The sequence below is a fragment of the Rhinatrema bivittatum genome, chromosome 1 (genome assembly GCF_901001135.1).
Source record: "Rhinatrema bivittatum chromosome 1, aRhiBiv1.1, whole genome shotgun sequence".
Taxonomy (NCBI): domain Eukaryota; kingdom Metazoa; phylum Chordata; class Amphibia; order Gymnophiona; family Rhinatrematidae; genus Rhinatrema; species Rhinatrema bivittatum.
This window is the reverse complement of record NC_042615.1, coordinates 637,470,568-637,614,746: the sequence shown is the minus strand read 5'-3', so window position 1 is coordinate 637,614,746 and position 144,179 is coordinate 637,470,568. Positions and strand designations below refer to the sequence as shown.

At 42.3% G+C, this 144,179-nt stretch overlaps 1 long non-coding RNA gene across 1 annotated transcript; it reads right to left on the bottom strand.

Moving 5' to 3' along the window:
• Positions 1 to 29,921: 29,921 nt before the first annotated feature.
• On the bottom strand, positions 29,922 to 133,868 carry LOC115073710. Its single transcript, XR_003852088.1, has 5 exons — positions 133,134 to 133,868; positions 77,150 to 77,254; positions 69,403 to 69,494; positions 51,375 to 51,617; positions 29,922 to 31,226 (listed from the first exon to the last, which is right to left on the bottom strand). It is a non-coding gene; the product is annotated as an uncharacterized LOC115073710 (long non-coding RNA).
• Positions 133,869 to 144,179: the final 10,311 nt, after the last annotated feature.

Below are 144,179 nucleotides of genomic sequence, written 5' to 3'. Positions count from 1 at the left end.
TGGACTCCCACCCACTCAGAAAACACCTTATGCTTCAATACCACAATCTTTCCTGTTATAAACTGCATAATTAACTTCTCAAAAGAACTTGCTACTTACTATTTAGACTTCTTACTCCATCTCTTTAGAGCTTGGTCTCTGCACTTGTTTCAGTGCTCCCTCTCACACACACATGATCAGGCACACACAAGAAGACTTCCTCTCATTCACACATGCTATGACACTCAGACACACATATATTTTCAGACACATGCAGTGGTTCCCTCTCTCACATACACCAAGTGGAGTCTTCTTCTTCACTTCTGCTGAGGGGCAGCCTGGAAACTGCCTCATAGTCTTTTCTTCTGGCTGTACTGGTGACTGGGAATCATCAGACACCCAGTGATTCTCTCTTCTTGGCTGCTCGGTAGGTTGACATCTGCCGGGTGACACCAGGGCTCTCTCTTCTCGGCTATGTAGTGGGTTGGGAACCACCAGGCAGCCCCGGAACCATTGGGCAGCTTCACAGCATTAGTATCTTCAGGCCTCCAGGCGGATTCCTGCCAGGTGGGCGGCAGCCTCTTTCTCATCTCGGGTGCTTTGGATTGCCAGTTGCATTCTTTCATTTTGGCTGCCGGTCCCATGGCTTTCTTTTGATTTTGGGCCCCGGTGACTCCCAGGCTGCCGCTCCCTTCTGGCCACCACTATGTGCAAGTGCACGGCTCGTACAGTGATTGCGCTGGCCCTGGATTCAGAACACCTAAAAAGAGTCCTAGAAGTAAGAATGAATGAAAATATAAAGTAGCCCCTGCAGGATAGTGTAGGAAACTGTGTATATTGAAAACCTCTAGTGCTAGAACCCAGAATATACATGGGCATGCTCTGCAAGCAAACGCGGAAGGATTCATGCTGTGAATAGCTCAGTGAAAGAATCATTCCAGATGGTGAAAAAACAAGAGATTTTGACAGAAGCTATTTGAAAGAAGAAGCATGATAGCAAAATTCAGTGGTTCCCAAACCTGTCCTTGAGGACCCCCAGCTAGTCAGGTTTTCAGAATGTCCACAATGAATGTACATGAGATAAATTTGCATGCAATGGAGACAGTACATGCAAACCAGCACTGAACAGAAGAAATCTACATAGCTCTCAAGCTGGGCAAGATGCAATTACTGGCAGGATCCTGCTGAACTGCAAGCTGGAATCCCTAGCACTGGAGGATCTATTTATTTATTTGAAGCTTTTATATACCGACATTAGTGTACAACGTCATACCAGTTTACATTATCAACTGAGGATGGAAAATACATTGAACAGGGGAGGGGAAACAGGAGAGATAATAATGTAAACGACAGAAAGGGCAGAAGGTAAAATAGCTCAACTTTGCTAAACAATTAGGTGAAATACCAAGGGGGCTTGGTAGTAACATATATACAGAGAGTGCAGGGTATAATGGCAGTATTTTAACAATTGCGCAGAAGGGGCAATCCAAGGGTATAGAAGGAAGGAGGTGTAAGCGTATGCGAGTGTGGAAGGATACAGGGGCTCAAAGAGGGTGAAGCAGGGGGCAAGGGTTGCAGGTGGACAGACTTCGAGTATTAGTCAGGGAAGGCTTGTCTAAACAGCCAAGTTTTTAGTTTCTTCCTGAATTTGGAGGAGCAAGGTTCCAGTCGGAGAACTGTGGAGAGGAAGTTCCAGAGCTTAGGACCCGCGATGGAGAGGGCACGTTCTCTAGTAGTGGCGAGGTGGGCTTTTTTGACTGAAGGTATATGGAGGGTGCCTTTATTGATATCCCTGGTAGGTCGGTCAGAGTGTGTAAGCTGGAGCGGTTCATCCAGCCAGTTGGAGTTATGGCTGTGTATGGATTTGTGAATGATAGATAATGTTTTAAAGATAATGCGTGATGGGATGGGGAGCCAATGAAGGTCTTTGAGTATGGGGGAGATATGGGCAGATTTTCTTGTATTAGTGATGACCCTAGCTACTGCATTTTGGAGCATTTGTAGAGGATTTATAGTGGAGGCTTTATTTGTAGAGGTTTTATATCTACTTGAATCCTATACATAAATGTTTAAGTACAATGGAATTTCTTTCAGTGGAGAAAAGGAATGGAGTTGGATACAGCCTATTAAGTAGCACCAGGTGCACGTAAATATGTGCACATGTGTGAGAGGTTAGCTCAGTGTATTCCAAGGAAGTGATCTTATGGTCATACTGATTGCCCAGAAGCAGGATGAAGTTAGCGCTCTTGGTTAAGAGACATAACTCCACAACTGCTTTGAAAGCAAAGAGAAAGTTAGTACAACTCTGAATGAGGAAATTTCACCTTTAACTGCTTTATAAAGAAAACAGGAACTGTTGAAACTCACTGTTTCCTGTGGAAGAGCGGCCTGGTCAATTACCATAGTTTCTTTAGTAATGAGAGTTAGACCAGTTTGGAAACCACACCAACTGAGTATTATTTCCAATTATTAGAATTCAGGGACAAGATTAGTCTGGCACATTTAGAGAGGTTTTCTACCTATACAGTGAGATTATTCCACTGAATATAAAGTCTAAAACCGATCAGGGTAACTTCCCTGGTATACTGGTTAGGGATGTACACTTACATTATTTTTATTTTGTTTTGTGTTTCATTTCATTTATCTGAAATGAAATCAACAAAATGAATGAACAAAACAAAATGAAAGGAAGGGGTGAGGGTCTCCTGCCCCTTCTGAAAAGCACTGAGTCGCTCCTGCCCTGCTGGAGCCATTCTGTTATATGGACAGCAGGGCAGGTAGGACTGGAGATCGCTCCTGCCTCTTTTGGACATCTAGACCCCATGGATGTGGTGAGATGGGTCCAGGAAAGGGGTTGGAAGGTGGACTGTGGAAATGGCCTGAGAGGTAGCTTTCAGCATTTAAATTTTGATGATGCTAACACTGGTGCTTTCCTGACTGGGAGAAGCCAGTGCTGGTGGCTAATGCTTTATTTAAAATTAAATGAAAATGAACAAACTTTCATTTTTTGTTGTTATTTGTTTTGTTTCAAAATTAATTGAAGTGAAATTTCCTGTTTCATTTCAAATGAAAGCTCATCACTAACTGATTGCTATAACATTGTGTATGAGTGATATGAAACTCCAGATAGCCAAAGAACCTATGCTGGAGGAAATGCCCTTAAACCATTATTAACCAAGTAAACTTGGAGAAAGCTGCCCTGATCTCTGGGAGTGAGCAACAACGAATGGATCTGCTCTTTGGGATCTGCAGGATACGTGGGATCTGGATTGGCCCCTCTTATGAGACAGAATGTTTGGCTTGATGGACTTTTGGTCGGAACCAGCCAGGCATATCTTATATTCTTATGCCCAAACTTTTCTGGTTAAGTCAAGAAGGGTGTTTTCTATTAACTGTTCCCGCCTTGCCAGAAACCCTTTTACAACCTAAAGACCCTGGACATAGTCTGAGGGGCATAACCAGCATCTCACAATAGAAACCTTCCTCACAGCAGTGGTAAAGATCTCTTTATGCATCTATGCCAGATTCATCAATTGTGTAATTACTTTGAGAAAGATGGCCTAGCTACTGTCAAAAACTCATTGATCACCAACAACATTGACTACTGTAAATCTTTATTCCAATGCATTGTACAACACAACTTCAAATGCCAGCTAGAATTTTAGTAGAGGCCAAATCCACTGACCATGTTACACCAATTTTGTTCCACTTACGTTAGATTCCAGTTGAGAGTGCGATAAAATTTAAAACACTTTGGGGCAGATTTTAAAATGTACGCCTGATTTTATAACATGCGCGCTCAGCCACGTGCATGTTAAAAATTCAGGGGTTGGCGCGCGCAAGGGGGTGCACATTAGTGCACCTTGCGTGCGCCGAGCCCTCGGGGAGACAAGCTGGCTTTCCCCATTCACTCTGAGCCGCTCCAAAATCGGAGCGGCCTCGGAGGGAACTTTCCTTCCCCCCCACCTTCCCCTCCCTTCCCCTCCCTGTCCTGCCCCCCAGCCCGAAAACCCCCCTTACCTTTGTTGTGGAAGTTACGCCTGCTAGAGGCAGGCGTAACTTGCACACACCAGCCAAGTGCCAGTGTGCATTCCCCAGGCCCAGCGGCCTTGCAGAGGCCTCTGGCCATGCCCCCTCCAGGCCCCCGGACCGCCCCGCCTCGTCCCAGGACTGCCTATTTTTTCAAGCCCTGGGACTTACACTCATCCTGGAGCTTTACGTGCGCCGCCGGGCCTTTCAAAAATAGGCCTGGTGCGCGTAACCCCCCTACGCACATAAATCCTCCTGGATTTACATGCGTAGGGCTTTAAAAACTGCCCCTTAGCTTTGTCTTCAGATGTGTGAATCATCTGCCTCTGAATATCTTTCCCAGCTTCTGATCTCTTAAACCACAAAAGAGACCTTTGATCATCCCAACAATCCCTTCTATCTTCCCCTCCACTGGCTTCAGCTAGACTAACATTGTGCATTCAGCTGCTTTGTTCCTAAAATGTGTAAAAAGATAGCTCTAGAGCTATGCCTGGAAACGTGTTACCTCACCTTCCTGAAATAAAACAAAAGATTTGCTATTTAGGTAGGCCTTCCCCTGGACTTCACATCTGAAACTCACTCTTTCATATCTGCCCAGCAGATGTATCCACTTAACCTACAAAGTTCAAGCAGTTCTGGGCTATCTCTAACTATTGTTTAACTTACTTCTTAATTTTCTCTCTCTCTCTCTCTATATATATATATGTATGTATATTCGTTTTAAACAAATGTATATTCTAAATAAAAAATTGACATTCTTATTTTGTTTTGTTAAATCCAAAACAAATTTTCATTTTATTTATTTTAAAACTTCTTAGATTCTGCTGTTTCCAAGTAAACTTGTTCAATGTGGAACATGTTATAAAATCCATGCGTCCATGTGTGCGTGGTTTCTGGCGCGTGCACTTTTTAAAATCTACCCCTCAATATATTAGTCAGAGGTTAAATATATACTGTATTGTAATAAATAATACAGCTGCCTAAGCAGATCCTTGTGGTATGCCAGAAGTTAGATTTCCATGAGGACAAATTATCACTACTTTTTACTTGCTGTTTTTTTATTTGTTTAAAAAAGACTCACTTCACTGCAATACTGTTAACCCAATCACAATCGCTTGCAAATACCTTAATACAATTTTATGGCAAATAGGATCAAATGCTAAACTCACATCTAGTAGGACCTACAGCATTGATGCCTTCTTATCAAACTCCGTATACAAACTATTAAGTAAGGAACACAAACAAGTTTCTGTACCATAGTTTTGTGAAAAAGCAAATTGGCAAGAATAAAAAAAATATTCTCCCCCTTCTAAAAAAAAAAATAATCACATAATTGTGTTAAAACCCATTTTTCAATTACTTTCGCTACCATGGGTAAACTTGAAATATGATGATTACTGGAAAGTTCTGAAGGCAGCAATAATGGATTCTTCTTAACTGGACACATCCTAGCCTTCTTCGGCTCATCAGGAAACAAACTCCTGTAAGGACAAATCTATTCATAATACTAATACCTTGTACATCTTTTCTTTCAACTTACAAACTAGCCAGAAGGGACATGGATTCAAAAAACTAAATGTAGTCTTTTTAACTGAGAAAACACTTCACCTAATTTAGCTCTCATATACAAGGAAAATTCTAACCAATTCTCTACTACATTATCAACTTCTACCTCTTCAAAACTGTTATCCTGTCCCTCTCCAAAGACACATGCAAATCACAGACTATTTTTCTCACAAAAATTGGGCTAAAATTTCACTACCTTTTTCTCAACACTCATCATCACTTTTCTCCATTTTCTTTCTGCTTGTCAAACTTCCAGTCTTAACTATCAATTTTTTTAAACCAGAGGGCTCTTCTGTCCTTATTTTTGACATATACTACCCTTTGCGGAGCCATAGCATTGCACACTTTGCTCAGTGCATCATTTTAGCAACATTCATTTGTTCTATAGGAACCTTTCCAATTTCCATTAACCAAACCACATAAACTTTTTCAGGATCAACATTATTTCTTACTAGTCTTTTCACCTTCTTCAAAATGTCAACCTTTCTCTGCCTCATCAGAGACAAATTTATTACCAGATGATCAGACCATAATACTTCAAAAACATGATATGTTGCTGCCAATAATCCTCTTGACAGAACACTAAATCTAAAATGGGACAATTTTTATATGGGGGTTGCAATACCATTTGTTACATTCCACTGTCAACTATTACATTAACAAAATCTGTGTCATATCATGATTCTAAATTATCTATGTGCACATTAAAATCCCCTAAAATAATAATATTTGGTATATCAGATAAAGAGCTCTTAATTGCTCTGCCAAATACAATGTCATTAATTTGAAAACCTTGATCAAACAAAATGTCAGATTCTTAGTAATCAGCATAATCTCTTCAGTATTTCTATCCAGGGATGGTAACTTTCAAACTGGCATGCGTGCATCGGCGTGTGCCCAGATACATGGCCATTTTATAGCTTGCACGTGTATATGTGCGCATGTTATAAAATAGCCTGACCGTCTGCACATGGGTGCCCAATTTTAAGTGGGAGAGCTTCTATACGTGTAAATCATGCTTCTGTCATGTAAGTTCGTAAATTTTAAAAGGGGCGCTCGTCCATCCCAGCGCCAGTTTCACCAGTTCATCCAGCAGTTTACCCAGTTAACCACTAGATCCTCCAAACTCCCCTGGTTGAATAGCATTCACTCCCCTCACTTGCCCACAAGACCCTGAAAACCCCTCAGGTATAGCTAGTTTTTAAATATTTTTCAAACTTACACTAGCAGAAGTAAACTTACACTAGCAGAAGTAAACTTATGTGTACAGCACATCTCTTGGCCATGCCCCCCAAATGCCCATGTCCTTCGCGGACCACGCCCATGCCTCCACCGCTTTTTGAAAACGTTTGAGATCTGCATGCAGCGGGAGATACGCATGCAGCTGGGCGGCTTTTAAAACTTGGTGGGCGGGCGCGATACTGACTTGTGCTCGCATCTCCCAATTTTGGCACATGCCAGGCTTTTAAAATTTACCTCTATATATCACTAACAACCTACCTCCTTTTCTACTTCTCCTACTCCTCCATTCATAAGTATAACCCTTGGGACAAGCTTGCTTAACTATTAAAATATCCTTCTCTGTATGCCAAGATTCAGTTAAAAATAACACATCATATTTTTTTGAGTAATTAATGGAGCCCTAGGGAAGCCCCGATGGCTTTCCCCATTCCCTCCACCCCCCCACCTTCCCCTCCCCTCCCCTACATAACCCGCCCCCTAGCCCTACCTAAATCACCCCCACCTTTATTTTATAAGTTGCGCCTGCCTCTGGGCAGGCGTAGGTTGCACGCGCCGGCCAAGTGCCGGTGTGCGATCCCCCAGCATGGCCGTTGTGCCGGAGGCCTCTGCTCCGCCCTGCCCCGTCCACTCCCCGCCCCTTTTTTCAAGCCCCAGGACATATGCGCGTCCCGGGGCTTGCGAGCATCGCCAGGTCTATGCAAAACAGGCTCGGCATGCGCAGGAGCGGGTTTAAAAGGGTTACGTGTGTATATTACGCGAGTAACCCTTTAAAAATCTGCCCCGGTATATTCACATAACCAACACAAAATGTATTATTAATCTATTCTATTATGCCAACCACTTTAGGGTAGACCAGAATCTATTTACTAAAATTTCTAGAACCCATATTTCTTTTAGGAATACCTCTAGATATTCCTTTTTCCGTTATTACTGGTATGAGATATAGCATACCCATTCTTATTCGCTCTAAATCACAAAGTACCACGTCACCATCCGAACTCTTAAACCATAAAAATATTTAACATAAAACTTAAAAAACATAGAAACCCACAAAAACTCCCGAAGTTCAGTATTCTACATTTTTTCCAGCCTAAGCTGTACACATACTCACAATCTATTCTTATGCCCACTCAGTGACACATGGAGTCCACAAAGAGGTAGGCCCTTCGGCGATGGCCCATCTCCAGGCATTTTTTTTTAAATTCATTTTGGAAAATAGTGTGCTTTATTTGCAAATAGCATGAACTATTTTCCAATACAAAAAAAAAAAAAGAATAAAAGCAAAAAACCAAAATCCCTTGAAACGAATTTTAGGCAAAAAATGAAAGTTTTGGCTGCGCACATCCCTAATAATTTATACCTAATGCATACTTCTTTGTTCCTACATAATGTACCCCACTTCTTATCTATTTACTTGCAGTCTACCTCATATATGTATATCATATCTGTATTAGACATTATTTATTTAGAAACATTTATATGCCACATAATCCAAAGATCTCAGCAGTTTACAAAAAACATGCATTATTAAATAAGACAACTATTATATACCTGCATAAAATGTAAGGCAGGTGGTCAACCAGTGCCCAATTTGCAGATAAACAATTCAGATCGCCTTATGCGCTGAATGGCATATAACTTTATTTATTTATTTATTTATTTATTTATTTATTTATTTATTTATTTATTTAGGAGTTTATGGCTCGCACCATCCCGACTCTGGATGGGAACAATGTCTGCAAATAGAGTAATTAAATACCAATGAAACATACAATCATATAATCTGACTTAGGCCCAGCTTTAGGAAAAGACCTATCAAATGCTTATAAATGAATAAATAAAATCAATAGTTTCATGGAGAAAACAATAGGTAACATGATGTTCACATAAAATAAGTTCTGATTAGGGATGTGCCAAAAATTTGAGGTCCAGCTTGAACCAGGAGAATTTCAAGTTCAACGGAATTTTCAAATGTCCTTCTCATTCACTGGGAGAAATCCATCAAAATCTGTGGGCTTCAGTATAGAATCCGTGTCCAATATGGAGCTTACTAATTGGCCAAAGCTGCTTAACCTCCCACGGAGATTCACTGATTCGAAGTCTCTGCATTGAATAAACAGAAGTTCCACAATGAGCATGCATTTGTATGTGCATGACTTAGTGGATTTGGGAGAAAATAATTGTGCCTTCTTGATGCCCGCCCCTGACATTTGGTGTGAATTGGATGCAAAACTGAAAACCTGTTAGGAGGTATAATTGCACACCAGTATTCGTGGAATACATTTAAAGATGAATTTTAAAAGCCCGACACGTGCATTGATTAGGGGATGCGTGAATATGTTGGGCTGATGAGCACCGATTTCAAAGGCTGCCAAGGTACGTGGGTATCCCCCCGAAGCACACATACATCTCAGAAGTTTCCAAAAAAGCGTGGGGTGTGGGCATAATCTGGGCAGGGCAGGGCAGGGGTGTTTCAGGACCTGACATGTGCGCGTAAATACTTATGTGATCTGGCGTGCACAGAGGTCCCCCGCTGTGTAACTTTATGTTTGTTATGGGTGACGTGTTTAAGTTGAAAAACAAAGAAAAGGCAGATCTGTGGGGTTTTAAGGGTCGGGGATGACTGGGAGGAGTGAAGGCTATTAAACTAGGGGTGTTTGAAGGATCTAGCTTTTAAAACTGGGCGAACTGGGGATGAACAGGTAAAACTGGGAATGTTGGTGCGTGCCTCTTTTAAAATTTCCTGATTTATGCGGCGAAAGCAGGATATGCACACCTATGCACGCACCCACTTAAAATTTGGTGCACACATGTGAGCATATCTGTGTACAAGTTATAAAAAGCCACATATCTCTGCATGGGCCAACACGTGTGCGCACACGTGCATCTGTGTGCCAATTTGAAAATTACCATCCTGGATTGGAACTGAAAAAAAACAACAAACCTTGTCATGATTCTTGTCAACCACCTGATATCTCTTGAAATTGGGCGTGGATTGGATGCAAAACTGTGGCACAATTGTATTCACATATTTGTGAAATATATGGACACACCCTTCCCAAGAAAATACTCTTTCCAGGATACTCCTAGACCCCCCGACTTGTGCAGAAAAATTGGTGTGAATCAGATTCAAAATCAAAAGATTATTTAATGATGTACTTGTGCATGCAAATTCATGGAATAGGTGGCTCAAAATATAGCTGTCAGAATTGTCATCTCTCCCCTGACATGTCCTGTAAACTTGGTGTAGACTAAATGGAAAACTAAAAGTTATTAAGTGTGTAATTATGCACTTTTATTCAGGGCAGTGACATAGCCAGAACAGATTTTTTTGGGTGGGCCCAAAATTAACATGGGTGGGCAGTAGTCACACAGGTCTCAACCCTGTTAGTTGTACTCTTATTGATAAATAATGCCTTAGGACAATGCTTCTCAACTGGTGTGTCGCCAAGCACACGGAGGTGTGTCGCCACACTTCCTGGAACCCTGCTGGTCCAGCTGCTCCCCCTGCCCCAGCGAGATGCAAATTCTTCCGCTGCCAGGACTTAAAATGCTGATAGCCCGGGCGGAATGCAGCAGTAGAGCTGGAAGAGGCACCTAGTGGTACTAGCAGCATGGTCTTTTCTTCCTGCGCCCCCCCGTGGCCCAGAAGAGGAAGTAGTGTGCAGCGGCCTCACCAGGGAAAGAAGGGACCATGCAAGGTACATGGAACATGCAGCATCGGCCCAAAGGAGAAAAGCAGCACAGCCCGGAGCAAAAAGAGGAGCAACATCATCCCTCGCAGCCGATGGGACTCCTTTCTTGAGGCTGTGAGGGCTGGAAGAGCAGCAGGCTGTTGCTGCTGCTAATTATTCCTCGGTAGGGGGAAAGAGAGAGATTGAATGAGTGAGCATATGTGTTTGACATCTTATATGTGTGTGTGTGTGAGTGAGACAGACAGCATGCAAGTAAGTGAGTAATTGAGAGTTTGTATGTGTAAGTGTATGATTAAGAAGCTGTGTGAAAGACAGCATGTGTGTGTGATTGATAGTCTGTGGGTGATTGAGATCCTTTGTGTGTGAGAGAGAGCATGTGTATGTATGATTAAGAGCTTTGTGTATAAGAGAAAGAGAGAGATCATGTGTGCAACTGTGTAATTGAGAGCCTACGAAAGTGAAAGAGAGAGAACATGTGTATATGTGTGTGATTGAGAGCCTGTGTGAGAGAGAGAGCTTGTGTGTAACTGAGAGGAGAAAGGTGCAATCAATCCCCCCCCCCCCCCTCCTCCTTTCACAACACTCGCAGGGCACCTGGAAATCGAACAGGTATGGAGAGCAGAGCACTTTTATTTTTTAGTATTTTTAATTATTGGGTCCTGGTGTCTACTGTTTTAAAATATGTTCTTGGTGACGGGACATTTTTTTTATGAGTTTTTAATTATTGGATATTCCATTCATCAGCTGTTTTGAAATAATCTGTTCTTTTTATTGGTATGGTTTTACTATTGATTTTATATTTCTTGATTTGTTTTATGAGGACTGGTGATGTTTCACTTTTTCCTTTGTTGCCCTGTATACAGAGTTTCTGGCTTATTGCGATTTCCAGTTCAGTTTTGGTCTGCATGTTTCTATTTATGCTTTATGGTCTCTTTATTCTTTGTTAGGTGAGGGTCTGTACATGTGATTGAGGTGAGTTATTCTGTTGGCATATAGTTTCTGTGTAGGTCTCTATAGCAGCCTGGCTTGTTCTGTTTTCCTAATAGGAGTATTGGAGTTTTAAGGCCTGGTGTAATATTTTCAATGTTGCCTTTTCTTAGGTAAAGTGGTTACTGTTTGAGTGCTGTAAGGCGAAGCTGGTGCTGTTCTGGTATAGGAGATTTACTATTTATGTAATTCTGTTCAGAAAGAGTACTTAAATTTCTCTTGTGTCATTCTTAACAATAAAAGTAATACTAGGCTTTTTTTTTTTACATTTCTGCTGTGGATTATAATGAGCAGTGTGTCACACATGTGAACATTGTCCATCAGGTGTATCACGATGGGAAAAAGGTTGAGACCCACTGCCTTAGGAGATCATTTTCAAAGGTAAATGTAAATGTAATATACTATTGTAGCAATTTATATTTAAATTTGTCTTTGAAAATTACCCTGCTAGTATAGATCAGACAATGGATTACTGTAACAGCTATTACGCATCATGAGTGAAACTAAAATATATCAATGCAATTATTTCAAGCACCAATATTAAAAATCCTTATTAATCTGTACTAATTTATTTTAGTTTTTTGAATTTCACGCATACATATATGTGCGTGAAAAAGGGATGTTTTAGGGGTGTACTGGTGCGCAGGTAACAGTTATACACCTAAGTTGCTATTTTAAAAGACACATGTATATTTGAGAACTTTTTGTGCATTTTTACACCTGCTAATTATCTGGCATAAGTAATATTAAATGTGTTTATTGTATAGTACTGGTTGGATGGGAGGTCTGGATGAAATCGGGGGGTTCAGACTGAAGACTCAAGAGGGTCTCAAGGACCTGGAGAATGACTGGGCAAACTGGTGGACTATTGGTAAACTGGTTACTTTCATTGAAGCATGCATGTCTTAAAATTGGCCAACTTTTGCGTATCAGTCCTATATTACTTTTGTGCATAAATATTCTTGCATATATTTAAAAAAATAGGAAGGAAAAGTACACACGTCCAATGCATTGATATATGTGTGATCAAAGCACTGCATGTAAACATATGTGCATATGTTGCAGGATACAGATATGCATATTTTATAATATGTATGTATGTGATATGTGTAGGTCATAAAATACTATGGTAAAACAACGGCAAACATATACATGTGTATATGAAACATGTGCAGTTGTTTGAAAGTTATTCCCTCAGAGACTAGGGGGCATGCAATGAAGTTACTAAGTAGTACATTTAAAACAAATAGAATATATTTTTTTTACTCAACACATAATTAATCTCTGGAATTCATTGTTGGAGGATGTGGTAAAAGTGATCTGAATTTAAAAAAGCTTTGGACAATTTCCTGGAGGAAATGTCCATAAACCACAATATGTGCAGGTTCAATCCTCTTTCATACCTCCCCCCTCCCTCCCATTGCCCTACCCCTTGTCCAGTTATTTGTATGTAATGAAGACAGCAAACATTCGATGAAGTCAAAACTTTTATGGAATATATTAAGGCCGTAGCACAAGCTTAACTTTGTCAAAACTTATACAACCAATCTTATGAAACTTACATATTCATTATCAAACAGCTATTACACAAGCAGAAGGTTTTGGGGTGACCATACCATTGGCTTTGCCGCCAATCCTCTTTTCTCTTGTGTCTATGTTCTCGCCATCCCGGCCGTTGAAGCCATCGTATATTGGTGCCATTGATACGTGTTTTTGTCAGGGGTCCCCATTCTGTAGAAGTTCGGGGACCCCTGATAATCTGCTTTGCCCTCCCCCCGCCGTTGAAGCGAGAGGTGGGAATTCCTGGAGACCCCAACTGCCGGGGCTCGTCTCTGCTCAAGTTTTCTCACATCGAAGACTCCTTTGTTTTGTCCTCCTTATCCTTTGGTCACCCCGCCCTTGCTTGTGCTGTGACGATCTAACTATCCTAACTTGTGGGGGGTGGGTGGGAAAGCTGCTGGGCGTTCGTAGGTGAAAAGGGGGTTTTCTTTGTGTGTGGATGCTTTTTAAAGGGCTCACGGTCTCCAATGAGCATGCCCCTTAATCTTTTCTTTTCCCCCTCTTGTTTCTCGTCATCGCCTCCCCTGCTTTTCCTCCCTCCCCCTCTTTTCTTTTCTCTCTAGACTCTTACCTGACTAATCCCTATTGCCTTGCCCCTGCCTCTAATCGTCTGTCCCGCCCATATTGTGCCCTGCTTGCGTCCCTTTGCAGGAAACGTTATTAAGGTGGACGTGGGGAAATCTACTGCTTATCCCTGGAATTAGCAGCATGGAATTTACTGACCTTTTGGGATCCTGCCAGGTACTTGTGACCTGGATTAATCACTGTTGGAAACAGGGTACTGGGCTAATGGACCTTTGGAATATGGCAAATCTTATGTTCTTAATTTCTACACTCATTTCTTCTATACCAGATCCATCTTTTATGCTGTGTGCACAGGTATAGCCAGATCAAACATGGGGTGGGTTGGGGTGTGCTCAGGGAGGGGCTTTCAAATTTAGCTGGTTAGCATGATATTTAGCACTTATCAGCTAAATTTGTTTGCATAAGTGTGACCACACAAATAGCTGTCTTAAATCTGACTGAACAAGTTTTGTGCAGTAAGATTTAACTAGAGATTCAGCTGCAACTTTAGGGGATTAGCTGCAGCTTGAGTATCTGGACACAATTAACTGGCTAAAATTAATTAGTTAACTTTGCTGCTCAGTGGCTTCTTGAAAATCTACCCCTATGCACTTGAGAAAGCTTAATCAGTCAATCAAATCCAATTTTTTCCAGCATGTAAACTTTATAGGGGTAATTTTCAATAGGATTTACACATTTAAATGTAACTACTATTGAAGCAGTTTTCAAAAGCGATTTACACATGTAAAGTGCACTTACACAGGTAAATCCTATGGACAATTCAATGGCATATATTTTAGCAATTTTCAAAAGCTTACTTATACAAGTACAGTGCATTTATATGTGTAAAATCCATTTTTACGTGAGTAAATATTTTTGAAAATCAGGCCCAAGATGTAGGAGACTCATGTACACCATGATACTTTCAGTAAGATCTCAGGATATTGTACATTAATATATTAAAACAGATAGTTAATATTTCTCTAGTGCTACTGACAGTTTCTGCTCATCTACAGTATATCCACACCCTCTTCATTCCATATAATCTAGATTAAGTACCCAAGTAGAGGTTAAGTAGTCTCCCCCTCCCAAAATCCCTCCAGGGTTCTTTTCTGTGACAAAAAGGGTGTTATGGTTTTGATGAATTGGTGAACCCCGGGCTGAGGTGAAAGGTGTCTCCGCCCACAGAGAGGAGCCTTGTGGGCCTCATCGTCGGTGGGCGTGGTCACAGAGACGAAGGACACAGATGTGAGAGAGACTTTATTAAGGAGAAAATATAGTACATAACCCGAGGAGTGGGAAATGTAATAAACACAGTCTTTGAGTAAATACAGTGGTCAGGATGATGATGTAGATACGAAGGTCTAGTGGTCGCCCGCAGCGCGGTGTATACCCGGGGATTCCTGCAGGATGATGTAAATACCTCTGAGTGCAGATCTGGTAGTGGCCCGCAGCGCGGGGTATGCCGAGGAAGCTGTACAATAGATGCCAAGGAGGCAGAGGTTGGAGATGCAGGAACCAGGCCATAGACCTTGTATAGATGGTGAAGTATCCTGAGGCACAGATAGAGTAGCATGGAATTTTCAGTAAGTTGATAGAAGTTGGAAAATGTATTCACACACGGAAATCCCAGGCAGGAGGCCCTCCAAGGAGCGGATAGCCAAGACGCGGAAAAGCCCCTGAGGAGCGGGTTCTCAGAGCGTCCGTATGCCAGGAGGAGAGTTTGGAACAGAAGATCCAAGTTAGAGTGGATTTAACAAGTGAGAGAACTCCTTGCTAACTCGTCTTAGTGATGGGCCAGTCAGTATAAGTACACTAGCGGTGTTTATGTCATCGGGAGGGGACGCCCCCGAGGTTCCCGCCATGACGTATTCATAAAGAGGCCCTGCGCGCGCACGTGCCTAGGTGATACCGGAAGTAAGATGGCGGTTGGCAGTGCCCACGCTGTCCCAGGGATGCTGGGGAAGTCAGTGTTGGTTGGCTGAGGCCGCCATTCTCCCAATGATTGACGATGCAGGGAAAAAAGAGGTGAGCATGAGAGGTCGCAGCTGTCTGCGACCGACGGGTGCAACAAAGGGCTCCTTCTTGGTAGAGCTGTCACATTTTGTAGCTGAACTGACACAGTTGAAACATATCCTGTGATTTATTTTAAAAATTAAACAGTGATAGGTAGAGAGTTGTGTTGCTTTTTCTGCTTGGCAAAAGTAAGATGGATGTCTATTTGATTTATACCTCAGTAAGCCTATGAATGCATCTACTCTTTTATGCACATTGTAGGAAATTGACCCTTCCATAGGTGAATCTTTGCACCCAGGCCAGATTAGGAGAAGCTTTGAACAGGTCTCTATAGAACAGGGTTGTGTAAGTGTTTCAGAGGCTATTTACATGAGGCAGAGTGGTGACGGAAGAGTGGGCAAGTGCGTTTAGCTTCTTGCCGGTAAATTGTGTTGCCATCAAGCAGCCAAGCATGATCTTTGTTTTTCCTCTGCTCTATTCCTGATGGTGATGATGTCAGCAGCGTGAGGGTGCATGGGATGTTGAAGATCATAAAATACAATCAGCCTGATAATGCACATCTACTGGATAATAGAGACCATCCTAAAAAATTGCATAAAGGTATTTTATTCAGGTTTCCAAGATGCATCGAGCCTCTTGCCAGCCTTTTTAAAACATAGGACTGGAATATTTTATGACTGAGGTGGTGAACATCTTTTGCCCATACATTTTTCTTGATTCGAGCTCTAAGTTTTTAGTAGTATTTACATGTTTTCATTTGCACTGGGTCCTCCATCTCGTTTACCCTTAAGATGTCCTATGTGACCATTTCAACTTTACACTTTTTCCAGGGAAAAGGCACAAAAAGTGGTTTGTAGTGTATCTTGATATAGGATGTATGATTGTATAGATTTCAGTCAGGGGCAAAACTGTGTGGAACAGCTGTGAACCAGGACACAAATCATATCAGAGAGCAAGGCCTTCTTATTTCTAGGGAAGCATTGCAATCCATTCACTTATTTTCTGACCATCAACATTTCATAATAATAATTGTTAATATAGATTAATTTTATATATACCTTCCTGTTCATGACGTTTTCTTCTTGTAATCATTCTTGTCACAATTTTTGGCATGGTTTGCATCTCACTATAAAATGTTTATTAAGTGTTCTTGATAATGTCTTGTACCTTGGTACAGACCAGGGTTCATTTTAGGATAAAGGATGTCATTATTATTGTGGGTTTTCCTAACAGTGATGGATTTTTTGATAGGCAAGAAGACCCTGGGATCTGCTGTTGTCATCCTGGCAACATCTGCCAATCCCCGAATAATGCACTCTCTTTTCATCTAATTTTTTCTCAAATGCATTTTGCATTCTCTTTTTAATCTCTAAGGAATTCATGCAAACCTTACGAAGAGACATAAACAAATATCTGTCCTATGTAAGCCAGATCCAGCGTGCAGTAACGTCTTCCAACCAAAAGATGTCCCCAGCACTGCACCGCAGCTTTGGGGTATCTTTTAGAATTTGCCTTGGCTACTTTCTGATTTTTTTTCTTTCTTCTTAGCTGAACACACAATCAGGTTTTTTTTTTTATAGTTACCTTGCATCCTACCCCACACCCCTATGTGGTTAGACACTTGCTATCCCGAGTCTAGTAAGTGCTAACACTACTGACACTTGTCAGCATGTCGTCTCCTACAGGAACTGGGGGCGAGCAAAGTGACTACTCCAAGGATTTCAGACCTGAGAATAATTTTTGATTTTTTGCAAGGCGATTGCTCACACTAACCGGCGTGCTGCTCAGTCTGGGGCTATGCCACTTCCTTAAAGTGCAAAGCAACAGGTGCTAATTATTCTTTTGACAATCAGAAAAAAACTTAAATGTGAATGCATAAACATTTCTGGATAAAAATGAACAAAGCCACAATGGTAAATAAAAATAGCACTGAAAGCATTGCATATTTTGTGCAATATCTTCAAATTCAATGGCAATATGATAGGAGACTTGTTTCAGTCATTTCAGTCACAGAACATTTTTTTTCTAAGCTTTTTCTTTTGGCTTTGATGATGACGATATTGCTTTAACCTTCAGTTTTTAGTTACATGGCTTCCCCTTCTATCTTTAACTTGGTTTATTCTTTTCTTTTATCTTAAAGCTGTTTTAACAGTTTACAATTTTGACTTGTGTATATTTGTTCTCTCTCCTGAGCTGTGACACTTTTCTGACTGAGTGAGCTTTCAGTATCCCCGTTGCTAGGTAACCCCTAAAAAGTGGGAAATGGCTGTGTTACTATATCCAAGAAAAGTACTTGAATAGGATGTTCCAGAGGCATAAAGTGTAGGAGAGGCTGAGAAAACAATAAAAAATGCCTATCGAGACAAAATTTGCTAATGATTCTTAATAGTGAAAGAAAATCTGGTTAATATGGTGGTGTGAAGCAGGAAAGAAAATTGTAAACAATAAAGGTTAGTGACAGGCAGGGGAAGGAGTTAGATCTCAGAGGAAATAGGCACTGGACTATACTCTTTTCAGATATTGCAGAATAGTTAAAAAGGGAGGAGGAATGGCTCTCTAGGAACAAAATAAAATCCATTGAGATATAAAATGTCAGCATTGCTATGGATTGTCTTGAAGAGATCTAAGGAGTCTAATATCTATGTAGATGTAATCTATACAGGGTCGGCAAGGGTGTCATTGTTAGGCACAGGCACAGAAGGCTTATGCCCTAATTCTATTGGACAGTACCCCAAATCTCTGCAGCAGAAAATAGCTTCTCTTCTTATTGCTACAGACCCTCCCTTCCTATCTCAATGGCAATAGGCATTACTGTGCAAGACAGGAGGGGAGGAGCTGGAGCAGTGAAGCAGCACAGCAGAGTTGAGAAGAGCCATTGCACTCCCTCCTTTCTACCTCTCATCTGCTGCCAGGAGTAGAGTGGCTCTTCTCAGCTCTATTACATCTACTCCAGCCTAATTCACATCCTCCTTTCTGGAGGGAATTTGCTGGAGGGCACGCTGGCCAAAGTCCAAAGATTTTTCTGCTCCTGGGACTTGGGACTGTTGATTGCAGAAGGGAGGAAAGAGTCACTTGGTACTTCAGGTGGGTGAGAATGATTTATGGAGAGGGAAAGGAGGTGAATGCTAACGGTGAGAGGAAGCAGTGCAACATGGCGTGAATGTTGGGTAAGAGAAGAAGGGGTATGATTGCTTGGGGAAGGGGCAGTGCAAGAGGGGGAAATGCTTTAGGGAGAATGGCACAAAGGGGTAAATGTTGGTGGAATTATGGAGGTGGTTGAGCACTGAGGAGAAGTAATGAAAGAGTATAATGAGGAGATCAATGCTGATAACTTGCCTCTTTAAAGTGCATCATTGCACACTTCTGACATTATGTACCTCCGTAATACAGCTGCTGCTGCAGCCAGAATATGTGATTAGATAGTATGTCTATATTATGCTATCTCATATAGATATTAATTTTGTATTTGTTTATGTTATTTTGTTTTAATAGTTATGTATGTTTATTGTACCCCATCCCAAACTTTTAGGACGGGCAGGCAAGAAATACTTTTAAATAAATAAATAAGTAAGTAAGCAAATAAATAAATACATAAATAAATAAATGCTATGAGGAAATGTGAAGGAGTGAATGTCATTTCCTTCTCTGTCTCCTGAATAAAATAGTGTCTCTCTGAAGTCAGCAATTTAAATTGGGCTATCTGGCACCTTTTTCCTTTTTAAAGCCCAGTCTGTCATGTGGTACAAAGTGGGTATATAGGCACCAGGACTAGATGGTGGAATAGAGGGCATATGAGAGCTGGGATAAAGGTTTGCATGAGAATCATGTGGGAAAGAGGGGTATGTGTGTGTGTCTGAAAGTGTGTAGGAGAGGAGAGTGGAGGGGGTGTCAGCCAGGGAGGGGAGCCAGAGGAGGTTTGAGAAAGCTGGGAGATGAGCAGAAGATGGGTATGAGAAAGCTTTCGCAAAGGTTGTGTGAAAGAAAACTAGAGGTGATGATGGGGAAGGAGGTGTGACAGGGAGTCAGAAATGGGGTCAGAGTGGGTTGGGACAGAGATGGTGATAGAGAAAGTATGTGAGGGAGACCCAGATGTGGTGAAAGGGGATGAAGAGTGACAGAACCAGAGATGATTGAAGGTCCAGAGGATGGGTGATAGAAAACTAGAGGTGGTTAAGGAGGGGAGAGAGGGTAACAGAGCTAGAGGTTGTGATGGAGGGGAGAGAATGAGAATCAGAGATGTGATGGTGTGGAGGGATAAGAAAGAGCTAGATGTGATGTTTGGGAGTAAGGAAGAGTTTGTTGAGAAAGCGAGTGCGTGAGAGAGAGAATCATACATACACAGATGAGTGATGGGGGGTAGCTGTGCGAGAGCTAGAAGGAGTAATGAAGATTATATGAGAAAGTAAGAGGAGATATGAGGGATGAGAACAGTCAAGAGGATGACTAGGCTGAGCAGAAAGAGGGTAATAGGGATAATTTGAGATGGGATGATTGGGGGTTAAAAGTCAGAGAGGGGATGGTGGGGATATGGGTAGTGAGATAACATGAGAAGGGTTAATTTTGAATGAAGGAGTCAGAATGACGGGATTGGGAGAATGTGAGAGAAAGTGCATGAAATGAAATGGTGGAGAGGGAGTGAGAGTAAGAGAGGATGGCAAAGGGAGAAAAAGTTAGTGTAGAGATTATGGGAAGTGGTAAGAGAAGCACAGAGGGGATACTTTGGAGGTGGAAGGGAGTTAGAGAGCAGGAGACGAATGGAGAAATCAACCTGATAAGATTAATATCAGATAGAGAGGTAGGGAAGGAAGTGATGAAGACAGAAGATAGAAGATAAGTAAAATCCTAAGGAAACCTTTGAAAAGAATTTGGGAGAAGGCAGACAACAGGAAAATAAAAAAAAGAGAGAGACCTTCCCTTCTTCTACCACCCAAATAATCAAGGTAGAAAAAAGTATTTTATTTTCAGGTTAGTAATGGAATATGTAATGCAGTGATCTAATAACTTTATGCCTTCTGGAGTAAAGTGGATTCTCCGCTTGCTGTGATGGCTTTTATTAAATCATTGTTAGTATTATAGTATACATGCTTTTGAGAGAGTATATAAGAAACTAACTCAGAACACCTTAAAGGATCGACCACAGCTGTCTGGCCTGGTCCTCCTTAAGACCAAAGCCAGCAAAGGATTCTGAGCCCAGGGAGGATCCTGGAAGCCTAGCATAAGAAGGCAGGGCCCAGAAGGGTAGAGGATAGGGATGTGAATCGTGTCCTCGATCGTCTTAACGATCAATTTCGGCTGGGAGGGGGAGGGAATCGTATTGTTGCCGTTTGGGGGGGTAAAATATCGTGAAAAATCGTTAAAAATCGTTAAAAATCGAAAAATCGAAAAATCGAAAAATCGAAAAACCGGCACATTAAAACCCCCTAAAACCCACCCCCGACCCTTTAAATTAAATCCCCCACCCTCCCGAACCCCCCCCCAAATAACTTAAATAACCTGCGGGTCCAGCGGCGGTCCAGAACGGCAGCGGTCCGGAACGGGCTCCTGCTCCTGAATCTTGTCGTCTTCAGCCGGCGCCATTTTCCAAAATGGCGCCGAAAAATGGCGGCGGCCATAGACGAAAAAGATTGGACGGCAGGAGGTCCTTCCGGACCCCCGCTGGACTTTTGGCAAGTCTCGTGGGGGTCAGGAGGCCCCCCACAAGCTGGCCAAAAGTTCCTGGAGGTCCAGCGGGGGTCAGGGAGCGATTTCCCGCCGCGAATCATTTTCGTACGGAAAATGGTGCCGGCAGGAGATCGACTGCAGGAGGTCGTTCAGCGAGGGTTCCGGCGCCTCGCTGAACGACCTCCTGCAGTCGATCTCCTGCCGGCGCCATTTTCCGTACGAAAACGATTCGCGGCGGGAAATCGCTCCCTGACCCCCGCTGGACCTCCAGGAACTTTTGGCCAGCTTGTGGGGGGCCTCCTGACCCCCACGAGACTTGCCAAAAGTCCAGCGGGGGTCCGGAAGGACCTCCTGCCGTCCAATCTTTTTTGTCTATGGCCGCCGCCATTTTTCGGCGCCATTTTGGAAAATGGCGCCGGCTGAAGACGACAAGATTCAGGAGCAGGAGCCCGTTCCGGACCGCCGCTGGACCCGCAGGTTATTTAAGTTATTGGGGGGGGGGGGTTCGGGAGGGTGGGGGATTTAATTTAAAGGGTCGGGGGTGGGTTTTAGGGGGTTTTAGTGTGCCGGCTCACGATTCTAACGATTTATAACGATAAATCGTTAGAATCTGTATTGTATTGTGTTCCATAACGGTTTAAGACGATATTAAAATTATCGGACGATAATTTTAATCGTCCTAAAACGATTCACATCCCTAAGGCCCCAGTTAAGAGGCAGGAAGCCAGCCTCAATTGAGCTACTTATATTTGACTGTTTGTTAAACCAAGGAACTGCTGAGGTAAATGGCCTTTATGCTGTATTTATTTTGCCTGTAAATAAAGTCTTTTGTTTATATGGAACCAGCTGGAGTTGTCCTTACTTTTATACTCTTGAACTGCTTCCCAACCTGTGTCCACTCCCGAGTGACCACATATGGTGGCAGCAGTTGGACCTCCTGATCTAAGCGAGAAGCACAGTCAGGATCCCACTGTAAAAAAGAAAAAAAAACAACATACAAAATCCCAACATACAGAATTTTACTTTCCCCTGGGGCCTGGTTGCAGGGACAGCCCTGGACTCTGGTAGAGCAGGCCAGGTGAGCTAATTTTCAAAGAACAACTACCTCATTGTTTTCATCTGAAAATTGCATGCAAGGTCTAGGGATACAAAAGTACCCATAGACTGTGCAAATAGCAGGCTACTGAAAATCGACCCCTTAGGAGATAATTTTCAAAGCCATTTACATGTATAAAATCTGGTTTTATGCATGTAAATGCCTATTATTAAATTGCCCAGGGACAGAGAATATCACAGGGGACTGAGTTGGGGCAAAGTTGCAACTCATGCACATATGTTTTGATTTTAAAAATTATGCACATAAGTTAATCTGCCAGAGTTAAAACTCATGAAAAGCCATACTGGGTCAGAGAAAAGGTCCATCAAGAGCAGAATCCTGTCTCTGACAGTGGTCAATCCAAGTCACAAGTACCCAACAGGATCCCAAAGAATAAGTCCATTCCTTCCTGCTCATAATCAGGGATAAGCAATGGCTTTCCTAAGCTTACTTGGCTAATAATGGTTTATGGATTTTTCATCCAAGAACCTGCCTAAAGCTTTTAATTACTTTCACCAAAAAGATGGAGACAGAATGGAGGTGGTCCAGAGAAAGGTGACCAAAATGGTGTGGGATCTGTATTGGAAGACTTATGAGGAGAGGCTGAAGGATCTGAATATGTATATCCTGGAAGAAAGGAGGTGCAGGGTAGATATGATATAGACCTTCAGATATCTAAAAGGTTTTAAAGATGCACAAACTTCAAATTTTGCATTGGAAAGAAAACAATAGAACTAGGGGTCACAAAATTAAACTCCAGGGGGAGATGACTTAGAACCAGCATCAGAAAATATTTATTCATGAAGAGGGTGGTGGATTCCTGGAATGGCCTTCTGGAGGATGTGGTGAAGATGAAAACAGTCTAAGAATTCAAAGGGGCATGGGTTGAACACATTGGATCTCTAAAGGCTAGAGGACGGGAATGAAGAAAAGCCTGAAAGGGGTAACTTGCTGCTGCAGCAGTTACTGCCCTTAGCAGAAGGTATGGAGATTACTAGGGGTGTGCATTCGGATTGACCGCATTAGTAAAACGCAACTCATATTTTTTTTTTACTTAAAAAATTGATTCGACATAAACGATCGGATTTCCCACATATCGAACATAGATATGTTCGATATGTGGGAAATCGCGATTGTTGAGCCAAAATAAAAATATAAACCCCCTCACCCTCCTTAATCCCCCCCCCGACTTACCACAACTCCCTGGTGATGGAGCGAGGAGTGAGGACGCCATTTCTGCAATCCTTGGCGAGAAGCATGTGACGTCGGCGGCACGTCGAGTGACGCCGGCGTCACGTGATTCCCGGCTCGTTCGGCCCAAAAAGAACTTTTGGCCAGCTTGGGGGGGTCAGTCGTAAGGGGAAAAGCACAAGACTGCTTTTATGGCCAAGTCCTAAAGGAAATGAAGAAAGCATGCATGGGAGTAGCATGCTGGTGTGGCAGTTACTAGTCTTAGCAAAAGGCATGGAGATTACTACCCTTAACCAATAAGCCTTGGTTTCCCCCTGCTTCGACGGCAGGGGGAAATGGGGAATTGGATTCAGACAACAACCAAGAGGGCCCCAACTTCTATGGTCTGAGATACTGATATGCAGAAATAAGGGAAAAATACAGGACTGCTTCTATGGCCAAGTTCATAAGTAAAGCATGTCAAGCAGCACTATCTGAATTTTCAAGAAAGCTCATCACTAAGTAAAAAATGTTGCTAGCAGAAATATTTATGGGTTATCATAAGACTTGGAAATAATTACATGGGTGGCAGTTGCTGCCCTTAAGAGAAGCATGGGAGTGGCCTGCACAAAGTGGTAGTTTCTAGCTTAAGTAGCTTGCTGGGCAGATTGGATGGACCATTTGGTCCTTTTCTGCTGTTATTACTATGGTATTATATATATCCTCTGTCGACAAATTCCACAGTTTAATTGTGTGTTGAGTGAAAAATATTTTCTTCTGTTTATTTATTTATTTAATTCTTTATTTATGAATTTTCCAATAAATTCCAAGAATTAAACTCTTGAGAAAGAAAAGGAGAGTAGTATGGAAAAATATAACAGTACATAATGGAAAAAGAAACAAAATAAGTAAGTTATTATTATAGTTCTCTCCATTAAGTTCATAAAATGGGATCCAATATAAGAGCAGTTATCATTAGAAAATTTACAAAGGAAAAAATAGAGCCAATATTATTACTGTGGGTTGTATTATACATAAGAACGGGTTACTCAACCTACTAAGGGAGAATCAGGAGAAGCAGACTCAACACCTTCAGGTTGGAGTGGTAATTTATCACATAAAGTGGAAAGTTGGGAGGGAACAAAAAATATATAAGCAGATTCTTTATATTTAACTAAACATTTATAAGGAAATTTTAGAGTAAATGTTGCTCCAATATGTAGTATTCTTGGTTACATTATGATAGTGGGAGGAGGAGTAGCCTAGTGGTTAGAGCAGTGAGCTATGAACCAGGAGACTAGGGTTTGGGTCCTGTTCCTTGGGCAAGTCACTTTACCCTCCATTGCCTCAGGTACAAACTTAGGCCTGGATTTGTCAAAATGCAATAAGTATCACATGTGATAGCAAAAGGGGTGTGGTTTATTACAATTTGCACTAATTATGTAAAGAGCTAAGTTAGCACAAATTGTGATAACATTTTTCAGACTTTGTGATGTGCCAGACCTGTTATATTTCCTGCATACAACCACTGGGGGACCATGTTTTGAGAGAGAGCAAACCTAGCCATGATGTCCTCTCCCTAGATAGGTATTTGTATCCCTATGGGAGGCACACCTAGTAACTCGAGGTGAGGTTTAGGTATTAGTGTAGGGAGTTAGGGGCCACTTTGACATTCAACGTGAGACGTACGAACAGAACAGTGGTCTCTTGTGAAGATTTGATGACCTTCGGAGTGAGGAAACTCACTCCAAGATAATATTTGTGCAAGGTTCTCTCCACCTAGCTTGATGGACACTCTACCTGGGTAACATCAAGCTAGGTGGAGAGCACATTGCACAAATCTCTTGGAAATAGGAGGAACTGCAGCCTCAGGAACTTTAAGATGTTCAACTAAATATTTTTTAGACACATCTTTAGCTATCACATGAGAAAGTCTAGGAAAGTCAATAAAGCACAGATTCCTATATTAAATCACATTCTCAAGACTTTCAATTTTAAATTGCAAAAATGAGTTTTTCTTGATCAAATATTCTTGAGAGGAATTCAACATTTGAGAACGTTGTTTTATATCTGCTATATCTTCCTGAGTGGTAGTTTTAAATTGTTCAAACATAGAAATAGGATTAATTCTATGGAAAATAATATCAATGATAGGATTAAACTGCAGAGAAATAGAAGTTCTCAAATTAGTAATGACATCCCAAATAGTATCCAAAGTAATATGTTGATGTCTTACCAGAGTCGACACAGAGATTTCTTTAAGAGGGATAAGAGTACGGGCTTGAGTATGTTCCTTCTGCGTGGAGAACCTCCCACAGGTGAGCCGGCTAAACCCCCTACGGGGACCTCACCAGCAACACCTTCAGAGTTTTCAGCATCTCCTGACCCCTTTTCAGAACAAAGGGCATCAGCTGCTTTGGCAATAGCCCCCGCTGACAGGGAATGGCGATCCCTGACTGCTGCCGGGTTCACCGGAGGAACCCTGTTGATCAGAGATAGAGATGTTAAGGAGTCTGGAGAGGGAGAAGAAAATTCCACTTCTGCTCCATCTTCAAGGGCAAACCCTCCAACCTGGTTACCCGCAGAACGTGAGCATCTGTTCTTTCACCCGCCATTTTCGGGTAGAGTGCGTCATCTCAAAAGGCAAAACTTTTGAAAACAGATGAAAAGGTAAAGCTGTTCTCATGCAGCAGACTCTACGGCAGCCTCTCCAGTTTATTTTTAATGTGCAACCTATTAGCTTCATGGAATGTCCCCTAGTTCTAGTAATATTTGAAAGTTTCAGAACCCATTCCTTATTAACCTATTCCAGCCCATTCATGATTTTATGGACCTCTATTTTTTCTCCTCTCAGCCAGCTCTTCTCTAGACTGAAGAGCTCTAACAGTTTACATTTTCCTCCTATGAGAGCCATTCCATGTCCTCTATCATTTTGGTCACACTCGGTAACTTTTCCAGTTCTGTTCTATCTTATTTTTGTCATGGGGGGACCAGAACCGCACTTTTCCACATGAAATTTCATCAGTCTTTTAGAAGCCCCCCCCAGTCTTTCAAGGTCTTCTTGGAATTGCTCAAAATCAACTCGTGTTCAACCAACCTTGAATAATTTTGTGTTATTTGCAAATCTGTTCACCTTACTCATCACTCCCTTTTCTACATATATTAAAAAGCTTCAATCTCAGTACAGATCCTTGTGGCATGCCACTATTTATGTTTCTCCATTGAGGGAATTAGCCATTCAGTCATATTCTCTTTTTTCCTGTTCTTTAGCCAATTACCAATCCATAATAGGACATTGCCTCCTACCCCTGACTTTTCAATTTCCTGAGGAGTCTCTCATGAAGGACTTTTTCAAAAGCCTTCTGAAAATCCAGATATACTATATCATCTGACATACAATTGTCCACATGCTTATTAGCCCCTTCAAAAATCTAACAGATTTGTAAGGCCAGACTCACCCTTTGTTAAATCCATGTTTACTGTGCCCTGTTCATCTTTATCTATCCAGATGGTCAGTAATTCTGTTCTTCAGAATATCTTCTACCATTTTACTGGCATCAATATCAGGTTCATTTGTCTGTAGCTTTATGGACCACTCCTGGAGCCCTTTTAAAAAATGGTTCTGGTTCTATAACTGATTTGAATGAGAAGTTAGAGATTGTTTATTTATTTATTTATTTATTTAAAGTCTCTTCTATACCGATATCCGTTCGCACATCGCATCGGTTCACAAAGAACAAGAACTTTTGGGCAGAGCCCTTACATATAACAGAAAAATACAATTAACTTTTGGGTGGAGCCCTTACATATAACCGAATAAATACACTAAACAGGGAGAGTGGATAATACTGGCTAGGCAAAGCAATATCAATAAATCAATAAATAGATACCACAAACTCTAAACATAACTATAAACATAAAAGGCAATGTACAAGTACAAAAATCAGCGGACATAAGGCATTCTTAGTCATAGATCGATGGAAATTACAGAGGATTTTATGTAGTGGGGGGTGACATGGGGTAGGCTTGCTGGAAGAGCCAGGTTTTCAGTTTTTTTTTTAATTTGGGTGTGTATGTCTCCAGGCGTATATCATGAGGCAAGGAGTTCCATATGGTGGGGCCGGCGAGAGAAAAAGCTCTGCTTATAGTAGAGGAGAGTTTCAAAGTTTTGATGGGTTGGGCACGTAAGGTTCCTTGGAGGGCTGGGCGGGTGGGTCTATTGGAGGTGCGGGGGAGGAGGGGGGGTTGATCCAATTGAGGTTGGAGTTTAACAGACTTTTGTGGATGATGGAGAGTGCTTTATAAAGAATTCGTGAGTGTATTGGGAGCCAATGTGGTTCGATTGCTAGTAATACATCTACAATTTTGTGTTTGAGTACTTTCAGAATTCAAGGGTATAAACCAACTATCACAAATTTGGCTGCTAGGTGGCCCCCTGCCAGTAGGGGCCTTCACCGAGCCATGCTCACACCCATTCTAGCTGCTGCCTTGAAGACTGCATGATACAGCAAGGTCAACCCTAGAAGAACCTCCCTCACAGTATACTCCTTACCTGAGCGTGGGGTCTCCTTTCTGCATTTGGTCGTTTGTTCTTCTGCTCTTGCTTATATAACCTTGCCCTTGTGCTTTGTTCTTGGACTTTTGCCTGTTTAAACTTGCCCTTATTTTTTGTAAAGCTTCTGTCCTGTTTAGGTCTTCTAGTCTGTCTGTCCTGCCATGGCTTGTCTCTTGCTTGTATTCCTTGTCTTGTCCTAGCCTTGTTTGGGCTTTAGCTGTCTATCTGTATTTTATATCCTGTCCTGTCCAGTCTAGGCCCTCCAGTGATCTCCCCTTGTCTGTGAGTTTCCTAGCTGTCCATCTGACCTGTTTCCTGTGGACCTTCTAGCAGCTCTCCTGTTTCCTGTGGACCTCCCAGTGACCCTTTGGCTTCCTATGGGCCTCCCAGAGCCTTTCTGCTCCATGTGGGTCTCCCAGTAGCCCATCTGCTCCCTGTGAGTCTTCTAGTGGCAGTTCTGTTCCCTATGGCCCTTGTGGCCCTTCTGTTTCCTGTGGGTCTCCTTGAGGCCCTTGCCTTGTGTCTTGTCTAAGCCTCCCAGTGACATATCTTGTTTGTGTGTATTCCTTGCCCTGCCCTTGCCTTGTGTCTTGTCAAGGCCTTCCAGAGGCATAGCTTGCTTATAAATTCCTTGCCTTTTACCATGTTCCTTACTCTGTGTTCTAAATACAGTCAAGCAAAAGTACACAGCACAGATCAGCAATGCAAGTTGTAGGTCTCCCTTTGGCCTCCCTTGGCTCCAAGACTTTTCCAGAATGCAATGTGGAATCCTCTGTTACTCTTACAAATTCTCCATTGTACCTATAAATGTTGCAGCCCTTCGGGAATGGCTCTCCTTCCCTCTACTTAAGATGGATATCATTTAAAGGTTTCAATCACAAATTTTTCCTTCCAAAAACAGAATATATCTAAACAGTTATGGATTTCTAGTACTCTTATAGAAATCACAGATCACATTATTTACTCATTTATTTTTGTTTTCTATACCACAAATCGAAAATTTCTAAGTGGTTCACAGATTTAACATCCATAACTAACATGTAACAATAAGTAGATGTATATAAGGTTAGGAAACAATATAGAAATCCAAATTAAATAGCAAATGAACACCTTAAAACAAAACCTTAAGATCATAATATTAAAATAATAAAATCATAAATATATAACAGTTAATAATAGCAAACAGCAAACCCCATTAAAACTAAATAAAACAAATACAAACACCCATACACACTTAAATTGGGAAAAAAACAGTGACATTCTCCCAGTCTGTAACATAGTAGGAAAATGCAGGACTAAGCGCAGTATGGGCCGGATTTTAAAAGGGTTACGCGCTTAAGTTAAGCGCGTAACCCTTAAAAAGAAAACCTGCGTGCGCCGAGCCTATTTTGCATAGGCTCGGCGGCGCGCGCGAGCCCTGGGACGTGCATAAGTCCCGGGGCTTTGCAAGGGGGGGGGGCGTGTTGGGGGGCGGCGCGACGTTCGGGGAATTCCGGGGGGGGGGGGGGGGCGTGATGCCGGCCCAGGGCGTTCCGGGGGGCATGACTGAGGCCTCTGGACCAGCCCCTGGGTCAGGTGATGGCGCGGCAGCGGGCCATCGGCGCGTGCGAGTTACGCCTGCTTCAAGCAGGCGTAACTTGTGCAATAAAGGTAAGGGGGGTTTAGATAGGGCCGGGGGGGGGGGGGGTGTTAGGTAGGGGAAGGGAGGAGAAGGTGCGGGGGGGGGGGGGTGTGGAAAGAAAGTTCCCTCCGAGGCCTCTTTGATTTTGGAGCGGCCTCGGAGGGAACGGGCAGCGCACGCAGGGCTCGGCACATGCAAGTTACCCCCTTGCGCGCGCCGACCCTGGATTTTACAAGATACGTGCAGCTACGCGCGTATCTTATAAAATCCGGCGTACTTTTGTTCGCGCGCGCTGTTTTTTAAATGTCTGTGTGGAAAGACAAGTAGCCTTTTGACAGGAAATACTGAAACTGAAGAAGATCTCCAACTAGAAAGGTCAGCACTATTCTGCCCCTCAAAAAAAAAAAAGCAAAAAAAACAACTTCTTGCAACCATCCAAGAAGGTGGCTCCAAGAATCCTGCAACTCCCCTAAGATCTCCTTTCTTACACTCTTTCAAAACCAAATGGACTGGATTATGCAAAAAGACTTTACATACCCAATAAATGATCACTATTAATGAACATCTGAAGACCTTTATATTACTGTAGTAATCTCTCAGTTTTCTAAATGTACTATGATTTTTTATTGTGAATCACTCCTTTATTTTAAGATCTATTTTGATAGCATTGATGCATTGTTCTTGTTTGATTTTGACTGTTCTGCAGTTGTTTTACAGATTTTTCTAAACAGCATGCTGTTTTTAATAATGCTGATATGGAAGTGGAAGGAAAGCATTTTCTTAAATTTTCCTTTGCAAACGATGTGTGACCAGGTTAGTCAGTTGTGACCTGGATCATGCTCAGTCCTACCTTTTATTTCATACCTTATCAATGATATGCTGTAGCATTCTGAATTTTGGTAGATTTGTATTAAATCTGATTCATACCAGATTTGCTTTGAATCTAAATTGTATGAGGTTTGTAGAAATATCATCAGAGAACACCAAACTTCTCAATATGTTCACAAAGATATTTTTCAGGGATAGAAGGTAAAATCTGACTTTCCATTTCATAAATGCCATCAGTGTTAAAGATCAAAAGCACAACAAAGGGGAAAAAAAGCACAGAGACATGGAAAATAAATCAAAGAATAAATAGACCATTGGAGAAAAAATAAGAGTTCAAACAACAATAATACAAGTCATCATTCAGAAATACGCGTACACAGAAAGGCACTCATATTATTTGCCATCAAAATCATTTAAATAAAATGAAAAACTAGGTGATCATATCTTGAAAGCTTTCCCAAAAGACACAGACATTCTTAGAAATAAAACAGTGATGATCATTTATCTGGAAACAAAACCAAAAGGTTTAAGGGAATTGTGGATGCCATTGAGCTGTGTGAATAGCCTGTGTCTGCTGCTTTGGGCAGTGGAGCAGCTGAAGAGTTGTCTTTACATTGACTTTTATGCTGCAGAAACTCAATTCACTTTCTTCCTCACCTAATAAGAAGAGACAAGTGTTTGGTTCAGTTTAAAATAGGCTCCTTGCAACATGTGTGTGTGTTGCTTTCTTGAGGATCTTATGGAAATAAAGGTTAATAGACAAAACACAGCATATAAAAACACTATCTATCTATCTATCTATCTATCTATCTATCTATCTATCTATTCCATTCTAGTGATCTATCATGGCAATCACACTAGTTAGAAGATCCTAGAAGAAGAAAACTTCAACAAAAAATGTTTGTGAGCAGTAGTTTTGAGGCATAGAACAATTGTCAAGTTTTAATAAGCCTATTTGAACTGTGCAGATCTGAATCTGCTGTTTCTATCTTGCTGTGGGTCCTGCAAAGGCAAGATCTGTAACTTAGAAAAGGTGAGAGAGCTTTTACCTAAGAAAATGTTCAATAAGCACTGAGCACTTACATTTTGTGGTATGAATGATAGTAGTACTAAAATTATCCTTATTAATAGAAAAACTGTTATCTCTTCTAAGATTCTCCCTTGAGGCTAATTGCTTCTTAATAGATGACACACCCCATCACAGTGAGATATATATATATATATATATATATATATGTATATATATATATTAGGTTTGTGTTGGTTTATTGGTTAAGATTTACTATTTTACACATTACACATTTTTTGTCTTTTCACTACTACGACTGCATTTTTAATGTTTTTTTTACACTGGGTCAGTGAATTCTGTCATCTGTGCTACATGGACTGTAATTATAGCCTGTGCTATAACCCTTATGAACCTTCATGTTTTGCATTGCTCATTATCATCAGTATTTGGTTCATTTTGATGATTTTGTAAGGAAGTCTAAGTATACATTCACTTTTCATTTACTGGTAGATTTTAAAAGCCCTATGCGTGCCAGAGCTGGGAAATGTGCACGCGTCTCGAGCAGGCACGTGCCAAGCGGACTTTAAGAGGCAGGCATGTACGCACCTACCTCCCGGTACGCGCACAAATAGAAACCTTCAAAAAAAGGGGCAGGGTGTGGGCAGGGGAAGGTGTGCGTGCAAATGCTTACGTGCACAAGCACAGACCGGGGAACACCACCATGTAACTTGCTATTGCTGGCATGTAAGTAAAACAATAGAAAAATCAGACAAGTCAGCGGAGTTTTAAGGGTCAGGTCTAACAAGGGAGAAGGGAGCCTTCAAAATGGGGGGGGGGGGGGGTAGGAAGACCTATCCCTACACTGGGTGAACTGGGAACAAACTGGGAAAAGGGTAAGTAGTCTTGGCATGCACGCCTTATAAAATTCCCTCCGCTTATGCAGTAGACACGGCATTTACATGCAGATGCATGTGTCTATATAAAACTGAGCGCACATGTATGTGCTCACAGCAAGTTTTATAACATTCATGCATACCGTATGTGTGCGTATGCTATAAAATGGCCGCGTCCATTGACGTGAGCCAGCATATGCGCGCACATGTACACACACTCGGGTCATAAAATTCACCTTAGTCTTCTCTTACAGTTCTCCTTCAGCTTTTTGTGTATAGTGGTAATAACAATTCTTATTTGAAGGGTTTTGTTTTCCTCTTTTTCCTGCCTCTGAGAGAGATCATACTTAAACTGATCCTAGAATACCAAAAAATCTGATGCTGTAGCTTCCATTTTGGAGTAAGGAGGTCTCATAGCCTAGAGAAAAAGGAATTTTTTTCAGGTTGTGATAACTTGAATTGGATCAATAAATATATTTATTAGTTCATCATCATCAAGTGCTAGCTTCAATATGAAATGTAATTAAGGCATGCCAATTTCTTAGTTGTTTTTAAATATTGTTGGTCTAATAAAAGGTATCACAAATCTGTTAAGAAGCCATAAAATTGAAGCTGAATTATAAAATACTCTTAAACCATGATCAGCCCCTATGTATAGAAGAGATAGTGATTCCTTCATGCCTTTTTGAAACTAGACACATCATTGATTTTTAACAATTCATAATTATCAGCTGCTTACCAGTAATTATCAATTTCTGTACATTTGTATTTATTCATTTGTTTAAATACCCTGCCTTTTGAAATATTTCAATGCAGATTACATTCAGGTGGTGCAGATGTTCCACTATCTCCAGAAGGTATATAATGTAAAGCTCAGATTTGCTAAGTTTTCTCCCCATAGACACAGAATAGGAAACAGGTCTTGGTAAATGAGGACCTAAGTTTGTACCTGAAGCAATGGAGGGTAAAGTGACTTGCCAAAGGTTACAAGACATGGCAGCAGGTTTTGAATGCAGGCTTCCATGACTTACAGCCCATTGCTCTAACCACTAGGCTACTCCTCCACTTAATGCAGTGTGCAGAATTTTTGACTATAAATAAATATTGTGGGGTTTTTTTTATTCATAATGCATGGGTTACACCACATTAGTGTTTCCTTTCTTCAGCATGTTCTTATCTTTATCTTTAGAAGAGAAGAAGAAAGCCCACTGAGTACTTACAGTGAGGCTAGTATTCAGAACTCTTTGTTTTATTGTCCTGTGCTATTCTGTACTGGACTGAGATCAGCACAGAATCAGTGACATGACTCTATGGGTTGATTTCTTATTTGAATCCAGTGGAAATTCTCTCTATAATGTTATGCAATTTCTTCTCAATGGGTATTGCCTTATGGGTGTGGTGATGGCTTTGCATACCCTCACTAAACTTTTGTTGACAGCTATTTTTGGATTTTGGCATTTTTGGGACCCTTCTCATGATACTTTGAGTTCATTATGCCACTTTTTCTGATGTTTTGATCTTCTGTCACTGCTTTCCTTTTTTACACTTTTGGTGCTTTCTTCCCTCATTATGGTGCCTTGAGTTGTTGGTTTCTTCTATTGGTAATGAAATAATGCATTTTTGGCATTTACTAGAAACAAATGAACATTTCTAACCCATAAATTGGAACAATTCTGTATCAATCTGCCACAATTTGGTTTCTTATTCCATTATTTGATACTTGAGCATCTTCTTGTTCTCCCTATGAACCACTACTTTCAGCAATACTTATGTTTTTCTCAATTGCAACTCAATTTTCTTGCATCAAACTATTGGAATGGATATGTTCCAAATGATCACAACTTTTTCACACTCTACAATTCTTTCAGGGTTATGATTCCAATGCTTTCCTGGTACACAGTTTACAAGGGGATGAGCCATGCCACCTTATTATACCTTTCTGTATACAGACCTTCTGACATCAACACTTGACATCCAGCAATGAGGTATGTAAGAGTTTCTGCTTCTGATTTACAGAATCTGATTTTTATCTGATTTCACCATTTTTTTCTATGCTGGCAGTGAACCATCTTGTCCATAATATACTTTCCTATGCTATAGTTATCAATCTTTCATCCTGAGATTTAAACTCATCTCTCCTTAGCTATTCCTAATCCACGTGGGGGTTTCTGAAGCAATTATCTATATTTTCCTGTTAGGATTAGTTAGGGTGGGCCCTGGGCCAAGGTGAGAGATGGTACCTCCCACAGGGAAGAGCCTTGTGAGCCTCACCGTCGGGAGGCGGAGTCTCAGCTGATGTCAGACACTGTATCAGTCTAGAGTCTTTATTAAAGAGATAGAGTGACACTACCCGTGGAGCGGGAGGTGCCAGAGAGGGGGTCTCACAGACCCAGAACACAGGGTCAGTGGAAAGGGGGATACCCAGAGGGGATACCTTCGTAGAGCTGGTAATGGTCCGCAGAGTGGGATACCCCAATGAGGTCTTCAGTAGAGTGGTAGTGGTCCGTGGAGAGGAGTACACCGAAGAGGTCTTCGGTAGAGATGGTAGTGACCCGCAGAGCGGGGTACACCCCAGGAGGTCCTCAGTAGAGACAGTAGTGATCGACAGAGCGGGTTAGGCCGATGAGGTCCTAGTAGAGATGGTAATGGGACAAGGAGTGGAGTACACCAAAGAAGGTCCTCAGTAGAGATGATAGTGGTCTGTAGAGCAGTACACCGGTGAGGGTCCTCTGTAGACATGACAGTGGTCCACAGAGCGGGGAACACCAATAGAGTTCTCAGTAGAGTTGGTAAAGGCCAGCAGGGTGGGATAGGCCCAAAGGAGTCCTCCATAGAGATGGTAATGGTCCGCAGAGCGAGGTACACCAGAGAGGTCCTCGGTAGAACTGGAAGTGGTCCACAGAGTGGGATACACACGAGAAGAGCAGCGATGGTTCCAGATCACAATCATACATATTCAAGAGATATCACACATAGGGAAAATCATACATTTTTGGTACACACCTATACCACTTTATTTTGTTTTACTATGTCTCAATCAGTTTTCCATTTTATATGTTTCCATTTTATATGTTACCATTTGATATGTGCATATGATTTTTTAATTGATTTATATATGTCCTGTATTGTCATATTTGATATTTCTGTATTGTAGCCCCTGAGGCAGCCCCATTGTGGGGGCGAAACTCGGCCTGAGTTGGGCTTCACATTGGATGAACGAGTCTCCATAATAAAGATTCTAAACGGACATTTCTTGGCATCTAATCCATTTTGTTGCCCGCACGGCTTTTTCAGATAGCCTACCCTCTTGTTTTATCAGTCCGAGTGACATCTGGGACATCGTCAGAGGTGAACAAACGAGAGAGTTCATCTGCTTGAAAGTTCTTATTAGGTGGTTGGTATCAAAGTAGAAAATTAAATCGAGTAAAAAAAAAGGGACCAGCGAGCCTGTCTGTGGTTAAGGCGTTGAACGCCAATAGAGTCCTCAGTAGAGTTGGTAAAGGTCTGCAGGGCAGGATAGGCCAGAGGGAGTCCTCCGTAGAGATGGTAATGGTCCACAGAGCGGGGTACACCAGATGTCCTCGGTAGAACTGGAAGTGGTCCACAGAGTGGGGTACTCACAAGAAGAGTAGTGATGGTTCCAGGGAAGCCCGAGAAATGGGGCAGGCAGAAGTCCCAAGCATTAGGCCCTCCGAGGAGCGGATAGCCAAGATTAGAAAAGGGCCCCCGAGGAGCGGGTACCCAAGACGTCTTACGCCAGGAAGCAGGAACTGGAACGCAGGTCCTCTGATAGAGAGGCGGATTTAGCAAGGATGGAACTCTTTACCAAGTCATAGGTAGGCAGGCCAGTGGGTTTAAATATCATGGAGGGATGACAACATCCAGAGGGGACGCCCCCGAGGTTCCTGCCTTGATGTGCTTAAGACTGGCCCATGCGCGCGTGCGCCTAAGGGATTCCGACGTCAAGATGGTGGTCGGCGGCGTCTGTGCCATGCCGGGAGGCCAGGGAGCAGTCGGCAGCTGGCGAGGCTGCCAGTCTACCCCACAGAGTCAGGGAAGTGAGAAAAGAGGTGAGCAGCAGTGGTCGCAGCCGTCTGCGACCGACAGGCCTAAAATTTCCCACTATATTTATGCCTTTCTCAATTGATTTTTCTTGTCCACTGGTCAGATTCTTTAAATAGGTTTTTTTATTGTTTTACAAACTCCATTGCCTCTTTCCTATCATGTGCTTGTAGGTATCACTCAAACCTAAGGATGGAGGCTGATTTTGGCTGCTGGGACTGGAAGGGGAAGTTGGTGTCCCAACTAGCTGGGTGCCAGCTGTGGAGGGAATACTGCAATAAAGAAAACTGATCAGATGAGGAACCAGGCCAAGAGCAGCAATAAACAGCCATTGCTGGATGATGTTCCAAATGGAAGGTCTCAGCATACCAGACTAATTATGTATAGATCCTATACTGAGCTGTTGGGTGAGGAGCTTGGCAACGCATCTCTCCATCACTGGGTTAAATTGTGGGCAACTGTCTGGTACCACCTGAAAGAGCAGTCCACTAGATACAGAGGAGGGGGTCCCTGTTGCAGAGACTGCACTCATCTTGTAGTGGCTTCTCCTGACAATTTTGGATTCAATTTTCTACAAAGTTCGTTTTACAAGCATCAGGAGGGCTAATGTAGGTGCGGATAGTGGTCAAGGAAAGGAGACTTGGAAGTCTCCTTTCAAAAACCCTGATGTGTCTGCCCATATTGCCTATGATCCAGGCCCAGATTTAGGAATAGGCAACTGCCTCTGGTGTCATATTTTGATAGGTGCCAGAGCATTGCCACTGCCTTGTGTCATGTGTCACCTATCCTCTTCTGCTGAGCTGCAGTGGTATTATTAACAACTTCAACAACATTTTGTGTGGGGGCTTGGAGCCATTGTGTACTTCAGAGGCTTTTCAGTGGACCCGTCCCATACTTGGTTGTCATATTAATAGGAAACCTGCGTGGAGAAGGAGATGGTGCCACCAGAGGGCCTCTGACACTTGCATTGGCTCCAAGGCCCTGCATTAAGTTTTATTGAAGATGGTATATTAGTACTGTAGGCCAGCAAAAGAGGAAAGGTGGCAGGCACATGGTTAATCTCTGGAGATGAGAGCATAAGGGGAAGATCTGGGAAAGACATCCAGGGGGCTGCTGCCTCCTTTCTCCTCATGCTATCTGGGGAAGGATCCCCCTGCATCTCCCCTCAATACCCCCCCCATCCCGCCTCCTGAAGTTATGATTATTTCTAACAGACTTTCCCAAGTGTCTATGTGTGTCTAATTTTTAAGTCCAGCTGTGTGATGATTCCCCTACCTTTCATGCCCTGCCAAAGCTCAAATTACTGCAGGGCTGAGGGCAAAGAATGCAGAAGAATCCTGAAGAGACAAAGCAGTTAGATTGTCCAGAAAACAGAGGGCACTTTAAAAAGAATTCCAGGGCAATTCTTCCTTATGGTGGAAAGGAAAAGTGAATAAGAGTTGACTAGGGGTTTATAAAGTCAGAAGAAACAGGAAACACAGGGCTGCTAGGAAACGTAGTTTAGAAATCCTTGACAGAGAACCAATTTGGATTAAGATAGCAGCTGCAGGAAGGTGTGGTAATAATTGGGGGACACAGTTGAGGCTGATGAAGAATCAATTGGTTCTTAAGGGAGAGTGAGCACTGTCTTTCAGGCAGGGAATGAAGGAGATGCAGGTGAGGAGCCAAGAGACGGGGCTCACCCAGATCCAGATGCAGCCTTCGGTTAAGGATTTTGAATCTGCAAAGAAACCGTTGGAAAGTAGGTTTTCTATACAGCCCTGGAAATTGGGCTGGCCTTTGAGTGACTACCAAAGTTTCCTGATGCAGAGATGCCCACAGCTTTCACTTAGGTATTTTCAATCTGCAAAGATCTCAGAACATAGATAAGAACATAAGAATTGCAATACTGGGTCAGACCAAGGGTCCATCAAGTCCAGTATCCTGTTTCCAACAGTGGCCAATCCAAGTCACAAGTACCTGGCAAGTACCCAAACATTAGATAGATCACAAGTTACTATTCCTTATTAACTACTGTAATAGCAGGTTGAGAAGCAGGTTCTATACAGCCCTAGAGAATTGGGCTGCCTACCAATGTATCCTACTGAGGTAGTTCTGCTGTTTCAGGACAGGAACTGAAAGCCATAAGTGTGACATGAACACTGATGCATGGAATAAAGTTGCTTTTTACTGCAAGTGGCTTGCTCTGAGCTGTGTTCCAGAGGACTCTCAGTAGTTCATAGAAAGGGTGTAGGATATGGTTCTGGGGCCTCCTTTATATCTGAATGATTGTAAGTAAATTCAGCAGTCAAAATGGAAAGAAGACCCTAAGGTATTTGGAATTTGGAACTTTCTGTGTGTGCCCCATCTTTAATTTTAAAAGCAAACAGGATGCAGGTGGGGGAAGAGGACACTTTTTGGAGGGCTTCTTTATATTAAAGATAGGATATATAAAGCATTACATAAGTTTCAAATTTAACAATAAATGTCAATGATATCAAGTAGTATGCAGAGTGTGTGCTGCATATTAAATCACAGCAGAGGTAGTGAGAGGAATGCGTATCTGTTGGAAAGAGGGAGGAGGTGATTTCTCAGCAGTACTTGAAACCTATTCTCGTTCTATTATTGTTACACAGAGCATTTGTTGTCAGGGTCACTTGCACTGCTGTCAAAATTAGCATGCTTGCTCAGACTTGTGAAATTCTCCGCTCTCTTCCTTAGGGTGAAGGAATTAAAATGATGTGATATGTGTAAACCTTGATTAATGAAATTCACCCAAATCTGCATATCCCAATACAAGAAAAGTCTGCAGAGGAGTATAAATACAGCACATTTAGAGATAGCTTGACATTTTGTTTTGGAAACTGCTTGCCTTCTTGGTTTTTTTGTATAGGAGTTTTTAATTTCAATAATTTAATTTTGTGACTTTTTCTACTTCAAAATTACAAAAACATATGGGTTATGACAGATTAAGTTCACCTCTTATAATGCAGGCGGAACACAGAAGCTTAGCGAGCAGAATGTGAGTTGGCGTAATGGGATTCCAAACAGCATTTCTGTCTCCTTTACAAAATGGCAATTGTCTTGCCAGGAGACATATGCTGCACCAATGCTGAGAGCATGAGATAACTTTGCTCATTTTGATTCTTAGCACTGCTCATCCCTTAATTGAATGGCATTCATTTGGCAGAAGCCTATGAACTTCAGAATGGATTGAATGGGGGGGGGGGGGGGAGGAAATAGAAAATAAAACAGTAAAGCATGCACTATGAGTCTGAAAATCATAATAGGAAGTTGCAGGTGATTAGCTTCACTCAGAGTTTAAGCATTTCTGTATTAAAGAATGGAAGCGTGGTTGTTAGGTTTCAAAGGGATTTCCCCAGCTAACTAAGCAGGGCTGGCAGAACCACGTTTTGGATGTGCTAACCCCCATTTTGCATCAGGGGTTATGGACACGCTTCCAAAATGTGCATCCAATCGCATGTTGAGTGGTGCGCTGAAACTAACACATGGTATTGCATTGGCCTGTTTGCTAGAGATATGCTTCATTTAAAGATATCGGGTCGGGCTTCGGATGGGGCACTCCGCGAAAAATTTTGTTTTCACATGGTTCGGGTTTTTTTTTTTTTGGCAATTTTCGATGAAGTACATTAGTGTGCACTAATGGGCCTTACTGCGCACTAACAACCAGTTAGTGCGCACTATCTCAGCATTAGTGCGCAGTATACTGACCGAGATAGTGCGCACTAGCTAAATGTTAATGTGCATTAAGGCTTGTTAGTGCGCACTAACAGGTTAGTTAATGCGCCCTAATGGAACTTACAGTGCACTAAGTACGTGTTAGTGCGCTGTAACTAATGTTAGTGTGCACTAAAAAATGCAACTTAAAATTTAAAAAGTATTAATTCAGAGGAGTTCGTTAGCTAGAAAAACAGTGCACACTAATTGGTATTACTGCGCACTAACAGATATACAGTGCGCAGTAACTCCGTTATTTTATTTATTTATTTAACAGTTTTTTATACCGACCTTCATAGTAAATAACCATATCGGATCGGTTTACATTTATGGATGGATGAGTTGTGTTTACAGTGTGGGGATTGGGTTCTGGCAAGGGGACTTGGGAAGGGGATCTAGGGGGGAGGAGGGGAAGAAAAGGAAAAATTGGGATGGGCAGTGAACTGCACTTGTTTGATTTTTACTGTTTGCACTGTTGGCCTTATGTGACTATATACTGAGTTGTTTACACGCTGTCATGGTGTTTTTGTTGATTGTCTTGGCCACCCCTGTTAATAAAAATTATTTTGGGAAAAAAAAAAAACAAGGATATAACTGGAGTAACAATTCAAGTAAGCGAAAGATAACAATAGGTAGGAATAGGTCAAAGTTACAATCAACAGGGAAAGAGAACTTGGAGGCTTGCAACAAGCTGGAAAGAAGATAAGGCAGGAAATAAGTATAAAGTGTTACCATAGAGCGTACAGGTTCAAGCTTAAAGGTGCTTTAACCTGGAAGTGTCAGAGTCCATTGTTCGTGAGTATAAATGTCAGACTGGGTTAAGAGTGATGGACAACTAGTGATTGGCTGGTGGATTGGTGAAGGCTTGGTGAAAGAGCCAGGTTTTTAAGTCTTTTTCTGAAAGTTAAAAGACATGGCTCCAATCTGAGATTTGATGGAATGCTATTCCAGATGGAAGGGCCTGCTATCGAAAAAGCTCTGTCTTTGGTTGTAGAGAGGCATGAGGCTTTGGTGGGGGGATATTTCAGGGTGCCTTTGTGAATATCTCTAGTTGGTCTGTTCGAGGAGTGGAGTTTGAATGGGATTTCCAGGTCGAGTTGAAGTTGATGGTGGATGGTTTTGTGGATTAAGGTGATTGATTTGTATAGAAATCTGAAATTTACTGGTAACCAATGTAGGTTCCTGAGGATGGGTGAGATGTGTTCGCCGCGGCTAGTACTGGTCAGCAATCTCGCTGCCGCATTTTGTATCATCTGCAGTGGTTTGGTAGTGGATTTGGGGAGGCCTAGGAAAAGGGTACTGCAGTAGTCTATTTTGGTGAACAGAAGCGCTTGGAGGACTGTCCTGAAGTCATGGAAGAATAAGAGTGGTTTAAGTCGTTTTAGAACCTGTAGTCTGTAGAAGCAGTCCTTGGAGGTTGTATTGACCATTTTCTTTAGGTTTAGTCGATTGTCAAGAATTACCCCAAGGTCTCTAACCTGCTTACAGGTAGTGAGAGAATTGTGTGGTGATGGTGGCGAGATATTGTTTTCATTTGAGGAGATGTGGAGAAGCTCTGTCTTAGAGGCGTTGAGTACCAAGTTTAAACTGTTGAGTAGATTAGTGATGGATAAAAGGCAGTTATTCCAATGGGTAAGCGCTTTTGAGATTGATTCAGTTATGGGGATTAGAATCTGCACGTCGTCTGCGTACAGATAATGAATTAGGTTGAGATCTGTTAACAGTTGGCAGAGGGGGAGGAGGTATATGTTAAAGAGGGTTGGAGATAAGGAGGATCCTTGTGGTACACCAAGAGTTGATTTTGTTAAGGGTGACTCTTTATTGTTGATTTTGACTTTAAAAGTCCTATTGCTGAGGAAGGACTTGAACCAGTTGTGGGCAGATCCGGAGATGCCGATATCTGCTAGGCGATCCAGCAGAATGGTATGGTTGACGGTGTCAAATGCCGCCGAGATGTCTAACAGGACTAATAAAAAGGAGTGTCCTTTGTCTAACCCCATAATAATATGGTCTGTAAGTGAAATGAGGAGGGTTTCCGTGTTGCGTGATTTGCGGAAACCATATTGCGAAGGGTATAGGATCTTGTGGTCTTCTAGGTATTCAGAGAGCTGGGTGTTTACCAGTTTCTCCGTTAGTTTGGCAACGAATGGGAGGTTAGAGATGGGTCTGAAATTAGCTAGTACATTAGGGTCTAAGTTGTGTTTCTTGAGGAGGGGCTTGAGTGAGGCGGTTTTCAGACTGTCTGGGTAGCTTCCTTGAGTTAGAAGGCTGTTGATGATGCTGGTCAGAGGTCCTGAGATCGCGTTTGGGATGAGAAGCAGGAGTCTCGATGGGATATTATCAGCCGGATGGCTTGATGGTTTCTGACTTTTTAGAAGGGATTCAATCTCTTTAGTGGAGATTGATTCGAAACTGTCAAATTTGGGTCTAGTAAGAGAATTGGGATTCTCGCCTGACTTGAGAGGTGTTGTATTGGGAGGAAGGAGGGCGAGGGTATTTAAGATCTTCTGTTGAAAGAATGAAGCGAGCTCATTGGCCTTGGAAAGAGCTTGTTCGTCTGGAATAGGTGGGGGGGGGGGGTAGATTTAGTGATTTGTGTTAAATAAGCAAATAGGGCCTGGGCATCAAACTGGAAATGGTGTATTTTGTTTGCATAGTATTCCTTTTTTTTCTGTAGAATGGCGGTCCTGTAGTGATGTAAGAATCCCTTGTATGTTGAAAGGGTAGATGTGTTAGGGGTTTTGCGCCATCTATTTTCTTTATGGCGTAGGTCCTGTTTCATCTGTTTAAGTTCAGTGCTGAACCAGGGTTGATTTCCCTTTTTTGTTGGGTTGATTGATTTGGAGACTATTGGGCACCATTTGTTTGCGACTGCTTCTGTAATCTTTTGCCAGGAGGTTAGGGCTGAGTCAGGGTTAGCTAGGTCTAAGTTAGAGAGTTCTTTGGAGAGCTGATCACTGAGTATATCAGATGGACATGCTTTCCTGAATTGAATGGTAGCGAGGTGTGGAGAGGAGTGTGTCTGTTTGAGTGTGGAGAAGGAAGATTCTATCAGGAAATGATCTGACCAAGGGATTGGGGTACAGGTAGGTTCTATTGTGCAAGTGAAGTTAGAATTGATGAATATTAGATCCAGAGTGTGTCCAGCTTTATGTGTGGGGCTGTTGATGGTCTGAGTGAATCCCATAGCACCGAGGGTTGTGAGGAGGGCTTCGCAGTTCGCAGAGCGAGGTGTTGTGTTTGTATGGAGGTTGAAATCCCCCATAATCATAGTTGGAAGGTCTGAGTTAATATATTTCACAATGGATTCTATGAGAGGTGAGGGGTCCGTTTCTAGAACTCCCGGTGGAGCATAGACTAGCATAATTTGTAGATGTTTTGACTTGACTAGACCCAATTCCAATTTGGACTCTGTCTTGATTGAATGTGCGGTCAGTCTGAGTTCTTTCTTGGTGGCTAGAAGAAGTCCGCCTCCTCTTTTTTTGAGTCTATGGAAGGTGAAGATGTCATATGTTTGAATAGGTAGTTGGTTGGTTAAGACAATGTCCGAGTTTTTTAACCAGGTTTCTGTGATGGCACAGATGTCTGGGTTGGAATCCAAGAGGTAATCATTGAGAATATGTGTCTTCTTAGTTAAGGATTGCGCATTGAAGAGGGTTACTGAGAGTAGCGTGAGGCCTAGAAGTTGGTTCAGTGGTGATGTCATGATAGGGATGATTCTTTTTTGTATGACGTTGGTGGAGTTAGTTGAGGGGGTTCTCCTTTGGTTGTGGATGATTGGGATGTTGTAAGTGTGCATGATGAGTGGAGTTCTGGAGGAGGTTTAGTCTGAGATGCGCTTGATTGGGTCTGGAGGCAAAGGGTTGTCTGATGCTGGTAGAATGCTGAGTGCTGAGCGGTTGTTGTCTGATGCTGGTAGAATGCTGAGTGCTGAGCGGTTGTTGTCTGATGCTAGTTGAATGCTGAGTGTTCACTGCGCACTAACACGAAATATGAATTTTGCCAAAATTTCGGCAAAAATTGCTTCATATTTTGGCGCTTCTGAACCATGATGAATTAAACAATATCGTTGACATTGTCTAATTTGTGAAAAACGAATGCACATCCCTACTGTTTGGTAGCAGCTTTTTTTAGAAGCAGTTGTTCAGAAAGGAACGAGGAATTTTTTTGAGAGGGGCAAGAAAGTGATGACTTTTCTGTTGTGGAAGAGTTCTCCAGTTTTGAAATTTCCAATGAGAACCCTCTTGTCTTTCCACACAGATATAGTGAGACTAATATCTAGCACCATTTGTCCAGCTAAGTTTGGACTTGGCTGGACAAATGGCAGAATTTGAAAATTCCCATTGACTGACGGCCTCTGAGTTATCCGGCTAAGTAGTCATCTGAATAAAACTTAGCCAGATAACTTGGAGGAGTTTTTGGAGCATTTTGGGATGGAGTGTTAGCCAGGTAAGTTATCTAGCTAACTCAAATATTCAGAGTTTGCCAATTAACTTATTTTCGGTAACTCAGGACATGTCATAGAGCAATCCTAAAGTTAGGTGGAGTTATCTGGCTAAATGAATATTTGGGCACGTAACTTCTCCCTGGAATGCCCCCAGAATACCCTAACTTTATTTGGCTAAAATTTAGTCGGATAAAGTAGGGGCATGTCAGGTGCATTCCAGGGAAGAGTTACATGCCCAAATAACTTATCCAGCTAAATTTGGTCATGCCATAGATCTGTCTTAAAGGTAGCTGGATACCTATAAGATAGTTAGCTATATTCAGTAGTGCAGCTACACTATTGAATATACCTCCAAATTTAGGCCTGGATTCTCTAAGGTCGCAGATCTTAGAGAATCTGGTGGTAACGGGGGGCAGTCCTGTGATAGCTGGCAGCGATCGCACCTCCACGGTGTGATCACTGCCGGTTTCACACCGAATAACTACACCATAAAAGGTGAGGTTATTCGGCGCGCAACTGGCGGCGATAAGGAATCTTACCTTTCACCACCAGTGATGTGTCCGCAGCATTGGCCCCGGTGCCACCCTGACTCCTCCTCTTCCGGGGCTGACTCCGTCCGAGCTAGCTATCGCACACAAAAAGGGACTTTTCGCATGTGATAGCATTAGAGAATGACCCTCTTAGCCAGATAAGTTTATCCGGCTAATTTTGCTATCTGGATCTGTGACTGAATATGGACCTCTTTATGACTAGAAATACCATGTTTGATGGGGAAGAAAGAAATGGTAAGGTACACTGTTTTACACCTAGCCAAAACAAACAGACAGATGAACTGCTGACAGAAATTTGGGAAGCGAACAAGTTTGACAACACGCACATTGGGACATTCTAGGGGGTAAAGTTTTTAGATGAAATAATTGACTGCTTCATGGAGCAGCTGGTCCAGAAACTAATGTGAGGAGGTGCTATCTTAACTCTAATCATTAGTGGAAAGCAGAATTTGGTGCAAGAGGTAACGGAAGCAGGGCCACTTGGCAATAGTGATCATAGTGTGATCAAATTTGACTTAATAACTGGTGGGAAGACATTAAGATACTATTGAACAAAATGTATTTGACACATAAAAAGGCAGATGGAAGGCTAAATAACTATTGGCATGGTTAAAAGGTGAGATAAAAGAGGCTATTATAGCCAAAATAACATTTTTCAAAAAATGGAACTCGGATCCAAATGAGGAAAATAGGAAAAAGCATAAGTAGTGGCAAGTTAGATATGAAACATTGAAATGGTAGGTATAAAGAGAATTTAAAGACGCTTGACTTAGAAACAAAAACATAATATTACCTTTATCAAATACATCCAAAGCCGTCTGTGATCATTGTATGATCGAGAGGTCTAAAGAGTACTAAAAGAAGACAAGGACATAGCAGAAAGGCAAATTAATTCTTTGCTTCAGTGATTACTAAGGAAGATGTTGGGGAGATACACATAACAGAATTCATATTTAATGGTGATAATTCAGAGAAACTGAAACAAAACATGATGAACTTGAAAAATGTAAAAGGGAAAATTGACAACCTAAAGAGTGGCTAATCACCTGGAACAGATAGTCTATACCTCGGAGTTCTGAAATAACTCAAATATGAAATTGCAGACCTATTTCTTGTAATCTTTAACTTATCCTTAAAATCATCTATTATACCTAAAGATTGGAGGATGACAAATGTAACACCAATCTTTAAAAAGGGCTTCACGGGTGATCTGGGAATCTATAGACTTGTGAGTCTGATGTCAGTTCCAGATAAAATCATATAAACTATTCTAAAGAATAAAATTACTGAACATATAGATAGACATGGTTTAATGGAATTATCCATGAGAAGTCTTGCCTCACCAATCTGCTACATTTTTTGAAGGGGTTAACATATAGGTAATGGTGAGCCAGTGGATATGGTGTATCTGGATTTTCAGAAGGTGATGACGAAGGTCTCCTAATGAGAGACTTCTAAAATTAAAAAGTCATGAGATATGAAGCAATGTCCTATTGTAGACTGTGAACTGGTTAAGAGATAGGAAACAGAGCGAAGGACTAAATGGTCAGTTTTCTTGGGGGAAGATAAACAATGGAGTACTCCTGGGATCTGTTTTGAAACTGGTGCTTTATAATATATTTGTAAATAATCTGAAAAGTGAACAATGAGTGAAATGATCAAATTTACAAATGATACAAAATTGTTAAATCAGAAGTGGATAGTGCAAAATTGCATTAGGACCTTGTGAGACTGGGCATCCAAATAGCAGATGAAATATAATGTGGACAAATGCAAAGTGATACACATAGGGAAAAATCATTCAAACTGCAGCTACGTGATTTTTGGTTCCATACTAGGTCACCATCCAGGAAAGGGTTCTAGACATTATTGTAGACAATATATCGAAATCCTCAACTTAAGATGTAGCAGCATTCAATAAAGCAAACAGAATGTTAGGAATTATTAGAAAAGGAATGGAAAATAAAACAGAGAATATCATAATACCTTTGTATTGTTCCACGGTGCAACCTTACCTAGTGTAATGTATGCAGTTTTGGTCACCGCATCTAAAAACATATGTAGCGTTTATAGAAAAAGTATAGAGAAGTGCAACTAAAATGATAAAAGGGAATGAGGCTGTGCATTCATCTAGGACGAATTAGGCAATTTTAATGAAATTGCCTAAATTGTCCTGGTTGGGGAGTCTGAATCCTGAACAACAAGGGAAAAACTCATTTTTGGGTTTAGTGCGCACTAAACTGAAATTCGGGTCCCCCCGAATTTAAAAGGCCCGAACCACAGGAAATGCAACATTTCCCACGGCGTGCCGAAAATGAAGCCCGAACCAAAATCTCTAGAATGGAATTGCTGCTCTATGAGGAAAGGCAAAAGAGGTTAGGCTCTTCAATTTGGAGAAGAAATGGCTGAGGGGAGATTTGGCAGAGGTCTATAAAATCATGAGTGAAGTAGAATGGGTAAATGCAAATCAGTTGTTTACTCTTTCAAACAATAAAAAGACTAGGGGACACCCCATGAAGTTATTTGGTAGCACATGCAAAACAACTTGGAGAAAATATGTTTTCACTCAGTACACAATTAATTTCTGGAATTTATTGCTGGAGAATATGATAAAGTCAGCTAGTATAGCTGGGCTTAAGAAAGATTTGGACAAATTCCTGAAGAAAAAGCCCATAAATCGTATAAATCAGGTAGACTTGGGGAAAGCCACAGCTTATACCTGGATGAAAGCAAGGTATAATCTACTGGGTTTGATGGACCCTTGTTCTGAGTTAGTACTTATGTTCTAAACCAGGATATATTTATGTTTCCCCTTAAAGTAAAAACAAAAAGTAAGGCATAGAATCTTGGACTGACGTGGTTTACTTGTAGATGAGCCCAATGATCTGACAAATGTGGAGTACAAAAATATTTGGAGTGTTGTGTTTTCTCTTCCCCTATTTCTCTAGGTACCTTACCAAGTAGTATCTGGCACCTTTTGGACTGACTTTTAGCTATCTCCATACATTCTGTTCTATGAGGGCAACAAAGAACCCAATGTTGCCACCAGTGGGATCTTTGATGCCACTATTGCTGGAGTGCAACTGATGACCTTTGCCTATACAAGTGAACAGTTAAGGCTGAATCCATCATTTACTTGGTCCTTCAGTGTGGTCTCTCTCACAATGGACCTCTCCAGGTTAGATCTACCTTTTTTTCTCTTTATTCAGATTTTCTCCTCTACCTCCACCCTTTCCAGGCAAAACATCAGCACTTCCTCATTCACCTCCTCTTCTTCTTCTTGTTCCTCTTTTCTTTGTCTTGGGATCTGGCTGATAAAGTGGGAGTTCCTTCATGTTCTCATAGCTCTGAATAGTGCTGTCTCTTTTGTGTTCTTTTTTTAATATTTTCCACCATCTTTAGTCAGGCTCATTTGTTCATATTCATGGGCTTATCTGGCTGTTCTTTTCCTCACTTCATCTATACATTCCATCAGAATAACATTATAGTTTAATTTTAAGAAAAAGTATTCAATTCATGCTTTAGTACCACAGGAAGAGTCCTTAAGACTGTTTCTAAAACAGAGCAGATTGTGCTTTGTACTTGTTTGTCTTAATTTCCCTGTTAATTTAGTGTACACCCATTTGACATTGCTTAGTTGATATGTAGGTTGATAAGAAATAAAAGTACAGCAAAGCTCATAAAATCTCCCATTATTTTAGTAACGGAAAATAATATTTCAGTACTTTATTGCCATTATATGTAAGTAGGAAGCTAACACAGTATAAATTGTATTGCTTGCATGGTATAAATTTACTGATTTAGCCCTCTTACCTTTGTTATTTTAGGTATTAAGTAGGAGATCAATTTTTACATCTAACAGTTTGAAACCTATGCAAAAGCCAGCAGATTGACAAACTGTCTCCTCTTTATAGCATCATGGTTTTCCTGGTTTTATATTTATGAATAGTATGAACTGTTTTGAGTTACAATAAATCTCTGTGATTATAGGATTAGAAAATAGAAAATGTTGATAGGTTATGCTTGGGTAAAACTGACTGAATCCCAACACAGCTGGTGATTTTGAGTAGACCAACACCACTTAAAGTTTTGTCCAATCTGTTGTGAACCTCTAACCCAGGGTTTGCCAACCCTCTTCTGGAGGCATTTCTAGCCTGTCAGGTTTTCAGGATTTTCATAATAAATATGCATGAGATAGATTTGCATACTTTGGATCTTCAATATCTGCAAATCTATCACATGCATATTCATAAAGGAGATCTTGAAAACTCAACTGGTTAGTTGTGCTTCCAGTAGAAGGTTGGGAAATACCGATCTAACCTGACTTGCACTGAAATGTGAACTTTCAAGGCCATCTTGGACATGTCTGACTTACCTCAGATTTCAATGATAGTTCTGAGATTTTTTGCAAGTTGGTTTTGATTTGCCTTCTTTCACCTAGATTTATCATTTTGCTATAAATTTTGTATGAATAGTGCCCAGGATGAAAAAAGGGGTTTGTTTAGGGTAATTTTTGAGATACTGCAACACATACTATTTTAGTACATTGCATAGGTATTTTACTACAATTTACAATACATTTATTACACTCATGATATTTTCACATTGCAAGCTGCGAAAAACCCAGACAGGCTTTTCTATGATTTGGGGAGGGGAGAGAGAGAGAAACACTTTATAAAGTGCTCCTATAAGTAAACTATTTATACCACTGTAGTAGGGGCAACTAGTAATTCAAGGTGAGGTTTTGGTGGTGGCCTAGAGATTTTGGAGGGCAGTTTTACATGCACAGTCAGAGGTATGAACAGCACAGTAAACAGCAATGAAGGTTTGATGTGATTTGGAATGAGGGAAGGTACACAAAGATGAGATTTGTACATTGTACTCTTGACCTAGTTTTTGTACCTTTCCTCCCTCCAATTCACACCAAATCTTCACTGATGTGTTCTGCGGTGTTTGCACCTCTGTCTGTACATGTAAAACTTCCCCCCAAAACCTCAGTCACCACCAAAACCTCACCCCAAGTTACTAGTTGCCCCTCCTACAGTGGTATATAAAAAGTCGACTAATATGTGTGCCTCCCCAGAGGCTCTCTTTCTCTCTCTCGCTTTCTCCTCCCTTCCCCTAAAATGGGGATTTTTAGTGCAAACCCTGTTTCAGGCATAATGCCAGGAAAAAAGGTGTACTTATTTCAGGTGTTATAATGTGCATTATGCTATTGCATGCAACATTAAGCACCCTTCATTTTAAGTTAGTCCACTCTAACTCCACCCAAAGTCCTCCCATTTGGGAAAACTTTTAAAATTTACATACGCTTCTCGCGATTCATTATTTATCGTGGGCGTTATGGTGTTATTGTGGGCATTAGGGCCCTAGCTCCCGTGGTAAGGCCCTAACTCAATGTGATAAATTACCCTGCCTGATAGGTGATAAATACTGCAGGGGATCGATGCAGGCAGAAAGATATTTTGGGATCCCAGTCTCTTTTCTATATTATTCAAATATCTAATCAAATAATTCTCCACATCTGAAATGAATTACCACAATAGTCAAATAAACAAGTCACTCCCTCACATATCTGCTCTAGACAAATAATTTAAAAAAATTAGTGTTATGGTTATAGCTGAACCCGAATAAGAGTTCCAGAGAGCATTCCTCATATTTCTATTAAAGATGGAACACTGTGGGTATGCCATTAAATATATTTTCCAAGGTTTCCTGCATGGGGGGAAGTTAGCTTTCAAAGGCTCTCACATTGCTCTTACATCTCTCACTTTTAAGCCTTTTTGCACACAGCACAGATAATCACAACATAGAGGATAATCTAGCCACTATTCAATACACAGGAGATTGGCGACTTCCAACTTTTCTTTTTTACTGATAAGGTACAAATAATAATTTAAAGTCTTTACAGCTGTGTACTTAATTATTAAGATGATACAAATAATGCTTTTAATAAGTCTGTGGCTTTTTATAGTGTTTCTTAAATTCAGATATTGCTACAATTGATGTAATTCTTTTCATTATTTGATTTCTTCCCTCCCTTTGGGTTCTGGGCAAAGCTTTTATGCTTCCCTCCCATTGGTAGTTTGAAGTATCAAAGACATGCTTTAGTCTTTTATCTCCTACCTCCTTCTTGTAGTATCAAGGGTTTAACCTTTCTCTCCTTAGCTCCCAATCTTCTTCAGCCCATATTCATGGCCATTGAAGTGGTCCATTCCTCTCCTTCTCTTCCCTTTCTCCTTCTTCCTCTCCTTAGGATGGCAGGAAGTCATCCTCTCCTTGGATCTTGGTGATCTCGGGTCCATTTTGCATGAAATGAACCACTCCCAGTTAATAGTAGAGTAGAAATTAGCTCAGCTTAACTGAGTCCTAAAAGAGTGAAAACTCCAACATTAGATAAACTAATTAAAGTTTGTAAAATGGATTGAGAGGGTGGAAAGAAACTCTCATCCAAACAATATGCTCCAAGGAGACTGAAGTTAAGAAACAGAAAAATTAGGGCAAAGCACAGGACCCACTGCCTCTTCAAAAGCAAAGGGGAATTCACAAGGCAAAATGGTGCACTTGCTCTAAGTGCCAGAAGGACATACCATTACCAGCTTCCACATGGGGGAGCTGTACCCATAATAGTATCAGTAAGTCTCTCCCCACACCAATTGGCTACATTAATAATTTTAATGATTTAGAAAAATTTAGAGGTACAATGGTGGCAGATCCTAAGAGACCAGGGATACACTGAAAAAGCTCCTTCTCCTAAAACATACATTATTCCAGTAGGCCCTGGTCTCTTAGGATCTGCCTCCATGGTTGGTAAAAAGACTATTTTTGGAGGTTGAAGAAAAGTAACATGCCAGGGGACCCTGGTGCATGCCTGTGCACAGTATTTATGCACAAATTTGAAGTTGAAATCCAGGAATGCCCATGTCCCACACAGATCATGCCCACGCCGTACCCCTTTTTTGGAACTTTTAATTTGTGCGAGTAGCAGGAGATACACGCATAGGCAGGTGCCTCTTAAAATCTGCTCAGCATGCGCCGACCCAACATATTCATGTATCTCACGGTTTGGGCGCATGCCAGGCTTTCAAAATTCACCTTTAAGTGCACAAGACACGCCTGCTAAAATTTCCATACAAATTATTCCTGAAAATTTAAGCATTAACTTTTGGAAATCCAAAAGTACGCACCTAAGGTCAAACTCTTCCCGCAGTTCTGCCCCAGGCACTCTTTGCTCTGTCTGGGTAAACTTACACATGTACAATCGCATGTCCTGTAAAATTACCTGCATGTTGGGAAGGCAATTTCTACTTGTAATACACTATTTTACCCCGCGAAGTCCCTCCATATGGGTAAAAGTATGCACATTGTTTGATAACATAATTATTTTTACCTGCATACAGTGGTGGCCTGGCAATCCTGTGAGGAAATTAGTGTGGGGAAGGCAGCAATATGTGCAGGTTTAGATGTTCAATCCTATGCACATTATTTTGCCTGGAGAAAGTATCCACAGAAAAAGCAGGAATAAATCTCTGCAGGTATTTTTTTCCTTTGGCATTTATTAATGTAAAACTACCTGTGTAGTTTTGCTTCGATAACTGCTGCAAATCCAGAGAGTAAAAACTACCAGCGGGATTTGCACGAATGTGGGCAGTTTAATTATTGCCCCCCATGGGGCAAAATAGCCCACCTAGGTGCAAAAGCTCACTCTGTTATAAAATAGTCTCATCATGTGCAGAATTGCTTTGGATGGGAGTTAGAACTTGGCTTTTCTCAGTGAAGAAATCTTTAGACTGTTCTTCAAGAAAGTAAATTTTGAGAGTTTTAGTTGTGATTTGATTTATTCCAATGGGAGCCATTATAGCCTAGGAAAGGTTGTTAGAGCTTTATCCATAGGCATGCTGAAACCGAAGAAATTGCCTTCAAGTAATATGCAAGCATGAGCCAAGAAATTTACACTGCCTCTCTCCTGTTGGATGATATTTTAAAGCTTCATTCTCTAAGACCCTATGTTTTCAAAGTTCATGTTAAAAATAGCAATGCTTCTGAAAAGAAGATTGAAGAAAACTATAGTAGTTGTTATATTGGATTATTCAATAAATAAAACACGAAGATGCAGCTTACTGCTGCACTTCTCTGTTTAAACATGAAAGCACATCAGAAAGAAGTGAGGTGAGATATTAAGACAGGAAGCAAAACCTCTCTATCTCAGGATAGCCAACTTAATAATAGAAAAAGAATCATAAATGCAGATCGATCAAAGTGCAACCCTCCCGACAGGGCACAGAAAATGTGAGAGCGTCTGGTGCACAGCACCATTCTGTCAGTAGGGTGCAATGACAAATGGTTCAAGCTAATGGTGTAGTTGATCTGGAGCCAGAGGCAAGGGCAAAATTCATGAGCTAGATAGGAAATACTCTCCATGTATCCCACTGACTGATCTCCCAAATTTGTCTATGAGAAATTCACTCCTGTAAATAAAATAGAAACTCACTCGAGATATCTATTCAAACAAAGTTTTATTTTCTGGGGTCACAAGCAGTCAGAATTTACAAACTATTGTTAACAGTCACTGATTTTATCAGAGGATCACAGGCTTCTACAGCCAGGTTTATGGCCCAAAGTTAATATTACAAATTATTTTTTTACTTTTTCCTCACCCACTTCCCCCCTTGCAACTCCATGAAATCCCTTCACGGAATAACACTTTCAGGGTTATTTTGAGTCTCCAGAACACCAATCCAATAAGAGATCATTAACTCCTCTTACCATCTTGGATTCTCACATTATCCTCCAAGGACAACATGGGAATACTTCTTGAGGCCTTGGCAAGGGTTCCCCAAATTCCCCAACTCGAGCCTCTCCGGACCACAAACTTGCATGCTTTCTAGAATGATGGGTTCTCCCTCACTCCATAAATCTTCTGGACCCATTACCAACATATTTAAGGACCCAGGGCAGATCCCTCATCTGTTTCTGCATGGGGCTAATCTGCACAGAGCAGCAATTGCAACCCTAAACACATCACTGGGCAGACTAGATGGACCATTTTGATCTTTATCTGCTATCATTTACTATGTTACTTTATTACTATATTTCCCGGGAGGGGAGAAACACACCTCTAGCCTTGAGCCTTTCCCTTGAGAAGAAAGGCCCCTCTGCAGAGTCCTCTTCTTGGGGAGAGGTACCCTGGGAACCCCATACACCTTGTGGATCCTTTAGGGTGATATCTCCTGTTTACCAATGATGCACCAATATGAATTATAATAGCCATGTACAGGCCAGATTCTGACAGGCCTCAGACGCTGTTACAGCAAAAGAAGGAACTTTACCCAGGTGAATTTGAAACTGCATTTCATCAGTGGAAAATGAAGAGGCCTTGTCCTAATACAGTGAAGGGTACCTTATCAAATGTGCCTGTTTGTCAGTCCTGTGCAAATATAAAGCAGACAGAAGAGATAATATGACTTAAGCACACGTCATGGCTCTGCTGTCAATGGGCTCTTGAGCCCGTTGACAGCCACAGGTTCGGAAACCGGACGCCGGCAAAATTGAGCATCCGGTTTTGAACCCGCAAGCCGCGGGCCTATTTCAAATTTTTTTTTTTTTTTTTACTTTTTTAAACTTTCGAGACTTCCGACAATATCGCCACGATATTAAGTGGGAGGGTGCACAGAAAAGCAGTTTTTACTGCTTTTCTGTGCACTTTCCCAGTGCTCGGAGAAATTAGCGCCTACCTTTGGGTAGGCGCTAATTTCTGAAAGTAAAATGTGCGGCTTGGCTGCACATTTTACTTACTGAATCGCGCGGGAATACCTAATAGGGACATCAACATGCATTTGCATGTTGCGAGTGCTATTAGATTTGGGGGGTTGGACGCGCATTTTGAATGCGCTATTACCCTTTATTGAATAAGGGGTAAAGCTAGCGCGTCGAAAACGTGCGTCCAAATGCCGGCTAACAGTGTGCTCCGTCAGAGCACACTGTACTGTATCAGCCTGTAAGAAATTTGCCAATTAGTAGCTTTTGTCTAATTACAATACTCAAACCATTATCAATCCATTTACAAAGCCCCAATTACAGGGCATGTGAACTCCCCCACCCAGAATCCTTTCCAGGGAAATCATTAGTGATACAGAGCTCCAAAACATTTTCTTCAATTCAGGAATTGCTCTAGCTTTGCTCTGGCGTTTTCTTAATTGAAAGCACTGGAATATCTTCATTGCTAAAAATATAGTAACTTTTGTACTGGAGCCAAACTTTGATACATTTACCTCTGCTCTTTTCATTATTTAATCATGGAATGTTGTGAGGATTAAAAAAAGGCTTCAAACTGGTTCTATGTAGATTTGGTGTGGTCTTTCCAAGGAATGGATTAATTGACTAGCAATATATTTCCATCTACAGGAAGAAATTAGCCTCCCCTAATCTACCGAGTTTAAGACAAAATAGTATTCTGTTTGTTACTGGAATTTGCCATAACATGATCTGGCACTGCTGAGCTAGGCACAATGGTATTGCCGAGCAGAACATTATCGCATAGTACTGCGAAGAGTCACCAGTCTGCTTAGCTCAGTGGCGCCAGCACTAGGGCCAGTGCTTCCATGAGGCAAACTAGGCAGTCGCCTGGAGTGCAAATATTATGGGGGGAGGGGCAAAATCCAGCTAGTGCAAGGCCCTGAGAGGTGCTGTCCTAGAACCAATACTGCCAAAGCAAAGAGTCCTGTGCTGTGCTAAAGCCTCTGCCACTGGTAGGAGGGAGTGCTATACTGAAGCTGCCACCAAGAGGTAAGTTGGGAGAGAGGGTACAGGTTCACCTAGGGCATCAAATGCTGCTGCACCAGCCCTGGCCAGCAGGAGAGAGGTTGCATCCCTCCTGCCATAGAAGACAGAAGATCCTCTAAAACTGTGAGTGGATATTCTGGTTGGGGGAGGGATCCCGGGAGGCTGTGATCTTTTCGGGGGAGGAGTGTCAGGAGGTCTTTGCTAGATCAGGGGTTGGGGGGCCAGGATCTTCTTTGGGGTGGATGCTGGAGGGTCTTTGACAGATTGGGGTGGGAGGGAGCTGGAATCTTCTTGGGGAGGCTGACACAGATTCTTTGATAGATTTGGGATGGGAGAGCTGGGTTCTTCTTTGTTAGGAGGAGGAAGACTGTCAGAGGGTCTTACTTCTTTTTGAACACATTTTTGCTTGCCTGCTTTTTTTTCTATGGGAAATTAAATTCTTGGACAAAATATGAGCTATTTTAATACAGTGCAAGCAAACTGAACTGCAGGGTGATTTTCCTCTTTTTTTTTAAATTTTTGCCTTAGTCTTGCTAGAAATTTAAATCTGGACCGTAGACTGAAAAAGAATGATAGAGAAAAATAGCAAACCAAGAAATATTGCTACAAAACAGTGAGAAAGTCATAAAGATACACTCTTCTCATTTGCACTTGTCTCTGGAAGAATCCCTGATGTTGTAACTTACATTTCAGCATATAAGAGAAAAGAGAGAGAGGATGAAGCTGAAAAGTCACTGACATCAAGAAACAATAAAAGAGAAATAAAACCGGCCATTTTGCTTATTATTCTCTCCAGTATTATTCAGGATTAGGATGCACTCCTTCTTCAACAATGCAGAATATCATTTGGCTGCTCAGTGCTCTGAATAAATGTTAAAGACAATCAAAATACTCATAAGGACATAAGAACATAAGAACATGCCATACTGGGTCAGACAAGGGTCCATCAAGCCCAGCATCCTGTTTCCAACAGTGGCCGATCCAGGCCATAAGAACCTGGCAAGTACCCAAAAACTAAGTCTATTCCATGTTACCGTTGCTAGTAATAGTGGTGCATATTATCTAAGTCAACTTAATTAATACCAGGTAATGGACTTCTCCACCAAGAACCCATCCAAACCTTTTTTGAACCCAGCTACACTAACTGCACTAACCACATCCTCTGGCAACAAATTCCAGAGTTTAATTGTGCATTGAGTGAAAAAGAACTTTCTCAGATTAGTTTTAAATGTGCCACATGCTAACTTCATGAAGCACCCCCTAGTCTTTCTATTATCCAAAACAGCAAATAATCGATTCACATTTACCCATTCTAGACCTCTCATGATTTTAAACACCTCTATCATATCCCCCCTCATCCGTCTCTTCTCCAAGCTGAAAAGTCCTAACCTCTTTAGTCTTTCCTCATAAGGGAGCTAATCCGTTCCCTTTATCATTTTGGTCACCCTTCTACGTACCTTCTCCATCGCAACTATATCTTTTTTTAGATGCGGCGACCAGAATTATACACGGTATTCAAGGTGCGGTCTCACCATGGAGCGATACAGAGGCATTATGACATTTTCCATTTTATTCACCATTCCCTTTCTAATAATTCCCAACTTTCTGTTTGCTTTTTTGACTGCCGCAGCACACTGAACCAATGATTTCAATGTGTTGTCCACTATGACGCCTAGATCTCTTTCTTGGGTGGTAGCTCCTAATGTGGAACTTAACATTATGTAACTATAGCATGAGTTATTTTTCCCTATATGCATCACCTTGCACTTATCCACATTAAATTTCAACTGCCATTTGGATGCCCAATTTTCCAGTCTCACAAGGTCTTCCTGTAATTTATCACAATCTGCTTGTGATTTAACTACTCTGAACAATTTTGTATCATCTGAAAATTTGATTACCTCACTTGTTGTATTTCTTTCCAGATAATTTATAAATATATTGAAAAGCATGGGTCCCAATACAGATCCCTGAGGCACTCCACTGCCCACTCCCTTCCACTGAGAAAATTGTCCATTTAATCCTACTCTCTGTTTCCTGTCTTTTAGCCAGTTTATAATCCATGAAATGACATCACCACCTATCCCATGACTTTTTACTTTTCCTAGAAGCCTCTCATGAGGAACTTTGTCAAACACCTCGAGACTCTTTACCAAATAAATTTCATGCCATCACATTAACAAAGTGACCAATGAGACCCAGAAATAAGATAATGTACAACTACCAAAAAGATCTTCAATTGTGGCAGATCTAGGAAACACTTGGTTGCCCAGAAACGAATGGAATACAAACGCTGTTATGCTGTCTGTGGCATTATAATTTTCTGGGTCCTACCTATGCTAACAGCTGATGAATGTGCCCCTCACTGGAGGGCTCTAGCCTTCTCAGAATATTAACTTTACTGACTTTTCCTATAATTGCTATCATGACTCCTCCTTAGGCTCTACTTAGTATTTTATCAGTGTTTCCCTTTTCAGCAAATTCTCCTGGTGGAGACCTTTCCTCAAACTCCTGTGCAGTGCTGGTGAGCAAGTCAAGTAAACCTTCAGTGAGCCCAAGTCAAAATGCTGTGGCTCCAGACCAGTGGGCCTTTGGTAAACCTAACACCTAGAATCATAAGACACATTTTGTACATATTAGCTGACATGCAGTGAATTTCACCATAGGATAATTTATGTCCCAAGCCTGACCCCCATCACTTCCATCCCACACAGGCCCATCCCACTGCCACAGCTGCTTCCTCTTCCCTCTCTGCAGCATGGAACATAGCCGAAGGATTCGCTTGCTCAGCTCCTGCCTTCCCTTATGTTTGGTCACCTGGAGAACTTTTCCCTTCCGGTCTCCACTTCTGTTTCTCCCCATTGGCCATGATTTCCAGTTCTGAACAGCTTTGCAAAGAGGATGGGCTGATGCACTTGGTCTTTCTAAAGTCCATGCAGTGGATAGCACACAGTGTCCCCTCATGGTCAAAGCCACCTTAGTGCTGGTCATTGACTAGGGATGTGCGGGGGGGAATTTCATTTCACTTCAATTTTTTTCATTTCAGGGTTTTGTTTTGTTTTTAATTTAGATTTCAGTTTGTTTATTTCAGGGCTTCCCAAATATTTAGCCAATCTGATCCCATTTTAGCACTTGAAAGTTCACATGACCACAGATGACCAAATCAAATTATTATAAGTGCGGTCCTCCTCCGACAATTACTCTACTTTCACCCTTCCTGCACCCCAGCTAATTCCCTTTCTCAACCGCTATCCATTCTAGTGCATCCTAGCAAATTGTCCAGCTCCTCATAACACCTTATCCAATGCTATCTCATACTGTATACGGAAGACTATGTTGCAGCATTATTATGTATAGTCTGTAAATTGCTTGTGTGTAATGTTTTAGCTCTATGTAATTTGTTATGTACTCTACCCCAAACTTTAGAGGGAGAGAGGTAAAAAATTATTTTCAATAAATAAATACATAAATAAATACACCTTCACTCTCTCTAGAGGACCTCTTTTCTTAACCTCCTCCCCTCCAGTGGACCCTCACTCTCTCAAACTTTGCCTCTTCTACTGATTCCCTCTTACAACACCCATCTCATTTCATGTCCCCAAACTAACACCTCTCTCTCACCTCTCCAGGCATTTTCATATCCCCTAGTTGATTCTTTCTTACCCAAGCCTTGTTTTTTTTTTTTTAATTTATGCATTTTTAAATATACAATTTCCAAGAATCCACTTGAAATGGAAATCAGAATAGACATGGATAACACAAATAAGAAACATTTAAGTGAAGAAAATGTAACATACCATAATCCAAATCCAAGTCCTCAATCAATAGGAATCCAGACACTATTCCAGGCAATTATGAGTTTCAAAAAAACTCTAAGGGGTCCATTTTCAGCCACTGTGTGGCTCAGCTAATTAGCTGGGGTTATGCCATAGTTAATTAACTCTGGCACATCCTCCTTAGTGGATGGTGTCAGTTCAAGAAGAAAGAAGAAGAGACATCCATCGGAGCTCTGAGGCCTGGGCCCCCCGGCCTTGGCCTGACCCTAGGCTGAGGCCCAGATGTCAGGGCAAGGCCTCTGAGCCATGTCCCGGCATTGTCCCTGGATCAGGGCTGAGGCTCCAATATCGGGACCTAGCCTCTGGGCCAGGCCGCAGTGTCAGGCCTAGGGCTGAGCCCTGGGCTAGGCTGAGGCCCAGGCATCAGGACACGGACTTTGACTGGATTCTGACATCAGGCTAGATTCTGGAATGTCAGATCAGGTAGGTCTTTTAATAATTTTTGGCTTGGGCCTTTGTGTTGCATTTGATGGCACATGGTCTTCCGTGAGCCGCTGCACTTACCTCTGGGTTCCCCAATGCTGTCCAGCTAACAAACTTGACCTCAGTGGTGTGGATGTGTTACTGAATAAACCTGGATATCTTAAAGTTAGTTAGATAAGTATATCTGGTGAACTTTAGGACAATTGTTCATCCATCCTAAACTTATCTTTCTATATTAGTAGGATAATGTTGAAAATAAGTTTTTATCTAGCTAACTTAGCTGGATCAACAACTCCACTCTGAAATACCCTGCCCTACTCCTGAGGTTGCCAGATAAAAATGTATCCGTCTAAATCTGACCTGGTCTCCATGGCTGGATTTTTGAATCTCGCTATTGGTCTGGATAAATATACACATAGCTGGATAAGAGCCATTGAATATCATCTCTATGTGCATAATTTTGTAAAATTGGTAGAAAAAGTATTTATGCTCCTGTATTACAAATATGTGTATGCACTGAAACATATATGTATACTTTCAAGCAGAAATATGCATTACTTTATAAATTATGTGGCTCCTGCCACACAGTTTATTAAATACTAGCATAAATCTGCAGTGGCCCACTTATGCACGCAAATAGTAGAGATGTGAATCGGAACTGGAATTGGTTCTGATTCCGGTTCCGATTCACATCGCGTTGTTTTTTTTTTCGTCCGGCCCGATCGCGGTTTTGTTTATCGGCTGCGCCCGAGCCGATAAACAAAACACCCACCCCAACCCTTTAAAACTAATCCCTTAGCTTCCCCCACCCTCCTGACCCCCCCCCCCCCCCCCAAAACCTTTTACAGATACCTGGTGGTCCAGTGGGGGTCCCGGGAGCGATCTCCCGCTCTCGGGCTGTCGGCTGCCACTAATAAAAATGGCGCCGATGGCCTTTGCCCTTACCATGTGACAGGGTATCCGTGCCATTGGCCGGCCCCTGTCACATGGTAGGAGCACTGGATAGCCCGCACCATTTTTAAAGATGGCGTCGGCCATCCAGTGCTCCCTCCATGTGACAGGGGCCGGCCAATGGCATGGATACCCTGTCACATGGTAAGGGCAAAGGGCCATCGGCGCCATTTTTATTAGTGGCAGCTGACGGCCCGGGAGTGGGAGATCACTCCCGGGACCCCCACTGGACCACCAGGTACCTGTAAAAAGTTTTTTGGGGGGTTGGGATGGTGGGGGAAGCTAAGGGATTAGTTTTAAAGGGTCGGGGTGGGTTTAGGGGTTATTTTTGTGTGCAGTTTTTCCCGTCCTCCCCCAAAACAATAAGAGAATCCCCATGAAGAATTTCGTGGGGTTTTCCTATCGTTTGGGGGGAGCCCCCGATTTCTGACGATTTTGAAAATATCGTACGATATTTTCAATCGTCTGAAGCCTGATTCACATCCCTAGCAAAAAGTGTTTCACGGACAGTTGAAAAGTTGGGCTGTACATGCATAAGAACATAAGAAGTTGCCATACTGGGTCAGACCGCGGGTCCATCAAGCCCAGCATTCTGTTTCCAACAGTGGCCAATCCAGGATACAAGTACCTTGCATACTTTTATGTGCATAGGGAAGAAGCATTCCAGGGGGTGGATTCTGATTGGGGATAGGATTTAATATGCATACTTTTTGATTTTTAAAAGTATGCACCTAAATTACCTCAGCAAAATTATGTGCACCAAATAGCAAGTATAATTGTGTGTGCAAAGTTTTGCTGGGATAATTTACAAGGCAGACTTATATGTGTAAGTCTGCATTGAAAATTAGTTCAACTTGCATGCATTGCAAGAAACAAAGGACAGGGGAGGATACTCTCACTTTTAAACCTTTGAGAGGAATTTGACTGGTCCCTCTTAAAAACAAACAGAAACCTGCTGACTCACCAGGAGATCCCTCTCTCTTACAGGTGGAAACAGACTGGGAGGAAACAGGAAGAGGGATAGACTGGAAGTAGAGAGAGAGAAAAAAACCCAGCCTGGATTCTCACAATTGGAGATAGCAGTGGGATCATTTCTTAGAGAGGTCCACTCATGATAGACAGCTCTATGATGGGAATAATGGAGTGGCTGCTACAAGCTGTAACTTAGGGCCAACAACAGCTACAGATGGTAGTCCAAAGTCAGTGGGGTCAACAGCAAACTGTACCTGAAAGACTACAGCAGCACCAAGCCTCTCTAACCCAGATGGCTCAGGCTATACAGTCTCCAGCCCAATTGGCACCCTACTTTCTGGAGAAACATCTGGCCAGTTTTCTAACTAATTTAGACTGTACAGCTGGGGTTGCAGGATGGCCTAAAGAAACCTGGGGGCAACAAAGTGGATTAGATGCCAAGTAATGTCCATTTAGAATCTTTATTATGGAGACTCGTTCATCTAATATAAAACCCGACTCAGGCCGAGTTTCGCCCCCACAATGGGGCTGCCTCAGGGGCTACAATACAAAAATATCAAATATAACTATCAATATAAAGAAATACTAAATACTAACAATACTAAAGAAACCTGGGCAATTTACCTTGGAAATCTGCTGGCTGGAAATGACCTAGCTGCTTATTATGCTGCCAACTCAGATGGAAAAGCAGGCTATAGGAAGATAAAAAGAGCTATCCTGGAATGAATGGGATACACAACTGAGCAATACTGTCAGGGCTTTTCAGAAGACTGATGAGAGCCTCCAAAGCTGCTTTCAAAGATTGAAAACCAAGCCTGGAAATTGATTCAATGGGAAGAGGCTCCAATTGAGGGTGCCAATGAATTACTGGTGAAACTGTACTCCACTTGGGAAGGCAGAGGTGATTGTGTGAGTGGTACCATGATTCCTATAGCCCATTGCTCTCAGAAAAGACTTATTCAGTTTTGAAGCCTTCCTACGGTCAACTGGGACCCTAAAAAGAAACATAGGAGTGGAACCCCAAGCATTCCCCTTTGAGGATCAAATCCAATTTGTTGAACACCCTAAAACATATAAGCCAAGGAGACAATGCTGCCTGGAGAAGCAATGGACAGGGAATCTGGTTGCAGCCCTAGCAGAAAACTGACACCCAGGAGAAAAGGTTGATCTCAACTCCAGTTAGCTAATGCAACAAAAGGAAATGAGGAGCATTGGGAGCTGAGATCTGGAAGGGAGCCACACATCCTTTTTATGGGCCTTAGATGGCCTTAGAAAGGGTATAGATGGTGCACAGCCACAGGAGGGGTGTTCAAATCAACTCAATAGATCATTCTTCTCCTTAAAAATGTTCTCCTGTACAGGATAACAAAGGGGGAGATCAATTGTGAAGTCTGGGAACAGTTTCTTGTCTCCAGGCCATACCAGGTTTTCAAGGTTTTAAGGCTCTCCTACAGCCATCTGCTGGGAAGGCCAATTAGGAACTGACAAGACCCAAGAAGAAATCCTTCCCAGATTTTATTGGTCGGGCATTTACAAACAAGTAGAATAATTCTGCAGGTCATGCTCTACATGTCAGTTAACATCTCAGCAGACACCCCCTATAACCTCCTTAGTGCCATTACCCATAATAGAAACCCCATTAGAAAGGATCACTATATATATTGTAAGACTACTAGAAATGTCCATTTGAGACACCAGGTTACTCTAGTAGTGATTGACTAAGCCACTCATTACCCAGAGGCAGTATTGCTCTAAAAGCAACAACAATATCAAATGTCCTCTTGGAGATCTTCTCAAAGGTTGGCTACCAAAAAAGGTTCCCATGGATCAAGGAACCTTTGTGTTGGTTGTGAAGAAGCAAATCTATCTTGGCGTCATAATCAAACAAAGATCGTATTGGGTAGTGGGAGCTCAAAAGAAGATAGTTACTGTACTATTGCTATGTAAAAAGAGCAATACTAGAACAGACAAGAGCAGACTCCCTGTAACTATCTTGGCAGCAATATTTTACAGCCATTGAAGCTTCTGGATAATCTTGGCAGAGAGGCCCACATATAAGATGTTGCAATAATCTATCTGTGATGTAACCAACAGATGCATCACAGATTTGAATGCCTGTCAGATATATCCCTTTACCTTCAAATATTTCCTTTTACATTCTTTCCTCCATAGAGAACATTTAGGGTACCTCAAGCCTTTTGTTGTAGGGTTTGTGTTGCAGGCCCTGTATCTTTTTTGTAGTATTTTTCTTAACAGTTTCCATTCTCTCAAAGGTATAGCCTCCAGAATGGAGTAAAGTACTCAAGGTGGGATCTCACAATTGATCTATACAGAGGCAATTACCTCATTTTTCTGGCTGATGATACCTCTACTTATACAACCAGGCAAACTCAAAAGTAAAAGCTATTGACACACAAAATATAACTTGGTACCCAAACCAAACTGACAGTTTCTAAATTGTAATTACTTTGACCTCTCAAAATTGGTCTTGCATTCTTTGTGAAAAATTATGAAGAATTTATCTTATTTCCAATTTCAGTTTCTTCTTTTCTGTCTTCATAGGCTCAGTTGCAGCTCTAGAAATGTCAGCAACACCTCCTGGAGGCAGGAAGTGAGACTCAATTCAGTTTCAAACTACATTAATTCTAAATGAAACCAAATATATTCTTATGAAAAAGAGAAAGAAAGAAATTTCAGATTTGAAATAGGGGCTCTTTCACTGGTTCCATTCCATTCCAACAAACTCATAAATCTGTTTATGTCAACAATGTGCAAGTTCATCAGCACAGGTGAGTAAATGTGATAACTGAATGCCATTTAGATCCAAAGAGCAATAGCTCCCTTACTGCCTGATTCACTAAGGCTTTTCTCGCCTTCTGTCTGTATGGGAAAATGCCTTGAGGAAGCAGACCCTTAGTGTGAGAAGACACAACTTTGGTCTGGATTCAGTCCACTATTTGTTTACTTTAGCTAGTTTAGAAGACATTAAGACAATAGCATACCCGACAGCAGGAATAACTCTCTGTGAAAATAAAAAAACAAAATCAGTCTGCAGGCACAACAGAATGTAAAAAAAAAAAAAAAGCATACATTTTCTCTGGCATGCACAGAAAAGAAATATTAACACCTGCTTAAATGAGAAAAGAAAGTATATTTTTATTGAAGGATATTAGTGAACATAGAAAAAGGGAAGAAGGGCAGCATTGATTAATATTATATATACTTCTTGAGTGTCTTTGAAATGCAAAATCCATGGCCTCTTCCTGTCAACTAGAACTGCTGTCCTTAGGTTGTTACCCCACATTTGGCGACTATTGCTTTCCCTGAAAGAAATACATGTGATTTACTAAACTACAGAGAGCATTATGCATACTTGTATACGGTACCCAGAGTCTCTGTGGACTAATTAAAGCACCAAATTATATGAGCGTGGCATTCCTTTTTTGTCAGATAGATCGCAAGTAAGTCTTAAATTATTTATGCCTGCCACGTAGGGAAAGGTTTTAGAAATGCTCATAGGACTGCAGGCAGGTTAATAAGGGGAATGTTCCAAGTCTATAATTTTTTTTTTCTTTGTGGGATTGACGAAAATCTTTCGGAGTCCCACTTTAAGAAAACCCTGACAGCATCCGGAGAAGTAAGTTTGATCTCACGTTTCAAAATTTATGACAGGCTCCAGCCCCAAATCTCTCTCCAGGCAGCCGAATAGAGATTTAGAAAGAGTCAATACTACTAATTTGCGTCCATTATTTCTTGCCGCTGCTCCTGTAGCTCACTAATTGAAATACCGAGTACCAGTTTTCTCCTGAAGTTCTAACGACACCCTTTATCATCCTCTTTATAATGCAGCGCCTGAACTTTAGAAAGGTTGCTCATTGCCAAATGTCAGTTCATTGCAGACTGTAGCACTGGAAACTTGGTGGTTTAATTATTGTTACTCAGTTCATTGCAGTCCGAGTCTATCTAAGGATCAGTTTCTTTTATTATTTTTCTAATCCTGCTCATGACTTCTGAATTCAGTAACAGATTATCCACAAGGACTAGCACATTTTTTTTCTGTATTGTTTGAATTTATTTAAAAAAGGTACTTATCTTCTGCTTTCTCCAGTATTCTGTTCATAGCAGATTACAATAAATCATATGTAATGATAAATGATAGCCTTAAAAAAATAAAGGAAAACAAACCTAAAACTATGTTCTACCTAAAATATAACATTCTTATGAATGAACAAAGAAAAAAAATCAAGGTTCTAGCTCAAAAAGCCTGGAAAAATAATAATCCATTGATCTTCTCTCTGGATTGAGAGAGATAGGACTAAAATATAAAGCTACATATTTTTCCAAGCGTATTATGCACAGTGCTTAAAAGATAGGCTGCCTTTTACTATGCTCTTTGCATGCACAATGTAAAGGGCTATATGTACTAAGCTTTCTTCTCTACAGATGCAAAATGGGAAATAATTTAGTGCACATGACCTGGAATGGCTTAATACAAATATTTTTCTAATCAGAAGCATTTGCTGTAAAAAGTGACTTTACAAGATCTTATAGGCTATTTTTTCCCAGCATCATCCAGAGGACCAAGAAATTTTCTAGTTATTTTCTCTGCCATAACTTGATAGCTTAGGACCTTGAGACATCTCAGTGTAGTTCTACAAAGGGACAGCATGAATTTCTGATTTCTGACATCTTGGATTTGTTTTATTTTACCCTTGAAACTCTGCTACAAATTATCAGTAGTAAAAACTGGTTCTGATTAGATAGAAATAGCTGCAAGGAACTGTACGTGAAATAAATCTGGAATCCTCTGCTGTGTTTTCCATGAAACCCTCATTACAGAAACACCATGCATTGGTAGGGCTGGCAGTCTGCTTCAAAAGTAGAATCCCAGGCTGCATGTAAAGGAGAATAAATTGCCCTCGCATTCCAATGATGTTCCATTGTGCTTTTAATTCAGAACTAAGTGGAGAGGTGACTGTGAGAACAATGTCCTAAAGCATAAACAGCATCCACTATTTATCTATGTGTGTGATGGGACCTGGAGAACAGATTACATTATTTAGGATTCGCACACAAACATTACATTAATATATCATCCTTAATACCTAATAAATCAGAGCTTTATGTGTCTAATTCAATTACAGCAGAAACTTTAATACTCTCATATACTTAACTTTTCATCTTATTTTGGACATGATAGTCTACTGTGAGTTAGAGATGTTTTAGAATTTATTTTAATGCTTTGCAAGCATGTATTGTTAGTCAGTTGATAGATTAGCTAGTATGTAATAGCAGTGAAAGACTGGGTGTGACAGGCTGCACACATCTTGGGAGATATCACATTGGATTATGTTAACCAAATGGAAATCAACATTTTTGGTAAATCAACATCTGACCATATCACACTATGCCACACTATGCCTGCCTTGATGTGTTGTAACAACTTCTTAGAGTATTCATATCATTACTGTTATTGCTTTTTCTATTGATTGTTTTATTGGAACTCTTTACATTCATGAGAATTGGTACACAATGCATCCAGGAAAGTAAGGTAATAATCCACAAAAAAATTACCTGCTTAGTAGTAGAACTAACAAAACTGCCCAAAGTTCAACTAAACCTTTACTTATTAAGACTTAGCTGAAAGATTGCGCAAATCTTGACTATAACAGGCTCATGTTTTGCTGCAGAATAGAAGGGGTGGCCTAGTAGCTGGCGTAATGAGCAAAGAACCCCAAAACCAGAGTCCAAATCCTACTTCTTTCAGTGGCATTCTTTGTGAACTTAGAAAGTCACTTTGGGGAAAATGTTCTAAAGTATGTTTTATCACATGATAAAAAAATGTAGAGGTGAATTTTAAAGGCCAGGCACATGCCAAAATCAGGAGATGTGTATGCATGTAGGACATGCATGCATCCACCTGATTTTAAAAGCCGCCTACATGCATGCACAGCTCATAATACATGAATATCTCACTTCAAATGAAAAAGGGTCATGGTGTGGGCATTCCAGGGCGGGGCCAAGAGAAGTGAGTGCGAGTCCCAGGTCCAGTCCTGTGTAAGTTTACTTCTGCTATGGAGGAGGTGTAAATAAAAAAAAATAAAAAAAACCAACAACTAGGCATCTTTGAGGGGTTTGAGGGGTCTGGGTAACTGGGGGGGGGGGGGGGGGGGGGGAGGGGGAGTGCAGGTTAAAGAACCAGGGGTGTTTGTAGGATCTAGTTCTGGATTGGGTGAACTGTGGATGAACTGGTGAAACTGGTCATGGCGTGGATGCAAGCCTGTTATAAAATTCCCCAACTTGCGTGGCTCAAACCTGACTTTGTGTGGCTGTGCACGCTCACTTGCACAACTGGGCGCACACACATGTGCATCTAGGAATATATGCACGTATGTGAATGTATGTTATAAAATTGCTGCATCTCTGGGTGCGCGCCATTGTACATGCGTACATGTGCACCTGCGTGCCCATTTGAAAATTACCGTCCCTGGGAGTAAAGCAATTTGCATACAGGAAACCTGTCTTTATTCATATAAGTAAGTTTTTGAAAATAGCCCATCAGTTTACACATGGAAAAGTAAGTGCAAAAGTGACAGTTCATGCTTAATTTTACATGCACTTCAAAGAGGCATTCTGGGGGCGTAGTTGGACTGGGAAACCATTTGTGTGCACATTTTTGATTTTCATAAGTTTGCACTTAAATCTACATGCACACATTTATACCTGCTTCTGAGCAAGTGCAAATGTATGCATATATGTGGCACTGTTTCCTCACATACCTGGAATTTTCAAAGTGGACTGATATATAAATATTAATGTATATATATATATATATATATATATATATATATATATATATATATGCATTTATTTGCTCTGGATGTAGATTTTACATGTAGACTTCAGTGTTATGCATGTCTCTGACAATCACTTTCCCTATTTTGCTTAAAACCTTGCCCTAGGTATAAACCATTTATTATTTCTCTTACAATGTGGTACAGGGTTATCAAGGCTGCAATAACATTTACCATGAATACTTATTTTTTCACGGTAATGAAACTACAAATGAATAATACAATGATTAGACTTTCTTCCAGGATGCACTAAAGTGGTAATTAAATATAAAAAAAATCTTTCCACCTCAAGAATAGCATTAAGTAGAGATTGTATCAAGAATAAAAAACCCATACCTGAGAAGATGACTTCTTTCACTAATTGGAGCATCTTATTGTGTTCTGGCTTCAGGAGCAGAGGAAAGAGGAGAAGAAAGAGAGAAGGCAACCTGGAATAACAAGTGAGACAGAAGGAGAAGCATCATTAAATGCACTGGTGCAGAGACTAATAGGCAGTGCATACGCATAGCCAAGATGTTTGGGTCCAGAACCACTCTACTGGGCCTTCCTGGGACAGAAGTCATCCTCTGGTACATATTGAGCTCAAATGCTAATATGGACTTGTAGAAAGAAATTAAAGATGAGATTGATCATCTGACAGCCAAGTCTCATGCCATACCTGACCTTGTTAAGCCCTTGAGTTCATAACTAGTCTTTTGGATTTACTATGACAGTAGTTGGCAGATTAGAGTGGTCCATATTGTTTCAGCCAAATACTACAAGAGCTGCTAAGATGAATCAATAATTTCTTAAAAGAAACTTCTAAGGCATTGCTGGCTTACTTAACCTCATGTATGCTCTTACTTACAAACATCACACTGGTACTACCCCATGAAAGTTAACACAATAGATGACATTTTCATTAACTGAATGTGAAGGTAACATTTTCAGAATTTTGCCATGATTCCTATTGTTATAGTTAGTGAGGTTTGGGTGGACCCTTGGACACTGGGGCAGCTGACCACACCCACAGGGGGAAGTCTTTTCAGGGGCCACAGGTCAGGTTCAGCTCTGGACACACAAACACAGGCCTGGATTTATCAAAATGTGATAAGTATTGCATACAATAGGGTCATGGTTTATTGCAATTTGTGCTAATTATCTATATAAAGAGCTGAGTTAGTGCAAATTGCCAGACCTGTTGTATTTCCTGTATACAACCACTGGGGGGGGGGGGGGGGGGAGGAGAGAGAGAGAGAGAGAGAGAGAGAGAGAAGAGAGAGAGAGAGAGAGAGAGAGAGAGAGTAGAGAGAGAGAGAGGAGAGAGAGAGAGAGAGAGATAGAGAGAGACTCTAGCTGTATGCCCCTCACACTAGATAGGTATTTGTATCCTTATGGGAGGCCCACCTAGTAACTCGGGTGAGGTTTAGGTATTAGTGTAGGGGGTTAGGGGCCACTTTGACATTCAACGTGAGACGTATGAACAGAACAGTGCTCTCTTGTGAAGATTTGATGACCTATAGAGAGAGGAAACTCACCCAAAGATGATATTTGTGCAATGTTCTCTCCACCTAGCTTGTTGTTACCCATATCTCTCTCTCTTCTCTCTCATATGGCTAGGCTGGTGCTCTGCACTTCGCAGACTGGCAAACCCAGCCCACTTCTGCCCCTAACTCCTCATCTTTTTTGGATTTGCATCGCACCATACGATATGGTACTATCGCATGCGTAAAGGCATTTTCGCATGTGTTAAGGGCCTATCGCATGCGTTAATGGGGCTTTTCGCATGCAATAAGCCCTTAACGCGGTTCCACGTAAGAGATGGCACTGGCGCTGGAATGGAGGCAGGCCCTCAAGGAGTGAGTACCTGGTTCCAGGGAGACCGCTCTGAGGAGTAGATGATAGTAGTACTCACTGATGGTGAGTGTAGCGAATTCTTCCAAGTAGAAGAGGAGATAGATGCAGGCAGCGGGACAGGAACATGGGCCCTTGAGGAGCGAGTACCGGTTACCTGACAGGGCGACCTGAAAGAAACAAAGAGCCCCCGAGGAGTGGGTACCCCATTAGCAGAAAGAGTCCAATGGAAGTTGGAAGGCAAAGTAGCTGGGTACGGATGATGCGAATCCCATCCCCGTAAGATCACCCTTGCTACTCAACAACTAGCCAATAAAACAGTAGGCTTAAATATACAGCAGCGTTGACGTAATCACAGGGGGACGCCCTGAGGAATGCGCCAATGAGGAAATAAGAATGTGGGCTGCGCGGCGCGTGCGTCCTAATGTACCTGGAGAGGATGGCGGGAGGGCAGCGACCAAGCCTGGTCCTGGGACGCCGGAGAGGACGGCAGACGGATGCCGTGGCAGCCGGCATCCATGAAAGAGCAGGAGGAGTGCGCAGAAAAGAAAAGTTAGGTGGAGTGAAGCCATCAGGCAGCGACGGTCACAACACCTATATCCTGTATCATGCCAACTTCCTAGAGCAATTTTATAAGGGCATATTTGACCAAGGGTGGTTGCTAGGTGAGTATTCTTCATTTCTATTACCACTTTAACTGCTCATTCTGCCACTTAGTTTAATGCAAGAAATACACTATTGGTATGCATGAGTGGAAATACTATAAAAATTGCACGCTTTGCAATATTCACTCAGAACCAATGTATTACATATATCCATAACTTACCACATCATAACTTTACTATGGCTTGTGTTATGGGAACATGTGTTGCAGTATTTGCAACAGTGATACCTCTGACCTGAAACTCCCAGGATATCTAGCTGCCTAACAAAATACTCTCTGAGTTCTATGTGTATTTTGTTTTTCAAATATAATGCAAGATATGGCTGTAGGCTGTGGCTGTTCACTTCTGTAGCTATCCCAAGGACTCCAGCAGAGAAGAGATATAATGAAGTTCGTACATCTATTTGCTCTATCATTGAGCAAGCATTTTGACTATTAAAAAGCCAGCTTAGATGTTTAGATAAATCAGGTTGTGCCTAACAACATTCTTTCCAAAATAATGGCAGACATTGGTATCTGGTATGTTTCCAAGGCATCATATTCTAGTTAATATTAACCTTTATCTGAGGATGAACTTCCATGCCCCCCTCCTAGTTAGGGAAATTAACAGCAAAATTACAGGAATCCAGGGTGCAAACACAACTAATTGTGGAATACTTCTCCTATAACTGTATGAACAGTCAAGGGTATATGTGTAAGCTAGTGGCTTATTAAATTGTTCTTTCTCTGCCTGGCTAAGGGTAAGTTAGCTTACCGTTTCGGGTCGATACAGTAAGGCCAGGTTAGAAAGAGTGCAGGCAGTGCCGGGCAACCTCCTTTGCCCCACGCACTGTTCTGATCACATACCGCTCGATACTCTATTAAATTGCTTGCAAATGCAAGCAGCGTCTGCGAAGCGTTAGGCCAAAGCGTTAGGCCCCCCGCAACCCATTTTACTGTATAGGTGCTTAATATAGCGCCTATACAGTATCCTGGGTGCGTGTACCTGTCATTTCAAATGACATTTGAAATGACAGGACCAGGAAGTGGATCCCAACTTTATACCCATGAAACCTAAAAACCGAAAATCCCCTCCTCCGAAGCGGCTCGACATGTGCCAACTACCTTTTGTTGCTTTTCAGCCCCCTTCCCTTCTCTGCCGCCCTCTGAAGGGGCAGCCGGTGGTAGTGAAAACGGCTCGCAGCGGTCTCCCCCTGCGCAGGTCCCGGTTCTCCTGGCTCGGCCCTCATCAAATTGTGAAGTCAGGTGAGAGCCCACTGTTCTGTGCCTTTCAGCCCCTCCCTTCTCTGCCGCCCTCCGGAGGGGGCAGCCGGCGGCGAAAGCGGTGTTGCAGTGTTCCCCCCCCCCGCGCAGGTCCCGGTTCTCCTGGCCTCGGCCCTCATCAAATTGTGAAGTCAGGTGAGAGCCGACTGTTCTGTGCCCTCTCCAGTCACGGCGCGAGCGAAGCATACTTTCATTGGCCTGAGCGCCCATCAATTTGGGCGCTCCAGCCAATGAAAGCACATAGACGGGCACGTGTGACGTCACGGCATGCGTCACGCCCGCCCGCGCAGGTCCCCCCCGCGCAGGTCCCGGTTCTCCTAGCTCGGCCCTCATCAAATTGTGAAGTCAGCTTGTTGCACTCTCTAAATACCTTGTTTGAAATTAGGTAGGGAGTGCATTGAACATATCAACTCCTCTTGTACCTTTCATCAATTCAAACAGCATAAAAACTTTAATGATCTCAACTTTGCTGTTCGTACCTCCTACTGTGTATGTAAAACTGTCCCCTAACCTATCCCACCCCCTAAACCCCAGTCTGAGTTAAAAGTGCCCCCTTTTATTGTGGTATATATAGTATAGTGACAGACTGTTCTCTCTCTCTCTTTCTCTCTCTCTCTCTCATCAAAGTGAAAAATAGTGCAATACATTTATCATACCTTGTAGAAATTACCTATGCTCTGCAAAAATAGGAAAATTAGCCTAACCACACTCCCCCTTTTTTTTAAATCACAGGTGCTATTTCTGCTATATTTATAGCAGTTTTATAAATCTAGGGTGTATGTTTGGTGTGAGATCACACTAACTTGAAAGCTGTGTTGAAAAAAAAATCTTAGAACCCTTGCTATAAAAGATAATAAAATTAATAAAAATTGTTTTATAACCTAACATCTTCTCAGATTTATTTATTTCATTATTTAATGCTTCAGGTGCATGGATCCTACTGAATATGGCTTGTATGTTCACTAACATATTTCTTTTACTTCTGTGACTAATCATTTTTAACTTTTTAGGAGACTCAAGAAGGTCTGTTGAAGAAGATTTTGGAGCAGTTATAGATTAAATTGAGTAATTCCCAGTAATGGAATCCAAAGGATATTGTATGTCCAAGTATAGAGAAATAATGGTAATATTTTTTATTTCTACCTCCCTGCAAAGGTGAGACAGATAAGGTATTTGCTATCCACAAGAAATAACTTAGCTGCAATAATTCTACTCAAGTAAAGGAAAATAAAGTAGAGTTTTGGAATACTCTTCCAGTGCAGTTATGAGCTATGAGCAATCACTTATTTAAGAAGGCATTGAAGACATGGTTACTTAATTTGACCTTTGGTAAGGAAATTGACTAGAATCAATTCCATCTTTTTTTTTATGAATCATTTGTTTTAGCTGTTTTTTTTGTATGAGTTTTACTGTATTTATGTCATCTTTGTCTTTTATTTATGCACTTTATATGTTTTTATGTTTGTCTTTTAATTTGTGATTTCTTTTATATTGATCACTTAGAACTGTGGAATATGCAGAATACAAGTTTCCTTAAATTAAGAAGAAGATCAAGGTATAACAAGGTTTTGTTTTTATATTAAGTTTGGAAGTGTTGCCTGTTACTGCCCATGATATAACACTAGTTTAGTTTAGTTGATTAGTGTTTAATTGATTGATTTTCTTGCATATCATCAAAGTGATTTATAATAAAGTAACATTTTGAAAATAAGTCATAATTTAAAAACCACTTTATTTATCTTTTACATGTTATTCTTTTCTTCTGTCAGAGGAAAGATCTGTGTGAGAAGTTATGGTGAGAGCTACAGAGTGAAATACACTACAAAAGAGTGAAAATGGGGGGATTTATGAGGAGAGGAGTTTAGGTCATCAGATTCAACATTTGCCTTGCCTTGATGGAGGGTGGGGTGGTTTATCTATCAGTTTATCTGCTAAAACAGGGGGTAGTGCAGTTTCTGGATTCCAATAGATTACAAATTCTGAGTCAGCATGTTTTTTACCTGAAGAAGGTCTTTTCAGACAAACCTCATCAATTTCTTTGATTGTGTGACCAAAGAGTTGGATCAGAGGAGAGCATTAGATGTAGTGTACTTGGATTTCAGTAAGATCTTTGTCACAGTTCTGCATAGGTGACTAATAAATAAACTGAGTGCCCTTAGGTATGGGCCTAAATTGACTAATTGGTTTAGAGGTAAATGGAAATTTGTCCTTGGACATTTTCATGAGTGACATCATAGAAGGACTGTCAAGAAAATTTTGTCTTTTTGCAGATATCAAAATTTGCGACTGAGTAGACCTCATAGAAGGTATGATAAACATGAAGTGAGATCAATCAAAGCTCAAGAATGGTCTAGATTCTGGCTGCTAAGTTTTAATGCTAAAAAATGTAGAATTATGTATTTGGGCTTCAAAAATCCAAGAGAGTGGTATAGTGTGGGGAAAACTCATCTAAGCACAAAAGAAGAGCAGGATCGGTGATCTCATATCTGATAATTTTAAGGAGGTAAAATAGGTGGATACGGTGATTACAAAAGCCAGCGAAATGCTTGGGTTTACAGACTTGGATATGCAATGCTTGCTTCTATATAAGTCCCTGGTGTGACCTTATTTGGTGTACAGTTCTGGAGACCACATTTTCAAAAGGATATAAAGTGGTTGGACTCAGTCCAGAAGGTGGCTACTAAAATGGTCAGTGGACTTCATTCTAAAGCATATAGGGACAGACTTAAGGATGCAAACATGTATACTTTAGAGGAAAGCTGGTATAGTGGTGATATGATGAAGACATTTAAATCTTTCAAAGGTTTCCTTGCAGAGGTGGAGGGCTTCTTTCAATGGAAAGGAGTCTCTACAATGAGGGTTCATGGGATGAGGATGAAAGGGGGTAGACTGAGAAGTAATCTAAAGAAATATCTCTTTACAGGGAGAGAGATGGATACATGGAACAGCCTCCCCATGGAGGAGGTGGAGACTAGGACAATATTTGAATTCAAGAAAGCATGGAATAATCACAGAGGATCTTTGAGAGCGTGGTAGGAGTGCAAAGCTGAATAGCTGGCGTGGTTGGGCAGTCTAGATAGGCCATATGTGCTTTTTCTCAATCATGTTTCTCTGTTTCTATTAGATCTCTATCTGGTCTCCTGGAAGTCTATATTATAATCCTTTGAACATTTTGTTAGGTGTGCTTTAACCAGAACTAGGGGATACAATCAAGTTATGAAGACATTCTGTTTAGATATACTCAAACATTTTTTTAAAAATAGTCCTTAGTTTTAGAAACTCTTTTTTATATAGTAATGGAATTGTTTAAAGGATCAGGGAAGTGTTTCACACCTGACAGCTCAAACAAACTGAGCAGAAAAATGGTAATTTACTTTTTTTAAAAATATCACAATCAATTCTCTCTGATTATGCTAAAAGTGTTCCTTTATAAAAGCAACATTATGCATATGATAACTAGAAACTTAGTACTGCACCAGGTGCTTCATGAAAACTTCTACATAAACATACCAGGGCTGTGATACATTTCTGTGTAATGTCATTCCAGATTTCATCCAAGTGGTTATTTTAATATAGCAAACAATTGTTTTGCTTTCTTCTATGGGACATATGTAGATAATGCAGAGGATGTTAATAACAAGGAAACAATAGCTTTGACCTTCACAGAAAAATATACCCATTTTACTGACTTGTTGACTTTTTAAGGCCATCAGATTGGGATTGTTTCATTTTTGACTACCATGAGACATATATGCAGTCTAGAAAAAGACAAACTGCTATCTTACTGTAAAGGAATACATATAATGTGAAGCATGTATGGGGAAATGGGAAGGTTAATCCAATAGGTTGACTGGTCAACCTTCAATAGAAAATACCAAACTAGTGAGTTAGTTAAAAACTTTATTCTTGTATTGAGACACAAATTATTGATTTTGTGTGTAGAAAAAAAAAGACATTGGAGAATTATAATAGGTCATATTCTAATCCCCAAAGTCCTATTATTGTGAAGAGAGCAGTCCTGAAGTACTAGAGTTTTATTTTCACCTTAGATCAAAGTGGAGATGCATATAAACCAAAAGTAATATATATTTTAAACCCAAAATGAAAGCACTTGGAGTGTACTTTAGAGGCCTGTCACTCATACAGCAGAACGCTGCCCACCACTGCCATGCTGATCTCCTTTGGACTGCCTTAGGTGCATGCACCCTTCCTGCCCTCTCTTAAAGGGGCCATGGCGGGAAAGTTCCTGCGGTGCCCACTGATGACATCTCTGCTCCTGACTACTTAACACTGCCCTAGACACTGCTCCTGGCATAACTTTACCTGTGTGAGTGTTGCTTCTTTTGCTTTTGCCTTGTCTTGGCTGTGTTCTTGTCTTCTCTGTGCCTGGTCTTCTTGTTGTCTCTTGCTTCTCTCTCTTTTGCTTGTCTGTTTATACGAAACATAAGAAATTGCCATAATGGGTCAGACTAAGGGTCCAACAAACCCAGCATCCTGTTTCCAACAGTGGCCAATCCAGGCTACAAGTACCTGGCAAGTACCCAGAAACTAAGTATATCCCATGCTACTGATGCTAGTAATAGCTGTGGCTATTTTCAAAGTCAACTTGATTAATAGCAGGTAATGGATTTCTCCTCCAAGAACTTATCCAAACCTTTTGTTAAAACCAGCTACACTATCTGCACTAACCACATCCCCTGGCAACAAATTCTAGAGTTTAATTGTGTGTTGAGTGAAAAAGAATGTTCTCCGATTAGTTTTTCATGTGCTACATGCTAACTTCATGGCATGCCCCCTAGTCCTTCTATTAACTGAAAGAATAAATAACTGATTCACATTTACCCACTCTAGACTTCTCATCATTTTAAAGACCTATATCATATCCCCTCTCAGCCATCTCTTTTCCAAGCTGAACAGCCCTAACCTCTTTAGTCTTTCCTTATAGGAGAGCTGTACCATCCCCTTTATCATTTTGGTTGCCCTTCTCTGTATCTTCTCCATTGCAACTATATCTTTTTTGAAATGTGGGACCAGAATTGAACACAATATTCAAGGTGTGGTCTCACCAAGGAGCAAAACAGAGGCATTATGACATCTTCCGTTTAATTCACCATTCTCGTGCTAATAATTCCTAACATTCTGTTTGCTTTTTTGACTGCTGCAGCACACTGAGCTGATGATTTCAATGTATTATCCACTATGACACCTAGATCTCTTTCCTGGGTAGTAGCTCCTAATATGGAACCTAACATTGTGTAACTACAGCATGGGTTATTTTTCCCATATGCATCACCTTGCACTTATCCACATTAAATTTCATCTACCATTTAGATGCCCAATTTTTCAGTCTCACAAGGTCCTCCTGCAATTTATCACAATCTGCTTGTTATTTAACTACTCTGAATAATTTTTTATCATCTGCAAATCTGATTACCTCACTCATTGTATTCCTTTCCAGATCATTTATAAATATATTGAAAAGTACAGGTCCTAGTACAGAATAGGGATGTGAATCATTTTTGAACGATTAAAATTATCGTCAGATAATTTTAAAATCGTCCAAAATCGTTAGAGTGCACAATACAATACAAATGCCCCCGAATTATCGTCAGGGGCATTTGTATTGTATCATTAAATAGGGCGTGGGAAAACCGGCACACCAAAACAACCCTAAAACCCACCCCGAACCTTTAAAACAAATCCCCCACCCTCCCGACCCCCCCCCCCCAATGTTTTAAATTACCTGGGGTCCAGTGGGGGGGTCCCAGCGCAATCTCCCACGATCTTCCGCTCTCGGGTCACGGCTGTCATACGGTCGCCCATATGACATTGTGAGGGCAAAGGTAGCACCGGCGCCATTTTGAAGATTGGCAATACGGCCCGCGTGCAGGAGGTCGCTCCCGGACCCCCGCTGGACTTTTGGCAAGTCTTGTGGGGGTCAGGAGGCCCCCCCCAAGCTGGCCAAAAGTCCCTGGGGGTCCAGCGGGGGTCCGGGAGCAATCTCCTGCACGCGTGACGTCGGGAGCCAGGAACCAAAATGGCGCCGGCGCTACCTTTGCCCTGTCACATGATAAGGGCAAAGGGCCACCGGCACCATTTCTCAACGCAGCCGTGGCCCGAGAGCGGGAGAGATCGCGGGAGATTGCGCTGGGACCCCCCCACTGACCCCAGTAATTTAAAACATTTTGGGGGAGTTCGGGAGGGTGGGGGATTTGTTTTAAAGGTTCAGGGTGGGTTTTAGGGTTGTTTTGGTGTGCCGGTTTTCCCGCCCTACCCCGATTTACGATTTTTAATGATTTAACAAAAAAAAAAAAACACGACGATCAGATTTCCCTCCCCCCCAGCCAAAATCTATCGTTAAGACGATCGATCACACGATTCACACCCCTAGTACAGAATCTTGAGGCACTCCACTGTTTACCCTTTTCCACTGAGAAAATTGTCCATTTAATCCTATTCTCTGTTTCCTGTCTTTTAACCAGTGTGTAATCCACGAAAGCACATCGCCCCCTATTTCATGACTTTTTACTTTTCTTAGAAGCCACCCATGAAGAACTTTGTCAAATGCCTTCTGAAATCCAAATACACTACATCTACCAGTTCACCTTTATCTATATGTTTATTAATTCCCTTCAAAAAAGTGAAGAAGATTTGTGAGGCAAGACTTGCCTTGGGTAAAGCCATGTTGACTTTGTTCCATTAAAACATGTCTTTCTATATGTTCTTTGATTTTGATCTTTAGAACACTTTCCATTATTTTTCCTGGCACTGAAGTCAGGCTAACTGATCTATAGTTTCCCGGATCACCCCTTGAGCCCTTTTTAAATATTAGGGTTTCATTAGCCACCCTCCATTCTTCAGGTACATTGGATGATTTTAATGATAGGTTACAAATTTTAACTAATAGATCTGAAATTTCATTTTTTGAGTTCCTTCGAATCCCGGGGTGTAATACCATCCAGTCCAGGTGATTTACTACTCTTCAGTTTGTCAGTCAGGCCTACCACATCTTTTAGGTTCATCGTGATTTGGTTCAGTTCAATTAAATCATTGCCCATGAAAACTTTCTCCGGAACGGGTATCTTCCCAACATCTTCTTCAGTAAACACCGAAGCAAAGAAATTGTTTAATCTTTCCACGATGGCCTTATGTTCTCTAAGTGTCCCTTTAACTGCTCAATCATCTAACGGTTCAACTGACTCCCTCACAGGCTTTCTGCTTCATATATATTTTAAAATGTTTTTACTGTGAGTTTTTGCCTCTGTGGCCAACTTCTTTTCAAATTCTCTTTTAGCCTGTCTTATCATTTTCATCCCCTTTTCCTGCTTCTCTGATGTTGACCTTGGCAATGGATCTGGACTTCCCTTGTTAGTTGCCTGGACCTGACCCTTTGCTTCAGACCTGACCATGCTGCATGCTGCCTGCCTCGACCTCTGTTCTGTTCTTTGTTTGTGCTGGCTCTAGCCTGTCCACCGTCTCTGCTGTATGCCACCTGTATTGACTCACGCTTGCCTGGACTCACATCTTTGGATTGCCCTAGGGACCCACCCAATACCTGCCAGTCCCCAGAACCCAAGGGCTCAACCTGCAGGGAAAAGGGGTTCTAAAGACAAAGTTCCTATCTGTTCCAGTGCAGGACCTCTCCGCCAGCTGATAGGGTGGACCTAATGGGTTCACTCAGGTGATGCCAACCATCCCTCAGCAACAAGGTTTTACACTTCTGACAGTGTGAATACTGAAACCCAGGACATACATTAGATCTGGACAGTCTATGTCATTTACTGAGCTCAATAGTAAAGGAATACAACTACTCCCCCCCCCCCCAACACACACAAAATATACCTCCAGGGACATTATGTGGAGAGCCATAAAGAAAAATAACTAAGACAAATCACTCACATAGGCACACAGGAGAGAGACACACGCAGTAGTTGTGCAGTATGTGAAAACAGGACTAGTGGAACACACAAATTAAACACCACAATTAAGCATCTTCTACACTGGCACTCAAAACAGACATAGACATCACATGAAACTTACTTTCAGCTCCATGCAAGCAGTCATTCTGTGCAATGGGAGACATGCAAAACTAAATAATTATGGGATGGCTGTTCACAACCTGCGACAGCTGGTCCTTCCATACTTATACCCCTCTGGGTCCTTCAGAAAACATTGAGGAACTGAAAAGACTATCACCTGCCTCTCTCTATAGGAAAGAAGGAAAATATACCTCCCTGATCCAAACATCAACAGCATGGAGATGACCAGATCTAAAAACCATAAAAGAGGCACACAATCTAGTTTGTAGCTTAGACAAGGGCATAGCAAACTATAAAGACACTATTACTACTCACAGTTAACCATATAACTAGAGGCCTTCATTTTCACTTTTGATTTTATTTTTCCCAGATATTTATCAGTCTTTATTATTACAAACAAAAATGGGAGAAAATCAGTGGAAAATAATTTCCATTTCTCCTATATGGCTCATTATAAGAAAAACTGATCATTCTTAGGAAAATAAAATAATAATTGAAAACACCCTACACAAAGCACATACTGAACTCCATAAGCTACAAAATACAATTTGATTACTGTTTTATTAGATATGTTAGTGGTAGGAGAAGGCACATTTTGAAACTCAGAGGAGGAGAAGGGGAGGAATAGGTAGCCACTCATGATAAAAAAGCAGAATTTCTTAACAAATAAAATTCTGCTCAGTGTTTAGTGAGGAAATGCCAAGAGGAAGACCACAGAAAACAGACACAAATAAGACTGGAAGTGAGGCAAACCGCAATTTTCAGAAAGTATGTCCATGAGGAACTAGCTAAATTTGAAGTAGATAAAGCAATTAGGTTAGGTGGAATACATCCGAAGATTATAAAGGAGCTTAGCAGCTCCATTGGCTAACCTTTTTAATGCTTCTTTAGAGTCAGGAGTAGTTCCAGAGGACTGGAGACAGCTGATGTGGTTCCTCTTCACAAAAGAATAAGAAAGATGGAGGCTGGGAACTACAGACCAGTTAGTCTGACCTCTGAGGTGAGTAAATTAATTAAATTGCTGCTAAAATGGAATCCAATGGATTACAAGTTCCAAGAGAGCATGTTTTTTACCAGGGATAGGTCCCTGTCAGATGAATCAGATCACTTTATTTGATTGGGTGAACCAGAGAGTTGAATCAGAGGAGAATGCTAAATGTAGTATACTTGGATTTTACTAAGGACTTTGACATGATTCCGCATAGGTGACCTAGTTAGAAACTGGTTGAGTGAGAGAAGATATGGTTCATGATGAATGGAGCTCACTCTGAAGAAAGGAGTGTATTACTAGGGTGCTGCAGGAATCAGTCTTTTCACTGGTTCTTTTCAACATTTTGTAAGTGATATTGCAGAAAGACTATCAGGTAAGGTTTATCTTTTGAGGATGATATCAAAATCTGCAACAGGGTAGACAGCCAGGAAGATGTGGAAAAGATGAGGAGGGTTCTAGTGAAACTTGAAGAATTATCTAGATTCTGGCTGCTAAAAGCCAGGAGAATGGTACAATCTAGGAGTGAAATTCTTCTATTGCATGAAACAAGAACAGGATGTGGGAATGATCATGACTGATGATTTCAAGGTGGCCGAACATGTAGATAAGGTGAAGGCAAAAGCCAGAAAGATGCTTGGGAGAGAAATGATCAGCTGAAGAAATTAATACTGTGTACAGCTCTGGTGATCACACCTTCAAAAGGATGTAAACAGGATAGAGTCAGTTGAGAGGGTGGCTACTGAAGTGGTCAGTGTTCTTCATTGTAAAGCATATGATGACAGACTTAAATATCTAAACATGTATACTCTAGAGGAAAGGTAAGATAATGGATAGAGGACAGATATATTTAAATATCTCAGAGATAATGCACAGGAGGTAGGTCTCTTTCAATGGAAAGGAGGGATCATGAGAAGAGAGTGAAAGGGGGTAGACTGAGGATGAGCAGTCTTAGAATGTATTTCTTGATTGGAAAGGAGGTAGATGAATGATAGAGCCTCCCAGTGGAAGTGGTGGAGACAAGGACAGTATCTGAATTCAGGAAATCATGGAACAAGCACAGAGGATCTCTGAGGGTGCAGTAGGGATTATAGAGCTTTGAGGATGGGCAAACTAGATCCCCCCTATGATTTTTTTTCCCTCTCCATCATGCTTCTATGTTTCTACTTGAGCAGGCTGGAGGACTCACAGTCATTGATGATGGCACTGATCTCACTGGATACCATGATTGCAATACATCAGGCAGTGGGTGAATAATACACTCCCTGCAGTTTTACATTGTGCATCACTGCATTGGGCAGTGCATCACAGTCATATTATGGAACCAAATCTGTTGCTGTTCACTTAGAATTGCTGAAAGACATCCTGTACCGATTTCTCACAATTAACAGCAGCCTTTATAAAAGGGGCATAAAAATGTGTTCATGTGTCTATTTCTTTGTGCCTGCCATGTAAAAACTGAAAAAGTGGGAACAGAGTTTTCTGTCAAATAGTTCACTTTCTCAAGGGTGATAATTGGTGCGAAATGCAAGTTCCCTGGATCCAGCCATGAATTGGATTTATGAAGATAACAATCTATATTCATACAGGAGTTTCTATTTATGCATTTATTATCACATTTATAAACCTCACATCCTGCTAGTTTGCAGATTGGTATGCATCACTAAAAAGCAATACAAGATGGGGTGGGCATCTGTGCGCTATACATTTCCCACAGCCCCTACCCTTGCTATATTGATGTGTTCAATGTTGATTGTGAGTTGTTCTTCATTCATAAAGCTATTCAGGTAAGATAAGTGTTTTGACATTAGAGAAGCCTTTACTAAAACTTGTCATTATTCCTTTTGGTCAAATTTTAAATCCCCCGCGCGATTAAAAATGGGGGTTAAAGGCATGGCCGGGCCTTTAACGTAACCCCCGTTATGCGCAGAACTTCCAGGCCTCTTTGAAGGGGCGGGCCTGGGGGCGGGGAGGGGCGGGGTCAGGGGGGTGGACTGGGACAACACCATTTGTTGCTGTCCCGGAGCCTTGCACGCCGGCCGGCTGCCGGTGCATGCAACTTACATCAGGTCGGGCCCTGAATTAAACTGAAAAACAAGGAAAAAAAAAAGTAACAGTTAGGGGTTGCGGAGGAGAGGGGAATGGGAAAGGAGGTTAGAGAATGGGGTAGGGAAGTTCCTTAATTGGAGCAGACTGGGAGGGAACTGGGAAGGCCGGGATGCATTACCACATGAAATTTGCATACGTGTACCCCCTCCCCTTGAGCGTGAATTACAAAATCTGGCGCACATGTACATGCGGCCCAAAGATTTTATAACATGCGTGCATGCGCTTGTTTAAAAATCTATCCCTTAGGGGTAGATTTTCAAAGGGGTACGCGCGTAAGATACGCACGTACCCCCGAAAACCTACCCCAACCCTCCCCTGCGCACGCCGAGCCTATTTTGCATAGGCTTGGTGGCGCGCGCAAGGCCCGGGACGCGCGTAAGTCCCGGGGATTTGCAAAGGGGGCATGTCGGGGGCGTGTCGGGTGGGCGGCGTGAATTTTGGGGCGGGGCAGGAGGCGTGTCGGGGGCGTGATGCCGGCCTGGGGGCATGGTTGAGGCCTCTGAACCAGCCCCCGGGTCGGGTGATGGCGCGCCAGCAGCCCGCTGGTGCGCGCAGATTTACGCCTGCCTCTGGCAGGCGCAAATCTGCCCACAAAGGTAGGGGGGGGGTTTAGATAGGGCCGCGGGGGTGGGTTAGGTAGGGGAAGGGAGGGGAAGGTGAGGGGAGGTGGAAGGAAAGTTCCCTCCGAGGCGGAGTGGCCTCGGAGGTGACAGGCAGCACGCGCTGGGCTTGGCGTGCGCAGGTTGCACAAATGTGCACCCCCTTGCGCGCGCCGACCCCGGATTTTATAAGATACGTGCTGCTACGTGCGTATTTTATAAAATCCAGGGTACGTTTGTTCGCGCGCGCATACATTTATAAAATCTACCCCTATGTGCTCCTAATTCTTGTTGTTCCATCATTATTTGCTCTGGGGACAGACTCTATATGTGTCTGAGAGGCTTTTTAAATGTGAATGCATTTTTACTTCACCATAGTTTGTACAGTCATCACTACTGACTAGGGGTGGTAGCCTCCAAAAATGTCATTGGTATTTTATTTTTGCTTTGAGGGTGGGCCATTTTGGGTCCAACTCTGGATCAGTTTTGGGGAGGGGGGGGGTTATCTTTTTTTTTTTTTTTTTTTTTGTTAAAAAACAAGCAAATTGGCCCAACCCTTCCTTTTTAATACAATATTGAGTCCCCATCAGCTGAAAACCCTAGTCCATCCTCCTGACCCTCCAGGATTCACTAAAACTGTCCTGGTGCACTAACCTAATGCGCACTAGTGGTACCGGTAGCCCATGTCACAAGATAGGAGCATTTTGACTAATGGCATCCACCAACCCGGGAATGGAAGATTGTTCCGGGACCCCTCGCTAGACCAGCAGGGCAATATTGGTGAGTCCTGGGGGATAGGGAGGGTGGGCGAGGGTTTTCAACTGTGGGGGAGGGGCTCAATATTGTACTAAATGGGAACAGTTGGTGAGGTTTCAGGGTTTTTTTAAATGTTGCTTTTTCTGATTAAAAAAAGATAGGAAAAACACAAAATTTTGTACTTTTTCCTATCTTTTTTTAAATTCCAAAATGAAACAAAATAGGAAATATTGGATATTTCCTATTTTGTTTCAAATGAATGCCTACCCCTACTGCTCACACATGCTCTGTGCACTTCCTCTGCCTAATTTCAGATGCTGTTGTTGTCACATGTGTGACTTTTTATATCCAAAGTGGAATAATGAGCTTCATAAGATAGACAATACATTGTATAACTTGCTTATTAATAACTTTTCATCACTGATCTGTCTTCTGATTTTCAATTTTTTTAAACACAGGATAGCATATGTGACATTAAGTTGGTGCACCTAAGAAATTATTCAGCCTATCCACTTTTCTGAACTTTAAATGTCTTAACTGAATCACATAGGTTGTATTCCTTCTGGGATGATTGTTTGTTTGCCTATGGATTTTGCTGGATATCTTTCTTATGACTCACATGTACTTGCTTGAGAGTAATTGTAGAAACACTATAATGAAAGTGTTTGGGAATGGAATACTTAGGAAAGGTCAATAGTGTCAAGAATGCTTGAATCCTTGACAGCATGATTATAGTTCATGGGTTTCATACTTATCATAATTCAAACATATTCCTGTGTGTGTTTTTGTTTTTCCATTTCATGTTATAGGCAGGCACCTAAAATCTTTGTATCATCTAGCTAATCTGCTTAATATTCTAAAACGGCACTGTATAATTTTCTGAATCTTATAGGGCATGCTCCCCTTTCAGACCACCTGGTTTGTATAGCCTACCAGGTGGGGAGAGGAGGGATAAGGGCAGTTACTAATCAAAATGGCACACTGGGCAAGGGTGCTCTTCTTCCCTTTTGGGTTCACAAATTCACAGACTGGCTTGCAATTTCACAGGGTGAGGTGGCACCCCTTTGATGTGGCACCCAGGGCAGTCACCTTTCTTGTCTGCAGCTTGTGATGGTCCTGGAAGGGATACAATGTAAAGGAACTTGCTCATCTGGGAAAGGCTGAATGGCAGGCCATTCTATTTTATTCTATTTTACTCTATTCTGTTCTGTTCTTAGATTTGTACCCTGCTTTAATGGCTCAAAACAAAATTAATCAAATTACAAATGTAAAATGACAATTGATAAAAAAAAAAAATTCAATGTGACAGGGTTCCTCTATTTGGGTCTCTTTCCCCATGAGTTTTTATTTGGGTAGACACCTAGCAGTGTAATGAAGATGTTTGCTTCTGAGCCTCATGTTGCATAAGAAAGTGTGGCACTTACAACATACTAGCTGTCACCTGTTGCCAAAGAAGAAAATAAAACTGTCTACGGAACTGTCTATGTGTTGCTAAAGCTTTGATTTTACTGGCTGTAGCCTGTATTGCCCTAGATCCAGCATTTGCAGGGTTAACGAGTTTAAAAAGGGGATTGTATTGTTTAGCCTGCCCAGAGAACAGCCCTTCAGTAGCCAGCAGAGGAGGAAGCACAGTGACTGATGGGAACCACTGCAAATAAGGAAGAAAAGGCACAATTTTCTCTTGTCTGAGTGTGAGGTGACCAGCAGCAGTTGGAGAGAGAGTCCTGGTTTTGGTTGGAGACAGGAGATGTGGAGAACAGAGGCTGAATCTGGGTGAGAGCTTGGCAGCAGCTGAGACTACTCATTTGCAGGGAAAAGAGACAGTATGCCTCCTCAAGAAGATCACCAGGGACTTCACAGCCACAGAACCAAAAGATTGTTTGCTACAGAGTCTGAGCTAAGTAATCCATAATTTCAAAGAGCTATTTAGAGGAGAGGATAAGTTCTTCCTTCCATATTACTGTTATAGCTGCCCTCTGAACTCTGAGCTTAAACTCCCCCATGAGGGCAGCAAGCTAGAACTCTTGTTCTCAGTGACAGGCTGTCCATAGCCCAGCCCCTGTGACCAGCTTTCGGCTGAGGGATAGGGTGAGCTACACCTGTCTCTCAGCACTGAACAAAAGAGCCAAGTTTGGGGGTTTTGGTTCATCTCTCCAGGGAGTTAATCATAGTCAACTTACAGCATCCAGCCTGGGAGGGCTTGTCACCTTTCTGCATTGATTTCAGCTGGGCCCCATCATTATGTGCATACCCTAGCTAGGACTGGAGATTTTGGAGACTGTTTTGTTTTTCATTTTCTGAATACTCAGATGCAACATATCTCTTTAGTTGGACTAGATGTTTGTTTGGTTTTTTTTATCTCTTTTGCACTATATAGTCCAAGTACATAGTGCTGCACAGCCATCTGCAGTGCCAATCAATTAATTTTCACTGCTTTCCCTGCATTGCTTATTTAAATTAGAATCTGCTAATGAATTTTTTCAATACTACAGCTGCTTTTGTTTCTTTTTATACTAATTAATGTGTAAACATTTTCTATTCCTCTTATTCCTGTTTATTTACTTTTTATTTACAAGTTGCCAGTAAGGTATTTAAATGTTTTATTCATGGTGCATTGATTGGTATACTGGGGGACAAATAAGGGGTTACCCAAGAACGGGTACCGGGTGTGGTATTGGGGTCGGGGATGAAGTCTTACCCACTACAAGGCAAGTGAACCCCACAAGGATTTATCACAGTATTTCTTCTATGGGAAACTGCCCCCTCCATTAGCCCAGGTAACTTAAACTACCTCAGAGGGGGTTCACATTAATAAGCAACAAAAATACAATAAACAAAAAATACTACCTTACCTGGCCTCCCTCTCTAACCATCTGAGCTACAAAGTGGGAAGAGAAAGGATGCCATGGGAAGAAACCTCTTCCAGCCAAGAATGATTGGATAGCAAGCCATGGACCTAGCAGTGTTATAATCAATGGGCAAAGGAGCTGCTCACAGCCAAGAAGGACCAGAAATGAGTCCGTAAATCCGAGGCAGAACTTTAGTTCCTCCAGGAAGGGCACGGACCGATCAGTAGAGTGGAAGAAGAGCTTTGGTCTCCCTGGGGGGTAGGGAGGAGCAGGTATGAACCAACTGACAGAGCCGCAGCTGAGCACTTGGTCCTTAGAGGATCAGCAGAGACCCATGAGCCCAGGAAGACAAATGAGATGTCCTACAATTAAGGGAAAGCCCAGAACTAATAGGGATAGTACAACCCCCCCCCCCCCCCCCCCCATATGATATGTAACTCCCATTGGTCTAGTTGCATTTGAATCTGTGGCAAATAGATTTGGTTTTCTGTCCCAAGTGTCTTCTAAAGAAACCCTTTTATAAAAGTTGCCATTTGGAAACCCCCAAATATCTAATGCAATTCACCCAAAAGAGGCTGAAAGCTGGATTGGGGGAGAGTTGAATCAACCCTTCAGTGTTTTTTTTTCCTGGGGTGAAAGGTTGGTTCAACATACATCCTTCTATACTAGTGACATGATCGGACCACCATGTAATTAAATCTACTCTGGAGAAATTCAAATTGGAAAACAAACAACCTTTGGGTATTATGAAGATCTATTTTCATACGGAGGTGGCTTCCACCCAATGTAATACGGTATTGCCCTCTCTGTTCAAGTACCCTTGAAATGGAGTTACAGAGATGATATTATTGTATGCAGAAGAGTTGAATAGTACCATCACAGTGAGTCTTAGTTTAGGCCCGAGAGAAGATTGCTTAAGCAAAAGGTTAGGAAGCTAGATCAGTGTTGGTGCATACCTAAGATGTTGTATTTGACATAACTTGCATTATTTCTACATTTACTGCATGCTAAACTCTGCTTACTTCATGGTAAAGCCCTAATTCAGCTTAGCAAATGACCCCCTTTGGAAAACTGATGGGAATATTTTGGCATCTTGTGGGTTTGCTTATAAATTGCTGCAAGATCCTTTGGCAGAAGGTCCATTGAAATAATGGGATGGCTCTACGACTGATGTACTAATTTGCTTTTCTCATGTTGTGTCTATGGGAAAAATGCTTAGCACATCTGACCCTGAACTACATAAATCTAACAGTAGATATCCTACACATGCAGAAATTATTATTATTTATTTTTTTGGATGAGGCAAATTCCTCCTGATCCTTTGGGTTTCCAGCTCAGGCAGGACCAGGGAGGTTCTAGGATCAGGAATCTGCATTCAAAACTTCCTGGTGATTTCTGCCCTATTGTATATCCCCTTTTAACTTGGACACTGCAGCTGCAGCAGCAGCAGCCTTGCACCCATGGCTCCTTCTGGAATCCTGAAATCATGGGCCTTAAATTCAACCACTAGGTGTCATTGCATAGTGATTATGACTTCCTGCCCCCCCCCCCCCCCCCCCCCCCCCCCCCCCCCCCCGAGCATCAGCATCTCCACTAGCCCTGGCAACCTGAGGAGTGGAAGACCTGAGCCAATAACTGGATCTAGGTCCTCTCTGGGCTGGCCCTCAGGTTGAAATAAATTTGAATGGAAAACATTTCTTCACTTGCTAGTCTTGTGTGGTAGAAACTGTTTGTTCTTTCATGCATCTCAAAACCCTCTGCGGGGGCTTACGGTCCCTGAACCACTTTCTGATAAAACTTAGCAGGATTTCAGAGATCACTTAGGAGCACTGGGCTTACTCTGAAAATATAGAAGAAAATACGAAAGCCTTTTCATTTACATTATTTTTGTTTTGTAGATCTCCGACGCGTATATAGCCCTATATAGCATAATAATGCTCTATATCCATGGGGGAACATTTAAAATGCTCAAATGTATCAAAATGCTGATTTAAATGTAATTTAGAATTGGGATCATTTTATTTGGACTAAGTGTGGGATATGTGAGAGAATTACCTGCTATTGCTGAGCAGCAAAATAGCTCCTTTAGCAAATTGTTCTTACTTGAGCTTTAATGAATGCAGTTGTGGGGGGACTGGTGAATTACATTCCCCATTCTGGGAAATGATTCCAATTATTTAATGAATAATGAACAATTGTACAACTTGTCTTAAAACCCTAGGCAGCTTATGCAATACAGCATTTTTAATCTCATTGGGCTTATCCTGGTGAGATGAAGTTTTAGAAGTAGATTAAATTAAAGGCTTTATGAAACGGTGAGAGACAGATGTACTGCCAAAGCAACAAACATTTTTCCTTCTTAGTCCTGAAAAAAAAAGTTATCTATAAAACAAAACTGTGGTTACAAAATGAAAATATAAGTCTTATTTGGGTGATTATTGTAAGGCAAAGAAAATGTGTCATTATAGAAAAAGCAGTAAATGGCATTATTTCTACATTTTGGTCCTCCCGAGCAATATTAGATAAAAATAAATAGGAAATTGGGACACAATTTAGAAGTAAAATATGCAGCACATTTTGGGGAAATATATTTTGTATTACGGTCCCCATATATAGTTTTATGTCTACCACAAATCTTGACTATTTTTGCATGTCCTGTTGTTAATAGCAGATTTATTGCATGCCTTTGCACAGTTTTCTAACCGTGATTCTCTGCCTTTGTGATTGTGACTAGTGTACAAATTTTGCAGGAAACTGTGCCTGGAGGAGCCACATTTCTCTTGTTGTCTTCTTTCACCCTTAAAATATAAGCTCTGTCTTCATTCTTTCCAGTTCAGTTATTAAAGATATTCTGGTATAAAAACAAAAGAGTGAGGGCAATGAAAAGGCACACACATGACTCCTGGACTAAGTTAAATAACACGTGCTAATAAGCAAGTTTGAAGAACTGCATAGGCCAGTGCTAACATTACATGTTTTCCTTGAGAAGAAATGAAGCCTAATTGTGCAGAGGCACTATACCATAGGGTATTCCAAGCCAATAACTGTTTCCAGAGGAATCAATTATGGAAATGCCTCACATACCAAGTTGTTTCGGACTTTTCCAAGTTTGGGATTTGAGCTCATAACTTGCAAGATCCCAGAACAACTTCTGCAGTTTGGTTGGTGCAAGGGTTTGCATTCCAGTATATGTTGTGGTGTTGTTTATTGCCCTTTCTACATCAAGCCACCATGGGGTTTGAGAACCTGCAGATGTTCGTCTTGTCAGATACTAATATCAGATATAGGAGAAGTCAGATCAGTAGTGCAGAGAAAGAGATGGAAATCAATCAATGAAAATTGCCTCCAAGATACTTCAGGTATCTCTAGCTAACAGAGTATTTTGTTGTAGCAGTGCCTCCTGTTGTCGATAGAATTTCACTCTGTTCCTATAAAGTGGTAATGGAGTCAGAGGGAAGGAAGAATCACATCAGAAAAAACAGTGCCAATATAATTTAAAATAGCTATCATTTTTAATTACTATATGAACTTCAGGGAACTCACACTACAATGTATAGAGCAACTTAAAATTCTGGTAAAAAGGAGTAGCCACAAAATTATCACTCTATCACAAATATGGGGAACATATAAGTAACTCTTCATGAACTCTAAATCTCTTCTGAGGGCTTCTTACTCTGGTACAGAGATCTGCAGCAGGATGAACACTTTGTGCCATAGAGTATGATACTTTTTCACTATTATTTGTAATGAGTGATTTCTTGATCTCTCTTATTCCTTAACTCGGAAGAGGACAGATATTCTTACAGTTCATGATAGTTGTTGGGCATAGTCCTCCTTTAACTTTCCTATCAGAAAATGTGTTTAAAACTCAAAACAATGCACTTTAAATAATTTATGGGAATATTGATAAGGCCTGGACTGTAGTCAAGCTTGTTTAGTAAGCATTTTCCCCATAAACACAAAAAGGGTCATTTTCAAAGCCTTTTCTGCAGGCTGCAGGATGCTTTACCAACAGAAATGGTTTTGCAAAATTGCCCACACCATATACAGGTAAACTTACCCCCATCGGTCCTTTATGTGTGTGCAAGTTTACCCGGAATGAGCACAGGGTAAACTGGGGGCAGGGTTACGGAGGAGTTTGTGCTTACTTTTGCATTTTCCAAAGTATATGCATGCTGGTTTCCCCAGAATGTTTTGGGGGCCTTAAATCAGCAAGTTTTAATTGTGTGTGCATATATTTTTTTTACTTTATAGAAACATAGAAACCTAGAAATGACAGCAGAAAAGGACCAAATGAGTTTCAAATACAATTACAAGAAATACAACTTGATGTAAAACAGTGCTTCCAAAGAAAAGAAAAGGGAAAGGAAGACAAAACAATTAACAAACTTGAAGTACTAACGCAGGTCCACAAAAAAGGGAGGTTCCCATACACCAATCCTGCAAGACAAGGGATACAGAAAAGAAAAACAAGAAAAATAAAGCACAGGCAGAACAAGATGCAAACAAATTTCAGAACATCACATTGGGGCCGATTGCAACACAGTGCGCTCAGCCAGCAGTCGGCCGCGGGTTGAATAGGTGCTAATAAATCCCCTAATGCAATAAGGGGATTAGCGCCTATTCAACGCGCGTCAGATGCGGAGTGAATCTAATAGTGCTGCTAATCACATGGAAATGCATGTGATTGAGGCTATTGGCATTCACTCCAGATGCAAAAAAAAAAAGTGCATTTAGCGCTCAGCAATTAACGCTGAGCGTTCCCTTAAACCAGTACAGAAAAGCAGAAAAAAACGTCTTTCTGTACTGCCTCCTACTTAATATCGTTGTGATATAAGTAGGAGGAAAAACAAACTTAAAGAAGTTAAAGAATAGAAAAAAAAAGCACGGCAGTCGGGTGCAGGAACAGACGTTCGAATGACAAGCATGTGGTTTCCTGAACCCCCTGGCTGTGCGGTGTTTAGGAAAACCGATGCCGATAAACTCGACTTCGGTTTTCCTAACGGGAGGACCGCCGACGCTGATCGGGTTCGCGTTAGCAAGCAGGTGCTAGGGGCACGCAAGCAGCCCTAGCGCCTCCTTTCTAACACAACCCCCTAATTTAAATATTGCCTGGGGCGCATTAAGAAAGCTGGCGCTGAATGTTTAGCGCCCGCTTTCTACGCAAATTTATTGCATCGGCCCCATTATCAGATATCCTTGGGGCTAACCGCTGGTATCTTATCACACAAAACGAAAGAAGCCAAGAAGGTTCATAAAGACAAACTTCACACTTGATAGGTAATTAGCCATTTAACAAGGATTTTTCAAATAAAGGATGCGCCTATCTGAAATACTTAGGTCTCTATAATGGGAAAACCTGCCCTTCTTTACTGATATCTTTAGCCTCATCAGGAAACACTCTAATTTTAATTGTAAAGCAAAACATCTCTCTGTTTAAAGAAGAGTTTGAACACCAACTCTGCAACTGATTCCAAGGCAAAACTCACAATCAGTGCTGAATGAGAAGCCACTTGAAGGTCTGTTTTCATTAGTATGGATATATCCAAACTGTCAGAGGAGAGTGCAGGCTGAGCAAGCTCTCAGCTGGTGCATCATCCTTACAAATGGTGGAGGATAATATACAGTAGTATATCCTATATAGAATTGGGTAACACTCAAAAGTAGAGACTAATACTTAATTTTTGGAAAATTAATCAGTCTTAAAGTGCTTGTGCTTTCTGTTTGAATACTGTTGTAATGTATGTGGGTAATTGATTTAAATTTTATTCAGACTGTTACAAAATTACCCCCCAGTTGGGGAGTAAAAAAAGACCATAACAACATGCAGGCTTTGTTGCTTCTTGGCTGCTATGGATGTGGGTAACAGTATTCAGTCTCAATGGGGGTAATTTTCACAGACTTCCATTGGGCTTGTATGACTGAAAATCAGCATATACAGGTGTAAGCAGCATTTGTTCATTGTCATAAGGCTGGGGGTATGCAGGCATTTGTGATGCTGTGCCTACATGCCTGTATGCAGAAACAGCATGCTTTGAGAGCATTGCAGATCTGGGTTTGGAAGTCTATGCATATTTACACATTTTTTGAGCAGAGCACATACCTACTTCATCAGACGTGTGCCTGTTATTTAACACATGGAATTTAAACCTCATTTGTCTTCTGGGACCTAGTGCTTGGAGAGGATGGTTAGTGCTAGAGATTGGAGAATGATGTGAGCTAGTTGTGAGTGTTAGCAGTTATATTTGTTTGAATAAGTATCTCTATGTGCAGTTGGGTTATTATCTGTGTACAGTTTTAATGTTCCTTCTTTGATTTCTTGTGTATTTATCAGTTTGTCTGCCTTTTTTTGTTTGTCATTCAGTTTGCTTGAGGGTGTGTCTGTGTTCTCTCTGTGCCTGCATGCTTCACAGTGTGTGCGTGCCTGCATATGGGGAGTTTGAGGGTATGTGCCTGCCTTTGGGGTGGTGGGTGAGGATGTTCTGGTGTTAATGAGGGTATGCTGGTGGTGGGTTATATGAATGCTATAAACATGGGGATCTTGTGGAAGCTGCATCAGAGTCAGCAGAGTGAGAGACAAAAAAAATTGGAGGTACCCCCGTGTAAGAATGACTACATGTTGAACAGACCTTAATTGTGTGCCTTCTGAGAGAGAGGCATTCATTGAGTGACACTTGGCACTGTAGCTTCATTCATGGTGGAGAAAACCTTGTGTTAATGCCAGATAAGCTGAGCTAAGGTGAAGGACTCTTGCCATGGATTGCAGCTTCTTTGACTTTAACTTTCTTGAGGAGGTCCCTCCATTTTTTCTTAGTTACTCTATGTTCCAATTGTTATGGAATACAGAGGACCATAGCTTGCCAGATCTTTTGTTTCTGATAGGTATTCACTTTAGTGGATGCCTGACCAAATAAATGTTCTGAGCCTCAGAATTTCATTGACCAGCATTGTCACTGCCTCAAGCAGGAAATTAGTCTTGCACAGCCACGTACCTCTCCTGGTAACTACGGTGTATGTTCTGGACAGTGGCTATGCCCACAGATCTAAAATAGCTGTGTCGGCATGTAAATTGCTGTAAATTACAAGTACACATGAAGAATTATTTGTTGCTGTTACTCCCATCGGTCGCACATGGCTGCGACCGCTCTTGCTCACCTTATGCCTTCCAGCATAAGGTGAGCAAGAGCAAGAGGTGGCCTCCGCCAGCTACCGCCAGTAGGGATGTGAATTGGGCTTCGGACGATTGAAAATATCAGACGATATTTTCAAAATCATCAGAAATCGGGGGCTCCCGATAAGAAAAACCCCCACGATTTTGTACCTGGGGTTCTCTTATCATTTTAGGGGAGGGCGGGAAAAAACGGCACACCAAACAATCCCTAAACCCACCCCGACCCTTTAAAACTGTTCCCTTAGCTTTCCCCACCCTCCTAAACCCCCCCAAAACTTTTTACAAGTACCTGGTGGTCCAGTGGGGGTCTTGGGAGCCATCTCCTGCTCTCGGGCCGTCGGCTGCCACTAATCAAAATGGCGCCGATGGCCCTTTGCCCTTACCATGTGACAGGGTATCCATGCCATTGGCCGGCCCCTGTCACATGGTAGGAGCACTGGATGGCCCGCGCCATTTTTAAAGATGGCGCCGGCCGTCCATTATGCATTTGTAACATACAAATGCCGTCCATTATGCATTTGTAACATACAAATGCATATTAAGGTTAAATACAAACCGCCTAATTTGGTCCCAATATACAAGCTTAACTTACACACATAGTTTATTGTATTAAAATGTTACCGTACTATGATTTTAAACTAAACTAGAACAAGGGGGAAAGCCGACAGTCACTCAGCAGTGCATGGTTCGGAGAAATGTATCCTTGAAGGATACTAATGAAACAGGAGAGTTAGGGAATCCCAACAGAGAGGTTCCATCAAAAGCAAACATAGTTCATATGCCTATATGTAAAAAATCACCAAAGCTAATGATTACCGAATTATCCCAAACAACTGAAAAGCAGGTTGTTAAAACAAGCAAAAAACACACTTTGAAATGTCTGTATGCCAATGCCAGACGTCTAAGAAGTAAGATGGGAGAGTTAGAGTGTTTAGCAGCAAATGATGGGATTGACATAATTGGCATCACAGAGACTTGGTGGAAGGAGGATAACCAATGGGACAGTGCTATATCAGGGTACAAATTATATCGCAATGATAGGGAGGATCAACTTGGTAGGGGTGTGGCACTTTATGTCCGGGAGGGTATAGAGTCCAACAGGATAAAGATCATACAAGAGAGTAAATGCTCAGTAGAATCTATATGGGGAGAAATCCCATGTGTGTTGGGTAAGAGTATAGTAATAGGAGTACACTACCATCCACCTGGACAAAATGGTCAGACAGATGATGAAATGCTAAGAGAAATCAGGGAAGCAAACCAATTTGGCAGTGCAATAATAATGGGAGATTTCAATTACCCCAATATTGACTGGGTAAATGTAACATCAGGACTTGCTAGAGACATAAAGTTCCTGGATGTAATAAATGACTGCTTCATGGAGCAATTGGTTCAGGAACCTACAAGAGAGGGAGCTATTTTAGATTTAATTCTTAGTGGAACACAAGATTTGGTGAAAGAAGTAACGGTGGTGGGGCCACCTGGCAACAGTGATCATAACATGATCAAATTTAAACTAATAACTGGAAGGGGGACAATAAGTAAATCTGCAGCTCTAACACTAAATTTTAAAAAGGGAAACTTTGATAAAATGAGGAAAATAGTTAGAAAAAAACTGAAAGGTGCAGCTGCAAAGGTTAAAAGTGTTCAACAGGCTTGGAGATGTTTAAAAATACAATCCTAGAGGCGCAGTCCATATGTATTCCGCGCATTAAGAAAGGTGGAAGGAAGGCAAAACGATTACTGTCATTGTTAAAAGGTGAGGTGAAAGAGGCTATTTTAGCCAAAAAAAATCCTTCAAAAATTGGAAGAAGGATCCATCTGAAGAAAATAGGATGAAACATAAGCATTGTCAAGGTAAGTGTAAAACATTGATAAGACAGGCCAAGAGAGAATTTGAAATGAAGTTGGCCATAGAGGCAAAAACTCATAATAAAAACTTTTAAAAATATATCCAAAGCAAGAAACCTGTGAGGGAGTCGGTTGGACCATTAGATGACAGAGGGGTTAAAGGGGCTCTTAGGGAAGATAAGGCCATTGCAGAAAGACTAAATGAATTCTTTGCCTCCGTGTTTACTAATGAGGATGTTGGGGAGATACCAGTTCCGGAGATGGCTTTCAGGGGTGATGACTCAGACGAACTGAACGAAATCACTGTGAACCTGGAAGATGTAGTAGGCCAGATTGACAAACTAAAGAGTAGCAAATCACCTGGACCAGATGGTATGCATCCTAGGGTTCTGAAGGAACTCAAAAATGAAATTTCTGATCTATTAGTTAAAATTTGTAACCTATCATTAAAATCATCCATTGTACCTGAAGACTGGACGGTGGCCAATGTAACCCCAATATTTAAAAAAGGCTCCAGGGGCGATCCGGGTAATTATAGACCAGTGAGCCTGACTTCAGTGCCGGGAAAAATAGTGGAAACTATTCTCAAGATCAAAATTGTAGAGCATATAGAAAGACATGATTTAATGGGACACAGTCAACATGGATTTACCCAAGGGAAGTCTTGCCTAACAAATCTGCTTCATTTTTTGAAGGGGTTAATAAACATTTGGATAAAGGTGAACCAGTAGATGTAGTGTATTTGGATTTTCAGAAGGCGTTTGACAAAGTCCCTCATGAGAGGCTTCTACGAAAACTAAAAGTCATGGGATAGGAGGCGATGTCCTTTTGTGGATTACAAACTGGTTAAAAGACAGGAAACAGAGAGTAGGATTAAATGGTCAATATTCTCAGTGGAAAAGGGTAAACAGTGGAGTACCTCAGGGATCTGTATTGGGACCGGTGCTTTTCAATATATATATAAATGATCTGGAAAGGAATATGACGAGTGAGGTTATCAAATTTGCGGATGATACAAAATTATTCAGAGTAGTTAAATCACAGGCAGACTGTGATACATTACAGGAGGACCTTGCAAGACTGGAAGATTGGGCATCCAAATGGCAGATGAAATTTAATGTGGACAAGTGCAAGGTGATGCACATAGGGAAAAATAAACCTTTCTGTAGTTACACGATGTTAGGTTCCATGTTAGGAGCTACCACCCAGGAAAAAGTTCTATGCATCATAGTGGATAATACTTTAAAATCGTCGGGTCAGTGTGCTGCAGCAGTCAAAAAAGCAAATAGAATGTTAGGAATTATTAGGAAGGGAATGGTTAATAGAACGGAAAATGTCATAATGCCTCTGTATCGCTCCATGGTGAGACCGCACCTTGAATACTGTGTACAATTCTGGTCGCCGCATCTCAAAAAAGATATAGTTGCGATGGAGAAGGTACAGAGAAGGGCAACCAAAATGATAAAGGGGATGGAACAGCTCCCCTATGAGGAAAAGCTGAAGAGGTTAGGGCTGTTCAGCTTGGAGAAGAGACGGCTGAGGGGGGATATGATAGAGGTCTTTAAGATCATGAGAGGTCTTGAATGAGTAGATGTGACTCGGTTATTTACACTTTCGAATAATAGAAGGACTAGGGGGCATTCCATGAAGTTAGCAAGTAACACATTTAAGACTAATCGGAGAAAATTCTTTTTCACTCAACGCACAATAAAGCTCTGGAATTTGTTGCCAGAGAAGGTAGTTAGTGCAGTTAGTGTAGCTGGGTTCAAAAAAGGTTTGGATAAGTTCTTGGAGGAGAAGTCCATTAATGTCTATTAATGAATTATACTTAGGGAATAGCCACTGCTATTAATTGCATCAGTAGCATGGGTTCTTCTTAGTGTTTGGGTAATTGTCAGGTTCTTGTGGCCTGGTTTTTGGCCTCTGTTGGAAACAGGATGCTGGGCTTGATGGACCCTTGGTCTGACCCAGCATGGCAATTTCTTATGTTCTTATGTTCTTATGATGGCACATGATTAAGTTGTAATCTATACCGCTCCTTTTATTATCGTGCCTTACTGTAAACTGTGTAAACTGTGTAAACTGTGATGGTTATCTAACTTAACGATGGTATAGAAGAATTTTTAAATAAATAAATAAAAACAACACTTTTAAAATCTACCTCTAATTGTTTGGGGCACTGATCTATCTGCTCCTTACTTAAACCCAGCTGCAACCATTTCTCTTGGATAGTAAATCTGCACTTAAAAAAAATCTGCATAAAACAGACCCCATGATTGCTTGTATTTACTACAATTCCTGCATCATGCTGGGCATGTAAGCGCAGATTTATTATCCAGACAATGGTGCAGCTGGGGTTTATGTAAGGAGCAGATAGATCAGTGCCTAAACAATTAGAGGTAGATTTTAAAAGTGTTGCTTGTGCAAGATTGGCCACATACATGTGTAAGAAGGCCACGCATGGGCAATGCAAATTTCAAGAAGCCAGGAAGGATGCATGTCCAAAATAAGGGGGTAAAAAAGGGGCAGGGCCAAGACTGATACACATAACCCCATATTTTGCAAAGGCAATGTGTGTAATGTTACCTGTGTAACCTTGCTATTGCTCCTCGTGAGCACACGGTGGGGAAGAGAGGAGAGAGAGAGAACCTCTGTATAGAGTCAGTCTGATACTCTCATATAGGTACCACTGTAGAAGGACACTTTGGATCGGGGTAGGTTTTCGGGAGGTGGATTGGGGTTGGGGGATGTTGTTACAGACACATTCAGAGGTATTCATAATAAACTTGACATCAGTAAAGAATTGTAGTCCTTATAAGTGATGAAAAGTAGTAGATTTGTAAAATGCAGCTAGCACTGCAGTGTACAAATCAATTCCTCTTGTCAGACTTTTCATCACTTATAAGGACTACAATTCTTTACTGATGTGCATTTATGGGCGCACTCGCGTTTCTTTTAAAATGTACCAGTTATTTAGTAGCAGCGGCCTAAAATTCTGTGAGAGTTAAGGGACTTTAGAGCTTCTAATGAACACTCTTTTCCATGTCTTGGTGCTTAATAAAGTTAACATCTCCCTAATAACTTATGCAGACTCTTTTTGTTTACAGATCATACAGGAAGACTGTTTCACCTAAGTCTATTTTCTTGCATTTTGCTGTGCCTGCTTTATACCATTTGCGTTATGGCAGATCAGCAGTCACAAGAGGGGATTGGATAGGCCATGATGCCTTATGCTCTATGCATGGCTCCCTGGACAAACGTTATTTGTAGCTAAGGAATGAATTGGGGGAAAAGGGCCCATCAAACTTTTACCTTTCCTTGGACTTTCTGTTTGTTGATTGGTCCCAGGTTTCTTTGTGAAGTTCATTTCTATATGTATGTGTTCATTTGTAGCTTCTGAAAATGGGTTGTGTAAGAGGCTACAAGACACTTTGCATGGGAAAAAATGCAACAGACCCAAATGTCTAATAAATAGAACAGATTTTAATTTAACAATGTTAAATAATTAATTGCATAATAAAAACGGGGAGGTGGGCAGGGAAGAAAGAACTAAGGATAAAAGATGTTATAAAATAAAAGGACCCCAGGAATCTGAGAAGGAGAGGTCCTGGTGAGCTTGTGGCAGGGTGCTGAGTTACCAGCCACAGGGCTATCAGCTCATGAGTGGCTTTCAGGAGCTTCTGAATGGCAACTAGGCAGCCCATCTCAGCAACCAGCTCCCTGAGGTCAGCTTGCATGCCAACCACATCTTGGCCCAGCCACTATACAGCTGCATCCACAGCTCCTTGAGAACTGATCTGTGCTAAAAAAAAAAAGCAGATGTTCCTCCCACAGAGCCAGCCTCCTAGGCTATAGGTGGCACCAGAGTTTCTGTACCAAGAGATGCTAGCACCTCACTTTCCTTCTCCAAATAAAGGTCCCCAGCAGAACCTTTATCCTCAGGTCCTGGGGGGGGGGGGGTGTCAAGAGGTGAAGGCAGATTCCGGGCTCAAACATAGGAAAAGATGGACTTTCTTCACAAAAATGTGACCTGGATGCTTACATGCATACTAATGGAGCACAAGATGGTCAAACATAATGCAGAAGAAGAAACGGAGCACTGTGAGGTCAGACTAGTGGCCAAATGTTACTAATAGAAGTATGGCTAAGGCTATAATGAGATGTTCACACCAGTTATCAAGCACACCATTGACAGAGCTGTCCTATGCATGGTAGCCAGAAAGCCATAAAAGTGAGACATAAATATGAAGACAGCCTTTCTGTATAGAAGAAGATCTGTCCATGGAGAAACCACCTAGCTTTGTAGATCTAGAAAACAGCAACCAAGTATTCAAACTCCAAAAGACCAAATAGGACTCAAGCAGTCTGCCAGAGCCGCGAATGAAAACAATCAATGAAGTGCTCTCCCAAGGAGTATTTGTGAGGAATAAGGTGTACCCATACCTCTGCTCCATAGAATGAGAGTGCAGACAACATCCTAGTATGTCATAAATCGCAAAGGGATGTGCCAAAACATGTACGGCATGCAACCTCTCTCTAACCTTTTGTAAAGTACCTCTATGTTTAAAAGAAGCTCTTGTGCAACTGATATTAAAAGATGTATAGTTGTCTTCAGAGGTATTATCAAATTATTTCCCTATTTCTAATCTACCTACTGTGATAACATTATTAGAGAAATGGTTTTTAGGTCAAATGGAGGATACTTTTTTTAGGTAGATTTAATATTTTAGATAAAGAACTGTATGGTTTTAGAAATGGATATGAAACTCGGTATCTTTTTGGATGGTATTTACTGTAGTTTGGATAATAAAATGCAGGAATTTTAGTACAACTTGATATTTCTTCAGGGTTTGATATGGTAAAACCATGCTCTATTGCTTAATCGATTACATCAAACTAGGATTGGAGGCATTGTATGGGAATGGTTTAAATCTTATTTATGTAATCAAGAACAACAGATACGGGTGGATGGTAACAGTTTCAAGCTGATATTTTAATTTTATTGGGGTACTTCAGGGTTTCTGCCCTTTTGGCAGTCCATTTTATTATTTTTATGTGACCTGGTGATGTGCAATTTTGTGTACCTCGTGTTAAGTATGCAGATAACCTACAGGAGTTATTAGGTAACATTTTAGAATAATAAATCAGTGGATTTTAGAGAATGGCATGGTTTGAATTATGACGAAACATCTATTATGTGGTTAGGTAGGTTGGTAGGTAGGCTGACCCATTTGAAAAGTTTAGTGATGTGAAGTCATGTTTCTGTAAAATGAATGAGAAAACCTACCCCAACCCCCTCCTGCGCGCGCCGAGCCTATCTTGCATAGGCTGCCAGTGCGCGCAAAGCCCCGGGACGAGCAAAAGTCCCAGGGCTTTCCTGGAGGGGCATGTCGGGGGTGTGTCGGGGGGCATTTCACGACGGCGCATCATCCGGCCGGCGTGTCATTGGGGGCGTGGCCGTGGCCTCCGGACCATGGTGCGCCAGCGGCCGGCCCAGTGCACGCAAGTTACGCCTGCTTCGGGCAGGCGTAACTTGTGCAACAAAGGTAGGGGGGGTTTAGATAGGGCCGGGGGGGGGGGGGGGGTGGGTTAGGTAGGGAAGGGAGGGGGAGGTGCGGGGAGGTGGAAGGAAAGTTCCCTCCAAGTCCGTTCCGATTTCGGAGCAGCCTCGGAGGGAACGGAGGCAGGCTGCACGGCTTGGCTCGCGCAGGCTGCCGATTTTGGGCAGCCTTGCACGTGCCTACCCCGGATTTTAACAGATACGCGTGTATCTATTGAAATCTGGCGTACTTTAGTTTGCGCCTGGTGAGCGAACAAAAGGAGGCGCGCGCGTAGTTTTATAAAATCTGCCCCTCTATGTACAGAGCCATGTGACAGTGTGTAATATGTTTATTATTTTTCTGTCCCATTTCCCAAGTAAAGTAGCTTTGCACGCTGGCACAGAATAGTACTGTCATTTCTGCTCCACAATAAGTGCTTTGCCTGGAGGTGTGACTGTCCCTGTTGCACACACCCACTTCTGACCCTGATCAACATGATTTGTCCAGACCTGATTCCAGAAGAAAATCCCCAAAACATTTGGTGTTGAATAAATACAAGAACACTGTTAGAACTTGTACTTAATGCTCTATCTGAAGCATGACATTTCTCAAATTCATAATATTTTGGTGAATAATAGGATCTCATTGAGCTATAATTATATCATCTGGAGCAATCGATGACCACATGCTTCTGATATAATTTGTTACTCACTAGCATGTAGTAGTGTTTACCATATTTTTATGTCTATTTCTGTTGGATGGCATTATAACATTAATATTGTCTCTTCAACAGCTGATAAGTGACCTTTGGGCAAACACTCTCACTTATGAATTATAATTACAGCTGACGCCTGACGCTTCTAATCTGAGTAGCATGATATGATTTCAGAGAACTAATAACAATGCTTCTGGGTTAGAGACACAATTGTGCCTCTGGTTCTTTTCATACTTCTGATGGTGTTTGCAGTTCAAGGACCATATTTTGAAAATTTTTGTTTGCTGTCAGTTGCACAAAGAAAGAGACTATGTAATTGTCAAGGGGATAGTTGCCTTACAGGTTCAGAGCCAAGTGGACTCCTTAGACTTCCTGAAATGTCCACTCAAAGATGACTTCCCTTAGGAGAGTGTGGTGTCCAGGATTGATAGTGTCACCCTTAATTACATCTCAATATCCATATTTTTAGCAGGTAATACTTTACCTCCTTATGGCCTGATTGTCTTTGAATTCCAAGTTAATTCCTGAGCTCAGCATAAGAATAGCAAATATCACAGTCTCTAGCTCAGTATGAACAGAAAAAAAAATAAAGCAGTCTTTATCAGTGCTCTGGCTCTCTTGCAGCCTGTCTTAATTATACTTCAGGTGAGTCCCTGAGCTCAGCATAGGCACAGCAAATATCACAGTCTCTAGTTCAATTTAATCCGAAAAAAAAAAATAAAGCAGTCTTTATCTGTGCTCTGGCTCCCTTGCAGTTATCTCAATTATACTCCAGGCTGCCTTTTGGAATGGCCTCCTCCCTCTTGATTTCTGAGAAGACTTTAACTATATCTGGCTTTTATGCATTTGTTGAGGGGCACAGCTTACCTCACCCTGCACATAGCCCAATCTCAAAACACCACCTCCCACAACCAGCATAGATGCCCGTTTTAAGGGGTGAATTTTTAAAAGAGTTGCTCGTCTTAAAAGGCCCATATATGTGAGTATATGGGTGGAGTATGGGCAACTTTTATTGTAAAACAGGGAAAAGTATTTATTTATTTATTTCAGCATTTTATTTTATTTTTTTTTTTAATTTATATTTTATTAAATTCTTTAAACAATTTTACATTGCAAAAGAAGACAAGAAAATATGCTTTATGAAGACAATCAACATATAATAATAAATATTCTCACATTCTTTTCATTCAACTAATCATATTTAGTCCACATCACGGGAGGTATTAACAGGAAATAATAAAAGTAAACTGTATTCAATTACACAGATTAAGGAGAGATTATAAATTTTTGCAGTTCATTTCTCAACCATTTCCTTGTCCACCAAAAATGACTCCAAATGGGAGGGATCTTGGAAGATAAATTTATTTTTCTGATGTATCACAGAACACTTGCATGGGTACTTTAAGTAGAATGTTGCCCCTAGGGCTAACACTCTAAGCTTAAAGGTCAAAAATTGTTTACGTCTAGATTGAGTTGCCCTGGACACATCAGGAAATATCTGAATCCGTTGACCACAAAAATTGTAGTCCTTTTTTTCAAAGTATTTTTTTAATACCAAATTCTTATCTCGCTCTCTACAGAATGTCACTAACAATGTAGATCTCTGTGATATATCATCTTGAGACGCTTCTAAGAATGAGGTTAAATTTGGAGAATGTTGTACCGTATCCATATCCTCTAAACCCATTTGAGTATTTAATCTAGATTTTGGAACATAATATATTTTAGATATACTGGCCTCATCAATTGACTCAATAGATAATATCTCTACTAAATATTTTTTCAGTAATTCCATAGCAGATATTAATCTTGTTTCTGGAAAATTTAATAACCTCAAATTTCTCACACGATTTTGATTCTCAAGATTTTCCATCTGTCTATGGATTACTAACCCATCCTTTATATAGGGAATTATTAACTTCTTTAAACACATCTATTTGAGTAGACATATTTTTATTTTGTTCTTCTAACTGTGATAAACGATTACTGTGCCCCTCTATAGCATTTTTAAATTCAGCGTAGTGCGTATCAGGCTATTACCTGGGCATGCTTACTTCTGCTCTTTTTTCAGGTATAAGTCAGAATAAATTTGTATAGACAAAAACTGACTGGGTGAGGGGGTCTAGGTGAACTGAGTGGAGTGCAGCCTAAAGAACCAGAGGGGTCATGATGACTGGGGTAAACTGGTGGACTAAGTAGTCAAACTGGTTATTTCCTTCACGTGTGCATGTTTAAAGATGTGCTCACTTGTGCATATAAAGCCAACAAGTCCTACGGAAAAATGCACCAAATAACATTTACTCACATAACCACTTAAAATTAGGAGCACATATATGCATACTAGGCATATTTTTATTATATGTATACACTTGAACGGTATATTTAAAATTCCAGCGCATGTGAGCTTGCTCCCACCTAAACGCTCATTTTAAAGTTACTATCCTTGCATAGAGTACACTGACCTTTCTCTCTCGGGCTCCCTGATGCTCCAGGTTTTACAGGTCTCCTATTTCCATAAACTCCTCCACCAGCTCTCCTGGCAAATGGTCCTCCTCCTCTTCTTCTTCCTCCTCCTCCTCTTCTTCCTCCTCCAGGCTTAAGGGAAGGAATTCCATTTCCTCTTCCCCTGAGGTTAGATCCCTCCCCTTTTTATCCACTGCTGTAGCTTGCTCTTGATTGCTGAAGGCTTTGCCTTCACTCCCAGCCCCAGTTTCTCTTCCTTGAATCTTCCAATCTGAGCTGCAGATTTCAGGAAGAAGGACCAACTTCTTTGTATCCTCCCGTTTTGTCATTTCTCCTCCCTACCGCCCCACTCTCATCCATATAATATGGAGATTACCATATGGTTTCTTAGAGGTGATACCCTCCTGTGATCCCTTGGAGCGGTCTAAGACAGGAGAAGGTCGGGGAACAGACCAGGCTGGAGCCTGTTCTGCTTTTCAACAGTTTAATTACAATAAGTCCAGCAAGACAGAATCAAAATGGCTGCTTACCTCAGCAGACTGACAATGCAAGAACAGTTTTCAAAAAGAGCACAGCACTCCATTACAGCTTCCTTCTTCTCCCTGGGGCCTGTCTAACTCTCTCAGGGCCTCACTTTTGTATCCCTTACCTCAGGGAAATGCACCCATCCGAGGATCCCTTTCCTGTCTGTCTTAAGGTGGACCGGGCCAGATAGCTGGAGCCGGTCCGTAAAGGCAGCCTGAGGCTCTCTGTCATATGCTCTATCACATTCCCTCCCTCTCAGCTCAATCTTCCTTAATTGAGTGCCTGCCTGTACAAGGGAGACTTCTCTAGAAAGGAAGTTTGCATTTATATTTGCCATCCCTGCTCTGTGCCGGACTTTAAAGTCAAATGGTTGGAGTGCCAGAAACTGCCTCATTACTCGTCGATTGGACTCCTTATTCTGAGTGACCCAGACAAGGGGTTGGTGATTAGTTACCAGCGTGAACTGGCGGCCCAGTTGGTAATAACAAAAAGCCTCCAAGGCCCATTTGATAGCTAAGGCCTCTTTTTCATTGAGTAGCATCTCTCTCGGGGTAGTAGCTTCCTGCTAATGAAGGCTACTAGGTGTTCTTCATCTCCTTTCTCTTGTGTGAGGATGGCTCCTAGCCCCACCTCTGATGCATCTGTCTGTACTATAAAGGGCTTGGTAAAGTCCAGACTTAGTAGAACAGGTTCCGAGCATATGTCTTTCTTTAAACCCTGAAAGGCTTCCTCTGTCTCTGCAGACCATCTAACCTTCTCTGGGGCTTTCTTTTGTAATAGACATGTGAGGGGCTCTGCTTTTTCTGAAAAGTTTGGTATGAACCGTCGATAGTAACCAATGAGACCTAAAAAGGCTCTCACCTTACTCTTTGTCTATGGGACTGGGACTCAGGTAATTGCTTCTATTTTCCGTGTCTGTGGGTGGACTTTCCCTCTCCCAAGGGAGTATCCCAGATATTGTACTTCTTGACCCCCTAATTTACATTTCTTGGGGTTGGTTGTCAATCCAGCCTTTCGCTGACTTGTAAGTATGGCCTGTAATTGCCTTAGGTATGTCTCCCAGCCTCCACTGTAAATGACAATGTCGTCAAGATAGGCTGCTGCATAACCCTGATGTGGGCGTAGTAAGCGGTCTACCAAGCGCTGGAAGGTAGCTGGAGCCCCATAAAGTCCGAACAGCAGGACCGTAAACTGGAAATGTCCCTTCGGTGTTGAAAAAGCTGTCTTCTCCTTCGCAGTTGGCGCCAGGGAAACTTGTCAGTACCCCTTTGTCAAATGAAGCATGGAGATAAACTGGACAGTTTCCAAGCATTCAATGAGTTCATCAATGCGGGGCATCGGGTATGCGTCCAGCTTTGAAGCCTCATTGACCTTCCGGAAGTCAATACAGAACCGGATACTACCTTCTGGTTTAGGTACCATTACAATAGGCGAGGACCAATCGCTATTGGATTCCTCTATTACTCCAAGTTGAAGCATTTCTTTCACCTCAGCTTCTACCACCTGCCTCCTGGCTTCAAGAATCCGGTAGGGCTGTTGTTTAACTATTACTCCTGGGGTTGTAATAATATCGTGACAAGCTAAGTGAGTTCTCCTGGGCATAGTCGAGAAGACATTTTTATTCCGAGTCACTAGTTTATCCAGGTCCACTTTCTGCATTGTGGAAAGTTGGTCCCCATATGGGATCATCTGAGGCTTGGAAGTTTGTAAAACGTCTGGACCAAAGTCTTCTTCTTGGACCAGACTGCAAGTCGGAGCAACCCATTTTTTTAGTAGATTCATGTGGAAGATCTGGGTCTTTTTCCATCTGTCAGGTTGGGCCACTTTATAATCCACCGGGCCCATCTTCTCCAGCACCTCATACAGGCCTTGCCAACGGGACAGCAATTTACTTTCCGATGTCGGTAGTAGCACTAGTACATGGTCTCCTGGCTGGAAGACCTGAGGAACAGCAGACTGGTTATATTGCCAGGCTTGGGTAGCCTGGGCCTTTTCCAGGCATAGTTGGCAGCCTCTCCTGCCCTCCCCAGTTGGTCCTGCATCTGGATCACATAGTCGGCCAAATTCCGTCCAGAGTTGGGTTCCTCCTCCCAGGTCTCTCGTACTACATCCAGGATTCCCCGTGGTCTTCTACCATACAATAATTCGAACGGAGAAAACCCGGTCGAACTTTGAGGGGCCTCTCGAATGACAAACAATATATATGGCAAGAGTAAGTCCCAATTCTTGCCATCTTCCACGATGAACTTCCTCAATATCTGTTTGAGAGTTTTGTTTAAACCCTCCATGAGCCCATCAGTTTGTGGATGGTAAACTGATGTCTGCAGGGTTTTTACCTGCAATAATGTACAAACTTGTTTCATCACTTTAGAGACAAATGGGGTCTTTTGGTTGGTTAATATCTCTTTGGGTAACCTCACCTGGGAAATCACCTCCACCAAGGCCGTGGCTATTGTTTGAGTCTTCATATCTCGTAGGGGAATAGCTTCTGGATACCTGGTTGCATAGTTGAGAATGACCAGGATATATTTGTTTCTGCGGCTAGACCTCTCTAAGGGGCCTACCAAATCCATAGCAACCCTCTCAAAAGGTGTCTCTATAATTGGCATGGGCACTAGGGGAGCTACGTGCATTGCTGCCGGTCTGGTCAGCTGACAGGTAGGGCAGGACTGACAGTAGTCCTGAACGTGTCGATACAAGCCAGGCCAATAGATCTGGGCTAAAATCTTTTCTCGTGTTTTCTCTTCCCCTAGGTGGCCCCCCAAAAGGTGGCTATGGGCGAGCCGCAGCACTTGCTGATGATACTGCTGGGGAACCAAAAGCTGCTCAGCCGTTTCACCTTCCAGATTCCCCTTTGCTACTCTGTATATTAGATTTTTCTTGAGTACAAAAAAAAGGGGGGGGGGGGCGGGGGTTGGCTTTTGACCCTCCACCCCAGAGACTAATTCCACATCTATTGTCTGTATATTCTCCCGGGCCCCTTTTAGTGTCCCATCTTCTTGTTGGGCCCGCCTAAAATTCCCGGGGTTTCCCTCGCCTGTCCAGTCTGAGGGAACCTCTATGGGTTAAGGAGCCCCTTCTAACTCCATGACTGCCTCTAAACCTTGGGAATAATTATACTTTTCTATCTTACGTTGTCTACGAGGCTTGGGTGTCTTAGGATTATTAATATACAAGTCCAGGTCTTCTAACAGAAAGACCTCCGGAAATGAGGTCTCTTCCTCGCTGAAGTCATCTGGGCCCCTCATGAGCTGGGCCCAAAGAGTCCCAAAGTCTGAATAATCTCGTCCCAGTATCACCGGATATGGTATCCAGGGGAGCACTTCCACTTCTACTGTCACTTGTCCCACTGGAGTCTTCAATAGGACCTGACTGGTCGGGTATTGTCTTTGGTCTCCATGTATTCAAGCGAGTGTCACTGTCTGTTCATAATCAATCTGTGTTCTTTTGACCAGTTCCCGCCGAATGAGAGTTTTTACACTTCCCGAGTCTACTAAGGCTTGGGTCGGGTTGTCGTCTAGCTTCACCGGAACCACGAAGGTTGTAAACCCCGAGTGGGGAATGTCCACAAACGACAATTTGGACCACCAAATTGACGTCCATAAATTCATCCTCCACTCGATAGCAGTCCCGAGCAAAGTTCCTCCTCTCTCTGCAGTTGAAGCAGGTCCCTTTTGGCGTTACTGGGTGTTTACACGTTCCTCCCTCAGGCCCCTCTAATGCATTATCGGGGTCTCATGAGGTAGGGAGACTCTTCACTTCTCGGCCGATATAGCGGCTTAGGGTTCCACCCCTTTATTCTCTCCTTCCTTTCTCCTTTATTCGGGAATTCTTCTCTGCTGGAGTAAGCCCATGGGCTGAGTCTGCAGCATCTAAATAGCACTCTACTAGGGAAATCACATCCTTTAGGGTCATTGCTGTCTGTCGCCGCACCCATTCACGCACTTGGGAGGGGAGAACGTCCACAAACTGTTCTGCCGCGACAGTCTCCGCAACTTCAACTCCCCTTTTATTATCGGGTACTAGCCACCGCCAGCACCGGTTCTTTAATTTCTGAGCCAGAACCCGAGGTTTCTCTCCTGGTGTAAAGGTTAAGCCCTGGAAACGTTTCCGATAAGACTCCTTAGACAGTCCCAGTCTATCAAGTATTGCAGCTTTGACCTCCTGATAGTCTTGGGCTTGCTGGTTGTCAAGGGCCTGGTATGCGGCCTGGACCTCACCGGTTAAATGTGGGGCCACTCTCATGGCCCACTGGCACCTAGACCAGGCCATGGCCTCTGCCACCCAAGAATGCTTCCGGGTCATCTTGGGGCCCCATCTTTTGTCAGCCGAATTTCCAGTGTTGGTGGGGTTGGCCTCACCTTTGTATCCCTTACCTCAGGGAAACGCCCCCACCCGAGGATCCCTTTCCTGTCTGTCTTAAGGTGGACCAGACCAGATAGCTGGAGCCGGTCCATTAAGGCAGTCTGAGGCTCTCTGTCATATACTCTATCACACCTCCTTTTTTCTACCTCTTATGAATAGCGGGCTGTCTCATCACAGTAATGCAGCTTGGTATAACCAATACTTTACCAATCATCTAACATTTCCAGTTAGTTTCAATCTATGCAATTTACCTAATCCAGGTGCATGGGTATGGACGAGCCGAGCAAGTCAAATTCTGATATATAATGCTTGCCCAGAACTTTACTAGTGATAAAATAATTAACCTTAACCTATTATATTGATTTGGATTTACTTCCAACAACTAGAAACTACTATAGTTTTTTCCATACAAAAAACTGAAATAGGAAGTGACAACTCTTTGCAATGTATGTTTGCATAATTTCATTTTAATAGTTATATTTCTGTGTTCTTTTATTACATTTTCTGACATTAATTTCTGGAAGCAACTTGAAATAGAAAAAGCTATTCATCATAAACAAAGAAAAAGAATAAAACAAAATCTAAACTAGATTATTAGCTATGAATAATATTCCACCTTGGAGGATCCATGTCAGATTACAAAAAACAAATATCTCAAAATAGAAAATACAGAATAAAAGTATGAAATAAAGAGGACACATTAATCATAAATATAATTGAGAGACATATCTGCAGTATGCTAATAATCAGCACGCTCTCCCATATTCATTGGGGAGGCGTGATCAAGAACACTAGAGGTGTACATGTTTCCAGACTTGACTTTATCCTTTAAAAAAACAATCACCAAGTTCATGAAGCTAAAATACTATAAAGCAATTTCTAGGATATTTAATCAAACATAAGATAGCTTGAAAGAAAATTCCACATCCAAAGCAAAAGCATCTGGCTTGAATACTTGCAGTTGAAGGAAGAAAAGTAGGCTTATGGATCACCATTTGTGTGTGTGTGTGTGTGTGTGTGTGTGTGTGTGGTCTGTGACCAGGTGTACCCCTAAATAACTTCTGTGTTTGATGAACTATCCACAACACATTTTCAGGACACATCAGTGGGTGCAAAAGGATCCTTACCAGAGTATTTAATTTGGAAACCATGTATATACATGCAGCGGGTCAAGTGGCTGCAAAGAGAAAAGGACCTTAGAAATGGGAACTAAAGGAAGGGAAGGCAGGGTCTGTTGGTGGGAAGGGAGGGCAAGGTTGGCAGGAAGCAGTGGCATCTCTAGACAGAATTATTGGGGGGGGGGGGGAGGGAAGGGGAGCCAAAAGGTGACACTTCTACAAATCATACACATATGCACAGCAGGGCCCCCTGCCTAAGGGGGGTTATTTTCTAACCCTATCGCATGTGAAAAGGACTTTTCGCGTGCGATAGTTAGATCGGGGCGGAGTTGGGGGGGCTTCGGCACTGGAAGAGGAGGAGTCGGGGTGGCATTGGGCGGACGCTGCGGAAACTTTGCTGGCAGCAATAAGGTAAGACCCCTTATCGCTGCCAGTAGCGCGCCCAGTAGAAACACCTTTCACAATGGTGCTATTGGGTGCGAAAGCCCGCAGCGATAACACCGCGGTGGTACGATCGCTGCCAGCTTTTGCGGGCCTGCCCCCCTGCTCCGCCCCCCCCCCCACCCCCGTTACCTCGCGATTCAGGAAGGCATGCAAAGATAGAAAATCCAGCCCTAAATTGGCTATAAAAGACACAATAAGGAAAAATCCCAAGAGCCCTCTGAACAATTTAAAAAAACACAGATCAGTTTCATCTTCCCAGTAAAACTAAGGTTAAAAGTATTTGCTATCCTCATTCAAGACATTTCTTTAATACGGATATGAGCATAAAGTCTGGAGTCTATGCATAAAAGGACAGAATTGTAATATAAATGCAGCATCTCCAGTTCTGCATGCAACAATTTAAAAAAAAGAAATATTACCCTTCCTCATAAATCATCAAATAATAAAATAATATATATAAAGCATCAATATATTCATAAAAACAATACATATTTCTAAATCGCTGATGGACGGAATATGCAAAATTTCCCAAACACCAATAAAATTATTTCAGAACAGCAGACATATCAAACAGCATATAATAATTAAAACAAATAAGGATACAAAAAAATTCTTCTCTCCATACCTGTGAACTTTTGATTTCCAGGAACACTGAGATTGATGTGGGTTAATAGGAGGAAGGGAGAGGGGAAGGACAGCACACAAACCTTCTCTCGCTCTCTCTCATACACCCTGTCTTTCTCTCTCCCACAATACACATGTACACCCGCCCAGTCTCTCTCTCCCATACATACATACACACATTCACTCTCTTTTTCACTCTCACACACACATACAGGCTCTCTCACACACATCCTCTCTCTCACTCACTCAGGCCTCCCCCTTTCTTCAGAATCCCTTTCTTTTCTTCAGCGACTAGTAAAATGGTCTCCACTAGTGGCCTGCCAGGCCTCTTTCTTTTCTTTGGCTGCAGAGGGATGGACTTCTCCAATGGCCATTGGACATCTTTCTTTTTTTTCAGTGGAATAGGTTCTGCTGGTCACCTGCAGGGCCTCTTTCTGTTCTGCAGCTGACAGTAGCATTGGTTCCACTGTCAGCCTGCCAGATCCTCTTGTTTACAGGGGCAATGCACCCCTCCCCTCAAACTCCACCCATGGTCATGGTGTGGGGGGGAGGTAGAAATAGTCACATTAATCAATGTCATCTCTTGATGCTGTAGGGCCAATCATGGTAAAAGCTGCAAGATTGGCCTCATAACAGGAGAGATAACATCTACTTAGTGGAAGGGAGTGGGCAGTGGAGTGCCTCAGGGATCTGTATTGGGGACCCTTACTTTTCAATATATTTATAAATGATCTGGAAAGAAATACAACAAGTGAAGTAATCAAATTTGCAGATGATAAAAAACTGTTCAGAGTAGTTTAAATCACAAGCAGATTGTGATAAATTGCAGGAAGACCTTGTGAGACTGGAAAATTGGGCATCAAAATGGCAGATAAAATTTAATGTGGATAAGTGCAAGGTGATGCATATAGGGAAAATAACCCATGCCATAGTTACTCAATGTTAGGTTCCATATTAGGTGCTACTACCAAGAAAGAGATCTAGGCGTCATAGTGGATAACACATTGAAATCATCGGTTCAGTGTGCTACGGCAGTCAAAAAAGCAAACAGAATGTTGGGAATTATTAGAAAGTGAATGGTGAATAAAACGGAAAATGTCATAATGCCTCTGTATCGCTCCATGGTGAGACCGCACCTTGAATACTGTGTACAGTTCTGGTCGCCGCATCTCAAAAAAGATATAATTGCGATGGAGAAAGTACAGAGAAGGGCTACCAAAATGAGAAAGGGAATGGAACAACTCCCCTATGAGGAAAGACTAAAGAGGTTAGGACTTTTCAGTTTGGAAGAAGAGACGGCTGAGGGGGGGATATGATAGAGGTGTTTAAAATCATGAGAGTCTAGAATGGGTAGATGTGAATCAGTTATTTACCCTTTCGGATAATCGAAAGACTAGGGGGCACTCCATGAAGTTAGCATGTGGCACATTTAAAACTAATCGGAGAAAGTTCTTTTTAACTCAACACACAATTAAACTCTGGAATTTGTTGCCAGAGGATGTGGTTAGTGCAGTTAGTATAGCTGTGTTTAAAAAGGATTGGATAAGTTCTTGGAGGAGAAGTCCATTACCTGCTTATTAATTAAGATGACTTAGAAATTAGCCATTGCTATTACTAGCAACGGTAACATGGAATAGACTTAGTTTTTGGTACTTGCCAAGTTCTTATGGCCTGGATTGGCCACTGTTGGAAACAGAATCTGGGCTTGATGGACCCTTGGTCTGACCCAGTATGAAATGTTCTTAAATGTGACTCCTGCAGCTACCCACCATCACCATGATCTGTAGTTGGAGGGGGGAGGGGGTGTATTGACCTGTCAAACAAAGGACTTGGCAGACAACCAGTGGATCCCATCCTGCTGGTGGCAGAAGAAATAAAGAGGCCCAACAGGCCACCAGGGGAGCTCATCTCACTGGAGGTCGAAGAAAGAAAGAGGCCTGCCAGGCCACCAGTGGAGTCCATCCTGCTGGAGGTCAAAGAAAAGAAAAGGGGTCACAGCCTATGCTCAAGTGCGATGCCATAGTCTTAGCTTAGGCCCAAGAAAAGGCCTAGGCATCTAAAATTTGCACTTTTCTGATCTGACATCCTGGCCTAGTCTGGAGATTGGGCGAGATCTAGGTATTGAAACAAAGCAAAGGTCTGGGCCTAGACCCAACACTGGGATGTGACCTGGAGGCCAGATCCTGATTTATGGGCCTCTGCTGTGGCCAGTCTGATGACTGGGTCCTGACACCTCATCCTGGACTCCATGCCCAATGCCTAGGCCTCAGCTTAGGCCAAGGCCCGGGTCCATGACAGACAATAGGCCCTGGTCTGGTGACCAGGTCCCAACATCTGGACCTTGGCCTGGACACTGGCCTGATTCCAGGCACATCCTAGAGGCAGGGTCCAGACTCTGGGCCCAGGTTTCAGGCCCAATTGATCGGGCTGGTCTGGAGTCTGAGTCTTGATACATAGGCCTCATCCTATATTCAGGCCCAAACATGGGCCTTTCGCTTAGGCCATGGCCTGGGCCCAGGCACAAATGCTAGGACCAGTTTGGGACCTAGTTCCAATGCCTTGCCCATTGGCCTCAAAGCTTGTGCTTTGAAATAGGTCCTAGACCAAGGTAACGGTGACCTACCATGGCCTAGTTCTATGCAAGGCCAAAGCTTCAGCCTGAGTCTGACCCTGAGTAAGTAGGGTCTGAGGACGATCCTGTCCCCTGGATTTTGCGGGTTGGAGGCATGGGTAGTGGGGACGGGCAGCCTCGGGATTATTCCATTTCTTGTTTTTTGTTGCATTTTATGGTGTCTTTTATGTTTATTTTGATTTTGAAAAATAAAGAAAACAAAATAAACATTAATGAAATGAAATTTGTGGGAAAAAACACCCTAGAATAATGAAATTAAAAAACAAAACAGAATTTTTACCTCTGCACACCCCTATTATATGATTGAGGAATAAAAAGAACACTTAGGATGAGAAAGGTCATAGCAGAAAGATTACATTAATTCATTCTATTTTTATAGATGAGGATGTTAGGCAGACAACCCATGCTGGAAACAGAAATTGATAATGATTCAGAGAATATGAAACAAATCACAGTTAACCAGAAAATGTGCATAAGGCAAACTAAAGAGTAGCAAATCACCTTGATCAGATGGTATATATATCCCAGAGTTCTGAAAGAACTCCAAAATGAAATTGAAGACATTACTAATAATTTATAACCTATCATTAAAATTGTCTATTGTATCTGAAGATTGGAGGGGGTGCCCAATGCAATGCCAATCTTTCAAAAGGGTACCAGGGATGATCCAGGAAACTATAGATCAATGATACTGATATCAGTTCCAGTAAAAATCGTAGAAGGTATGCTAAAGAACAAAAATTATAGAACATACAATATACAATCACCTAATTAAAGAAAGCAAGATACCAAGAGTATGTCACTGGCTATATTACAAGTACCCAAATAATACATTCACTGTGTTAACCCAAAGGGAAAGAATAATAATACATCATCTTACAAAATGCTAATAGAGTACAAACATGTTTTATTAGGTCAATAATTTATGCAAATTTTAAAACATATGCACAACATTCCTATGAACTTACTAATTATCAAAAGGATTTAAATATATGTAATTAAAAAACTCTATGCCAACCCTGTGCACAAACAGATGCAAAGTACCTTATCAAAACCAAAACACCACACTTACTGCAATCATACTGAAACAGCACGCATCTTCATCAATTACAAAGCATTAAAGATGCTTGAAATCTTAAGAGTATATCAAAGGTCACGATACAAATGTTGAAACAACATAAATCAGTAGCTAATGTAGCACTCATAACTTATCAAAACAACAATACATGTGTTGTAACATGGTGCAACACTGTCACTTTGTGAGGAAGATCCCAACAAGGACCCTCGTTTTCACCCATCGGCTTCTTCAGGGGGGATTCTACATAAACAGCCACTGTGACTTGCTAGATATTTGAGGTATGCGTGTGGTCAAACGACCTGAGAATACCATTTTCATTAGGCCAGTGTGGCGTTAGAATTTCATGCTACCATGTATCCTTGATCATAACCTTATACTGCAAACAAATAGCACTGCTCAAGGAAAAGTATGCCAAAAGATCAACCTGCACCCAGCTATGTGAAGCTTGTCAAGTGTATTGCCAATGCTCACTGCCTAAACTTGCCTTCCTCTAGCATACTTTGACTGTTTCCAAATCACTGAGGGAGTCAAAATGAGAACTTTTTAGAACATGAATGGGTAGATTTATATAAATAGTGCCATTTTTCTCTGACTGTATATTTTCCTTTATATATATAATATATATATATATATATATATATATATATATATATATATATATATATATATATATATATATATATATATATACTTGTATATATAGACATGGTTTAATGGGTCACATCCAACATGGATTTACCTAAAGGAAGTCTTGCCTCATGAATCTGCTCCATTTTTTAAGGGGTTAATAAACATGTGGGTAATGGTGAGCTGGTAAAAATAGTAAATTTAAATATTCAGAAGCCATATGACAAAGTCCCTCATGAGAGAATCTTGAGAAAATGTAAAAGTCAGATTGTGAACTGGTTAAAAGTCAGGAAATAGAGAGTAGGACTAGTAAATGGTCTATTTTTCTATGGAGGGAAATTGTGAAGTGCCCCAGGGATCTGTATTGGGACTGTTGCTTTTTAATATATTCATATATGATCTGGAAAAAGAACGAGTGAGGTGATTAAATGTGCAGACATCACAAAATTATTCTGAGTTGTTAAATCACCAGCGGATTGTAGGTAATTGCAGTAGGTCCTTATGAGACTGAGAGACTGGGCATCCAAATGGCAGATGAAATTTAATGTGGACGAGTGCAAAGTGATGCGAGATGCGCATTGTTGTTTTATCGGTTTGGGCTTTGTTTTCGGACCCCCCCACGGAAAATTACATTTTTCACACGGTTCGTTTTTTGTTTTTTTTTGTGGGTCCTGATTTCATGTTAGTGCGCACTAAGGGGTAGATTTTCAAAGGGGTATGCGCGTAAGATACGCGCGTACCCCCCGAAAAACCTACCCCAACCCCCCCTGCGCGAGCCGAGCCTATTTTGCATAGGGGTCGGCGGTGCGCGCAAGCCCAGGGACGCGCGTAAGTCCCGGGGCTTGCAAAAAGGGGTGGTCGGGGGGCGTGGCCAGGGGGCGCAGTTAGGGATCAGGGGCGTGTCCAGAGTGTGTGGGCGGTCCGGGGGCATGGCCGAGTGCCCCGACACAGCGGCCTGTGTCGGGGCCTGCTGCGCCGGCGCGCGTAAGTTACTACTGCCTGGAGGCAGTAGTAACTTCTCCGATAAAGGTAGGGGGGGGGGTCTAGATAGGGCTGGGGGGGTGGGTTAGGTAGGGGAAGGGAAGGGAAGGTGCGGGGGGGGGGGATAGAAAAAAAGTTCCCTCTGAGGCCACTCCAATTTCAGAGCGTTCTCGGAGGGAATGGGCAGCGCGCGCAGGGCTCGGCGCGCACAAGTTGCACAAATGTGCACCCCCTTGCGCCTGCCGACCCCGGATATAAAATCCAGCGTACTTTTTTTCGCACCTGGTGCGCGAACAAAAGTACGTGCACGGGTATGTTTTTAAAATCTACCTCTAACATTTTAAAGTTAGTGCACGCTAATTAACACGAACTATAGATTTTCTGAAATTTCATAAATATTCAGTTCGTTTTTCAGAGTCCCCGAACCATGACAAATTAGACAATTTTGATGAAATTGTCTAATTCATGAAAAACAAATGCACATGTCTAATCTGCATAGGGAAAAGTAATCCAAACTGTAGTTAAATGATGTCAGGTTCCATACTAGGAGTCACTACCCAGGAGAAGGATCTGGACATCATCATGGACAATATGTTGAAATGTATAATTATTTATCAAGGTGCCAAATTTTTTTCTTTGAACCCCCAACCACTTTCCACCCTCCTTTGTGATAAAGCTGTATCTATAATTTCTTAAGCTCTGGGTAGTAGGGGTGTGCATTCGGATTGACCGCATTAGTAAAACGCAACTCATATTTTTTTTTTACTTAAAAAAATTGATTCGACATAAACGATCGGATTTCCCACATATCGAACATAGATATGTTCGATATGTGGGAAATCGCGATTGTTGAGCCAAAATAAAAATATAAACCCCCTCACCCTCCTTAATCCCCCCCCCCTGACTTACCACAACTCCCTGGTGATGGAGCGAGGAGTGAGGACGCCATTTCTGCAATCCTTGGCGAGAAGCATGTGACGGCGGCATGTCGAGTGACGCCGGCGTCACGTGATTCCCGGCAAGTTCGCGCCGGACGGCTCGTTCGGCCCAAAAAGAACTTTTGGCCAGCTTGGGGGGGCCTCCTGACCCCCTCAAGCTGGCCAAAAGTTCTTTTTGGGCCGAACGAGCCGTCCGGCGCGAACTTGCCGGGAATCACGTGACGTCGCGTCTGAGTGACGCGGCTCCACGTGATTCCCGGCAAGTTCGCGCCGGGCGGCTCGTTTGGCCCAAAAAGAACTTTTGGCCAGCTTGGGGGGGCCTCCTGACCCCCCCAAGCTGGCCAAAAAGTTCTTTTTGGGCCGAACGAGCCGTCCGGCGCGAACGAGCCGGGAATCACGTGACGCCGCGTCACTCGACGTGCCACCGACGTCACATGCTTCTCGCCAAGGATTGCAGAAATGACGTCCTCACTCCTCGCTCGATCACCAGGGAGTTGTGATAAGTCTGGGGGGGGGATTAAGGAGGGTGAGGGGGTTTAAATTTTTTTTTTGCACATATGTACATATACCCAACTCATTGGATTTTTTTTATGTCCATATTGGCCGCAAGTGGGACCCCCTTTCGGACATAAAAAATATGAACATAAAATTTTGCTCTGCACATCCCTACTGGGTAGCCGTGGTGATGTGCTATATTTTAAAACTCTGTTTTACTCATCTCAAGTGTGTTTTTTTTTGTCTTTTTACTTTTCCTTCTACTTCTATTCTCTTGGAGATGCTGTGCATGAATCTCCCATATTTGTGAACCAAATGCAGTGATTAACTATTGTTTTAACTTTGTTATGACATATAGATATGTTTTCTGTCTTTGTAAATTACTGATTAACTCTAGAAATAATTCTTGCATTGTTAAAACTTAATAAATATTAAATTAAAAAATGTCAGTTTTATAACAAACTATTTATGCACATAAACCAAGTTTTATACATGTAAATGGCTTTGAGAATTACCCCCAAATGCATGTTAATGTGCAAAGTAAAAATTGGTACTACACTGTTAACATGGGACATAAACTGTGATAGTAACCTGGAACATGGCTGCACTAACATTTAAATACAAATGTGTCTTTAAAAGATGTAAATAGAGGATAAAGAGTTCATTAGCTGTTATCCCCCTTTGTTGAAATCTGCACTAAAAATGAAAAATATTCTTTGGTGTGCTTATTCAGGGAAATTCTGAGTGATAGTTAGTTAATGGCTTGATCTAAAGCCTCCCCAAAATGTCCTTGCACATCAGGGACCAGGTTCTCCCCTTCCTGCTGGGAGAAGAGGGGGGAGCTTGGCAGACCTTTGTGTCCTACACTTCCTTGCCACCGCCCTGATTCTTGCCTGCAATCTGATTTTCAACAACCCCCCCTCCATGGCCCCAGTCCTCCCTTCCCAATCCACAATTTTCAACCAATCTGCAGGCCTTATTCTGAGCTTGTACAATTTTTGACCGCACTGCTGAGAAGCCAACAATAGTGTCAACTAGTTCCAAATTGTGGGCAGGATTCATCATTCCTCGCGGAATGATGAATCCAGCGAAAAAGGGTGCGAGGGGGTGAAGGGTGGGGGCCTTTCACGCGAATAGCGCCACCGTGTTCCTCACATTATCGCTGGCAGCGGTGCCGCGGCTGCCTCCTCCCCTCTCCGCTCCGACTCCTCCCCTCCCTGCCCTGACTCCTCCCCTCTCAGTCATTACATCCTATCGCACATGAAAAGGCCCTTTTCGCATGCAATAAGGCCCTAACGCACTCGATAAACCTTTAGAAAATAACCCCCTGGGATGGTTGTTTTATTGATGTGGATACGTGCTCGCTAAGATTTAGAATGAGACCACCAACTCATTTACCATAGGGCACCAAATAACTTTCTATCAGTAAAATGTTTCTGTTACTTGCTACCAACCTGAGCCAGATTTTAACCAATGACTTAGAGGTGAAAGGCTCTGTGGCCATGGGCTAATTTCTTTGAATTATACAGTCCCGCTCTCTGGCATGGAATGGAAATAACTTTACAGGAAAAATTCCATGAGCCTGTTACAAAAATGATTTTCTCTTATTCTGTGCCTATGAGAAAAAATCCATAAGTGATTCAGGACCTATGTGCATTTAACTAGCTGTAACTACAATCTATAGAGTATAGCTTTATGGTTTGACATTTTGCAATTTGGCAGTTCATAGAACAACATTCCTGTTTACTATTTGTTTGATCTGAAAGTTTAGACACTTAAAGAACCTGCCAAGAAAAAAATTTCCAATTGTTGCACATCAAGTACAATGCCAAAAGCTGTTCATATTTTTTTTTCTTGTTTCAATGCAGAACTATAATTTTGCCTATCAAAATCATACAGTTTCCGTGCTACCAATCTCATGTCATTCACTGCTTTGACCTGCATTCACTCAAAAAACATCAGGAAATGACAATGATAATGTGTTCAGTCCAAAAGATTCTGCTGCTGGCACAAACTCCCACCTTCAGTATAATTCAACAATCAGAAGACTCAAATTATTTTGCTTAATCTCTATCACTACTTATCTTTTCCTTTTGGTTTCTGGGATGTTTGTTAAAATAAACTTCAAGATCATCTATTCTCAGCAAGATGCAGAAACTGTTTTCCTACCTATAGTGAATCCTGCAAATATAATGCATGTCCAATTATGCCTTGCAAGCCACGATAACACCCCACAATGCATCAAGCTCAGTATTCGGATATACTAAATGTTCATTATTGTAGTTTTACACACATGCAGATTCCTAATATATGAACAATAGACGAGTAAAATGGTCTGGAAAATAAGCTATCAATAGATAAAAGTGCAGACTAGACCTCTAATCCTGCAAAATCCTGTATTGTTTTGCTGCACAGCATTATTCTAGATGACAGGCCCATAAGTCAGCATATTGATTGATAGTAAAGTACAGTATTGTAAAATCAGAGTGACTACAATTGGTCAACTTGTCAATGAAACATCAGGGCAAGGAGATGGAAAGGGAGCGGAGAAATCCATACCATATGAGAACTCTCTAAGACATTCTTCTTCTTGTCCAGGAGAACTGGGTTAGACTGAGATATAATCATTTTTTTCTGTACCAAAAAAAAAATAATCCATTTCTAGTAAATTAAGAATGCAATGTTTGGGGCTTCATTGACAAAGATATTGCTTATTACAGTATGACGTGACTTGTTTTTAGCAGTGCATTGTTAATTATGCACAGTAAAGAACAATATGAAGCATAGAAATTCCTCCAACAGAAGGTAAAAAAAAATGGATTCTAATAGTCTTCACCTTTGGTTAGCAGTCTCTGCTCATATGAACACTGTAGGGTGGGCCAATGAATAAAATGTGTTGCAGGTCTGACAGCCCTTAATTTAATGATGCTCACTATATAGGGCATGCAGAGTTATCACGTTGGCATCTCTAGAACCACAAATTACATGACTCACTTTATCCTGCCACTGAAGCAGACAGCCTATTGATCCTTTTTAAGGGAGGGCTGAGAAAGGGAAGATTGTTTTTATGTGAATCTTTGCACTTTTATGGTATATTGCAGAATGCTAAGATAGCACATTAAGCTATCAGAAGACTGCTCATAAATGAGAAAAATATATATTCACTCACTCAAACTATAATGTAGGTGTAATGGTGGCTTTGTATGCTTTGTTATGACTGTCCAAATCCGGAAATGGATCCTTGGGCCGACCGACCCAGGAGAACGGTCGGGAGGCAGAACACACGCTGGGCAGACGAGGCTTCACCTGGAAACCCGTGACCCCTCCAGAGGAGCTGTGGAGGCCCGGGCTGCTAGGACTTAGGAGTCTTCGCCCTGGAAGCCCGAGGTCCCCCCAGGAGGAGCCCGTAGGGACCCGGGCCGCTGGGACTTAGGCGTAGATCTGAAGAAACCCAGGAAAGGAATACGAACCAGAATCAAGGCAGGCAGCAGGCAGAAGTCGGAGACACGGACCGGGGTCAAGGCAGGCGGCAGGCAAGCAGAAGTTGGAGACACGGACCGGGGTCAAGGCAGGCGGCAGGCAAGCAGAAGTTGGAGTCACGGACCAGGGTCAAGGCAGGCGGCAGGCAGGCAGAAGTTGGAGTCACAGACCGGGATCAAGGCAGGCGGCAATCAGGCAGAAGACAGAATCACAAGGACAAGCAGAAATCCAGGAACCAGGCAGCAGGCAAGAATCAAGGTCAGGCAGACAGAATCTGAAGACAGGCAACAGGAATCGGGAACCGGGCAGGCAGGACAGCAACTAGCACTTCAAAGAAGGAACCTCGTTGCAAGGCAATTTGAAAACCCTGGCGCCCTGTTTATATCCCTACCCGGCGTCTGATGTCACTGGGGGCGTGTCAGCACATCCGGCTGCTGACGGCTCAAAATGCAGGCCCTCGCGCGCACGCGTTCCCCCGTCGAGGGGAGGAGTCTTCGGCGGCATCTCCCTCGTGGAGACGCCGCTGCCATGCGGCCTGGAAGGCCAAGAATCCGGCGTTTCGTGGCGCAGTTCGCGGCGCGGGCAGAAGAGGTAGGTGCCCGATCACTAACCTAGTGACCGGGATTGTAACAGTACCCCCCCTTTTACGCCCCCTCCGAAGAGGACCGGGCTTTCCGGGATTGTCCAAGTGAAATTGAGTCAGCAGAGACTTGTCCAAAATATTTCGTGCAGGCTCCCAGGAGTCTTCCTCAGAACCACAGCCCTCCCATGCTAGCAAATTCTCCCATCGGCGATTGCGAAAGCGCACATCACATATCTCGTGTACTTGATAAACAGGTTCCTCAGGTGAAGAGACTGCGATATCATCAGGAGTAAGTCGATGAAAACGAGAGTACACTACCGGTTTCAAGAGAGATACATGAAACACATTGTGAATACGTAAAGATGATGGAAGACGAAGCTTATAGGACACCAGGCCTATTCGTTCAGCCACGGGGAAAGGACCACAGAATCTGGGACCCAACTTGCGGGAACGACCCGGGAAGTGAAGGTTCCTGGTACTTAGCCATACCTTAGTGCCGGGCAATAATTCTGGTGCGGGACGTCGATGGCGATTCGCCACTTTTTGTGCTCTTTGTGCAGCGGTGGAGAGTCGCTGCTGAAGAATTTTCCAGAGTTGATGAAGCTGAGTGGCCACTGTCTGGGCCGCTGGTGATGGAACATCCACGGGAAGTGGTACAGGAGGTCTGAGATGGCATCCAAAGACGGTCTGGAATGGAGATTGGCCTGTAATTGAATGTTTGTGATTATTATACGGGAATTCAGCCCAAGGCAGAAGGGAAACCCAATTGTCTCTCTTTTCAGAAATGAAACTGCGAAGAAATAATTTGAGAGACCGATTCATCCGTTCCGTTTGCCCATTGCTTTGTGGATGAAACGCGGTAGAAAGATTCAATTGCACTCCAAACTTCTTACAGATGGCACGCCAATAGCGAGCTGTGAACTGAGACCCACGGTCGGAAACGATGCTCTGCGGGAGACCATGAGCCCGGAAGATATGTTGCGTAAATAGACATGCCAATTCTGGTGCTGATGGAAGTTTGGGCAGAGGTACCAAGTGAACCATTTTAGAGAACCGATCCACGATGACCCAAATCACTGTATTACCCTCTGAAGGAGGCAAATCCACCACAAAGTCCGTGGCGATGTGGGTCCAGGGTTCCGTGGGAATTGGCAGGGGTTGTAGAAGTCCCCAGGGTCGTCCAGAGAGAGGTTTCTGTCTGGCACATACTGGGCAAGATGCTACATATTCGTGTACGTCTTGTCGCACTCGAGACCACCAGTAGTATCGGTTCAAAAGAGTCAAGGTCCTCTCTCGACCGGCATGTCCTCCCGTGAGAGAGTCATGGGCCCACTCAAGGACCTTTCTTCGATCGCTTCGAGGAACCACCACTCTTCCTGGACTGGATATACTGGTGCTGGCAAGGAAGATTTTAGCCGGATTGATGATGTACTGCGGGGGGTCACCCTTCTCTTCGAAGATGGTATTTCGGGATAGAGCATCGACTCGAACATTCTTCGAAGCTGGTCGGTACTTGAGGATGAAGTCAAATCGACTGAAAAATAATGACCAGCAAGCTTGCCTGGGATAAAGGCGCTGGGCTTGTGAAAGGAACTCTAAATTTTTATGGTCAGTATACACCGTGACTTGATGTTGAGCTCCCTCCAGCCACTGTCTCCACTCTTCAAAAGCCAACTTGATGGCTAGGAGTTCCTTATCGCCTATCCCGTAGTTGCTTTCGGCAGGCGTGAACTTCCTGGAGAAGTAGGAGCACGGTAGTAAGTTTCCAGAACTGGAGTACTGAGACAGTACTGCTCCTACCGCCACACTGGAAGCATCCACCTCCACAACGAAGGGACGTAGAGGGTCGGGGTGGCGTAGGCAAGTCTCCAACAGGAATGTGTCTTTCAAATCCTGAAATGCCTTACAAGCTTCAGGAGTCCAGTGGTGCGTATCAGCTCCTTTTTTAGTTAGAGCAGTCAATGGTGCTACTAGCCGTGAATATCCAGGGATAAAGTGCCTGTAAAAGTTCGCAAAGCCTAAAAAGCGTTGTAACGCCTTTAAGCCAATAGGTTGAGGCCACTTCTTGATAGCGGACACCTTTTCGGGGTCCATGCTGAATCCTGTAGCGGAAATAATATAACCCAAAAAGGGCAACGAGTCCTGTTCAAATAGACATTTCTCTAGTTTTGCGTAGAGGTGTTGGTCCCAGAGAATCTGAAGTACTTGTCGAACCTGAAGTCGATGAGTATTCAAATCTTGTGAGAAAATGAGGACATCGTCCAAGTATACTATAACACAGGAGTTTAGCAGTTCCCTAAGTATCTCATTCATGAGATGTTGGAACACTGCAGGAGCATTACATAAGCCAAAAGGCATGACCAAGTACTCATAGTGTCCGTCCCGGGTATTGAAGGCGGTCTTCCACTCGTCCCCGGGATGGATACGTACCAGATTGTATGCCCCCCTTAAGTCCAGCTTCGTAAACACTTGAGCTCCTTGGAGTTTGTCTAGTAATTCAGGAATCAATGGTAACGGGTACCGGTTCTTCTTGGTAATGGTATTTAAGCCCCGGTAATCAATGCAGGGTCGCAATGAACCATCTTTTTTAGCCACAAAAAAGAATCCTGCCCCGGCAGGAGATTTAGATGGACGAATGAACCCTTTGGCAAGGTTTTCTTTGATGTAATCTGACATGGCTTTAGTTTCTGGCTGAGAGAGAGGGTACACCCTACCCCGTGGTGGTACTGTACCGGGAAGAAGCTCTATGGCACAGTCGAAGGGACGATGTTGTGGTAGTAATTCCGCCTTTTCTTTAGAAAAAACGGCGGCATAGTCACTGTACGGATCTGGAAGTAGAGCCCCGACGTGGGCCAAGGGAATGGGTGGAACCACTGTGGTCTTAAAGCAAGACTGGAAACAATGAGGGCTCCATTGAGTGATCTGTAAGTCATCCCAGCGGATCATCGGAGAATGTTGCTGCAACCAGGGCAGACCAAGGACTACTGGGTGGACCGACCTCTCCAAGACTAGGAACAAGATCATCTCTTCATGTAATAGCCCAGTCTGAAGTGTGAGCGGAGTCATGGCAACGGAAATGCTACCAGGCAAAGGAGTTCCTTGAATAGAGGTAACTCGCAGTGGGGGCTCACGGGGTCGTGTAGTTAACTGAAGTTGTTGCACAAGTGCACGGGTGATAAAGTTCCCTCCAGCCCTGGAGTCAATCAGGGCTTGCGTTTCAAAGGAACCTCCCGAAAACTTTAGGGTTACAGGTACTGTACATTGAGGAGCAGCATTGAGACAGCCCAGGAGACACTCCTCCATCACTCGTAGGTGCGGGCGTTTTCCGGCCGTTCCTTACATTGTGAAAGGAAGTGTCCCTTTCCACCGCAATACAGACATAGTCCCAATGTCCGGCGGCGGCGTTTCTCCTCTTCGGATAGGGAAGTTCTTCCTAGCTGCATTGGTTCCTCGGAGGAGGGTTCGGCAGAAGCCCCGTGGACCGAGGAGCCGGCGTGAGCGGCCTTGAGAATACGGGAGCCAGTGGCGACATACGTCGTGGAGGGCGTACCTCTCTGGCTCTCTGTTGCAAGCGCTGATCAATGCGTCCAGCGAGTTCAATGAGCGTGTTGAGGTCCTCAGGAAGGTCTCTGGCGGCCAGAACATCCTTAATCCGACCCGCCAGACCTTCAAGAAAAATCCCACGAAGAGCATCATCACGCCAGCTCACCTCTAGTGCAAGTGTGCGGAACTCTAAGGCGTACTCAGCCAAAGTGTGTGCTCCCTGCCGGAGTTGTAGTAATTCCGAAGTTGCCGAAGTCTGGCGAGCGGGTTCATCGAAGGCAGCTCTGAAACTGGCCACGAAGTGATCCAGGTTAGTGAGGGTGGTGTCATTCTTTTCCCACATAGGCGATGCCCAATTCAGGGCCTTGCCATCCAGCAAGGAGAAGATGTATGCGACCTTGACGGAGTCCGTGGGGAATTGGTTGGGTAGTAAAGCAAACCGTACAAAGCATTGATTTAGAAATCCACGACAGCCCTTGGCGTCCCCTGCGTATCGTGACGGAGCAGGAAGTTGCGTGGGCGTCTGGAGCGTGACAACCGGAGCGGGAGCTGGCACCGGAACCGGTGCAGGAGGCTCGGCATCCATACGGGTAGCCATCTGCTCCACCGTGGCTACCAAAGAATCCAGCACTTGTTGCTGCTGCACCAGCCGCTGAGCAAGCCCCGGAATGGCCTGGAGACCAGCGAGGTCTGCCGGATCCATGGCCTTGCAAACTGTTATGACTGTCCAAATCCAAAAGTGGATCCTTGGGCCGACCGACCCAGGAGAACGGTCGGGAGGCAGAACACACGCTGGGCAGACGAGGCTTCACCTGGAAACCCGTGACCCCTCCAGAGGAGCTGTGGAGGCCCGGGCTGCTAGGACTTAGGAGTCTTCGCCCTGGAAGCCCGAGGTCCCCCCAGGAGGAGCCCGTAGGGACCCGGGCCGCTGGGACTTAGGTGTAGATCTGAAGAAACCCAGGAAAGGAATACGAACCGGAATCAAGGCAGGCAGCAGGCAGAAGTCGGAGACACGGACCGGGGTCAAGGCAGGCGGCAGGCAAGCAGAAGTCGGAGACACGGACCGGGGTCAAGGCAGGCGGCAGGCAAGCAGAAGTCGGAGTCACGGACCGGGGTCAAGGCAGGCGGCAGGCAGGCAGAAGTTGGAGTCACAGACTGGGATCAAGGCAGGCGGCAATCAGGCAGAAGACAGAATCGCAAGGACAAGCAGAAATCCAGGAACCAGGCAGCAGGCAAGAATCAAGGTCAGGCAGGCAGAATCTGAAGACAGGCAACAGGAATCGGGAACCGGGCAGGCAGGACGGCAACTAGCACTTCAAAGAAGGAACCTCGTTGCAAGGCAATTTGAAAACCCCGGCGCCCTGTTTAAATCCCCTACCCGGCGTCTGACGTCACTGTGGGCGTGTCAGCACATCCGCGTGCTGACGGCTCAAAATGCAGGCCCTCGCGCGCGCGCGTTCCCCCCGTCAAGGGGAGGAGTCTTCGGCGGCGTCTCCCTCGTGGAGACGTCGCTGCCATGCGGCCTGGAAGGCCAAGAATCCGGCGTTTCGTGGCGCGGTTCGCGGCGCGGGCAGAAGAGGTAGGTGCCCGGTTACTAACCTAGTGACCGGGATCGTAACATGCTTACCAAACACTTTCCCTACTTCCATCTGCTGGGAGATGTTTGCATTTTTAGATCCTCCCAGATCTTGGCCATTCTCCCCCCTGGTTTGGGATTGGTCAAGCTTCTCTTTATAAACTGAGTTCAGCATGCCCAAATTGTGTTTGGCTGTAGTTTTGAGTTTTGGAAGCATGGGGTTTTTTTTTGCTGGAGATCTCAGCAGGCCGTAAAGCTTGCAAAAAGGGATAATAGGGAGAAATCCTATCTTTTCTGCCTTCACGGACCAGAAGGGGTTTTCCTTGTGTGAAGAGCAGAGAAGAGAGATTTTTTTGTCTTGCAGACAATGGATTTGTTTTTCTTAACCTGCCCAATCTAGAAAGAAGCCCCCTTCTTGGAAGGAGTAGGAACGAGACTGCCTGTCTTTTTACCATTCAAATGGGCTGGCAGTGCTCCGAAGAGAATTGTTGTTAGAAGCGAACTTGTTTTTTTCCTTTTGAGGGGAGGAATTATTTTGGCCTACAGCTTCCTACCTCATCTTTTAAAGCACTATTTTCCCCTTTTAAATCACTGGAATAGGATATTGATTCAAGTTTTGAGACGGATAACTGGTAGTTATCATTTTATTATTTATGATGATTTTTGCCATTCTTGTGAGGATTTTATTTTTTAAGTTGCAGTAAACCTTTTTTTTGTTTGAACAACACTCCCAGTTAATTGCTTGGTTTTTAATCTCTTCTTCTTGAGAACCTTATTAAATAGAGCTTTCTTATGTGTAGACTCGATTATCCCGCCCCACCAAAGAATTCCAATTAATGTGGGCCATAGAACCTGATCCCCTCCCTCTACTCCCAAGCACCCCAAAAATTACAAAAAACATTGTGGGACTTTCAGCCCAAGCAGCCTTCCCTCTAGCTCCCCCTCCTGGATTGGAAAAATAAAGCTTGAATCCTGGCCTCCCTCTTCAAGCCCTCTCTTCTCCCACAAGCCCAACACAACCGTTTCACCTCACCTGACACCTCCAAATTCTCTGTGGCTGCCGGGAACTCCATACAAGCACCCAGCTTCTGGTAACATAAATCACTGCTTTTACAGCAATGTTGATAGCATCAGCTGCCAGCATTACTGTCAGAATGCTACTCTGGAAGCTACCGAGAACTAGACCCGTGTATAAAACTCTTGGAAGCAGTAGAGATTTACGGCGTTTGGGTGGGGTGAGCGGGTTTGGGTTGAGCTTGTGGGGGGAAGGGGGAGGGTGGGCTTGAGGAGAGGGTCAGGATTCAAGATTTAGTTTACCAATTCATGGAGGAGGGGGTGATAAATTTTGGGGGGCTTGGGGGAAGGGAAAGAAGGGTCAGACACTATGGCTGACATTAGGTGTAATCGTTTAGCAAGGTGGGGATAGGGTGATCATGCCTCGAGATCCACATTGATTTTTTTTTTGGGGGGTGGGGAGGGATGCATTTAAACTGCTATATCATTTGAATATAGCTGGTTAAGGTTAAAGTTGTCCAGGGACATGTTTCTGGATAAATTTAACCTTTCTCAGAGGCACATCCAAACTTAATAAAAAAGCTTATTTGGCTAAATCTGAATATTGGAGTTAGCTGAGTTCCATAATAATGGCTGCACTTCTTGGTACCTTTTCTAATTCTGCTTAACTAATTCTGAGATGTGGTAAACAGAACTACACACAATACTCAAGAGAAGATTGCACCATGGAGCAATACAGATTTAATTGTTTTTCTGATATGTGCTAAATCTTTTAACATACTGTATGATACTCCTCAGGAAGTTTGTTCCATAGAACAGGGGCTATTACTGAAAAGGCCCTTGACCTTGCTTTTTATAATTGGGCTTCTTTCACTGTGTGGAAGGAATGCAGATCCTACAGCAGAATGTACACTGATAAACAGAACTGTAGACACTCAGGTCTTTGACCATTTATGGCTTTATAGGTCAACACAAAGATTTTAAACTTCACCTGACATTCAACAGGTAGCCAATGCAGCTAAGACAATAGTCGAGTTACATGATCTCTATACCCTAACACCCCCAAGATTGTCACTGCCATGTTCTATAGCAATTGTAGCCTTTTTAAGGATGACTGAGGCAACACAATATAAATATAATTAATTGGTATTGCAAGTAATCTAAGTGATAAGTGATCAAGGCATGAATCACCTTAACTAGATTCATATAGAACAGAAAGGATCTAAGCTGCCTAACCATATGCAAATTCTCCAAAAGTCCACTTATTAAAGAAAACAAATGCGCTTGATATGACAAATTGGAGTCCAACAACACCCCAAAGTTCTGAACAACACTGGAAAAGGTTAAAGGTTGGTATTTATTAATTATAGTCATAATAAAAACCACTGACTCCAAAAACTAGACTCATGAAGGTAGCCACATTATCATTTATTCACAGAATATATGTATTGAAATAAAGCTTCAGCAGAGACTTGGCAAAAGTTCATATATTAATGGTAAGAAATCCTAAAAGTCCATGTATTTATATCTACAGCACGAGTTCAGCTGGTTCACTTAATATTTCAAGGTTGCAAGAAAACATTGGCCTGCTGATAGTATGGTCACAACACAGTGCTCTGCTAACACCTTACAGGATATGTATCTACACTGTTGGGGAGGGTCTGAAGCTGCTGGGAAGGGTTAGGGAAGGAAAGGAAACATTATGAACGTGGTGGAGAAAGAAATATGAAGGGACAAAAGAAGGAAAACCGACAAAAAGTTAAGTGAGACAAAAGGGGAGTGGAGGAAAACAGACAAGAGGAAAGACCAGGGAAACAGACAAGAAATTAAGAGAAACTAGAGGGGAGTGGTGGTGGTGGTGGTGGGGGGGGGGGGGGGGGGGGGAGATTGCTTTGAGAAGGAGGACGAGTAGAGAGACAATAAAAATTAGAGGGAATGGACAGTGATGGGAAAAAAGGAAGAAAGGACTTTTTTACTATATGTGTGTCTGTACAGTGCTGCTTTCATTTAGTGCTACTATAGAAATGATAAGTAGTAGTAGTAGCAGAAAATAAATTGACATAGAAGGATGAGAGAAAGAAGCTAGAAGAGGGAGAATGGAACAGTGGTGATGAATGAATTGGGCCAAATTAGCATATGTTTGAAATTCCTGAGAAGCAGTACCAATGAGTCAATCACATTCTCCTTAGAAACTTCTTCCCTATTGGCATTTACATTTTACAGTGCAAGTCCTTAAACAACTCAGTCAGCATGACTAGCTCTTCTCAGATCCAAGCATGAGATGAGTGAATGAAGGTTTATCTTTTTGAAATAATTGAATTATGAATGCTTGCAAGAGATGCATGAATGGGTAGTAGCTTCAGCTGAAGCCTTAGTAAATTGTTCTGACACTGGCAAGTTTCAAACTGGTGCTGATTCAGTCTCTTTTTGTGTATGCTACCACATGCTCAATACATACACATGCATTTTTTGGTGGAAGAACAGAGGAAGGGAGAAAGAAAATTGATGGAGAATGGAAAAAAAATGAAGAAAAAATAATTCAGAAGGAGGGAGAAAGCAAGTATGAGAGGCATGGGAGGATGCTATAAATCATTCAGTTAATAATTTTGTTTATATGAAGACATATCTCATAGGAAAAGAATAAACATTGTTTTCTTCTACTACCACAGTTACAATGAACTTTTTATTTCATTGTCAAGATTCTGTATTTGTAAAGAAAAGAAGATATACTGTGGCTGCCCTTAAGCCAATGCCCATTAGAAATATGCATTTGTTTGAAATGAATTGCAAAACATAACAAGTAAACCCATATTTGTTTTGTTAGTGGTCCCACAAAATTAATGGAACGAGGCCCATGAATGAAATGAATACTTTTTGACTCATTTGTTTATGTTTATCAATCATATTTGTAGCCCATTGAAGTATTCAGCTCGGCTCTAATTTGCACATTTTTTGCATTGTACATATGTATATAATTGCAAACGTTGTTTATTATTTAGCGCAAACTTTCCCATGATATCTCCCACCCTCTGTTAATACCCTGTTTACATGTTTTAATCGTTCAATGTAAAGCGCCATGCCTGGCGCCTGTTTATGTTACAATGTGAACCGATATGATATCCTGGATGAATGTCGGTATATAAAAATTTTAAATAAAATAAATAAATAAATACATAATTAAAAAAACAGATACAGGCAACTTACCACTAGCTCTTGCCTACGCTGTTGGGTAGTGGAAACTTGAACCGAAGGGGAGTTGATGCTACCTGTGATGAGGAGCCCCACAGGTCCCCACCGTCAGCAGGTGAGTCTGGGAACATGCAGACACTCCTCAGGACCTTCACCAATACCAGCCCATGTTCCCCTTGGGTTGAGCCCTCGAGTGCCGGGGCCAGCTGACTTATGTGGGGGTCTCTGTGATGAAGGAGACAGGCAGCGTATCTCGTGGTCAAATTCCAGGCAAGGGGTCAAAGCAGATGGAATATTTTGTGGTCGAATTCCGGTCTGGGGTCAAGCCAAGGAGGGACAATGAAACAAGAGGAAAGCAAGGAACATAGGAAGGCAGAACTCGGGGAGGCAGGAACAAGCAAATCAAAGCTTTCCAGGAGAAAGGAGACCTGATGCCAAGCCGAAGGTTGGAAGCGAGGGCCAGCCTTAAATAGCCCAGAAGGCTGACACCACTAGAGAGGACAGATAGCATTTTCCCACCGCGGGCCCTTTAAATCTTGGGAGGAGGGGCGTACAAGCACCTAGGGGAGTCTGTGCAGGAAGCGGTTGGTGGCAGCCTTGCCGCAGGAAGGGGAGCAGGAGGTGATGTCCACTGGTTGCTCACAGCCATGAGAAAGGCCGGGACGGAAGCTGGCATTGGCAGCAGCTCCCTGCCAGGGAGCCCTGGCCTGCTCCTGCCACGGCGGGAGTAAGTGAGGCCAGACACAGGGCTTGCAAACTTAATGGTGTGATTTGTTGCCATATCAGAATCTTGTCCAAACTGAAGCAGGACAAGTTGACAAGGAGACTAGCTAGAGGACAAATGACAGTGCAGCATTATTTTTAAATAGCTTACCAGTGCTATCTGGATTAAGTGATGCTGACATTCTCCCACTATAAAGTCTAACCATGTGCCATAAGCTCTGTATTTCCTCTCTAGCTCTTGGCATAGAAGGACATGCTACTGAAAGCTCTCACAGTTTTAAAAAAGCTTACAAACTTTTGAATTTGGCACTTGTAAAGGCTGCTTCTGCTCTTTTCTGTTCTGCAGTGGTTTTGCATATTTACTGTACTGCTGCAGATTTCGAATGCTCATTTCACTGAGGGAGAGTCAGGGTAGGAGGGAGTGTAGAGATTGCAGTAGCAGCAGTGCTAGTGACTTTTTTGTAAGTGTCTGGATACCAGACACTTAAACAATGCGTGCTCAGAGACTGAAAAGACTGAAAAGAAAAGTCTTATCAGGCTGACAGTCTTTTTTTGTCTGTTAGGGTTTAAAAGATATTTTGCATGTGGAGTCAATAAGCAATAAGGTACACAGCGCAGTTCACATACAATATATATGTGTCTGTATGACAGACAGTTCTTCATATAATGAGTGATATTGTGAATGGGGTATAGTTTTAGTATCATATGTAATATCCAATCCCCTAGGAGGGAATGTACTTCAACAAATTCCATCATGTCAAGAAAAGAGAGAGGAGGGGATGTTGCCAGGGTTTGTAGCTTTTCTATAACTCCAAATGTCAAGGAAACCCCTTGATATGTGGTTTGTGTGCGGGTCGCTATTAGTGGACCAACCACTCTGTGGCTGGCCTGTTTTAAATAGCATCCGTGTTTTACTCATTAATTTTCTTATTCAACAATTTTTCTTTTTAATTTTTGATTTTTTCTTGTATACGGCGGACGCATTAGTGGACGCATTAGTGGGCTAATCGCTCGCAGCTATTTTGACAGATTCATAGAGGGCCAGATTTTCAAAAGCATTTACTCGAGCAAAACTGGTTTTTGCTCGAGTAAATACACTTTACTCAAGTAAGTGGGCTTTTCAAAATTGCTACAATATATGCCATTGAATTGTCCATAGGATTTACTCAAGTAAGTGCACTTTACTCGAGTAAATAGCTTTGAAAATTGCTACGATAGTATGTCACATTACATGCGTAACTCCTTTGAAAATTACCCCCTATAGCTGTTTCCGGCGTCAATTACCTATTTTTAGCCACCTCCTTATATGTGCTTTCTATAGTTTTTTTGTATGGTTTTGGTGTTGATTAAATACTTGCAATCATAACCCATGTGGTAACTTATACCTTTATTTGAACATGCTTGTCTTTATTCCAATCTCCTTTCTTTTTTCATATGTTGTTTACGTGAACCGGTGATAGACAGATCTTTTTTTGTTTTTTTATTCACTCATCTTGATTCCTTGATTGACTTCTCTCAAACTTCATTCCCCCTACTGATTAATCCCATGTACTGTTGATGTAATATTGCCCACCTATGTTTTCTGGGAGAAAGTCAAATTTTAATAATTGACTACTTCCGCCTTTACTCCTAAAATCATCATGTCCTTTATTGTAATTGAAAAATTACCAATTTTCTTCCATTATTTATAAAAATGTGTTGATGTATTGAATTTCTTAAGTCTGCTATTATTACTCTCCTCAGGGACCCGTGCTTAGACCAGCATGAGTTCACCCGCCATCTCCCATTTCTTTATTTCATCCTGTGTCATTTGTTTTATATTCAATTGACTGTAGGGCTCCATGTTTTTCTTCTCTCATGGATCTAGTATTAGCCAAAAATGGACCAATATATCTCTCGATTCAAACCTTTGGGTATGACTGTATCCCATGTATAAATGAATCGTTGTTCCATTTGCATCAACTTAAGGTTCAAATCTCCTCCCCTCGGATATTTTTTGATCTGAAAGACCACTGCCACTGTGAACTCCTGTATTTGATGTCCTGCCTCCTGCCAATGATCCACTAATGGTGCTCCTTCTGTTTGATGTCTGAGACAACTCAGATGCTCCTGGATCCTTGTTTTAATTTTTCGTGTTGTCTTCCCTATTATAGACCATGTTGCACGGACACAACAGGGCATGTACCATGTTGGTGGATTCACATGTGAATTGGTCTTTGAAATAGAACATCCTGCATCCCGGGATTTCTAATCACGTGCCTGTGTACATATGAATACATACATTACATTTTGTACATGGGTTTTGACCTGCTGGATGTGTGTCCCTATGTTCTTCTTCCATGAGTAAGTTAGAATGCACTACTAGATCTTTTAAATTCTTGGCTCTGTCAATGCAAACATGGGCTTCTCTCTGAAAACTGGATGTAACTGAAGAAGAGACCAATGTCTCAAAATACGTTTTTTCAACCTTTGAGTCTGTGGTGTGAATGGCAATACACACACCAATCTTTCATTTGTCTGTGTTGATTTTGGTTGTAAAAGCAAATCCCTATTTGCCCATCTAGCTCTTTTATAGGCCTTTTTTATAACTGAGATGGGATATCCCACATTGGAGAAACATATTCTTCATGTCTTCTGCTTGTGCCTTGAATTCCGTGACCGTGGAACATAATCTTTTTCAACTGAAGAAATTGGCCTACCGGCAAATGTCCCTTAAATGATCAGGATGATATGATGAATAATGTAACAACATGTTCCTGTCCGTGGGTTTGCAAAAAATGGAGAAGCTAAACCCTCCTTGATCTGCCGTGATCTGAATGTCCAAAAATGATATTTGTTGCATGTGATATTGGCTGGTGAATTACAAATGAGGACTACATCCATTAAGACCTTATATGAATCATAACAGTTCATCTTCTTCTCCTTGCCAAATCATGAAGATGTCGTCTATAAATCTCTTCCACAGGCTTATATATTTTCTGAATGGGTTGTTCTGAATCCTTTTTTTTCTCAAATGCAGCCACATAGAGGTTGGCAAGATCGGGAGCCATGGTGGCTCCCATGGTGGTTCCCTTTATTTGTTTGTAATATTGCCCCCAAAACATGAGGTAATTCTGTTGTAATGCAATCCCTGCCAATTCTATGATAAATGCATTTGGTGTCTTTTGTTGTGTTTGCATTTCTGTTAGAACCTCCATGATTGTAGCTATTGCTTCATCTTGGGGGATGCTGGTATATAGAGCTGTGATGTCTATTGTTACCAAAACAAATGGATCTTCTAGTCATTGATATTCTTGTAAAAGAGTAATCAAGTGAGATGAATCTCATATGTATGAGGGAATCTGTGGAATAAACTTACATAGGGCTCGATCAACAAATCGAGACAAAGGTTCAAGTAAGGACCCTTTGGAGGACACTATGGGTTGCCCTGGTGGCTGGCTCAATGATTTGTGTATCTTGGGTATCGTGTAAAATATGGACAAATGGGATGTTCCACTGTGAGGAACCATGCCTCCTTTTGGGTGATCCATCCTGCTTGTGATGCCTGTTCAACCAATTGATCTGTTTTTTTTTATGTCCCATGTGGGGTCTGCTGGAATTTTTAGGTAAAAAGTGTCATCATTCAGTTGTCTCTCCACCTCTGCTGTATATTGTGTTCTATCCTGTACCACTATGGATCCTCCCTTGTCCGCTGGTTTGATGATGATGTTATGATTCCGGTGTAGTTCTTGTAGTGCCTCTTCCTCTGTCTTGAGAAGATTTTGAATTCGTGTCCGTTGTTTCATTTTTCTAGAGAAACTTTCCTTAAGTATAATCTCTGCAAATGTATAAATAACTGGGTCTATTTGTCCCGGGGGGATCCATGTGGATGGAGGTGCCAGATAATCTCTTTTGGTTGTTTGGATAGGGGTGTTTGCAAAAAACAATTTTAACCTCAACTGTCTTATAAACCTATATAGAAATTTCTCCCCTTCAAAAGCTGAGTATGCATTGGTCAGTGCAAATGATAACCCCTTATCTAAAAGAGATATTTGTGATTCAGTTAGTGTGGTTGATGATATGTTAATGACCACCTCTTTAAATTTCTCCTTCATCTGTTCCTTGTTTGTCTGGTCCTCCCATACGGGCGTCGTGTGTTTCCTGTACCCTCTTTTAGGCGCTTGTTGTCCCTGTGTTGTGCATTGTGTCCTAAAAAATGGGGGTCATCTTCTGTGGCTCCTGTATCCCTAGTTATCTCGGTTGGCCACACTTATACCCATAACTTATACCCATGTGGGTATAAGTTACCCATATGGGTTATAATTGCAAGTATTTAATCAACACCAAAACCATACGAAAAAACTATAGAAAGCACATATAAGGAGGTGGCTAAAAATAGGTAATTGACGCCGGAAACAGCTATAATGAATCTGTCAAAATAGCTGCGAGAGATTAGTCCACTAATGTGTCCGCCGTATACAAGAGAAAGGCGATCGCTATGAAAAAGAGTTCTTCATCAGGTCCGGCAAGCAAAAGCTTTCTTAAAATAAAGACATCTAAGTTGGAAAATTGATTAAACACAGCGAATAAGTTTTTAGAAATATTTAGCAAACATGGGCAGGAATGGGCAATACATACATATATAAAAAAAGGGGTAGGAATGTAGATTCCCTCGATGGAAAAAATAGCGGGTGACATCATAAACTACCGCGATCGTTGGGCATCCTATGGTGCTAGCACCCTCAACTCAGACGGGACAACTTGGATTGGTCCAGGGAGTGGTTGTAAGGAGCTATAAAAACAGCAGAGTAGAGAGAGATGCCGGATCAGGAAATGAAGGCGCCGCTCACTTTAAAGATTTCATACGTAAGAACAGTAAGTACTACAAACTTGAGACGTGGGATATAGGTTTTCCATTCAAGACTGAATTTAACTTCTACATTTTAAATGTTTTAAAATAAATGATGTGCTTTTTCAACGGTGGACCCAGATTTCGGACACAATAGACTTTTTCCTGTGGTCCCTAAAGCAGGCAGAGTGTTGCCGAGACATGGCCATTGTCGGGCAGGCAGAGCTGAACCCATAAGTAGCGGTAGCAATCAGCATCTTGAAAACAATATAAGTACTCAACAAAATATAATGACAAGTTATTGGTGGGTCAGATCGCACACAGGAAAACAAAAGCACAGATAATTGAATAAAAATCGAAAAATCGAAAATTGAAAAGAAAAATTGTTGAATAAGAAAATTAAAGAATAAAACATGGGAGCTATTAAAACAGGCCAGCCACAGAGTGGTTGGTCCACTAATAGCGACCGCACACAAACCATATATCAAGGGGTTTCCTTGACATTTGGAGTTGTAGAATTGTTGCACAAAGGAAGCGAGGTTGGTTGGTGAATAGGGTTTGTAGCTTTGGCAGGCACAGCAATAAAAATGGCAGTCCTACACCTAAATTGAAGAGAGGCTTTTTTAGGTCAGGAATGGCAGGGGAGGAAGGCAGCTCAATGCAGAAGAAATTGAAATTTGGAGAGTATGTGCCACCATCTCCTGTTCCTCTCCTTCTTGTTTTGGAGCAGAGAGGAAAGTTAGGAGAGCCATGTACATCTTGAATTAGCAGGGCTTCTATAGCTGAAGTGCAATACCAAAACCAGCAATATACTCTTTTTTTTTTTTTTTACTACTTATGAGGCAGTGAAGGCAGTATTTTCACCAATTGATTCAGAGAAAGAAACGTCATGAATTATTTGAAACAGAAAATATTGAACAGCTAGTAGCCAAATAAAATTTGGGTAGTCAGTAGCATCTTATCCTCCAGTAAGGTGATGGATAGAGAGATGATACACCCAGGAAGAGCAGGCAATACGGGTAGAGAGCATGAGAGATATAACTGGCATTTTTCCTCAGGGTCCTCCCTTTACCTCAACTCCAGTGCAAGCATCAGCCTCAAGAGATATAGAGAAGGGATTGTGGAAGAAATCCATGATCTGGAGGCACTTTAAAATGTTTTTCTCAGTGTATTCACAGCAGGAAGGATAGTAGTCAAGGGAAACAAATGGTGTATCTCATAAATGCTGGTATTTAGTAGGAATGTGAAGGAAAATATTGTTTCATTGTTTTTCTCTTTTTTTAGGCAGGGGGGTTCCCCATGGGTATCATTTTGTTACATCTTTATTTCTGTAGTTTGTAGAAATAAAATAAACTTTAAAAACAAAAACATAAAAAAACATTGAAACTGGCCTTCTTTAGGATCCCCTGAGTCCCATCCCCCCCCCCCCCCCCCCAAAGGGGTCATGAACCTCCCCAGCACTGCTTATCTGATCCATGGTGATCCACTATTGGTTGATCCCATCCTTGAGGCAAAGGCCCAATGCCTGGACCCAGTCTGATGCCTGGTCCCAGCAATGAGGCTGTTTCTTCTATGAAAATGGTACAGAATCTACACAATCAAGTAAATTTTAAAAGACTGCCATGCCTAAAAAATGGGGGTTACACTCATGGCCGGGCGGCATTTTTTACAAAGGGCCCAGCCACACGCGTAAACCCCGTTATGCGTCAGTGCTGAGCCAAAAGAAAGAGGTGGACCGAGGGCGTGGTCTGGGAAGGGAGGGGGGGGGCGAGGGGGGGGCGAGGGGGGGGGGAAGGCAGGACGTAGGCCAGGACAGTGCTTTTTGACACTGTCCCAGGAAAGTGCGCACTGGCAGCCGCTGGCGCGCAGAATCTACTACTGCTTCAGAGGAGCAGCAAGGAAAAAAATATAAAAAATTCTAAGAGTTAGGTAGGGGGTAGGGGTCAGGAGGAGAGGAGAGGAGAGAAGAGGAGAAGAGGTATGAAGGGTAGGGCTAGGGATAGGAAAGCTCCCTCCCAGTCCGCTCCTTAATTGGAGCGGATTGGGAGGTCACTGGGGGAGGCCCGATTGTGTCGCCGTGCATAGGTTTTAAAATCACCCCCTGTGCTGCCTGTACATGTATGCGCGGATTTTAAAATTTCATGTGCATGTGCACGTGGCCATCGGATTTTATGACCTGCACGCACAGGCATGCACATGTTAAAAAATTGGCACATCCATGTGTGCGCGCTAGGAACCTCACGCATGTCTTAAGTTTTCCTTTTTTCAAGGTATGTTTGCTGAAAGAGAGAAAATAATGGATTTAGAAATGGGAGACAATTTATTTCCTTGCAATGTTTGTTTACCTTTAATTCCCTTTGAACTGAAACATTCTTACTGAAAAATTCTGTATTCCTACATTTTCCTACCAGTTCAAGAGGAGTTATGGGTAAGAAATTATTGGAAGTAAAAAAAAAAATAGATCTCAAATATTTTTCAAATCCTTATTTTGTGCAGTTTCAAACAAATTAGTCTACTTTGATACTTTATTATTGTTCAAATACTATCCCCACAAAGATGAGAGGATGGGTCATAAGCTGCATCAAGGCTATTTGTGAATCATTCCTTATTTTCTGTATAAAAACAGCATCTGAAAATAAAATATTTTGAGACAGGTAATCATTTCTGAGACTAGACATCATAAGGATTTCAGGGCTGAATGACAATTTTTTACCCTGCAATGTTATGTTACCATTACTAATAATCCTTCTTGGACTGAAGCGTTATTACTGAAAAGTGCTGTACTTTCACACATTTCCTTCAGTTAGAGAGGAATTATAGGCAAAGATGACCAGGCCCTGTGGTAATGGGATGCCATACTTGTGCTGAAAATAATGATATATGGTTTATCCAAGTATATTTGCAGAAAGAATGTTATGAAAATATAGCAACAAACCCACAAAACTCCTTTCACTTTGGAATTTGCTGTTAGCTCTAGCAGTGGAGGGGTTAATTTAATCAGTCAATTAAAAGGATAATTTTCAAGGTTATTTGCGCACATAAAGCCTGGTTTATGTATGTTGATTTGGATCAGACAGACATCCGAGTTTGCTATCCAGGCAGATAAACTTTCTTTCCAATCAGTCCTCAAGACAAAGATTCTTTAAGTTTGAAATTATTTATTGTACAGGTAGATTCTACTTTCAATTGTTGCATCTCAAACGTAAGCTCCAAGGCAAAGATCTTTGGTAACTGGAGACAGGGTTGCAGGAGGGAGAAGGAAGTTTCTTGAGCTACAGGAGTCAGTTTATGGTAGAGGTAGGAAGCTTGAGGGATATGAGGCTGATTTAGTCTTCAGAAGAAGGCAGTAAAAAAGAAGGTAAAAACTTGATTGTTTCAGGGAGCTTTACAGAGCGCTGCTAGTTCTGAAGCCCGCATGGGCAAGACTGAGCCTTCCTCGGGAGCTGCTAAAGGAAACACCTCCACAAGCTGGGGGCAGAGGGGCAAAGTCCAATGGCAGCGAGCCTAAGAACCATGTGACACAGGGGGAACATGAAGGACAGTCCCTTGAGACTATAAGGCACCTAGGAAGACTCAAGTTAGATTGAGGGGCATTCGAGCTCTTCCGATAGTGAGAGAAAGTGGAGGGGGGAGGGAGCTTCTCTTAAGGGCTCACAGGCTTTTATCATGGGTTACAAAAAGTGTTTCAGTATCAAGAATCCTCAGAAGGGAGGGACTGCACTAAACACAGTTAAACTACAGTATATACAGATACTAGAGATCAGTTTTGTTTTTCTGGGTCGGGTCGGGATTCAGTTCGGGCGCTTCGTGGGAAAACTCGTTTTCCCACGGATCATTTTTGGCAAAAACTAAGCTGAAACCTGACCCGAACCTGGAAAAATGAATAAAAAAATAAAAAATCTGAACAGGAAAAAAAACCACCCCAACCCTTCAAAGTTACTGTATTACAACCTCCCCCCACCATCCCGATCCCTCCCCAGGACTTACTAAAAGCCCTGGTGGTCCAACGGGGTCCTGCAAGCAATCTCTCCCTCCGGGCCGTCGGGCCTGCTATGAATCAAAATGGCGCTGATGGCCCTTTGCCCTTACGATGTCACAGGGGCTACCAGTGCCATTGGTCGGCCATTTTGAATATTTGTAGCCGACGGGACGAGTGCAGGAGATCGCTCCAGGACCCCCGCTAGACTACCAGGGACTTTTGGCAAGTCTTGGGGGGAGCCCAAGACTTGCCAAAAGTCAGCCTCTGTCACATGGTAGGAGCACAGGATGGTGCCGGCCATCCATTGCTCCTACCATGTGACAGGGGCCAACCAATGGCACCGATAGCCCCCGTGACATCGTAAGGGCAAAGGGTCATCGGCACCATTTTGATTCATAGCAGGCCCGACAGCCCGACGGCCCGGAGGGAGAGATCGCTCGCAGGACCCCGCTGGACCACCAGGGCTTTTAGTAAGTCTTGGGGAGGAATCAGGATGGTGGTAGGGGGGTTGTACTACAGTAAATTTGAAGGGTTGGGGTGGGTTTTTTTTTTTTAAATAAATGTGCCCCCCCCCCCCCCCCCCGCACTAACCCAAAAAACAAATTTTCTCCGAAGTTCGGGAAAAATCCGTTTTGTGGTTCAGGCCCCGCGAACCACGACGAATTAGACAATTTCGTTGAAATTGCCTAATTTGTGATAAACGAATGCACATCTCTAAAGATACAAACATGTACCCACTGCTGGGGACAGAACATAAGTAAATGGATGCACTAAAATAGCCTGAGGCTTAGGTATTTAAAATATGCATATAATCTGGTTTCGCACATACTTTTATGCAAATTGAGCAGAAACATTCCAAGGGGCGGGACTTTAGGGTAGATTTGGCACTTATGTGCATATCTTTTGATTATGAGAGGGAAACTTTTAGTGGTCTGCAGAAAGCTAAGGTTTGCGAGTACAAAGTACACGCAGGCCTTAGCCTGAATTTTCGAAGTGGTCCTATACATATAAGTCTGTTTAGAAAATTAGCGGTACGTGTAGAACCCAGTATGATCTACATGCACATATTTATGCATACATAGCAACAGGTGTAAATACATGTGAGCAGATTTACATACATGGACCAGTTTTTAAAAGGCCACAAGCGTAACTCCTGTTATGCGCAGAAGTGCCAGGCCTTGCAAAAGGATAGGGCCAGGGGGCATGTTATGGGCAGGGAGAGGTGTGGCAGGGCCTGGTCGGGACAGCAACCATTAGGCCTGTCCCGGGAATGTGTTTGCTGGCAGCCGGCTGGCGTGCGTAACTTACTTCTTCTCTGAAGGAGTATGTAAATTAAAAAACAAAACAAAAAACCCTAGTTAGAGTTAGTATAGGGGTCTGTGAGGAGAGGGGAAAAGGGAGGAAGGGTAAATAGCGATAAAGGAAAGTTCCCTCCCAGTACGCTCCTTATTTGGAGTGGACTGGGAAGGAACTGGGCAATGGCCCGATCGTGTCACCGCACATAGATTATAGCATCCCCCCCCCCCCACGC